This window comes from Schistocerca serialis, chromosome 2 (genome assembly GCF_023864345.2).
Source record: "Schistocerca serialis cubense isolate TAMUIC-IGC-003099 chromosome 2, iqSchSeri2.2, whole genome shotgun sequence".
In the NCBI taxonomy this organism is placed as follows: Eukaryota; Metazoa; Arthropoda; class Insecta; order Orthoptera; family Acrididae; genus Schistocerca; species Schistocerca serialis.
Window position 1 is genome coordinate 585467060 of NC_064639.1, and position 126604 is coordinate 585593663.

Genomic DNA, 126604 nt, shown 5'->3' on the forward strand with positions numbered 1-126604 from the left:
AACCCGTGTTTTTATGTAAGATTCTGATAAGAGTAATAACTTTTAATGCAGACTATCAATAGAGATCACATTGTCAGAGGGCAGAGTTAATTTATAGCATTTGCGTGGCCAGATAGCCAGATGGAAGGGTTATAAGTTATAGCGATTGCTGTCACCATGTGAACTTACAGTCGCCTGTAGTCTTTCAAATCAAACCGCAAGACCAGTACCTCAGCCCCGGAGGACAAATGGGCTTTCACTCCTCCACAGACTTTCAGACATCTCATTGAAAGCCTTCCCAGCAAAATTCAAGCTGTCACAAAGGTAAATACTGAACACACATCACGTTAATGCTTATCAATAGGTGTCCGAATACTTATGATCAGATAGTGTACTTACCATTCCTGATATCTACAGTAAAAACTCGATTAACCGTCACTCTTTAAACCGGCAGTTTCTGTTAACCGTCACTGCTGTAACAGCATAATAATACTGTAATAACAGAATGCTCTAAGGTGCAGTGACGCGTTCGCTTTGTTTATTTACTCTATTTTAGTGGGAAGTGAATGTACCCGCCCGCCGTAGAATGGTACATAAAATATGACCTTCAGTTGACGTGCTAACACATCTCCCCCTTTCTTGTCTTTGTCTCACTTGTGAGTCAACAATCACCAGTGGATCGGTTTCCAGTTGTGTCGCAGTGTATCTAGCGGGCTGTGCCGTGTTACGTGTTTTCCACTTGAATAAGCTTTAATGACTAATATTTTACACTACCGCATTTAGTGCAGGCGTGTGTGATACAGTGACTTGATAAAATGTCTGAAAAACGTAAACGTGTTGTTTTAGGACTTAATCAAAAACTTGAAATTATAAAACGCTTAAGAAAGGGCGAAATTGCGACAAGTGTAGCGCTGATTTATGGTACTGGAAGAACAACAGTTAACGATATAAAACGTGATGCTGATAAAATAGAACAACATGTGTCAACAATGCAGAGCATGGATGGAGATGTGCGAACAAGAAAGACAATGAAACCTGCAAAATACGATTAATTGGACACTGCAATGTACCGATGGTTTATACAAGCAAGAAGTCAGGGGATTCCACTTTCAGGGCCTATGATAATGGCCCAGGCTGTTGAAATGAACAACAAAGTTGATGGTGACTCGTCTTTTAAAGCAAGTATCGGATGGCTCGACAAGTTTAAATTTCGTCATGGCATTCGCCAACTTGATATCACTGCAGAAAAACTCAGCGCGGATAGCTCTGCAATTGCTGAGTTCCTGGAACAATTTAAAGACAAAATGGCTGAATTGAATCTTGTTAGGGAGCAAGTTTACAATTGTGATGAAATTGGGCTTCATTGGAAGGCTTTACCACAAAAGACATCAGCATCACTCTCTGAAAAAGCTGCTCCAGGTTTCAAAGTACAAAAAGATCACATCACTGCTATGATTTGCGCAAATGCGACCGGCAATCATAGGCTACCCCTACTTGTGACTGGGAAATCAAGAAAACCTCGTGCATTCAAGAATTTGAATTTGAATGCTCTCCCTGCACAATACTACGCCCAGAACAGTGCTTGGATGCATCAATCAATTTTTTCTGACTGGTTTCACAAACAATTTGTACCTCAAGTTAGAGCACATTTGGCTGAAAAGAAGTTGCCACAGAAAGCGCCATTGCTATTAGACAATGCCCCAACGCACCCTACTTGTGAAATGAAAAGTGATGACGGCAAAGTAACATGTCTCTTCCTTCCAGCAAACACCACTTCACTTATACAGCCCATGGATCAGGGAATCATCGAAAACATGAAACGTCGTTATAGAAAAATATTTATCGAAAGTTTGCTCTCATCTGGTGAATCAACATCTGTAAAACAGTTTTGGAGGTCTTACAGAATTAAAGATGCCATTTTCAATGTTGCCAGTGCATGGAGTGATTTGTCAGTGTCAAATCTCAAGAACGGCTGGAATAAACTTTGGCCTCAACATAGAGGTGAAGAATCGGAGGAACCTGAGTGTGTGACCGTTGACGAGATGGTCAATTTGTGCAATAATTTACAAATCAGCACAAATTTGACGTCGAAAGAAGTATCAGAGTGGTTAGAGTGTGACAAAGTGGACGGGGGTTTTCAAATTTTGAGTGATGACGAAATTGTTGCCAGCGTAAGTGCCACCAAAGAAGAAGAAGGGGCTGATGAAGACGAGTGTTCAAACCATGAAGAAAAACAAACTATTAGCCATTCAGTGGCCGAAACAATGGTGTCCAAGAGTATAGAATGGTTTGAAAGTCAAGAAGAGGCTAATGCAACGCAGGCACTACTGCTCCGAAAAATACGAAATATTGCCGCGGTGAAAGCTCGAACATCAAAAAGGCAGAAGAAACTGACTATTTCCGAGCTAGATAAACTATTTCACCTGTAAGTTTATAGTACAGTACAGTACTGTACATTACGTATTTTGCAACTTTTGTAGCTACTGTACGGATGTTTTTATCATGTAATAAATAGTTTTATTTGCTATTACAATCGTGTTTAATTTGTTTTCGATCCGAAATATTATTATATTACTGTGAGAGTGATATGTGTCTATACATAAAATAATTGATTGAGGTTATGTTTTGGAGGAATACAGTGTTTCCGTTATCCGTCTGTTCGCTCAGCCGTCACGATCACGGTCCCGAAGATGACGGTTAATCGAGTTTCCACTGTACTTATTTTGCAGCTTTCACACACAGCTTTTGTTGAATTTTTTTTTTTTTTACATCCATAACGACTGCGATTGTGGCAACGTGTGTATTAGCAAAGAACGACTACAAGCAACTGACCCTGTTCCAGGGTGACTGGTTATCAGACGCCCAATGTTGCCCATAGTCGCGTCGAATAGTCCATTGTAACGGACGCTCTTCCGCAATACTGCTAATACTGAGATCGGCCACACAACTACACTAGCAGTGCAGTGGACGACAAGTTTCTGTGTCCTCGTCTGGGGCAGCACTACATTAGGAGCATTTTCTATTTACCAGTGGTACTCCTAGGCGGTGGTCTATAAGGAATACATTCTGCAACGATAGGTACGATCTCTCTGTGACGCTTATGGACAGGGGTTTAATTTGGTGGATCTCCACAGGCTAACATGAAGAGCTCATACCTGCAAAACAAGGAGGTCATGCGCTTAGAATGGCCAGATCTTTCTCTGGTTTTAAGTCCAATTGAAACTATGTAAGATTGAACATAGGAAGAAAGCAATCGTAACATCGCCACTGACCTTTGCTGATTGCTAAGGGCAGCTTTCCATCAATCAGAGACATTACCGCAAATCCTGCTTTGTAGTCTGATCCACAGATTGCATCTTGTATTGCCATGCGAGAGCCTCATACGTGAGGATGACATTCTGTATGGTAGCAGGGAAATTACATCGCAGATGTTAAGTGCCATCCATGCTCCGGTATTAGCTTACATCCATGTAATTACATCAGGTGTCTCAATGTTGACACAGTACCTTACGGTGCACACAAAATCTCCGAGCCTCGTGTTGTTGTTTCGCGGATCTCCCTGAACTTACGGACATGACTCTTCTACAAAACAGTACTACCACTAAAGTTCTGTTTATTTCTGGAATCTAGGTTTCTCTCATAGTTTGAGAAATTGAGAGAATAGTGCGGTCGAGTAGGTGAAACACTATTTATATTGTTATGATCCCCTTTTGTTCCTCTGGAAATGAAAATCATGGGAACTCGAGTCATCACTAAACTATTTACGTAGTTCCATAACGAGAGCATATTAATGAACCTCCTTTAGGCACATCGAAGGAATTTTCCTAAAAGAAGTACAAAGTTTAAGCATCATCGTAATGAAAATACATTAATAAAATATGTTCCTGGAGGAACATTATTTTCTGTGGTTCAAGATTCCAATATTTAATCAGAAAGTTTAGATGTTTGAATGCGCTGTGGGAGTGTGGTGGATGCAAGAGGCACCTGTTGTGGCACTGAGAGCTGTCGGTTTATATGAACCGGACTAGCGGAGACTCTCCCGAACTCTACCCTCCAGTCATCTAACACGGAATATTAAAATGCGTTCTCTCTAATGTTCTTCAGAAAGGAGTAAGCTAAATGATGGTAAATCTAATAACTGTTCGATATGAGCACATAATCTAAAGGCACTCTTCTGATTTATCTGACTTACCATAGCCTGAGGCCCGAGGCCTCGAGCTGAATTACCCGTAAGAGTCGTAGATTACTTCCCTTCACCGTATAGACGAAAGCAGCAATACCTATCACCTTGGAATGTGCGCCTGATGTTATATTCGATGCATTGTAATAGGCTTGCGAGGGCTAGGCATTCTAAGAAAGAACAATATAATTCTTTTTTGTAAAAGTCTTCAGTGCGGAAATATAATTGTGTTAATATCTAGTGCTTATTCGAGTAGATGATGGAAATGTAATTTTGCTATCGAGGGACTGGTTGTTAAAGCCCGCCATATTGAGAAGACTGATCAATTTGTAAACTAAGTCCGTACTATGGACAGATCCTTCATGATTTCCAAGAGCGAAACTGGGGATTTTTGTTCGTATTCAAATGGTTCAAATGGCTCTGAGCGCTACGTGATTTAACAACTGAGGTCATCAGTCCCCTAGAACTTAGAACTACTTAAACCTACCTAACCTAAGGACATCACATACATCCATGCCTGAGGCAGGACTGGAACCTGCGACTGTAGCAGCAGCGCGGTTCTGGACTGAAGCGCGAAGAACTACTCGGCCACAGCGGCCGGCTTCCCTAGTTACATAAACAATTACACTATGTGATAAGAGTATCAGAAAACATATTAGTGAACATTAATACCCAGTGTGTCCACCCTTCGCCTTTACGACGGCGTGAACTCTGTTAAGGACGCTTTCAGTGTGGTGTCTCAATGCCTGTAGAGGAATAACAACCCAATCTTTCTCAAGAGTCGAAACCAGAGAATGTAGTTGGACGTTGAGGTCTGGAGCGTAGTCGACGTCCTAACTAATCTCAAAGGTGTTCCATTGCGTTCATGTTGGGACCCTGGGTAGGTCAGTCTATTTCAGAAAAGTTGTCCACAAACCTGGCCTCACAAATGCATCTTTATAACGGGGTACATTGTCATGCTAATAAAAACAGCCATCGTCTGCGAATTGTTTGTCTATTACAAGCAAAACACATTGCTGCAAAAGTATTCATATCCTTCTACATTTAACGTTTTTTGAAGCGCAATAAGGGGACCACATCCTAATCATGGAAAACGACCCCCATAACGCAACATCACCTCCATCGCACATCACTGTTGGCACCACACATGATGGCCGGTACAATTCTGCAGGCATTTGCCAAACCCAAATCCTTCCATCGGACTGTCAAAGAATACAGCGTGATTTGTTACTCCAACTCACTTGTTTCCAGCCATCCATGTCCAGTGGCGCCGCGCTTTAAACCACTTCAAGCGTTCTTAGCACTGACTACAGAATGTGTGGCCTGTGAGGTACTGCTCGACATTTGGACCTCTTTCTTTTTTACTCCTGACGCACAGTCATTGTACTGCCGGTAACACATTGGAAATAAAAAGCGATTCCTTTCGCTCATTTCATGCGATTTCTCACAGCCACCCTCAACAATGGATAATAGTCTCTGTCAGTCAGTACATGAGGTTTCCTGGTCTTGGTTTAGATGTAGTCGTTCCTTCGCGTTTCCACCAACAGTTGACTTGGACAACGTCATAATGGTTGAAATATTACTACTCAGGTGACATCCAGTGACGTTCGAAGTCCCTGACCTCTGCTGACCGACTGCTTCTCTGCTGACAATCCATACTCTCCGCCCCCTTTTATACAGGCAACTCTGCTTCTCGTGACATCTATTGGTCAATTCTGCATAACACAGAGTGTCTGGACACTTTTGATCAGGTAGTGTATCTTAAAGTCTCTAGACATTGTGCTTCAGATACATTATCTAACTTTTTTGGCATATGAATACTTAGTCTGTCAGAACAAAATTTCCCCGAAAGTTGTTCCATTGGACATTACTTAATGAAAACACGAAAAGAAGCGTCTCAAGTTACACAACGTGAATTCACTGCAGAGCCCTGCCTGGTAAATGATATACAATACAGCAATCCTTTCAAAGCCCCATTTGTGCACTACATACGAAACTGAGGCATCAAAGAAAACGTCAGTGTAGAAGCTGTGAGACATGAACACGGCCAAGTTACCAGCTGTTAATACTACGTGATTCTTTCCTGAAGCCATTTTGGCTGCTGGGTAGGAGGAAGGTGTGTCTCGTCCACTGTTTCAATCACGTTTTAACAATTCATTCCGGAGTAATGTTGATACAGGAACTTATGCTTCTAGATAAGCTCAAGTACTGTGGTATGAATGGGACAGTGCTCAAATGGTTTAAATCATACCTAACTGGAAGAGTGAAGAAAGTTGAAATAAGCAGTTCACATAATATGCAAAAAACTGGTGATTTCTCAAACTGGGGAACAATCAAGATTGGGATGCCGCAAGGTTCGGTCTTGGGTCCTCTGCTGTTCTTAATATATATTAATGACTTGCCATTCTATATTTACGAAGATGCAAAGCTGGTACTTTTTGCCGATGGCACAAGTATAGCAATCACACCCAACAGACAAGAATTAACTGGTGAAATTGTAAACGATGTTTTTCAGAAAATCGTTAAGTGGTTTTCTGCAAATGGGCTCTCATTAAACTTTGGCAAAACACAGTATATACAGTTCCACACAGTGAATGGAATGACACCATTAATAAATATATACTTCGATCAGAAATCGGTAGCTAAGGTAGAATATTCAAAATTTCTAGTTGTATTTATTGATGAGGGGTTGAACTGGAAAAAACATACTGAGGATCTGCGGAAACGTTTGAGTTCAGCTACTTACGCTATTAGGGTCATTGCAAATTTTGGCCATATACATCTCAGTAAATTAGTTTACCACGCCTATTTTCATTCTCTGCTTTCATATGGCATCATATTCTTGGGTAACTCATCATTGAGTAAAAGAGTGTTCATTGCACAAAAGCGTGTAATCAGAATAATTGCTGGAGCTCATCCAAGATCATCCTGCAGACACTTATTTAAAGAGCTAGAGATCTTCACTGTAGCCTCACAATATATATATTCACTTATGAAATTTGTTATTAAAAAACCGAACGAATTCAAAAGTAATAGCAGTGTACATGGTTACAACACTAGGAGAAAGGATGCTCTTCACTATTCAAGGTTAAATCTAAATTTAGCTCAGATGGGGTAAATTATGCTGCCACAAAAGTCTATGGTCACTTACCTAATAGCATCAAAAGTCTGGCAGTTAATACATAGCATTTAAAAGGAAATTAAAAGAATTGCTTAATGGCACTCCTTCTACTCATTAGATGAATTTTTGGATATAGTAAGTGGGTAATTTCCTCAACCCCCACAAAAAAAATTAAAAATATTAAGTGTCATGTAATATTTTGTGTAATGTAATATCTTGTATAGACACCTTTTATTAACCTGACACGTTCCACATCATTACGAAGTGTCGTATTCATGATCTATGGAACAGGTACTAATCTAATCTAATCTACGCAGTTGGCTATAGGACCCAGCTACACGGGGCTGCTTTCCCTAGCCACGATGGTTGTGAGATTCATGTCGTTGCAAGAATTTTCTTAGGCCACATTTTATTGTGGGTGCATAGCATGGAATGCTTCCTATGACAAAAAGGCAATCGTAGAATAACAGACGTCAATATCTGGGCCTTTCGATACATTTTTCTGCTGCGGCTGAGACTGAGACTGGCTTTTGTGGTTGCTTTGTTTCAGTATACTGTCTGTCTTCTTCTTGAATAAACATAAATATAAAATTTTTAACTAATTATTGAATATAATAGTAGGCCTACAAGCCAACGTATTTTGAGACTCGCCGTTTATTTCAGTAAATCTGTTACAAAAACTTGAGCGCGCCTCTCTTTGCGTCCACTAGACTTCACAACTCCAGGAGGAAACCAGTAACATCTGCCTCTCACTCTTTTCCTTTATTTCAAGACTACTCAAATGAGACGACAGAAGATATAAAATTTGCTCAGATGAGCGCTAATACGTAATAAAGGATACTAGACGTGAAAAGTAAAAACGAAAAAGTTATGTCCAGGCGAGATGCGTCACATTACGCAGTGAAAGCAAGGCAACCACGCGTGCTCTTGTGTTGGTGCAGTTGCCTACGCGGCAGGTGCCAAAGAACTACTTGGAGGCCCTAGTCAGTTTGTTCTCGAAGGAAAGTTTGTCAAAATGGTTAAATATGCTTGGTGAGGAAAGTATTGGAAGATGTAATTATTCATACATATGAAACTTTCATTATTAATTAATCAAAAAAACTTGTTTTTCTACCAAATGAATACACAGTATTACATTATACAAGAACTAATGTATGCAGCACGCCCAGCTAGCCGTGCGGTCTAATACGCTGCTTCCCGAGCGGAGCCCTACGGACTAACGTCGAGGTCCAGTATGCCGGCCAGCCTGTGGATGATTTTTAAGGCGGTTTTCCATCTACCTCGGCGAATGCGGACTGGTTCCCCTTATTCCCCCTCAGTTACACTGTGTCGGCGATTGCTGCGGAAACATTGTCTCCAAGTAAGCGTACACAACAATTACTCTACCACACAGACGCATGGGTTTACACTCGTCTTGTCGTCTGGTATGAGACATTCCCGTGGGAAACGGGGTGGGGGGTGGGGGGGGGGGATTAGTAGTATAGTGGGGGCTGTAACACACTTTATACATCAAATGGATAAGCAATTTAATTAAATTGATCAATTAATCCCCCCCACCCCCACCGTCGCCCACACCGCCCCCGCCCCGGGATGTCAAGTGTTTTCCCAGCTGCACATGTGTTCCAGCCCCCTCATACCACCATCATCCCCTCCCCCACCCCCCCACCCGCCAACAACCTACTCTATTGGCGGATTTTTTTAATTTTGGCGGGATTTTCGAATTTTGCCAGTAATTCCTTTGTCCCAGGGCTGTGCTAAAATATCACCCCCACCCCCACACCCACACCTGGGAATTGGCGGGAAAAAGATTCAGCCTGTCCTGGATAAGTTATGCTTGTATGTCTTTATTTAAACAGTCTTTATTTAAACAATTTAGGGCAGTGCCTCCATACGATGTGTTCACCATGGGGTCTGGACTCCAACTTACCTAGTACACAGCACAGCCACCAGAGGGCGCCTTAATCCAAGATGATGGTCTGGAGGGGAAACTGGTGGGAAAAGGACTCAGCCTGTTCTGGGCTGCTGGAGAGAGGAAGGAGTGTACTTTATTTATTTTTGGAACAATTTATTTAAGGATGGGTTTCACATTGTTTATTTATTATTCTGACACAAAATATTCAACCTGACGTGCCTGAGATCGAAGTAAATATTCTACAGACTGCGAACTACTCGTAAATAAAGTAGCACACTGATGTGCAGAAACGCAAACAACACGTAAATTACCAAAATAATGCAGTACTCACCATACAGACGTGCAAACTACTCGTAGATCACCGAAATAACGCATGTGTAACGCTATGCAAACATGTTCACAACACTTAAATACCCAAAATAATGCAGTGCAAAAACACTCAGTGCCCGTAAAAAACACAACGTATCAGCGACTCGAACCCTGATTCTACTAGGCAGAAAGCCCAAGTATACCCACCTAACGCAATTAAATCATCAGAGACACTTGGAATTGACGGGAAATTAAAAATAGCGGTTCCCTTTCCGGGACTCTAAACCTGAGTCTACTGGATGGAAAGCCCAAGTGCACTCCCTAACACATGGAAACAGTCAACTTTATTTATTTTTGTTGGGAAACTGATGCAAATGTCGATCCTAATTACGTAATCAATCACAAAGATCAGTCCTAATTACACAACAATATGCATAGCGCTGCACAAGGACGGCATAATCCTGATGGGAAAAAATTCCGTAATTCCGCTCGAAACTGATGCTAATATCGATCCTAATTACATAATTAACCACAAATATCGGTCGTAATTACACAACTATATGCATAGCGCTACACAAGGATGGCAAAAAAGTGCAATTCGCCGAGAAAACTGACGATACCATACAACTGGTGTTATCCTGCTGGCAAAAAATTTGACAATACCACCCGAAGCTAGCGACAGAAACACTGAAACTCTACCCCACACTTACAAACTGGCGGGAAAAAGGCTGCGGGGGGGGGGGGGGATACGTTCAACTGACTAGATGCTGGTGTTGGACAGAGAGGAGTTTAAAAAGCTTATTACCTGCAAGCATTCAATATCTATCGTTGTTTCACGTCAGAGTTCGCTACACACGCCTATTAAAAATCACCCTACAGCCCAGCTAACCGAAACCAGCTATCACAGCTGATGAAAAAAATGCGTCACAGCTCTAATTACACTTCGAGATTATTATTAAAAAATCAGCACTCGTATTGAATGGATCATAATGCAGCACATGTACTGGGGATAATCGTCATCCTAAAAGACTGCAGAGGAGGCGGTAGTTGAACGTGCATTCTTTTTTTCCATTGAGGCAACATTCTACTGTATGTCTATTGAGATAACAGTGATACACGCGACCTGTATTTGACGCTTTTCAGGAAAACAGAGAACCATCTGCCTCTAAACTTACATGCATCTGTGTTAAAAGATACTAGAGAGTGGACAGGTGATGGATTGCGATGGATCTGTAATGAGGTACGATTTAATGGCAGACTGATGATGCATTCTAGAAAGGGAGGGAGATGTTGGCGCAGGCCATTTGACCATTTTTTCCGCTGTTCTGTCAGGAGGCATCAGTCAGGTGACATAACCTGCATTGGGCTCGTATACAACCACGTGTTCTGTAATTGACTTAGAGCACTGTATACTTGCGATCGTTAACAGCAAACCCCTCCGTCATCAGAGGACTTCTATCTCATGTGTGATGAAACGTGAGCATCCTGTTTCGACACATTCCACGAAACGAACGAAGATTTATGCGATGAACTCTTTCCCTTGTCGTATCTTGGGTACAAAATCGATTCTTCAGTTTCAAAACTAAGATGATCCAGAGTTAATGACAGGTGTTTGTGAGACGCTGCATCCCCATGTATACATCTGCTTGACAGATCTCCTGTTTACAGAGTTAGTGGCGGCATGACTTGTAATTTCACATGTCAGACGCCGGTGCTATGCGTTTATATGTTTCCTTGTAATAGGTATTCTCCGTGACTAACGATCATTTTATATAGGACTGATGCGAGCATAGTATAATTTGTGAACCGTGATTGGATGTGAACAGTGGACGCTATACATCTCTGGAAAGCTACATTGTGCACATATCACACAGAATCGATAATTTAAGGAAGTGGATTTTTTCATTTTACAGTTTCTTACCATAGTTTATCGTAGAGAGACCTGCAGGAAGGATGTATGTCATACGCTGGAAATATATTTCTTACATTGGAATCGGAAATTAAAGCGATCTAACATTGTAGCTTGCTTTAAGTGCGGAACCATGTAGCCTTAGGAGTGCATGTGTTTATGTTCCCTCTTACCAATACCCTCCCTGTACTGATCCCAGAACTATAACAATACTTTCAAATTGATAGCGTAGTTGATTTACGTAAAATGCTTTGAACTCCATTCGTGTGGAGCTCCATCATGCATAAAAAACATCCATTTCTTGTTCTTCTTAACTGTCTGCTATTAAATCACAGCACTTTCAAAACTACTACTATACACCGATAAGGGATGGTAGCCTTCTCAACATGGGCGCATCTGGGGAAATCTTGTGCACTTGGATGGGCGAGGATTCGGCAAGCTCCATTCATTCACGAGAGACGGAATGTAGCGGTCTACTTCTGGTCAGCTGCAGATTAAATCGGTAACGGTTCTGCCAGTTTGCAGGGTAGGTTGATCAAAGAAAGTGCGAGAGGGACTTTCAGTCTCTAATTTTATCCTAAGACTGTGAGATTGCTCTTTGACTCCCATCCGCATAGAGATAGATCGTAAATTAAGCACCATGCTTGAGGTGCCAGAAATATGTCGGGAGCGCTGTCTGCTATAGTTTGATGATGTATATGTTCGAGAATTAATAATGAATGGACGTACTGCACAGTCATCTAACTACATCTGCAAAGATACACGCAAAATAGAGAAGGGATGGTTTAGCGATTATATAGAAATTGGGTGACATGCTGTCCCATCACTGGTCTGTGTTGAAATTACTGTAAAATTGCTAAAATTGTTCACGCTATAACTGGGATTCTTATTATTATTGTACATCGATGGTGTCTTTTCCACCACATCCGTCCACTGGTATGCTGTTGGTTACCACATGATGATTGACATCGCTTGTCTGAGATGGAGAAAGAGTTTTTATGGAGGAGAAACATCTTCTGGGGATGGCAAGCACCGAAACACTGGTCGTGTACATGATTGCAATATGAGGAATTAGTCGAAACGGAATGCAGAGCCATCAGCTATTCTGTCACTGTCACAGATGAGTTTAAATGTGGAGGTCGTCAATCACCTTCTCCTCAACGCCACCAAACCTTTCCAGTTTCGTTATGTTGTAACTGTATTTTATGTAAAATCATCTAGTGTGTGTGTGGTGTGTTATGGTAGCAGCAGCAGCAACATAATTTGTACTGACTGACGTCTAGTTTTCTGCGAGAAGGAATGGACCAGAATGTGTTAATGTCAGTTTAGACCCTGACAAAGACCTCGAACTCATGGCAGATGAAACAAAATGTATGGCAGTGTACAAAGCGTGTTACAGCAGAAAAATGAATGTTTCAAACTACGACACGAGGTCACAGGGAGCGTCTATTGCCACTTATTGTATAGATTGTGGGATACGGTCATCCTCCTACAGTACAGACGATGCAACTTTACACTGGTCTATGCAATGGATCAATACCTGTATATTTAATAGGATCGTTACATGTGCTCGATGCCGGCACACAGATAGTTCCTAATTTCTCTCTGTTGGATGGAACAGAATAACGATGATAGAATGTTAGGGTAATAGACATGAATGGATCTTGGGGGATGCGGATCTACTTCGATGTTGAGTCTTCCTAATTTTCCCAGCAAGAAACACCACCATAACTGTTCATACTGTCGTCCTGTTGCAGGAGCAGGCTTCATTTGACGCTGACCTTACACATCGCACATGGGTGGTCGAGCTATGAGAACATGTTCCCACTTCCACCGAGTGGTCAAAACACGCTCCCATAGCATTAACCCAGCTCACTCTGTTTCTAAACAGGTTGCAGAATGTGGTGGACACTGCTCTCTCCGACTTCTGGGTAAAATTACTAAAACTGATCTCGCTATCAACTACAGTGTGTATTACAGTACATCGCTCCATATCAATGGCGTCTTTCCAATGCCGACGATCCACTGGGTACGTTGTTGATTGCCACATAATGATTGACTGACACCACTCCGTTGAGATGGAGGGAACCATGATGGAACACTGGATATCTGCTGCTTGTCGCTGTGGAACATGGCATTAAATGTAGAGGTCATCACCTTAATACAGTTGTTTGGAAGCGTTCCTCGTTGCTACAGACTCGTACTATTTCCATATGCTGCGATACTCTCCACATGTTATTATTTTTATTTTTATTTTTTTTCACCAATAAGATGACAGTACCTCTTTTTATTTGTGCTACCTCACGCTTGTTGTGAACAGCACCTTCCAGTGATGGTAAAACACAAGAACGGGGCTGGAGTTTCTGTCATATGGGATCCTTAGCAGATAGGTTCGAAAAGGTGACTCATTTCGAGACATGAAAGTGCCACGAATATTATTCACCAGAGGCTGTAATCATTAAAAGATGTCTCTACAGGATCCAACGCAAGTAAGTGGTTGAATGGATAGACTTGATTCAAAATCGCTGACAGCATTTCTACCAGAAAGCGGTACACTATCAGTGGCTCGTGTGTGTACCTGTAGACTCAAGACTGCTTTTTATGCAGGGTAACGGTAACGTGGACGCGAAGTTTGTGTTTATAATAGCATGGTCCTTACGCAGAATGTATGTTGTGGGCTGTAGAATCTCTCTGTAGTCAGCTTCACATGTCATTTCTCAATTGTGTTCCTCGAAAAGAACATTGTGTTCCCTATACAGATTCCCATTTGACCTACCTGATGAGTGTAGTCCGACGACAGAAAAAGAAACCACGATGCAAAGTGACTCTCATGATCAATTTAGTTTCGAAATAACGAGGACATTATGCGTGATCGATAGTTTTCGCATCAGAATAGTCGGATGGGGTTTTTTTTCCTGATTTTACGCAGGGTGGGTTTGTCTCTGCTCATCATTTGTGATCGGTGGCGGTACACTTCGCTGGACGTCACAAAATAATGATGTGTGAGTGCAGTCGAACGTAAGAAATTATACCGATTTTGCTCATAAACTAAATGAAAATGGACTTTGTCTATTTTCATGCAAAGAGGAGATTTATTATCATCGCGAATGTGATTTGTTTGCTATTTTTAATAGTTGCTTTATTATGGGAGTCGAGTTGATGTTACATAGTCCAGCGCAGAACAACAGGTGACTTCCCTACGAGACAGTGGCTCTCCTCCGGTTCCTGCTGGAGCGTCCTCATGACATTAAACAAAAATGTTTTGCATTCCAGAACGAGAGCCCTACTGGAGGCGTTGAGGACCTGTCTAGCCTGTGACAGCTCGTCGCCGCAGGTGCGCCTCCTAACCATTAGGACGGCTGTGTCACTAAACTTTAGACGACCAAGATGCATTCGGGACTGGTGTTCTCTTATCTCCTATTGTTTAATTAACTATACCTGCTTTTGTATTCGTGTAGGACCATCGTCTCGAGGTGGCAGTGGCCAACATATGTTGCGAGGCTGCTGGCGGAGTAACTCCCTCCCTCCGTCCATCCACCCTGTAGGTGGTTGGAGGGAGGGTGGGGAGAGGGCCTCTATTTTAGGCAGCTTGTGATTATACATCAAGGAGAATGCACGTTCAACTACCACCTCCTCTGTAGTCTTTTAGGATGACGATTTTCCCCAGTACATGTGCTGCATTATGATCTGTTCAATACGAGTGCTGGGTTTTTCATGACAATTTCGAAGTGTAATTAGAACTGTGACGCATTGTTTCCATCAGCTGTGATAGCATGTATTGGCTTTGGTTAGCTGGGCTGTAGGTTGATTTTTAATAGGTGTCTGTAGCGAACTCTGACGTCAGACAATGATAGATACTGTATGCTTGCAGGTAATACACTTTTTAAACTCCTCTCTGTCCAACACCAGCATCTCGTCAGTTGAACGTAATTTCCCCCCCCCCCCCCCCCCCCGCAGCCTTTTTCCCGCCAGCTTGTAGGTGTAGGGTAGAGTCTGAGAGTTTCTGTTGCTGATTTCGAGCTGTATTGAATGATATCGTCAGTTTATGCGCGGTATTGCAATTTTATGGCGTCCTTGTGCAGCACTATGCATATAGTTGTGTAATTAGGCCCAATCTTTGTGATTAATTACATAGTTAGGATCGATATGTGTGTCAGTTTTGCCGGCTTGGGTGGCCGAGCGGTTCTAGGCGCTACAGTCTGGAGCTGAGCGACCGCTACGGCCGCAGGTTCGAATCCTGCCTAGGGCATGGATGTGTGTGATGTCCTTAGGTTAGTTAGGTTTAATTAGTTCTAAGTTCTAAGGGACTGATGACCTCAGAAGTTAAGTCCCATAGTGCTCAGAGCCATTTGAACCATTTTTTGCGTCAGTTTCGAGTGGTATTGAGAAACATTGTCCCAGCTGGATAACATCACTTGTATGGTATCGTCAGTCTTTACACTGTATTGCCATTTTATGTCATATTTGTACAGCGCTATGCATATAGTTGTGTAATTAGGACCAATCTTTGTGATTAATTACGAAATTAAGATCGATATTTGCATCAGTTTTCCGACAAAAAAAATAAAGAACTCTAACCTAACTATCCTCTCCCGCATCTGGACAGTTTCCATGTGTTATGGGGTGCACTTGGATTTCCATCCAGAAAAATCAGGGTTCGAGTCCCGGAAAGGGCACCGCCATTTTTTATTTCCCGTCAGTTCCAAGTGCCTCTGGTGATTTGATTGCATTAGGTGGGTACACTTGGGCTTTCCGCCCATTAGAATCAGGCTTCGAGTCGCTGATACGTTGCGTTTTTTACGTGCACTGAGTGTTTGTGCACTCCATTATTTTCGGGTGTTTAAGCGTTGTGAGCGAGTTTGCATAGCGTTACACATGCATTATTTCGTTGATATAAGAGTATTTTGCCCGTCTGTATGGTGAGTACTGCATTATTTCGGTAATTTACGTGTTGTTTGCGTTTCTGCACATCAGTGTACTACTTTATTTACGAGTATTTTGCAGGTCTGTAGACTATTTACTGCGACCTCAAGCACGTCAGGGTGAGTGTTTTGTGTCAGCGTAATAAATAAACTATGTGAAATCCATCCCTAAATAAATTGTTCCAAAAATAAATAAGGTACACTCCTTCCTTTCTCCAGCAGCCCAGAACAGGCTGAGTCCTTTTCCCGCCATTTTCACCTCCAGACCATCATCTTGGATTACGTCACAGGAGGGACGACGGCGCCGTCTGGTGGCTGTGCTGTGTACTAGGTCAGTTGGACTCCAGACCCTACGGTGAACAAACCGTATGGAGGCACTGCCTCAAATTGTTTAAATACAGACTGTTTAAATAAAGACATACATTCATCATATCCAGGACAGGCTGAGACTTTTTCCCGTCAATTCCCAGGCGGGGGTGTGGAGGTGGGTGTGGTGGGATGTCAGCACAGCCCTGGGACAAAGAAATTTCCGCCAAAATTCGCAATTCCCGCCAAAATTCAAAATATCTGCCAATAGGGTAGGTTGTGGGCAGGGAGGCGTGGGTGAGGGAGGGAGGAGGGGGCGGGGCACATGTGCTGCTGGGAAAATACATTACGTCATCTGGTGGCCAGGGGTGGGCTTGGTCGCGGGTGGGGGTGGGGAGTTTAATTGATCAATTTAATTAATTTGCATATTAATTTGATATCAATAATGTGCTACAAACCCCACCTTACTTCTACGGAGGGGAGGGGGGGGGAGGACTTCCGCTGGGGCCAAACTGCACAATAACCCTGGGTTCGGTAAGGGTCGGCGGTGGGGTCTGTGGAGTGCTGTGGCCTGTTGTGGGGTTGTGAACAACCGAGGGCTAAGGCGGGACGAAGCCTCTCTGTCGTTTCTACGTCACTAGTTTAATACACACAATACAAAATACGGAATGTATGTAAGTAGCCTGTATCTTCTGTTACACATTCAGTCCACAGAATATGCTCAGAGTGTGTTTCTCATAGTTCATCTGTTGCGGAAAATGTATGCCATACCTTGCAATTGACTTTCATGCCTTAAATTTAGTCAGGCATTTTTCACTTGATTCTTACGTGTACTGTCGATGGTTTCTTCAACTGAAATATTACAGAATTGTTTTACTGCATAAACAATTTCAGACATTCTGTGTTAATAAGAAGTTTGTTTGAATTTGTACTGCACTTAATATTACGAAATGTGTAGTATGAAGTCGTTGGCACAAGTAATTTGCCAATAAAATACGCCTAGCCATTTTCCTCCTCTTGATCATTTGATGTCACAAGAATAACATAAATGTATAAACTTCTAACGCTACGCCAGGAAAAATCACTTTTATGAGGCAACCGACTGGTATGTCAATACTCTCAAATTTGGGGGTTTTGTTGCGAAAGTTTAATATATTTATTTACTTCTACTGCCGATTCGGAATCTCCTTCTATCACCTTTTCTTAAACGTGGTCATTTCTATTTCTCTTATCGCGCAGATATGGCTCTGTTACAGGTACTCGTCATGCAACTACCCGTTTCCATCTTTCTTTACATGGCAGTGTTCTCAAAGTTGGAAGAGTGTACTGCACGATGTAGTACTTCATAACACTATCCATTTTTATTCTTCTTTTTCTCTTCCTGTTAATGCTTGTTATTGTCCCCACCATTTCCTTAGTCTTCCAACGATTCGTTTCCTTTTTGGTTTTTGTTTCTTTTTTGCCCCTGATCGTAAAGCCTATGGTCTCCAAAATTAGGCACAGAGAAATGTAACGAAAATATTTTATGATACCTTTAGGATACTGATAATCTATCATCTTTTTGATGAATACTGTTAAAGGTCTCCTAAAATAATGATCAACTCATTTTCGTAGACTTATTAAGCGCCAAGATAAATGCATACATTTTATTTATGCTCTATCTCTGATTCCAGAACATAAGTTCTCCATGAAATATGTTTAGTGTTTAAATATTTTATAAGTCTGAGAAGAAATTAAGGCTGTCACAGGACGAAAGATGGAATAAACGTTTGCGGGAGAGCCACCTGTTGTTCCACGTACAGTCTGCATGTACACTATCTGATCAAAATATCTAGACACAAGTATGTAATGTATAATTGACCAACAGATATCACAAGAGACGGAGCAGCCATTATAAAGGGAAGTGGGGAGAACTTTTTCAGTAGAGAAGCAGTAACAACGCAGTAGGAGTGTCAGCAGAGCTCAGTGACCTCAATGGATGTCACTTGAGTAACAAATCTATCAGCGACTGCCCAAGTCGCTGATGTGATTGTGAAGTAGTAACGCGGAGGAACTGCGTGATCATAAGTATCCGGACACCTCCAGAAACATATTAGGTGCATTGTGCTGCCACCTACTGGCACCTACTCCATATCAGCGATCTCAGTAGTCATTAGAGATCGTGAGAGAGCAGAATGGGGCGCTCCGCATAACTCACGGACTTCGAACGTGGTCAGGTGATTGATTGTCACTTGCGTAATTCGTCTGTACACGAGATTTCCACACTCCTCTAAACATCCTTAAGTGCACTGTTTCCGATGTGATAGTGAAGTGGAAACGTGAAGGGACACGTACAGCACAAAAGCGCACAGGCCGACTTCGTCTGTTGACTGACAGAGACCGCCGACAGTTGAAGAGGGTCGTAATGTGTAATAGGCAGACATCTATCCAGACCATCACAAAGGAATTCCAAACTACATCAGGATCCACTGCAAGTGCTATGACAGTAAGGTGAGAGGTGAGAAAACTTGAATTTCATGGTCGAGTGACTGCTCATAAGCCACATGTCACGCCAGTAAATGCCAAACGACGCCTCGCTTGGTGTAAGGAGCATATAACATTGGATGATTGAACAGTGGAAAAACGTCGTTTGGAGTGACGAATCACGGTACACAACGTGGCGATCCGATGACAGGGCGAGGGTATGGCGAATGCCCGGTGATCGTCGTCTGCCAGTGTGTGTAGTGCCAACGGTAAAATTCGGAGGTGGTGGTGTAATGATGTGGTCTTGTTTTTCATGGAGAGGGCTTGCACCTTGTTGTTTTGCGTGGCACTATCACAGCACAGGCTTACATTGATGTTTTAAAAACCTTCTTGCTTCCCACTGTTGAAGAGCAATTCGGGGATAGCGATTGCAGCTTTTAACACGATCGAGAACCAGTTCATAATGCACGGCCTGAGGTAGAGTGGTTACGCGACAATAACATCCCTGTAATGGACTGGTCTGCACAGAGACCTGACCAGAGTCCTATAGAACACCTTTGGGATGCTTCGGAACGCTGACTTCGTGCCAGGCCTCACTGACCGACATCGGTACCTCTCCTCAGTGCAGCACTCCGTGAAGAATGGCTGCCATTCCCCAAGAAACCTTCCAGCGCCTGATTGAACGTATGCCTGCGAGAGCGGAAGGTGTCATCAAGGATAAGGGCAGGCCAACACCCTGTTGAATTCCAGCATTACCGACAGAGGGCGCCACGAACTTTTAAGTCATTTTCAGCCAGGTGTCCGGATACTTTTGATCACATAGTGTTTACCTACACCTGGCAGATTTCATGCACTAACGAACAGGGACCTTAGAGATTTGCGAAGGGTGGTTCTAAAACGTCGCATGAAATCTGCGGATGGAATTACTCGTGACTTCCAAAGTGCTACCGGCAGTCCAGCTACCACAATTACAATGCCTAGAGAGTTGAAAAGAATGGATTCAATTGTCCAGCAGCTCCTCATAAATCAGACATTTCTCTAGTTAATGCTAAGCAATGAGGTTGATTGAGGTTGATTTTGGTGGAAGAGACCAAGCAGCGAGGTCGTCCATCTCATCGGATTCAGGAATAATGTGGAAGGAAGTCGGGCGCGCCCCTTCAAATGAACCATCCTAGAATTTGTCTGAAGCGATTTAGGGAAATCACGGAAAACCTAAATCAGGATGACCGGACACGAGATTGAACCGTCGTCCTCCCGAATGCGAGTCCAGTGTGCTAACCACTGCGCCACCTCGCTCGGTAGTACTTAGCAATGTTTGAGGTGGTATAAAGAGCAACGCCACTGACGATGGCTGGAAACGAGTGATTTGGGGTACTGAATCACGTTATACCCTGTAGAAATACGGTGGAAGGGTTTGGATTTGGCATATGCCTAGACAATGGTACCTTTCATCATGTGTAATATCAACATTGAAGTACGGTGGAGGTGGTTTTCTTTTGCGGTTATAGTGTGATCCAACTATTGGGCTTAAGAAAATGCTAAATTTAAAGGGATATCTACATCTAAGTGATAACTCCGCTATTCACAACAAAGTGCCTGGCAGAGGGTTCAATGAACCACCTTCAAGCTGTCTCTCTACCGTTCCATTCTCGAGCGGCGCGCTGGAAAAACGAGCACTTAAACTTTTCTAAGCGAGCCCAGAATTCTCTTATTTTATCGTGATGATAATTTCTCCGTATGTAGGTGGGTGCCAACAGAATGTTTTCGCAATCGGAGGAGAAAACTGGTGATTGAAATTTCATGCAAGATCCTGTCGCAGCGAAAAACACCATTGTTTTAATGAGTGTCACTGCAATTCACGTATCATGTCTGTGGCACTGTCTCCCCTATTTAGCGATAATACAAAACGAACTGCCCTTCTTTTTACTTTCTCGACGTCAGGTGTCAGTCCCACCTGACGCGGATCCCACATCACACAGTAATACGCCAGAATAGGGCGGACAAACGTGGCGTAAGCAGTCTCTTTAGTAGACCTATTGCACCTTCTAAGTGTTCCTCCAATGAATCGCAGTCTTTGGTTTGCTCTACCCACAACATTATCTATGTGATCGTTCCAGTTTAGTTTATTTGTAATTGTAATCCCTAAGTATTTAGTTGAATTTACAGCCTTCAGATTTGTGTGACTTATCGCATAATCTAAATTTAGCGGATTTCTTTTAGTACTCATATGAATAACTTCACACTTTTCCTCATTGAGGGCCAAGTGCCACTTTTCGCACCATATACACTACTAGCCATTAAAATTGCTACACCACGAAGATGACGTGCTACAGACGCGAAATTTAACCGACAGGAAGAAGATGCAAATTATTAGCTTCTCAGAGCATTCACCCAAGGTTGGCGCCGGTGGCGGCACCTACAACGTGCTGACATGAGCAAAGTTTCCAACCGATTTCTCCTACACAAACCGCAGTTGACCGGCGTTCCCTGGTGAAACGTTGTTGTGATGCCTCGTGTAAGGAGGAGAAATGCGTACCATCACGTTTCCGACTTTGATAAAGTCGGATTGTAGCCTATCGCGATTGCAGTTTATCGTATCGCGTCATTGCTGCTCGCTTTGGTCGAGATCCAATGACTGTTAACAAAATATGGAATCGGTGAGTTCAGGAGGGTAATATGGAATGCCGTGCTGGATCCCAACGGCCTCGTATCGCTAGCAATCGAGATGACAGGCATCTTATCCCAGACAGGAGCACCTGCGATGCTGTACTCAACGACGAACCTGGGTGTACGAATGACAAAACGTAATTTTTTCGGATGAATCCAGGTTCTGTTTACAGCATCATGATGGTCGCATCCGTGTTTGGCGACATCGCGGTGAACGCACATTGGAAGCGTGTGTTCGTCCTCGCCATACTGACGTATCACTCGGCGTGATGGTATGGGGTGCCATTGGTTACACGTCTCGGTCACCTCTTGTTCGCATAACGGCACTTTGAACAGTGGACGCTACATTTCAGATGTGTTACGACCCGTGGCTCTACCCTTCATTCGATCCCTGCGAAACCCTACATTTCAGCAGGATAATGCACGACCGCATGTTGCAGGTCCTGTACGGGTCTTCCTGGATACAGAAAATGTTCGACTGCTGGCCTGGCCAGCACGCTCTCCAGATCTCTCGCCAACTGAAAACATCTGGTCAATGGTGGCCGAGCAACTGGCTCGTCACAATACGCCAGTCACTACTCTTGATGAACTGTGGTATCGTGTTGAATTTGCGTGGGCAGCTGTACCTGTACACGCCATCCAAGCTCTGTCTGACTCAATGCCCAGGCGTATCAAGGCCATTATTACGGCCAGAGGTGGTTATTCTGGGTACTGATTACTCAGGATCTATGCACCCGAATTGAATAAAAATGTTATCACATCAGTTCTAGTATAATATATTTGTCCAATGAATACCCGTTTATTATCTGCATTTCTTCTTGGTGTAGCAATTTTCATAGCCAGTAGTGTAGATACCTTATCTAAATCATTTTGCAAATCGTTTTGGTCATCTGATGACTTTACAAGACGGTAAATGACAGCATCATCTGCAAACAATCTAAGATGACTACTCAGATAGTCTGCTATGTCGTTAATGTAGATCAGGAACAATAGAGGGCGTATAACACTTCCTTGGGGAACGCCGGAAATTACTTCCCAGGGAAGTTTATTAGTTTATATTAGAGTTTAGGCCACCTGGAAAAAACGACTTATGGCTCTGAGCACAGTTTTGTTCTCACTTCACGAGTCAGGGCTCTCTTCAGAGGAACTGTACACTTATCACTGGCGTCTCCATGTGGAGTTTCTGTGCGCTATTGCGAGGCATCTGTTGCCTGCTCACATTACTTCCCTGGACAGAAGGCCAGAAATGGAGCCGACATCAATCACTCTCTTAATCAGTCTAACGCTTTCTCCGTCTTTTTTAAACAAATTTCTTTCTTTCAAAATTTATTTAGTGGGTATGTTATCTCTGGTGCCTGACAAATTTGATTAAGTAATTAATTTTTCGAATTGTTTTAATTATTTAAAATTTCACGTTATCTGAAGTTTTTTAAAGGCAGCCAAATTTTCGTAGGTCTGATGCCCATGTAAAAAATAGCATTTTCCTGCGTGTTTGGTGTCTGACTGAAAATTTTCTATTTTTGTGTTGAATTTTAGGTCTGTTAGATCCTGGGTCGCAGTTGTGCTTCATACTGGAAGTAAGAGCACAACGCCTCAGACTTAGTAGGTGCATCCTCTCTGTACAAGTGGGCTCCTACATAGGCAACTTCATTGTGTCTGCCAATGTTTAGTTTTGCCAAAGATAAGTGACCCCTTGATGGAACAATTTACCCAGTACGGAACGCGGAATTTCCGAATATACAACTTGCTGATCCAGAGTTTTGGCCACCTGGAAAAAACGACTTACTGCTCTGAGCACAGTTTTGTTCTCACTTCACGAGTCAGGATCTGATTACCCTGCGCTACAGGAGACAGCTAGGACGGATTTTATAAGACCAGTATCAGATGGCAGTGGATACCAGTTCGTCATGGTAGCCGGTTGTGTCATGCTTTGTAAAAAGCATGTTCAAACATTTGAAGAAATTCTAGGTGACAGAAGAATTAGAAGAATAGTTACAACGACGAAAGAAGAGGGACAGTATAAAGCACACTTTGTGGTACACACGTCGAAAAATTCCACAGGCAGATTCGTTGTCTGTTTTCCATTTGCGAAGATGTAGATCAATTAGGTGATTCTTTCTGCAATGCAGTAAAATACCTCTCTCAGACCGAACAGAGACAAGCGAGACAACTGAAACTTAAGAAACCTACACTGAGTTCATGACGGAATATGAAAACATTCGTGGGAATTGTGTGACAGAGATACAAGAAATCACAGCAGCCACATTATGAAACTGGGTACCTACAATGGGAAACCTAGCTTACATGGCATCACAAGTAGTGTCTTCTGCAGACCAGCAAAAAAAAAAAAAAAAAAAAAAAAAAAAAAAAAAAAAAAAAAATGATCTGTTGTGGGATGGACCACTGTGGCTTAAGTAGGAATCACTTCAGGGTCGGTATTAGACACCTCTAACGTTTCTACAACTCAGTAGGTGCCAGAAAAAAGAGATACAGTGGTCTGTCATATCAGCGGAACAATTCTAGTTGATGAAGGTGTCGACTGACACTTAGTTCCTTCAGCATCACCACACCTCGGCGGAAGATCGGAAGCAGAAGTGAAGTTCTTCTTCAAGTACCACTTTAGGTGAATGATGTGAACCATATGTCCAACGTTCGAAGAGTTGACAACCCTGACTTGCCAAAATAATGTTCTGTTTTACTCTAGTTCTCACCCCATGTCATTTCCTGATTGGAACCACAATCAGAAATATTCTTCAGTCACACAGAGCTTGCTCAAAAAGTGGGAACTGCTGTAGCAAGGGCTCCAGATATTTTGGTGGCACTGGTCATCTGACTACCAACATCATCTGCAGCACAGGTCAAGAATGGGCACTCTGGTGCACTGGTCATGGTAAGAGAAGACACCTGTCATCCTTAGGCTGGAAGCTGGCAATCATTGAAGGAGTACACTATTTGCACACCACAGTGGATTTTTAAGTAACTAATCTGTAAAACACGTCCATTACTGGGGTTGCTCGTTTTACTCTGGAAACCCCATTTATTTATTTATTTATTTATTGTCAGATACTGTGTCCCTTGTTATTTCGAATTCATCCCATATTTTTCTACCTTCTGTGATGGTAGTTAAAATAATTTATCTCACCTGATATGCCATGGTTTTTCCCTATAATCTCTGGTCCTGTTGTGAACAAGTATACTGGCAACAGCACTTATGCTAGTACTGTGCTCTGCTGGCCAACCCCAAAACAAGAAGAAGGAAGGACGACATTATGCTAAGTTGGAGAAGTGAGCATTTGGTCAAGAATCCCACATTTGAAGACCAGTTACCAATGCTAGGCGTGCCTCTTTGTCTACATTTCGATCTAAAATTTAAGCACTTTCAAGAAATAACTGACTCAGTTCAGTTGGATGTCGTAGATGAAGATTGTTTCTATGAAGAATTTTGTAAGAAAAGGATATATTTAAGTAATGATTATCCATGGAAGGCAATGCAAACAGAAGGTTTGTTGATGTTTTCTGTATACTGAGAGCCAAAAATTTCAGGTTCCCAATTTGTTAAAAGTAGTTGGATATGTTAGACTTCCTGGTTCAATTGCTGAAGCAGAAAGAATTTTTTCTCTACTGAACAGTAAATGGACAGAGGTGTGCAACGAATGTACCACTGATCGCATAAAGGCAGAACTGAAGGTAGCAGTGAATTTCAATTTTAATTGTAAAGAATTCTTTACATTTGAAAAATTGAATGACTCTTTGCAAAAAGAAGTGAAGTATGTAAATAAATACAAGCAATAATATCAAATAAAACATGTATGCATATTTTAAATATATTCCTACTGTTTTTTGTAGAAAACGCATAGTGTTTATTTTGTAGGCTTCCTCCTCTGTCTTTTATTTTCTCTGTAAAAAATTCCGGCAACCCTATTCTTTACTGAGTGGCAAACAGTGTATTCATGTTTTTTTACCTAGAATATTTTCTTTTATTTGTTCTGCTTGTTCCTTGCGTCAGCAGACACAGTATATTTTGTCCTTTTTTTCCAATGCATTTACAGTTTATATGATTGTGATTTTCAGGCACACACTTACAAGCTCTGTTTTTGGATAGAATAGCTGGTTGAAAGATGCAATGACATGAGCATTTTACTTGTGTTGCCTGTTATACTGTATCAGTGCCTTTGTTACTTGAAAAGAATTAATATTTCTTCAGCAGCTAGTATGCTTGGCCACTACATTCAAGCAAGTCATTGGGGAGTGCTGCCCTTTTGGAGTTATTATTTTGTACTTGTGGAACAAAAGACAGCAAGCTGCCCATCAAAGAGTGCCTAATGGCACGCTCATCCCCGAGAGATAACAGCACTTCATAAAGAATTGACGGGTAAGCTTCTGGCACACGAATCTTGTCGCTGAATGGCAAACATGCATATTTTGATTTATAAGTGTCATTCAGTCATTAATAATAAGTGATTCACCAACATCAACACCTGTTGTCATTCATTACATCATTATGATGATATGGTGGTGCGAGCGCTGGACAGCAAGGGCTTTAGTAGGGTCTACCGATGTCAAAATGTTATGAGACATGTCAAAATAATACAATTCACAGAATTTTGTAGCTTCAAGTAAGATTAAAAATAATAATCATTCATTACAGTCCCAAAGGATCTGAAATATTATGCAGTCCTGAATTTCTGGTCCTCCAATGATATGCAGGGCCCAGTCACATTAATGTGACCATCACCTATGTTAAACATCAACTTACAATAACCACTCACAGACAGCACTCACAGGCACTATCAGTGAAGGATGTATAAAACTTGACAGGAGAACACGGAAAAAGTATCCCGATGACACCCTGCTGCTTGTTCTCTACCCTAACACCCAGGAATCCCACCGATCCCTCCAGCTTCATCTCAATCGGTTGCCCTCCTGGTGCAACTTTATTATTATTTATTTACACGTCAATTTACATAGGACCAAACTGAAGAGCAAATCTTTGAGGTCATGGAACGTGTCAGTACATGAAATTACATAATAAAAGTAATAGCAGATAAAAATAAATGTTTATTAAGCTGAAAAAAGTCTCTCCATAAGTTTAAGTAAACGCAATCAACAATACAATAAGAATCAGCTTAATTTTTCAAGGAACTCCTCGACAGAATAGGAGGAGTGACCCATGAGGAAACTCTTCAGTTTCAATTTGAAAGCGCGTGGATTATTGCTAAGATTTTTGACTCCTCAAAATCAACTCTACTAATAATAATGATAGGCTGAACCACCAGCAACTTCCATATGCACGACTTTCACCTTATCATTTACAGCTCTTCTATCCAGTTAACTAACGCACTAAAATACCCCGGACTAAAACCCAATTGCCAACTAACATGGAACCCCATGTACTAACCATTCAACAGAAAGCTCACAATACTCTAAAATTACTAAAACAACTAACTGGCCACTCATGGAGGCTGGATCCTTTCACTGTTCTCCACACTTGATCCAACCCATCCTCTGCTACACAAATATGACATGGACTTCTGCTCCTCCATTCTTCTATCATGCCCTACAGATCCTCAGATGCCATGCACTCTGCCTAGCCTTTTGGATCTGCTCACCATTCCCCAAATGCACCCACTACCAAGTTATAAAATTTCCCTCCCTAATCCTCCATTTTGAACACCTCTGAATATTCTACGTTACGTGAAAATTCAACACTACCCACCTTCTAGTTTCCCCCCTGCTCACTACTGGTACTCTGCTGCAACCATAACACCACATTTCCCCATTGTTACACCTCCACACTGTCCACATCCCCTCCCAGCAAAACTTTAATCACCTTCCCTTACACAACCATGAAATCTACCCTGATATACGGTATACCCATCCTGCCAAATCTGACAGAACCCACACCACCTCCCCCAGCCAGGGCTTCCTTCCTTTCCTCTTCTCTCCACCTACGTCCTAAGGTTTGGCCCAGAACAGCGTCACTCTTCACACTCCCAGATCCCTCCTCCAAACATCTGCCCACTCAAACACTCTCTTACACACTACCCCTCTCCCTGGCAGTCTAGCCCCACTCATCACTTCACTCAGCTATGTCTCTATCTTAATAAGTCAACATACTGGCTTTTTACCTTTTTAACTTATGGAACTGTCCCTCTGTCTTTTACATTTTGTGAAACATTGATTTGCCACACCAAGTGTGTCATTTTAATTAATCAAAAAATCTGCTTTTTATAATTGAAATTACGCAACTGATCACCTGTCTTTTTATTATGCCAAACACTTATTTTGTCAATTGCCGTGTCCAATTTTATAAGATATTTTAAAATTTTTACTCTCACATCGCTGAAGAACGATGACTTGTAACCGCCAACAGCCCGCACCCCGGCCCATGTGAGCCGAGGGGAATAAAATGACAATAAAAGGAAAAAAAAAAGACACAGAGACCAGTGCAGTTGTCGGCATAATGTGATTTATTCGATGTTCAGAGGGGTATGACCATTGGTTTTCAGGCCAAGGGTGGAAGCGTTCCCATGATGCCATGGTTAAAATACGAGGGTGGCTTGTAAAGTTCTCATAACAGAATAGAAAAAAGGTACTTACATCACTGAAACTTTATTTTATTTTTCAATGTAGTCTCCTTGTAGATTAATGCACTTGGTCCAACAATGTTCCAGTGCCTTGATCCCATCCCAAAAATGAGTTTCCTCCAGGCCTGCAAAATAGTTGTCAACTCCGGCTATCAATTCTGCATTTGAAGTGAATCCATCCACCAAAAAAAATTTTCAGTTTTGAGAAGAGATGGAAGTCCGACAGAGACATATCAGGTGAATAAGGAGGGTGTGTCAACAGTTCATACCATAGTTCACGTAATCTTTGCAGATCACTTTGTAAGAACAATAACAGAGCCATGTCACCGCCACAGCTCTCTTCCAAGAGCACTGACGTGACACATGTTTACAGGCAACAGTCCAATGAATACCACATAAACAACTCATTGTGCTAGTGCTGACCTCTCATGGTGCTTCCGAGAACTTTTCAAACCACCCTCGTACACCGTACATGAAAAATGACACTACACAAAACCAGCCCTGAGGCAACTGTGCTGCACCAAAAACAACAGATGACAGGGATAAACGATGGCTGCAGAGATGTTTAAGGGCAAATAGATGTGCACTGCTGAGCAACTGACCACCCACATGAAGCAAGGGCTACCAACAGCATCTCCTCAACGACTATTCAACGAACATTGAAATGCATTTTTTATCAGCTTGTTTGGTAACACTTGTGATTCTGTTTGAATCTCCTCAGTTGTGTGAACTCTTCTGCCTTTTAACTAGGATTTCATTCTAGAGAATAAAGAAAAAGTCACTCAGTGCCAGGTTGCATGATATTGCGATTAAGAACAACTGTCATTTTGTTTTTCACCAGGAACTCCTTGGCAACCAATGCAGTTTGCAACCTCGCACTCTCATGACGGAAGAACCAATTGCTCATGCGCCACTTTTCTCTGACAGAACCCTCCAACACATCCCATAAGACAGCCCACAATACTGCATATGTCCCAGATGGCTTGCCTATGAACTTCCTGCACCGTACCCCCAACAGCAGTGTCATTTTCAGGAGTAATGCCAGTTGGCTGCCTTCCTGAATGGTTATCACCTTCAAACAGTGTTCTGTTACCTTGCAAATGTTTAAAACAACTGTACTTTTGACTGTGATCTAAGGCATCTTCCCCAAATGCCTGCTTCAGTATGACGTGTTTCTGTAATGGTTTTTCAAAGTCTGAAATGGAAGTTTACGCACACACCCGCCATACTCAATTTTGCAAAACATGCAACAGGCAACACTGGGGAAATGCACATAAAAACTAAATGTAAGCACCTAGCACAAAGCTGCTTCAGGCACTACCTCACAAAAAATGTATGAAGTATCACCTGGCAGTGTTTCATCGTACTAACTACATTTCACCAGCTAAACATATATTACGGGAACTTTTGAGTATCATCTCATACCTCACATTTTTACATTATACTCTAACACACATTCAGATAGCTGTAGAATATAATTTTTTTAAACACCAATGTACAGGTTTTCTGTTAAAACCAATGGTGAGAAAGAAAATACTGTGCTGTACAGTGAAAATGTGCAGTTTATTTTCCTTAGCGACAGTCAGTTTGGACAGTGATTATTAGGACATTTAAATGATCAGATAAATTGTATTAATGCAGAGTCTTGCAGCAGTAACATTGAATAAAAATTTCTTGGGTTTCCATCTGTGTCAAGTGACTAAAATTACATGAGCTTTCAGCCAAGCACTCCTTGGTTATTGTCAAGTGGTATGACTGCCACTAGGCTGCTGGTACACCCCTTATATAAACTACCTGCCGGCTATCACATCACTGGTGTCTGCGACATCGCTGCATGTGGGCATATGTTGACTCACCATTTAATGTACACACTTCAACCACGTGACTGCTGGATTTCATACCATGCTGAGTTATTTAGGGTGTTAAACGTGATTCTTACTTCAATGGCTTCTTTAATTACACAATCCGTGAACCACAATGAATATTTTATCCAGTGTCTGTTTTCTAAAGCATGGTCAGCTAAAGCAGATTTATCGGGGTAGTCTAGACCATAAAACCTCGCATGTTCCTTCCTACATTGTTCCACAGTGCGTATTGATTGTCCAACGATGACTGGCTACACTTGCAAGGTATCTTACAGTCCCCAGGTGTTCTGAGACCTGCTGGGTCTTTAACTGGTCTCAGTAATTGACGGATCTTTGTCGGAAGCCTGAAGATTAATTTGATCTTGTGTCATTTCAGCAGGCAGCTTATTTTGCCCAGAACGGGGCCACAGAATAGCAAAAAAGTACTTTTTTATCCCTGCTCCCCATTGGTGATCTTATTGTGAACCTTGCTTGAAATCACTCCCATTTATTTGATTGATGTTATGGCCATTGTTCCTGAAGACATCGCATAGGTGGCTCAGCTCATGGGGCAGATTATAAATGTCTGATATCATTCTTGCACAATGCACCAATGTTTGTAAAATAGTGCCCTTCTGTGCTGGGTGATGATGACTGATGGTGTGCAACGACAGGTCATTGTGGGTGGGTTCTGTATAGAAACTGATGCCAAGTCATCCATTTCATTTGTGGTGGACAAGGACGTCGAGGAAGGGCAATGCATGGTCTTTTTCTACCTCCACTGTAAAATAGATGTTACAGTTAATGCCGCTGAGGTGTTCTTGAAGCCATTAAAATAAAAATCACCGATAACACCCCAAATGGAAACTGTGGCCTGCAGCTCAGCAAGGCATGGGATGCAGCGATTGTACAGTGGAACCAGGAGCATTGAACAATGAGTCAACGTATGCCCATATACTGCGATGCTGCGGGCACCAGTGATGACACAGCCGACAGGTAGTATATACAATCGCACCAAAAAGTATTGGCACACGTGCCTATTTATCGTTGCTGGTTACAAACGCCGCACCTTTCGGTATACCGCACATGTACAGGCTACTCACATACCAGACATTACAATTCTGCCCACAGTGCCTACCATTAACAAAGAAATGCAGTGTTAAGGGCAAACATGTATCTCCTCTGCACACAACAAGTGTTGGCACAGAGTGTGGCTTCTCAGTATATTGATGGGTTTTCAGGTACCGGAACGCCATCTGCTGACGCAATAGACACTGCATGTTGTTGATGGCCTAGTCACTAGTATGTTGCTGTGTTGCGCGTTAGTGGTCAGAATGGGGCTGAAGAAGAAGGAACATTCAGTGGCGTTGCGTGAGAGAGTGGTATTGCTCCATTTACAAGGGAGAAGCTATTGACAAATAGAAGCAGAGGTGTCTGTTAGCTACACCTCGGCACGAGCCATCATTCATAAATATAGAGAGACTGGAACAACAGTGAATAAGTGTCCTCTTGGACGTCCAAAAGTGCTTACAACCCAAGAGCGTCGCCATATCATCGCATTTGCTCGGAAGGAACCTGCTACAAGTGCAGCAACTATTGCTGAGGTTGCTCAGACAATGTTCAACAACACAGTGTTCAAACTATACAAAATGTGTTGAATGAGGCTGACATGCATGGAAGTTCTCCCAGGAAAAAGCCATACATATTGGAAATTAACTGGCAGAAATGCCTGCAGTTTGCCAAGGACTACATCAGCAAGCCGATGGATTTTTGGAACACTGTGATATTTAGCAACGAATCGAAGTTCAATTTGTTTGGATCTGATGCAAGAAATTAAGTTTGGCGCAAACCGAATATGCACCTCAACATCAAACACATGCATCCCACAGTCAAACACAGTGGGGGCGATAGCATGGTCTGGGGCTGTATGGCAGCGTCCGGTGTTGGAAATCTAGCTGTAATCCACAGTACAATGGACCATAAAAGATACATCGATGTGTTGCAAGGTAATTTACATGCTAGTGCACAGACATTGGGTCTTACTGGGGTGTTTCATTTCCAGCTAGACAACGACCCAAAACATACCGCCATGAAAACCCGGGAGTGGTTACTGTACAATGCCCCCAGAAGGGGTCTAACACCACCTCGGAGCCCTGATTTGAACCCCATTGAGAACCTGTGGGCTCATCTTGACATGCAAGTCAGAAAAAGGAGTCCATCCGGTAAAAACAACCTGGAGAAAGTGCTCCTAGAGGAATGGTTGAAAATTACCCCTGATATCACCCGGAATTTAATACAAAGCATTCCTCGGTGTTTACGTACTGTTATAGATGCTAAAGGGATGCACAATAGCTATTAGGAGGTGAACATCAATTAAGAAAATGAACACACTGTTCGATTCATACGCGTGTGCCGAGACTTTTTTGTATGCACAAGAGCGATGTTTATTTTCATAACACTGTATGTTACTTTACGGACAGGTGATTTCGACATATTAGTAACCTATGTAATGTAAGGTGGCACGTGTCTGGGTTCTGTTCTGAAATATATGTTTCGTTTAACCTACAACCACAAAATGTACCTGTGCCAATACGTTTCGGTGCAGTTTATAAGGGGTGTAACCAGTGGCCCACTGGCTGTCATAACACTTGCCAATGGCCAAGGAGTAATCAGAAATGCGATACACAACCATGTTTTGTTTTTTGTTTTCTTCCTTGCAGTTGGTTTTAACACAAAACAGAAAAGCTGTATTGATGGATTATTGGCTTATCATTAGAATACTACTACAGAATCTGAATTGTCCGAAACCTTGTAATACTACTCTTTCACAGATTAAGACAATGTGAAATACCGTCATTGAAGCTACTATCCTCATACATCCAGTAGCTGGAGAAGTGTTTCTTACATCGTCTATACCAGTGATCCCAACCAATTTACTCACTTAAAAAAGTGGACTTCAATTCTCAATCGAGGGTTTGTATGCAATAACAATACAAGAAGCTGGAGATCAGAGAGAGAGGAGGAAGGACAAGATGGGCAGAGAGGCGGAATAGGAGGAGATGGAAAGAAAGAGGGGGAGAAGGAGATTACAATGTACATCCAATTCTAATACGTATTTAGCAATTGCGAAGCAGGGTTGGGTTTGCCAGCATTAAATACAGCTTCCCTTCTCTTTATAATTATAATATAGTATCCTAGCACTCTGAAGAGGACACCTATATTAAGTTAACTCCAACTACAACTATTTCGTTCATTTGTTTATCAAACAAACTGTTAATATAAAAGTCATGTGAACTGCTGTGCAATAGCAACACCTAGCATGCCATACCACAGAGATGTCAGTCATTGCTGCACAGCACTCTGATGTTTTTCTTCATAGTCTATCTTCATGTCTATCACAACTGTGCATATGATACTTAAATTTGACACAGCTTATTTGGCTCATCACTGAGCGAACCAATTTCACATAACCTGACTATAGATTAACAGAAAGTGTACTTGAAAAAATTATTTAATTGGATAGATAAAAAATCTACTGATCAAACGGCAGCAGAACACACACATAAAAGACGGTTGTAATTGCCAAGCTTTCGGAGCCAGTCGCTCCTTCTTCAGGCAGAAGAGGTGAAGGGGAAGGAAGAGGGGTGAAAGAAAAGGACTGGAGAGGTCTAGGAAAAGGGGTAGATTTTGGTAAAGTAACACAGAACTGCGGGTCAGGGGAGACTTACCGTACAGGATGAGAAGGAAAGACTGACTGTTGGGGACCGCATCGGATGAGATTTGAAAACCTGAGAGCTTAAAGGTGGAGGACAGGATTATATGCAGAGAGAGATTACTGCTTAAACACCATGCGTGAGTCAAGAGTGAAAAGCTAAGTGAGGGGGGTGAAAACTGGATCTCAATTCAGCTTTGAGCATACAAGCTGTGACAGGAGATTAGAACGGCAGTTTCCCACAGCAGAGTACGTGGCTGACATTTGCTACGGGGCCATGGCGTGCGGCTAGCGTTTATGTGGCCTTGGAAAAACCTGAGCACATATGGCCGTGTTTTCACGTTTGGAGGAATTTATATTCCATAGAAAAATTGATAAAAATAGAACTAAGAGTGACACGGAGGTGCAAGCTGGCATTCTGGACAGAAAAATATGTAAAACTAAACTGTCTATAAGTACCACAAAAATACATAATAGTTTAAAAGTTATTGTCGTCTTAAAAACTGTAAATTTATGAAAATTCAAAAGATAATATCTCGGCAATGCTTTGGCCGATTAATACGAACAAAGTGTTTACGGATGCAGCTAGTAGAGCTGCATCAAGCAAACATAGAAGATTTAGCTGAATATGTACCATTTTTGAATAAGATGTTGGAATATGGGATTCGACTGAGAGAAACTGTGTTTTTGGTCACAAATAAATTTAGAGAGACGACACTAGCAGAAGCATTCTAAAGTTTAAAGAGGTAGATGAGTAATTAAGTATGTATTTTTATTTGTTTGTTTATGTGACGTATCAAAAATCCGGGAAAAGCAATAGCACGCCACAAGAACATTATTTGTGAAAAAAAGGTGGCAGATACAGAAAACTGGACCTTAAATTGTTATTGCCCGGAAATTTTCCAATGTTTTTTTGTGTTTAGTTTTAGAATATTCGTAGTTCTTTTTGTCGAACATTGTTTTGAGTTAGGCAGTTGTTTCAAGGGTGCATAGCTTGGCCATCTTTAATGACGGGGGAGTTGAGTTTGAGAGAGGCTAAGAGCTGGACGTGCCGCCCGTCTGGTGTAGTATTGAGTTTCGTAGCCACATTCAGGGAGAAGTATGTACGTAGCGATGTTTAAAATCGATCAAGTGGAGCACAATATAGTAGTTTAGGACAGCAGACAAGAGTGTATTTTGTAAACAGACTGTCGAGTGCCGTGATCACAACATCTGAATTTTATAGTGAAGTGTTATAGCATCAGTTATTCTGCATTTTAAGTGTTTAGTGAATATATTGAAGAAAAATAAACTACTTGTACAAATTACAGAGTCACTCAATATTTTAAATTTCACCATGATACCTTCCTGCATTGTTCTGTTATATTTTATTTCAGCTTAAAAACTGAGTTTACAACGTAAGAGTTGGCACCCTATGACGAAAAAAGTAACCAAACATTGAGACCAGCCACATCTCTGGGCCACTCAATTAAGCTGAGTGTAACAAATATAAATATTTTCATGTCATATCACGTGGGGGCTCGAGCCAAACTATTCAATTACAGTAGGTAGTGCCCAGTACCGTCATACAGAACATGATTTTCGAAAGTCGCGGCCCTGTTGAAGTAGCCGATTAACATGTTCCAGACTAAGATAACACCGAGTGACAAGTGGTGTGCCCCAAAGTTGTTTTTTGGAGGAATCAGCAGTACTAGGATTGGATGTGATGGCCCACGAAATCTGCTTTTTTAACTAGGCTGGTGGGGTAATTACATGCATTGAAGGCTGAAGTGAGAATGGTGGCATATTACCATAAAGAGTCTGCATCTGAACAAATACGTCTGCCTCGGATGCCAAGGCTGTATGGGAGGGAATGTTTGACATGGAAAGGATGGCAACAGATAAAATGTAAATACTGTTGTTTGTTGGTAGGTTTAATGTGGGCGGAAGTGTGTAGCTGGCCTTCGGTGAGGATGAGATCAGTATCAAGTGGCATTGGATTCGGAATAGGACCATGTGAAATTTAATTGGGAGAAGGTATTCAGAGATTCCAGGAATTTTACTACATCAGCCTCACCCTGAGCCCATATGGTGAAGATGTCATCAATGTATCTAAACCAAACCCAGAGCTGAAGACTTACGTACCCCAGAAATGCCCCTCCAAGTGACCCATGAAAAGGTTGGCATACCCCTGATCTGTTTGTATGTCTGCCCCTCAAAGGTGAAATAGTTGTTGGTAAGTATAAAGTCGATTAAGGTGAGTAGGAAGGATGCCGTAGGTTTGGAATCAGGTGGGCACTGACTGCGAAAATGTTTAGCAGCAGACAGACCATGTACGTGGGGGATGATGATATAGAGGGAGGTGGTTCAAAATGGCTCTGAGCACTATGGGACTTAACTTCTGAGGTCATCAGTCCCCTAGAACTTAGAACTACTTAAACCTAACTAACTTAAAGACACCACACACATCCATATCCAAGGCAGGATTCGAACCTGCGACCGTAGCAGTTGCACGGTTCCAGACTGTAGCACCTAGAACCACTCGGCCACACCGGTCGGCAGAGGGAGGTGGCATCAATGGTGACAAACAAGGTGTGTGGTGGGAGTGGGACAGGCACAAATTTCAGACGGTCTAGGAAATGGTTGATATCTTTGATGTAGTACCGGAGTCTTCATACTACGGATTGCAGGTGTTGATCAACTAAGGCAGATATACGTTCAGTGGGTGCTTTGAAGCCAGCATCTATAGGATGGCCTGGATGATTGTGTTTGTGGATCTAAGGATCTAAAAAATAAGGTAAAAGGTGGGGGTGCATGGTTTGGGTGGGGTGAGAAGTTCTATGGATTTAGGTGTTAGTCCTTGAGAGGGGCCTGAGGTTTTAAGGAGGGACTGCAGGTCAGTTTGAATCACAGGGATGGGATCTTGATGGCAGATGCTGTAGGTAGAGGTATCAGACAGCTGGCGTAGACTTTCACTATCATACTCCTTTCGGTCAGGTAGTATACTGATAGATCCTTTGTCTGCTGGAAAGATAATGATGGTGTCATCAGCTTTTAAGGATCATAGAGCCTGGAGTTCTGCAGAGGACAGGTTCGGGTCCTGTTGTCGGGACGTGAGGAAGGGTTGTGAAGCAATGCTGGATGTGAGAAATTCTTGGAAGGCTTGAAAGGATGATTCTGAAGTAGTGGTGGTGGATCAAAGTTGGAGTCATGGTCTGAGCTGTTCAAGGCAGGGTTCAATGTCAGGTTTGCTGTTGGACAGGTTTTGGGGATTGGATTGCAAATTGATATTTCCAATGGATATTACATGTGAAGGAAAGTGGGTCCCTCACCAAAGCAGCATGATCAAACACAGGTTTAGGGCTGAAAGTGGGGCCCTTAGACAAAATGGATAATTCAGGAGGGGTGAGTGCCTGAGATGAGAGATTAATGACACTGTACTGTTGTGACTGGTTCTTGCAATTATGGGTTATTCTTGGTCTGGGAGGTAGTGGTTAAGCCTGTGGGATGTTAAGAAGGTTGGCCAAGCTTGATTTGTAGGAGAGGAGTGGTGGTTGATGGTGTGGCTGTTTAGGGAGCTGTAGAGGGACAGGAAGGGAAACACCAGTGTGCACGTAGTTTAGGAGAAGGTGGGATAGCTTTTTGAGGTGAAGTCTGGCATGTTGTTGCAGTTTGAAGTTGGCTTCGTGGATGATATCATTCAAGGACATATGAGGGGCAAACAACTGCAGGATTTTGTATAAGGAGAGAAGTCTTGTAGAGTGGAACTTGGCTGATGGGGCATATAGATCACAGATTAGCGGGGTAAGTGCAAGAGAGTGCTGTATTCGAAACTGTAAAAGAGCCTGATGTACGGTAGGATTCCATCCAGAAACAGGGACTTTCAAATGGGCCTTTTGGAGTAACTCCAAGAGACAAGTAGGTTTCAAGAAACAGAATGTGGGACCTTAGTTTTGATAGTGCAAAAGGCATGTTTTCGAAAAGAATGGATGTAATATGAGATGGGATTCATCATGGCAAGAGAAGACAGTTTGGAGAGTTAGAAATCATGGGAGTGATAGAAAAAAAAATAAATAAATAAATACAGGGCGGAAGAGATAGAAAAATGGAAAAAAAGCAAGGAAAAAACTCAGAAAAATTTGTACAAAAATTGTTAGTAAGAGGTAATGAGTGGGTAATCTTTTTTTATTATTATTATTATTATTTTGAGCTTTTCCTCATTACAGAGTCTTATCTCCAACATAATAATTTACTTGGAAATTACAATACAAACAATAAACATCCTTAAACTATATTTTCAAAATATTCCTCCAGGTGTTTTGATCTTGTGTGTCCTCTTCTTCTGCGCCCATTCTCCTCATTGTGTGGTGTACATTTTGGAGCCAGGTGGTCATAGGTCGTCCTCTTCTACATGATACAAAAAAATGACTGGAAAAGAAAAAAAGGAAAAAATTGATTATGTAAGTCTGGAAAACAGATGAAATTGTATTAACTGGGTAAACAGAGAGCAAAAGTCATAAGAAAAAATGTAAACTACTTAGCTTGGCAATCAAAGTGACGTAAGAGATGGTAATAAAAGGTGTAAAGTGCTGATTAATCTTTGTGATCGAGGTAAATAAACAAATGGATTGCGACATAAGGTAGAAAACAGATGACAGTTTGAACAAGACCGATGACAACACACACTGACAAGAGGGTTACACAACAAGGAATGATGGCCACATGCGCTAATATAACGACGAAAGTAATCAATTATTGACAAAATTATTTAATTGGCTAGACAAAAAAATCTACACACCAAGCGGCGGCAGACTGCACCCATAACTGGCAAGCAAGGTTTTCAAATCTCACCCGATGCAGTCCCCAACAGTCAGTCTTTCCTTCTCATCCTGTACGGTAAGTCTTCCCTGAAACGCAGTTCTGGGTGACTTTCCTGAAATCTACCCCTTTTCCTTCACCCCTCTTCCTTCCCCTTCAACTCTTCTGCCCGAAGGAGGAGCCAATGGCTCCAAAAGCTTGCCAATTACAACCATCTTTTCTGTGTGCGTTCTGCCGCCATCGCTTGGTGAGAAGATTTTTTATCTATCCAATTAAATAAGAATATATCTAGAAACAAAGATGAGGTGACTTACCAAACGAAAGCGCTGGCAGGTTGATAGACACACAAACAAACACAAACATACACACAAAATTCAAGCTTTCGCAACCAACGGTTGCTTCATCAGGAAAGAGGGAAGGAGAGGGAAAGACGAAAGGATGTGGGTTTTAAGGGAGGGGGTAAGGAGTCATTCCAATCCCGGGAGCGGAAAGACTTACCTTAGGGGGAAAAAAGGACAGGTATACACGCGCGCGCGCGTGCGCACACGTATCCATCCGCACATACACAGACACAAGCAGACATTTGTAAAGGCAAAGAGTTTGGGCAGAGATGTCAGTCGATGTGGAAGTACAAAGGCAAAGATGATGTTGAATGACAGGGGAGGAATGAGTGGCGGCAACTTGAAATTAGCGGAGGTTGAGGCCTGGCGGGTAACGAGAAGAGAGGATATACTGAAAGGCAAGTTCCCATCTCCGGAGTTCTGACAGGTTGGTGTTAGTGGGAAGTATCCAGATAACCCGGACGGTGTAACACTGTGCCAAGATGGGCTGGCCGTTCACCAAGGCATGTTTAGCCACAGGGTGATCTTCATTACCAACAAACACTGTCTGCCTGTGTCCATTCATGCGAATGGACAGTTTGTTGCTGGTCATTCCCACATAGAAAGCTTCACAGTGTAGGCAGGTCAGTTGGTAAATCACGTGGGTGCTTTCACATGTGGCTATACTTTCTATGTGGGAATGACCAGCAACAAACTGTCCATTTGCATAAATGGGCACAGGCGGAAAGTGTTTGTTGGTAAATTTATATGTGAAAATATTCATGTAATTAATACACTTTGATATATTAAGTGTTTTAAAATTTGTGGTTTATAAGACTCAAATTAAAGTCCGATTGTAGGTTAAAGCACAGAGTTCCATGCGATTTTAAGACGTTCCTGAAATTCCTGGAGATTTTTCCATGTAAAATGTAACTCCCTGAGAATTCCAGGTATTCTAGAAGAACCACCACCTTGGTAATGTATTAAAGCTTCTGTGAACTGTAACTGAAATAAATATATAAATATCTTTTTGGATCATTCGAAAGAATTGCTGCGACTATGTTGCAATTTGTGGCCACCGAGGTGAGATTTATTTTCAGTGTTTTACAGCAGGCTATCATAATCACGTGGGTGTGCGGGTGTGCATGTGCACACACAAGAGTTCACCAGCGAATTCCTTAAGATACCCATCTTATTCAAGCACTGCCAGTTCCTCACTTAGATTGAAAAAAAATAACTAAATCTCAGTAATGAAAGGACGAACACAATAAAGTGGGACACAGACAAGAGGAAAAATGCTTCTACTGGAGCATAAACAAGACTTAAGACAGATGGCAGCTGCCTCATTCAACTTTTATCAATACTTAAAAATTTTCCCAAGAATTTTTGTCATGTGAACATATTCACATCCTTTTTAACATGCAACTCACATCTCAATCGCCAAGCTGCTACAACTGTAATCCACTAACACACCCACTAATTCCTCACTGCAAGTCTGCTCCAACCCATCCACTCATTCATTCAGCCTCACTCATAGTTATTACCTCTTTGTGCCTCTTAACTGTCACTGTTTCATTACTAACAACCACAGTCTCCATTATGTACTACTACTACTACTACTACTACTACTACTACTACTACTGTCTCTTCTCACTGTCACTATCTCTCTCTTCCTCACTATTGATGTCATAGACTGTCTCTCATTATCACCAGCTCTCACCCATTTTCACTTTCTCCTTCTCTTTATTCCTCTCCCACTGGCACTGTCCCCATTCTTTTCCTAGCACTGTTAAGCCAAAATTTTTGGGAAAAATTTTAAATGTGCTGAGGAAGGTAGACTGGGGCAGCTGATACCAGACTTTTCAGTCAAGAGTCTTTTAAAACAGGAGCATATTAGTCTTTTTTGTGCTCTGATAAGAGCATTTTTCTGCTGGTTCCCTTCTTTTCCTTGCTACAGCAGGGCATGTCGCTCATATGAAACAAACTTTATGGGACAGTAAGATTGACAGTTTTTTTTTACAGAAAGTTGAAATAAAGCAAAACTAATTTTATACCTCTCAACAGATTTTACACATACAAAAATTTTGCTTGTGTTACAGTAATACAACACGGGGGTCTCGGAACCCTTCCAATGATAAGGGAGACACTTTACAGCATATTTCTCCATGCTACGTGACTTATAAACTTCGTTTTCACCTCAGATTGGATATTATGGGTGTCTTATGTGATCAAGTATGGTAACACAACCTCTTTACCTCAGAAATGGATAAAAACAGCTAGAAAATTTTCATAGCTTTTCAAGATCGGGATCTTAGGAACGTACTCTAAAAATTTCAGCCATTTGCTGTGCCTAGCCATCTTGGAATTCGTAGCTCAGTTTTGGTACCTGAAAGCCGTGTATTTCAAGTTTGAACTAAATGGTGCCTCCGTAAGCCCCTTAAGGCATGTCATATACCACATGTAATGCGAAGAAACCAATCGAATTGTACCATTTGCCTAAACAGGAGGAAGTGTGTAATATTCAAACTTTGACCTTGTACTGCATGACAGTTACAATAAAACAATCCCTCTATTGGGTATACAAATGGTCCCCAGCCCACAGGCTACCAAAAACACTTGACTGTCTTTCTATCACCAATAGAACCTGGGGTAAAAGCCCAGAAAAATCCACTTTTTTGGAAAATATTAGGCAGCACACAGTATCACACGCATACAGATGCGGAACAAATATACGGTGCAAATTCTGCCAGAATTGACTTCAATTTCACCTTACATCAGGAATGTTTATCAGCAACACCTTCCTTCTGAACAGCATGTTACAAAAACAGTGGCAACAGGAGCAAGGCTCTTTCACAACCGGACAAGAGGAAAAAATAATTCAGTGTATGAGACTGACATATACCCAATAAGATTTATAATAAAATTGTTTTATTTCAAGTTGCTTCTGTACATGGAATGGAAAGAATTGACCCACAAATGGAAAAGTAGTAACATTTCATGCACAAATGGCTATTTCATATTTTAACACAATAGTCCAGACATCTTAAATGTAGGAAGTATATTTTATTCAATAAATATTCTTTATTCAATACAGTCCTTTGTTTAATAATCACTCACACTAAAACATAGACACATTGTGGACATACAAGGATCCGGCTAAATCCTTTGGTAATGTATTGAAGTTTGTGCACTGGAACATGTACACATTTTGTCACAGATTAATTATTTTATCAGAATTTAATTTCACACTCTCTCTTTTGCTGTTTTATCCACAGCAAAATATTTTGTGCTGAAGTACATCCATATGATTAAAGGAGTGGATTATTGTAATGCCAGTGACTTACAATCACAGAATTCACAATGTGTATGTTTTACTACATAATTCACTTTCAGGAACAGTATCTGCAAACCAAAAGATGCAGAACTTTACTTTCTGACATGGAATTTTCTTATAATTTGTTTAAAAACACAGAAAATCTTGCTTTATGGATTAAATATAATCCAAATTTTTACTATTAATTACACAAATAAGTAGGTACCATACACACAACCTATGCAGTGTGGTACAAAGACAATGAGTAAAAGCAAACTGCTGAAAATTATGTAAGGTCTATTTCGACCACAACGAGAATGTCTTCTGAAGAATGTCTTCTTAGATATTTAGGAGAAAAATTGTGACCTTATTCAAAAGAAACTTAACAGAAAAAAACTGACCATGTGTAATGAATGTATCAAACCAAATTTGCAGCGAAGGGGTGCAGTGTGGTTGTGCATCTGAGGGAAAAAAAGAAAAAGTTGTGACTGCAAGAAATTACAAATGGAGGGTGATGAAAGAAGAAAACAGGGTCTTCATTGATGGCAAATCTACATTAACACCAGTAACACCAAGTGGTATGACAATGCATAGTGCACATGAGGAAAAATTCCATCAAAATAAATTTGCAGCAATTTGGGCTCTCACTGAAGACCATGATTCATTCTATACTTCATGGTACAGAGAATCAAACAGTTTCATGCCACTAAAATTTTTTACATATCCTAATTGGTACACAAAAGAATAATTTTATGTTGTATTTGTAACAATGATAATTGTAACAATGATCCATGATATCTACATACCACCTTCCATGCTAAAATTTGTGTTTACAAACCCTGTACTGTCTCAAAACAACCATAAAAAGTTATGAAAATTATGGCAAACAAATATACAAAGTTCAGACAAATGAAATTCTAGAAGACTATACAATACATATCTAGACACAGATAACGTGGAATTCCAGTCGTCTAAGAGTTTTTAGCAACACAGTGCACAGCTCCAACCCAATTACTTGCTTAAAATTGAGAGCAATGAGTAGCTGCATACTTATCCATGTCTTCTGCCACATAACTTTCATCATCTGTATTATCAGCTGGCCATTATTTTTCTCTTTCTACAGCTCATGTGACACACAACTTGACTCTCACAAGCAACTGTCATTTCTAATTATTATTACAAAGTAAATACAGGTATTGTACAAAATAAGATCACTAAGAGGAGGATTTCAGTATGAACTTTTGTGCATTTTTGTTACTTTACACAGACCACATAATTTTACATTCACATTAACATACACAACAACTTGTTTCACAGCAGAAAATATACATTTATCACATCGCTTCCCTTCTACTCCAACTAAGTTATAATTTCTAACAAATATTTCATTATCATTTATTTAAAATAACATAAATGGCACATAGTCAAAACAGATAAAGGTATACATGAACTTTCCAAGTGGGCAAGAACAATTATTACGAAGAGATGAAAACCAAATAATGCAGGCAAAAAACAAAAAAATGTTGGGTATTAGTTCTGTTTCCCAACAAGAAGTTCAAGCTAATTCCCAGTTTGTGCTATACTTGCATATGATATCACTCCCACTTGGTCCTATGTTTTGTGTACCTATGCAGCCTTCTTACACATATTTCATAAGATAATGTGTATGGTACTTCAAACAATTGCCCAGCTAGTAGAATATTACCTCTGACAAGTGGCACTAAATCTTGACAAAGCAATAATAAAATGAACACTAGTACGATGATGATGATGGGTTGGGAGGGAGGGAGGGGGGGAGGGGGGGAGGGGGGAGGGGAGGGAGGGGGGAGGGAGGGAGGGGCACTAAACTGCACGGTCATCAGCGCCCGAACCAAGTCCCATAAACTGCGCGGTTATCAGCGCCCGTACGAAGTACCAATTTTAACACAGTCCACTTTTTTTACACAATCCAATCGAGCTACTGTCACAAATGATGATGAGGATGAAATAATGATGACAACACAAACACCAAGTGGCCGGGTGGAGAAAATCCTCAACCCAGCTGGGAATCGAACCCAGGACCCCGTGATCCAGAGGCGGCAATGCTAGCCACTAGACCACGATCTGCGGACAACACTAGTAGGAAAAGGATAGATTGCTAATCATCGTAAAGATGACATGTTGAGTTGCAGACAGACATTCCGAAGCTGCTGGAGATAGCAGTTGTGTGTGTGTTGTGTGTTTGCTTGTGTGAATGTGTGCAAGTTTTCATTTCTGAAGAAGGCGTTGGCCAAAAGTTAAATGTGTTACAGTATTTTCATTTTGCATGTCTGCAACTCAATGTCTCTTCTTTACAGTGAGTAGCAATCAATCATTTTTCTAATATTTTTGATATTTCAACCTGGAGTTTCCATTGTTTGATTTTGCTAATAAAATGAGAAATATTTCAGAATTAATGCTCCACTACTGCACCAAGACTATATTTTCAATTAAATACTTCATTTTATATGAAACCTAAGTATGCATCAATGCAAAAGATAATAATGTCACTAAGACTTTCAATAAGCACAACTCCCACTGAAGAGTATCACTTACCATAAAAAGTGAGAAAATGTTGTTCCATAAAAAGCTGGAACGATAAGAAGCGCAGAAAAGGAGTGCGTATGTTGGGGAGGGTCAGTAAGAGAATGATTTAATATTTGGGAAAACTATCCTGCAACTATATCACAGTGACATAAAAATTATTATGAATGATTGATAAATAATGTTGGTGAGAATTCTAACCACTGACCTTCAATTAACATTCTCACTGTCACCACCCTCCCTCTGCTACATTCAGAAGAGAACTTTGCTTCTGAGAATGCAAGAAATACAAAGAATTCCTTCAATTCACTAACTGATACAGTTACTGATGGGAACAGAATTTTTACAAATTCCTTACTGCTTACAATTTTTTTCAGTTTCCTTGTCCTAAGTACCTTCACTTTCAATATTACCTTTATCTGAAAAATATTTCAAAATATGAAATACGAAAAATAATACTGCTCTATGTTGAAATTACAGATCTTCAAAGAAATATTTCCTTTGTCTTAGACAGTACATTTCTAGACAAATAAAATATAAAAAACTAATTAATTTCACTAACTACTTGGTGGTACATTGTTTTCCACTGGGCCATTAAGGACAAGGCTTTCTTCTAATAATATTTCAGTTTCCTCATCTGAAATAAAAGAAAAAGAGAACAACATAAGATGAAACAGCATATGCATTTGAAATTTGGGAAGAGTGGCCATAAAGATAACCATAAAGATAAGTCACACACACACACACACACACACACACACACACACACACACACACACACATCCTACACTAAAAGAATTTGTAGTAGAGGTAGAGCGGGAGGAGGGGGGGGGGGGGGGGGGGGGAGGCAAAGATCATGAAACATTATTGAATAAGACAAAAAAAGGCAGTTTTACATACTGGCAGCCATTCAATCTTTAAACAAATGACCAATATTTGTCAAACATGCTGAAATTCAAAGCATCAGTGCAGTTTTCTTTAGCTGACGTTACACAGTTCCTCACTAGATCTCAACTAGACATCTCGCGGACAAATCGAAAGTCATCCCCCCCCCCCCTACACACACACACACACACACACACACACACACACACACACAGAGGCAAGTGCTTACTAAACTTATGAAATCAGAATTAATTCTAACTATTTGAGAAACCATTTTTTTTAAAGATCCATAAATTCTTCCTCCATTACCATTCTTATTCTCCACCTTCAGACTCTTCACTTTTCAATTTACGAATCGCACCTTCTGAGGGAGGTCTCGCATTGTGCATTTATGTGGACAATATTTATTTATTATTACAGAAATATGTGAGTGAGTGTGGTTTTAATGTCTTCAAGTAAGAATAATTTGAATCAAATAGACAGGGTGTTACAAACAGGTACGGCCAAACTTTCAGGAAACATTCCTCACACACAAAGAACAGATGTTATGTGGACATGTGTCCTGAAACGGTTAATTTCCATGTTAGAGCTCATTTTAGTTTCGTCAGTATGTACTGTACTTCCTCGATTCACCGGCAGTTGGCCCAATTGAAGTAAGGTAATGTTGACTTCGGTGCTTGTGTTGACATGTGACTCGTTGCACTACAGTACTAGCATCAGGCACATCAGTACGTAGCATCAACAGGTTAGTGTTCATCACGAACATGGTTTTGCAGTCAGTCCAATGTTTACAAATGCGGAGTTGGCAGATGCCCATTTGAAGTATGGATTATCACGGGGCAATAGCCGTGGCGTGGTACGTTTGTATCGAGACAAATTTCCAGAACGAAGGTGTCCCGACAGGAAGACGTTCAAAGCAATTGATTGGAGTCTTAGGGAGCACGGAACATTCCAGCCTGTGACTCGCGACTGGGGAAGACCTAGAACGATGAGGACACCGGCAATGGACGAGGCAATTCTTCGTGCAGTTGATGGTAACCCTAATATCAGCATCAGAGAAGTTGCTGCTGTACAAGGTAACATTGACTACGTCACTGTATGGAGAGTGCTACGAGAGAACCAGTTGTTTCCGTACCATGTACAGCGTGTGCAGGCACTAGCAGCAGCTGACTGGCCTCCACGGGTACACTTCTGCGAATGGTTCATCCAACAATGTGTCAATCCTCATTTCAGTGCAAATGTTCTCTTTACGGATGAGGCTTCATTCCAACGTGATCAAATTGTAAATTTTCACAATCAACATGTGTGGGCTGACGAGAATCCGCACGCAATTGTGCAATCACGTCATCAACACAGATTATCTGTGAACGTTTGGGCAGGCATTGTTGGTGATGTCTTGATTGGGCCCCATGTTCTTCCACCTACGCTCAATGGAGCACGTTATCATGATTTCATACGGGATACTCTACCTGTGCTGCTAGAACATGTGCCTTTACAAGTATGACACAACATGGAGTTCATGCACGATGGAGCTCCTGCACATTTCAGTCGAAGTGTTCGTACGCTTCTCACAAACAGATTCGGTGACCGATGGATTGGTAGAGGCGTACCAATTCCATGGCCTCCACGCTCTCCTGACCTCAACCCTCTTGACTTTCATTTATGGGGGCATTTGAAAGCTCTTGTCTACGCAACCCCGGTACCAATTGTAGAGACTCTTCGTGCTCATATTGTGCACGGCTGTGATACAATACGCCATTCTCCAGGGCTGCATCAGCGCATCAGGGATCCCATGCGACGGAAGGTAGATGCATGTATCCTCGCTAACGGAGGAGATTTTGAACATTTCCTGTAACAAAGTGTTTGAAGTCACGCTGGTACGTTCTGTTGCTGTGTGTTTCCATTCCATGATTAATGTGATTTGAAGAGAAGTAATAAAATGAGCTCTAACATGGAAAGCAAGCGTTTCCGGACACATGTCCACATAACACATTTTCTTTCGTTCTGTGTGAGGAATGTTTCCTGAAAGTTTGACCGTACCTTTTTGTAACACCCTGTATAACTTTTAAACAAAACTGTCCAACAGTTGCCTCTGCTGTAAAATGCTGAATATATCAGGACACTGAACTGGGAAAGTTGGCTAGGTACATATTTCTCCACATATGTCCAATAACATGAGTACTTCGCAAAAAAACTCTGGAAAACAGTGTGTATTCTAAATTTAATACTTTTACTGATACTGCTACTTCACTGAGTCTACTTCTTTTCCTGCAGAGTTTAATTTATGTTTTATGATATTATACATGTCTAAACATATAAGATAAGGTTTCAGAAAAAAGTGTAGATAAAGCAAATAGCCTGCCACAAATTACCTGATTCATCAGATAGCTGCTGCGGAGAGAGGCGACACCCACGAGCTAAGTAAGCTTGGAGGCGGCTGACGGATGCCAATATAAGACCAAGGAATGGTGGTGAAGGTGTAAGTGGCCGGGAGATATATTCAGGGTGATATTGTGTTGCAATGTAATATGGGTGCCCTTCCAACTCCAAAACTTCCATTCGAACTTTCTCCTCATCGTGACCTGTCCACAGAAATGAAAATTGCTAATCTGATGTATGCATCTGGTTAAGCATAATAAACAAAAAAGATAATTATCAGTTGTGAGGTGACAAAAATCATCACAAACATCTGTAAAGCATCAGTTCATCATTATAGAACATATGCATGGTTAAACACTGCATTGAACTGTAGTAGACAGACACATATCAATAATTTAACTCACTCGCTATAACGTACCTGTAAAGCCTTTTGCAAGGACATTAAATTTTAGTAGTACTTTCATCGTGACATTAGTTAAAACTGAGGGTTGGTCCCAACTTATATCTGGTTCTATCCTTTCACCAAAGTATGAAATGCACTCATTTAAAATGTAGTGCCTGGTGATTTGTAAGTCACAGGCATCCCGAGACTGGGAGTACCTCACTGGAACATGAAGCCATGAACCACTGGACTGTGACCTACTGGGAGGTGGGAAAGCTTGAAGAGAATGTATGTAAGTACACAACTGGATTGTTGGCTTCATTAACTGCAGCTTATTGTCTCTCACTGACAGCTGCTCTTCCTCCCATAGCTGCATGGTTCTCAGACTCTATGAGATGACAGCCTGAAGGCAAATAGCATACTGTGTCACTGTGTTCCCTGCAGGCCTCCACAGCTGTTTTGTCTTGCTTGCTGATTTCCCCAAACCGCTACATGCCCTAATACCCTGAAGAATCATACATGCTTCCTTGGTTTTGAAGAAGGGACACATTTTCCTGTATTGTATCACTTTCTTTGCTTGGTACATTTTCTATAATGCTTGTAGGGTACACAGGAACTCAGAGCAGATGAGAATGTTTCTGATTTGATGAGATGTCATCTGTCCCAGTGCCTTGAACAATGGTCAAGAAGAGTCAGTTTGTTTACAAACTGCATTTGTATTCAGTATTATTTTGTTGAATGTTTCTGACCAAGATAAGTATTGACAAAAAAGCACACTAGACTCTAGAGTCCAGTTCGTAGAATTACCTTAATAAAAATATGAGACAAAATGATTTAACAGTCCACAAAATAATAAATTTTAAACGTAATAAACTGAAAAGCACATGCAGACTGACATTCTATTTAAGACAAACAGAAATTACAGACATTGGCTGCGAGTGGGTATAGACTGAAATCAATGAGAAAAGTTGAAAATTTGTGCCAAACCAGGATTCGAACCTGGGTCTCTTACTTATTAGGAACAGATTTGACCGCTAAGCCATCCGGACACAGTGGTCATTGCAACTGCACAGACTACCCTAGCACGCCTCCCGTCAGACCCAAATTTCCAACTTATCCACACACTACTAACACAATGCCCCTTGCCCATTATCCTCACTACTCACAGCATTTCACCCATTCCCGTAAGAGTGTGAGCCTGAAGTGCATCTGCATTAAAGGGATCACTGGTCTTCATGCGCATGCACACCCTCGTGCGTACACGCACTTAAGTATCATGGACGTAAAATACGTGACAGTGGCGACACTTTCTTTTTTTTATACTTTTGTGTGTTCAAAATGTCAGGGTTTTAAAAACTTGAGAACAATTCCAAATACCGTATAAGCTAATAAGTGATGTTATTCAATTATATCTTTGTATCTGAAAATACTATTTTGAAACGAGTCATGAGTCAGAAGGAATGTACTAGAACAAGTTAACCTCCTTCAAGTATCCCGTACTTTCAGGAGCAATTACACAAGTATTTTATTTTCACACAAGAAATTAAGAGCTCAAAGGTGGACATGAATCATCAGTTTCCATGTACAAAGAATTATACAATCTATAGAAATTGTATCACATGTAACATTACTGCCCTGCATAATTAGTTTTTCAAGCAGAATACCAAATCTGACAGTGAAGCTTGTTTATAAGAACACAATGTGTGGACACTTAACAGGGTGTATATGCGGACAAGGAAAAATAAATTCCTGGATTTCCCGGTTAAAAATATACTTTATCCCGGGTGAAAACATGCGTTTTCCGTGTTAAGTGACAGTATATTTTCCCTTATCAATCTTTTGAATGGTTATGGTTTTATACATGGGCGTAGAATTTCCCGGCACTTAAGGAAACGAAACACAGGGAAAAAGACACGTTTTGGAAATATCTTTGATGTGCAGCAACATGTACGCTGTGTATTTTCGTATTACGAAAGTATACATTGGAATTCCACCAAACACTGCACGTTACTTTCCGAATCATTGAAATCGAGATTGCGATGAGCGTTTGTAAGCCAGTCGTAGCTCATGTCACGTGATCTCACCAGCCGATGGCAGCGGATATTCAGAGCCTAGGACACATGATGCAGTCAGCCAACAGCAACATCACTGGTAAGTAGCATGAACACACAAACAGGGAAAGTTAATAGTTTAAATTAATATACACAGTGTTGCTACAATAAAAATAAAAGCTTCCGCATATAATATTGGTCTCTAAGGTCAATAAGCTGCAAGAGAAGCTAAGCTTTCGCATATAATGTTGATCATTTTTGCGCGTGTTACACTTAAGATATATCACACAAATGTGCCAGTAAAATTTTTAATAATGATATAAATGTCTGATCTTCAGGGTTCGAAATTCTTCTAAATGACTCTGTCATCGAAGACTTGATTTTTAAATGAGAGTCAAACACTCTGTGATTTAATAAATTCACAGTACATTCTCGCAAATAGTTCAACTTATGTAAAAGGATATTTACTTTGAAATTAACGCTTTTCAAACTACCATTCGCAATATTTTCCTGCAACCTGTTAGAAATAGGTTCGTTTCAGCACTTGTCAGAGTGTGCAGATAACAGGTGACACCGTGCTATCATGACATTAGAGGATACTCCAAGAGCATTGGAATTTTGTTAACCATACTAAAATGTGCATACTTAAAGTGCACATTTGTATGTCCATATTACCAATGAAGTAGACCTTGACCTGATATTAAGCTTTTCAGTGTGTTTTTCGGGATGTAAATTTTCTTGGAGCACCAGTACAGTATTATATCATGTTTGGTTTTTTATTATGGCAAAATGCCATATGTGCTAGAAGATGAAAACGTGCACTTGAAATGCAGCGAACAGTTGAAACTAGCCAGTACTGTGGAATTAAACATTTTGTTTCAAATACACTGACTGCCTCTGTGGAAAAAGTTTATAAAAGTCACATTTCTTTAGCAAACAGCCAAAAATAACTTCAGCCAAAAATAACTTCATTGTTCTGCAAGGCGATTAATGCTTGACTGTCAGAAAAGTGGAAATAAAATAAAATCTGAAACTAATGACAAATTTTAGCCTTGCATAATTATGTGAATGCATTTTAATTCACTTGATAGCTCCCGGCCACAGATACCCATTGTTTTCATTTGACATGAGAGTAAACGAGGGGAAACAGCAAAATCACTAAATGTAAACACGGGTCACGTGGAGACTACCCACAATAACTCATACTGCTCCACACATCAGCCCCAAATCTACGATATTTGCGAACGGAGTCAATACTAAAAAAACGAATTTTCAAAAATATGTTCATCTTGTAGCGCATATCTTTATGAAAAGTCTGAAACATAAAACACATGTGTTCGAGGAAATGTTAAGACTTATTATTTGGTCTGAAGTGTGCCAAAGTGCAGTGCCACACCTCTTCATAAAGCATTCTTCTATCGCACGTCACTGTATTTCGCTCTGTGGAATTGAAACGTGTATATTTTGCAATGGATGCCATCAAACTATATTCACGACAGTGGAAATTGAAATGTCCTGTGATGCCTCCCCTGCTCCCAGTCGGCCGGTTTGACAGCCTGCCCCTCTTTAAAAAAATCTCGCAGTTAATAGCAGATGGGAGTATTTGTAATCGGGAGAACCAGAACTCTTCAGAAAATTTGCACTCTTCATTGCCTATTAGCTAATAACTTGCTGTTTTGTGTGATATAAAATTAAATATAGGATACATAAAACCAATAAAGACAAGAGATAAGCAAAAAGTTACATATTTCTTCAATCCTTAGCCCCCAGCATTTTTTTTTCTCTCTAATCTTGCTACAGCTTTACATGGAGCACTTTCCTTTCTGCGAAAGAATCTATTACCTTATCAAAATTTGTCAAATGTTTTGCTACCAGAAAAATCGAAATGTCGTTATACTGAAAAAACTGTTAACACAAATAATACCCAAGACTGGTGTGGTTTCTCGATCTGATTACATTTATTTTGTTATTGTCTGCTAGATAAAACAAAATAGGCCTTTCTAATGTTGCAGCAGTTTTGTAACACACACCAAATAAACGAGACTGTTTTGGCACAAATGGCCATTTTTATAACAAGACAGAATATAATTCATGAAGTACCAATATCAAATGCCTATTAGGCCTACAACAAGCAAAAAGCTTTACGTTGGGAAATAGTTTCACATTTCATTCATACACATCAGTTTCTCAAGCATGAGATTGAAAAGAAGTACTACGAAATTTTTATATAAATTTGGAATTGTCTTATTCTTTCACAATTTGTGTGATGCCCCTTTTCTTCTCCTTCCTCATTCTAACAAACAATCTTGTCATCAACAATTCTGTAGCTATTCCTGCCATTGTCAAAAATTGTTCGCCGATTAACTTCACTGACCCTGCCAGAATCACCTGTTTAGTTATCCTGCGATTATATTCCAGTTAGGCGCTATTACGTGTTCATACAACACGTTTTCTGCATTACTTCCAAAATAGAACTTAAGCGGCTTACTAGTATAGCGATCTGGCCATAAGTTTTCTGTCAAAATTTCATTTCCTTGGGTACACCAAGAAGATAATACGTAATTTTTCTCACCTGTTATTCCTGTCAGTGGTTTATTTCCATTCTGATAGTCGGAATCTATAGATTTCGCTAGTAATTATAACAAAGCTCATCATTCGCAAACCCAATCAACACATAATCAGATAGCGATTGGCATTCATCTTTTTGGCTTTACTCCGCTCAGCTCGTATAGCCCCATCCCCTTTTGTCTGCGGAAAGTTTATTTCTAAATGTGACGAGTATTCTCCTGACAGACGTCACGCATTCAAAATTCAACTTATGATTCATTCAGAAATCAACTTAAAATATGTTCAAAAATGTTCAAAAACCAACTGGGAAGCGTTTCAAAATCATATGAATAATCGATAGACAAACGTGCGCTGGATGCTTGGCGCTCTGTGAAACAAGTTCTTTACCTGAAGAATATGAATTTGGCGCCCCCTTTCCCCGGTAGCATCTAGCTGCTTGCTGCGACTGCTTGCACAGCCAACAGCCACATTCCTGTAGCCAGAAGCGGGAAAATCTACAACTCAAACTTGACTCAACTGCTACTATATGTGATTCGAACAGGGGAGAGAGACACTATATGTTAGTACCACAAGTGTCCTTTGCCCCACACCATCAGATTGCCTGTGGGGTACAGTGGGACTGTCGATGTTTCTCTGTGATACATTTCCAGTTCCATAACTTCCTCTTTTGCATATTCATAATGCAACAAGAATCACTTCATTTCAATGATACAAACTAGCAGCAAAAGCCACACAGTCCAAAGCATGCCACCCCAAAAATGTTCAAAAACCAACTGGGAAGCGTTTCAAAATCATATGAATAATCGATAGACAAACGTGCGCTGGATGCTAGGCGCTCTGTGAAACAAGTTCTTTACCTGAAGAATATGAATTTGGCGCCCCCTTTCCCCGGTAGCATCTAGCTGCTTGCTGCGACTGCTTGCACAGCCAACAGCCACATTCCTGTAGCCAGAAGCGGGAAAATCTACAACTCAAACTCGACTCAACTGCTACTATATGTGATTCGAACAGGGGAGAGAGACACTATATGTTAGTACCACAAGTGTCCTTTGCCCCACACCATCAGATTGCCTGTGGGGTACAGTGGGACTGTCGATGTTTCTCTGTGATACATTTCCAGTTCCATAACTTCCTCTTTTGCATATTCATAATGCAACAAGAATCACTTCATTTCAATGATACAAACTAGCAGCAAAAGCCACACAGTCCAAAGCATGCAACCCCAAAGCCCCAACCTAAGTGCAGAGCACACAAGCACTGGATAATGAAATCAACAATGTTTCTATAACCACAGTGAAGTTATCCTACTGCAGTAATGCCAAGACTGCAAACAGCAACATCTAATGCAAGTGGTCTCTCAATGGTGCTCTTGAGATACACTGAGCACCTGACACTTGGGCAATTATTAGTGCTGCACACACGTGTCATCTTCCTATTTGATCATTTCTAAACAACAAATTGCTTAATACTACGTTCACTCGGTAAAATAATGACAGTATCAGACCGACAACCTGAGATTCACTTGATATGTCCCTAAGAAGAACTTTAATCTGTTATTGTTTCACAATATGAGAGTATTTGAGAAATCATCAAAAACAACGTGAAATATTTTACTGACTCACCCACAAACTTCATTCCAGCAGACTCTAAGTCAGCAACATACTTAGGGTTTACTTCATATCGATGCCTGTGCCTTTCTTGAATGTGATCTTTCTTGCCATACAGTTGCCCTGCAATAACATTTGAAGTAAAAATTAAGTCTCATTTCTTTGAAATGCACAAAGTCAATTAATTCCATCTTGCAACTACTGCCTGATGAATACTGAAACTGTCACAAAAAGAACGAGTTTAAGGAAAAAGGTAAAGTACATAAGGAATTAAGTCAAACATCACAAAGGCTCTTCAACACCTCTGAATGTGCTAGTATGTTGTCATGTACATGTAATCACAATTCATTTCACATATTGAAATGTCACATTCAACTACCATGCAGCATATATCAAACTCTGGAATCTGAAGAAATGAATCACTTCAAGAAACAATAAGTAGTAGTTCACTGTTCATTTGCAGACCCATAGACTTGTTTCCTGCTTAAAATGTGTGAGACAAAATGGGTTAGTGAAGAACTTCACTAAAAAACCTACTTACTCCTTTCTTTACACAATTGTTCTTGATGAGACTACATATATTGTATATGTTCTCTCTCTCTCTCTCTCTCTCTCTCTCTCTCTCTCTCTCTCTCTCTCTCTCTCTCTTCCCCCCCCCCCCCCCCTCTCTCTCTCTCTCTCTCTCTCTCTCTCTCTCTTTGCTGTTTATTTTAATAAATTTGATTTTCAAATACCACTTTAATATGATTTGCCAATAAACACACCCCATAACTTCATAACACTAATTTTGCTAAGTTCTCAATAAAGCTGCTACACACAAAAAAAGAAACAGTTAAACAGCAAACAAAGTTTGCATTATTATGTTTCAATGACTTTTATGCAAATGCATTACATAGACCTATTCTAAAAATAAAGATTTACAAGTACCAATATTTACGTATCTCAGTTATCTGTATTACTATGTAGCTATCCCAGAAGAGGTTGCAAGTTGCCTGTATAACCGCTTCTGTGAGCTACAAAAATTTGGTTCTCAACATTTCACATAAGTACTGCCCAAATTTAAAAAAAATATAATGCTGTCATAATCTACTAGTGAAGAGTATTACAATTAGAAATTGTGTGTACCTTGAGACAATATAAGTGAGTGAACATAAATACCCTGACCTTATTCAGCCAGTATTTGAGAATGAGAGCACTCGGAGACTCCAAACAAACTTTGAACACGATTTCAAACCTTTTCTAAACTCTCACATGCTTAATGCCAAATATTTAACATAGTAGCTCATTTGTAAAGTAATCACATGGTGATTGGAAGCAATACAAAATGTGAAATTTTTCAACTTTTAGTACAGCTGTCTCATTGTAAGACAAAATAAAGGGGCAGGCAAAATTTAAAATAATAGTTATCTTCATGACTAGAATACAAAAAGCACTGTGTTAAAAATATGGTATAGCGACTTGTGCACTACACTCACTAGAAATGTGGCAGTTGTGTTGCGAGAGCAACAAACCACAAGTAAGTAAATAATGACCTGCGTGTAAATGGGTCAGGATGACACTATCCTGTTACAAGGGCAGGAGGAGGTAAGTCAGTGGCAATTTGTGTAATCAACTAGATCTTATTTCCAGCACTTCCAACCACTACTGCTCCCCCCCAATGAAGTACAGATACTACTTAAGAAAGTAAAAAGACAACCTGCTCTCAAATGGCATTGTATCAAGCTGTGTTCCTTGGAGGCTTCTTTGTCTGCTATATTCCTATTTATGAAGATTAGCATACAATCGCCAGAGAGTATAAATTTTGCTTCTTGTAAAACAGACAAAGGTGCCCGATGATCCTCAATAAGCATCCTGAACAGACTTACAGTCAACAAGAAAGCAAAAAGCCAATTAACTACTCTTTTCCTTCTGTTTTTCCCTGGACCCCAAGTCCACAGCCACGATAAATGATTAAACAGTGGTCATTGCTGCTTATGCGTCTACCTTCATTAAAATATATTGAAATATATTTTGATTACAGTGCAGCAAAACCAATAGAGGACTTTGTTTAGTATTAAGGTGTACATATGATATACACAATTTCCTCTAGGAACAAGATAAGACCTATATGGGACACTGAAAAACATGAGACAGGGGAATGGGATATTTCTTAGTAAGTACATAATGAACTGACAAAATATCAAAACTTTAAGCTCTTAACTACTTTCTTCTGTCATAAGGACTTCATTTTATTTAACATTGCCATAACAGATAATTTCTAAGAAAACCATTCCAAAAAAGTTATCACTGTTATCAACTCTTTTAAAAATAAATGTTCAATTGGTTACAATGCAAATAATCAAATGACATTCAGCTAAACTTTGATACAATATTCACACATAGAGCTTTGTTTTTACATCCTGGCTTAATGTGTTTGAAATTCTGACTTCAAACTCTTGAAGGACTAGGAACGCAGGACTGTACTTTTAGAGCAGATACTGTCTAAACTTATACATTCAGGAAGTGATACACTGAAAACAGACAATGCTGCCATCTGCTGTAATTTACCATTAACATTTTCCCCCTGATGACTCATTTAACAAGCACACCATCAGCCACCCCATTCTCCTTTCACACGGTAGTATCTATATTCATTACTTATTTTCATGTCTCATGCACTTTTGTGTAGCTCTGTCACATTTGGTAACTCATCCAGGAGCTTGGCATTCTGAATCAGGGTAGTGTTGACGAAACAGTCTAAATTAGCACTGTCCAACTGCTGAGTCATCTCACCCACTCAAGAGTTTCTTCAGTTCCATACTACACGTTTTGGAGATACAGAGATCAAGTCTTTTACTCAGCATCACCATCTCTCTTTACAAAAAGAGAGACTTTCGTGTGAGTGATCCATGCTCTGTCGTTACTTGTCTTATTTGAGCAAGTGAGTGTTCAGTAGTAGTGGACCTTATCTTCTTTGGTGAACTTTAGAACTACTTAAAGCAGGCTGTTCCAACCGAGCTCCAGGGAGCCGGAGCGCTCACTGCGGCAGCTCAGAGCCCGCGTGAAGAGGGAAAGCGAACTCACTACCCCCTGGCCGCATACAGCCGCAACTGACGCAATGATCCTTGTTCAATGACAGCTATGACTAGCCGCGGGAGCCCTGTACCTCTGTTGGAGGATACCTTTCTATTCATTGAGAGGGATGGTCGTCCGCAATGTCTTGTATGTCATAAAGTATTCAATTCTGCGAAGAGGTACAATATACAACGACATTATACATGTCTTCACGCTGCGCACTACGATCAGGTAGAAGGCGTTGCACGCAGAGAACTGGTAGCCAGGCTTAAGAATGACATAGCAGGAGACGTAAGTTCAAAAACAGTTTCGTAATACGGAGGGTATCAAAACATGCAACATAGTTCGTGTTCTGTAATGCGTTTATAATTTTCAGGTGAATGAGAGCAGAGAAAACACTAATGAATCTGCACTTCGAGCAATCTACAGGGTCGCTCACATCATTGCGACAAGTGGCAAGCCATTTTCGGTGGGACCACTCGTAAAATCGTGCATGGTAGCTGTTGCAGAATGTTTGTTTCCACTGGAGGTGCAGGCAATTGAAGGGGTTTGCCTGTCGAAGCAAACTGTGTCTCGTCGAATCCTGGACATGGCAGCGGATTTAGAGACACAGCTCAGGAAAAAGGCGGAGAGCTTTGTTGCATTTTCGCTAGCGCTTGACGAAAGCACCGACATATCGGACTGTGCTCAACTTGCAGTCTTTGTGCGTGGTGTCGACATGGACCTGCAAGTAACTGAAGAACTCTTGGATGTGGTACCACTCGATTACACCACAACAGGACATGACATTTTTGAAGCTGTTTGTGAATCAGTGGACAATATGAATTTGCCGTGGGATAAGCTCCATTCTGTAGCGACAGACGGTGCACCACAAATGATCGGGCGTCACCAAGGTTTTGCTTCTCGTTTGAAAAATAAACTCAGTGAAGAATTCAGGAAAGACATTTGTTTTATTCACCAAGAGGCACTGTGTGCTGAAACAGTAGAGCTAGGTGGCGTAATGAAAGATGTCGTTAAGTGTGTGAATTTTGTGCGGCGTCACGGTATGAATCATCGCCAATTCAAAGGATTCCTGAAAGATATCGAAGCGGAGTATGGGGATATACCTTACCACAGTACAGTTCGTTGGCTGAGTCGGGGAAAAGTTCTTGATGTTTTCTTTGCCATTCGTGATGAAATATCCCTTTTTCTCTTTTCTCGAAATGAAAGGGGAAGAAATGTGTTGTCTGAAAGATATAAAATGGATATCAGACCTGGCGTTCCTAGCTGATATAACTATGCATCTGAATAATTTAAATGTCTCTGCAGGGCAAAGGGCAGCTAATCGTTGACATGCACGACCAGATAAAAGCGTTCATGGAAAAGTTACGTTTATTTGAGAGGATGAGTAATGGACATTTAACATTCTTCAGTCGTCTTGCTTCTTTAGAAATACCTGAAGGTACTACTTTCGGCGATTACCAAGCAAAGTTAAAGCAGCTCATCGCGTCGTTTGAAACACGATTCCGAGACCTCACTAGTTTGGAAATGGAACTTAAGGTGTTCAGCACTCCTTTTTTAGTTTCCCCCGATGACTTGTCACCGTCACTTCAATTGGAGATAATTGATTTGCAAAATTCAACTTTGTTGAAAGAGAGGTACTACAACACATTGGATTTGTCACGATGGTATCATTCATTACAGCAAAAAACATTTCCCAAGCTTCACAACAATGCCGCTCAGATCATGTGCATGTTTGGATCTACGTATTGTTGTGAGCAGCTTTTCTCAGTAATGAAAAGAGTAAAAAGTAAGGAAGGATCGTTTCTTCAGGATGCAACAATGAAGGCCATCCTCCGCATTAACTCTGCGAACACTTTGACGCCTGATATTTCCGATCTTGTAATGAAAAGAAAATGTCAAGCTACAGAGACCCAATAAAGTTAGTATGTAATTTCTTGTAAAACAGTTGTTTCATATTTATTTCCTGAACATCGTATTTCCTGATGTAGCATGTCACCACATCTCAGCAGCTAAGAGTATGGGGTTGTCGATCTTGTAAGACGCAGCTGGCACATAAAAACGCTTGCCTTGCCGCCTGCCTCAGCCAGCCGTGCCACGTGCCGGCGTGCCGGCCCACTTGACTGGTTACAGCGAGCGACACGGCTCCCTGGAGCAGGGAGCGCTCCGCAGCTCACAACGGAGCCGACGAGCTGGAACAGCCTGACAAAGGCTTCAGCACAAATTAGATGAACTCAAAACATTCCCAAAACAATGCGGAAAAGCATTTAACTCAAGTCAGATCCACGCTTCTTTGAGGAATCTCTGTGCAACTGGGGTGAGGTGTACGTCCCAGAGGTTGCCCACCAATTATTCTTTCCACCTCTTAACAATATCTCATTACTGACTTGATAGTCTGAGTGACTTTTCAGATAAGGTGTACGATTTTCAAATTTTCACAGGTTTTTTTATGTAATAATCCTATTCATTATGAAAATTGTCCCTTGCAAGTCCTCGTTCTATGTTAAAATTACTTTCTCCCCTCCTTTTCCTTTTGAATGCACTTGGTGACTTTTGACCCAACTTTTCTCTATTGACCTTTCATACAGATTTATTAACTTTCTTATAATTTGTGAATTTTTTGTCTACAAAATGGGGCATGCCAAATACGTTGTTGCTTTTTCACCTTTCTTCGCGCATTTGCAAGCAATGGAATACAACGTAACATATGATGCATCATATGTATTCCCGACCTTTTCTTTTTTTCCATAAACTTTTTCATATTATTAAAGTCTGGGCGTATGACATTTAATTAAGATGTGTAGATTCTTCGATACATATAACTAATAATTTGAAGATGTAACTACTATATTTGTATGTAGAACTCAACATAAAATAATAATTAACTACTCGTTCAGAGTAAAATTTGGAAACGATAGCTCTGTAGGAGTTCCTGTCACTTAAATTTAGAAACTGCACATGTTGCTTCCAAAAATTTTCATCAAGCAGAGAAAAGTAAGAACAGTAATGAAACCTCAGGAACTGGAAGGTAGTTTGCCTTGCATTAAGCCAGGGAAAATAGCTGCGAAAATCTTATACTCACTGATAACTGAATTGGTTTGTGCAAGGACAGTAATACGTTTCCCAAGCCTCATTGTTCCTCCCATTTGTCCAGTATTGTGTTCTGGCATATCAATCACAACAGGATGTGGAGTCTCTGGATCGATTTCGGTGGAATTAGCTTCCTGAAGTTGGAGATTGTGCCTAAGAGATGGTGAACAAATGTACATATCTTTTAGTATTATAACCATATGAGAGATGAATCTGCAGTTACACGAATTAATCAGGACATCCAGCACAGATGAGTTATTCGTCAGTGACAAGAACTGTATTCTGATAACCATTTAGGCATAAAGAAGTAAAATACAATTTTACAAATGATTCATTTAATATTTCACAAGAATAGGCTGGTTATGATTCTAAAATAATCACTGCAATTTTGCTAAATCTAAACTTAGGAAGATAATAGTAATATGTAAGTGAAGCTGGAATTTGAATATTATGGAACAACAACTGGCCAATTTAAAATACATTTTAATAAAGAATATGGATAAAGGTAGCAGAATCTCACAATTTGCACACACTATTTTCTAAATTTCATTTTTGCTCTGTTTAACTTAAAATTTATAAAGCAAGTAATAATGATGATGACGAAATAATAATAATAATAATAATCACGTAACCACTTAAAAATTTCTACATAAGCTGTTCTACACGCAATGTGGAGTAGCATTTAGAGTGGCTGGCCAGCTACCAGTCACCATTTAAAACCCCATAACCAAATATATTTATCATTTAATATTTATCATTTGTAGAAGGTTCTTGAAACTTGTTATTTTTGTAATGACTGCATATTCTGGAATGTTTTGTGTTTGTATAAGGATGATCAAAAAGGTTCCGTCTGAAGGCCAAACAGTCTAGAATCAGTACGCCAATCAGGCAAAATTGCCAGAAGCATTGATGCAATCAACCCACCGACGTACCAAGTTGAAGATAACATCTGGTAAAACAATTGTGTCCTGCTGCATGAAGAAATCCAAAACTGCCTGTTGCATATCTTCATCCAACAGGAACTGACGACACTTCAGGCCTTTTTTAATAAACCGAAGGTACGATAACTGCGTAGGGCTGGGGTTCAAATGCTTCCAACTTGATTTGGTGTAACTTCTGTATTACGACATTTGCAGCATGGGAACATCTCTTATCACAAAGCAGCAGCATCCCTTGTCACACCATTCCACAATGATGGTTTCCGACAAACAAGCTGCCCCATAGACATTCTTTATTATCTGATGGATAAAAAAGATGTCTATCCTTTGCCACACATTGGTGACATCCTTGACTGCTTGAAAGGCGCAAGATTTTTCTCTGCTATGGACATGCAGACAAGCTAGCAAATCAAGGGTGACAAGACTAACGGTAGAAAAGATTGCCTTCGTAGCACCTGATGACCTGTTAAGAGTTCAAAGTCAAGCCATTTGGACTATGAAATGTCCCAATCACATTCAATTGTATGAAGAGGTCAGGGCTGTCAAAATTTATTAATGTAAGAACTATCTTGATTGTCAAACTCTAATGTAAGGAGATGCACAACACGTGTGGCATACAATTGGTGGAAAGTAGAGCAAACGAAACTGTCAACAAACAGAGATGAAACTGGTGCATCTTAGCCATGGTCACAGCCAGGCTGATAACATATCTGTATGCAATTCCAGTAAATGCAGCCACATGGTGGAAAAGGTTGCAAGGCTGCCATGTTTGAGAATCATTTTCAGTGGACATTTCCAGAAATTACAAAGACCTTTGGTAGCATTAGGAGAAAATAACACTGCTAGAGAAACTCATTCAGAAGCCTCTGAAAAATCAGTGTATAGGCAATTAGTGCAATGGACCAAGTTACTCGCACTTGGAGTCCGTACCATGAAGCAATGATTACCAGGAAGCAACTAGTACAAAATGTAAGTCTTTGCAACTAATTACTATAGAGTGACATTTCAATGCTGATGCAGTAAGAACTATGAGAACTCTGTACATAGCTGAGGGAGAACAATTGTTTCCAATAGGCACCTAGCCAGTTATCTCGACTTTTCTGCCTGTTGAAGAACAAGCTCCACAGTGTGCGTCTAGTAGCAGCAATGAGTAATAGTTGATATTCTTGTGTGTCAAAATATTGGAAGGCACAAAGACTGACTCACACTTGTCACCTATCGTGTACAATTGTGTGTGTCGCAACAACTAATAGCATTTTCTGTATTTCAGAACACACAGAGGAACAAGTGCCTGCACTTATCTCCTAGTGTAAATAGTAAATCTAACTGTGTGAGTTGCAACAACAGATAATTATTCTTTTCTGTGTATCGGAATAAAGACAGAAACAAGCACTATCTTACACTTGCCTCCTACTGTAGTTAGAGTATCTGATAGTGTATTGTCAGAAAAAGTTGCAAGCAGAGCACTTATCTGTTATATCCTAGCCAGTAATGCCACCCGAGCCCGCTGCCAAAAGGTTGGCAGCATCAAAGTCCGGACGCCGTCCGCATAAGCAGCGCCAGCGAGACAGGAAATCGCCGCAAGTCTGCACGCGCCACCGCTGGCTTCTGGGTTCTTAAGCGCTGGAGTCGCGAGCGCTAGGACAGTTCTGTATTCGCCGCTCAGTTGTATACTCGCCACCGAATTGTGTACTTGCTAGTCAGTTGTGTGTTCATCGCAGCAGAGTTGTTGTTTGTCGTCAGCCGACGCTGACCTAGCCGCTCCGACTCGAACTAGACAGATTTCTGTAGACACCGAGTTCACTACTGTTTCTGTATCTTCGTTAATAAAGATAAGTACCGACTTTTATTAATCAGAGTGTTTGGGTTTTTCATCTTTCTGTTCACTGTTCCAGCGGACCGGTCGGCCCGCTATTAAAAGTGTGGCGGTGACTTCGTAAGCCGTTTCTACAGCGAATAGTTTGTCGCTACGAACACCGCCACAAAACTGGCGACGAGGACTTCCGAATTCGTGTGCAGGGCTGGTTCAACTTGTTTCTGGTTATACTAATTATAGCGATAAAATTTTGGGGGCTGGTTTCATTTGTGTTCACTATGTCTGCCGACTTACAACAGTTGATCTTGTTACAGAGTCAGCAAATACAAAGTCTGGTGGAAGCAATCGCCAAACAAGCGGCTAATCCTCCAACACAAAAGGAACAAGCACAGGCAGCACCACCTTTCCGTGCTTTTGATGCATCACGAGAAGAATGGCGAGAATATTTCGCGCAGTTGCAGGCGCACATGACGGTCTACAAAATCACAGGTACTGAGCGGCAGCTTTATTTAATTTCCACTGCAGGCGTGGAAGTCTATCGACTACTTTGTAAGTTGTTCCCGGAATCCCAGCCAGAAGCTTTAGACTATGACGTTGTTGTTAACAAGCTTGCTGAGTATTTCGAGTCGCGAGTTCATGTGGCAGCAGCCAGATTCAAGTTCTTCAGATTGAAGAAACTGCCACATCAATCTAATAAACAGTGGTTAGCAGATTTACGGGGCCTCACCCGTCAGTGCCGATTTAATTGTGTGTGTGGAGCTTCCTACAGTGATGTCATGTTACGAGACGCTATTACTCAAAACATTGCAGATTCTCGTATTCGTGCTGCTATCTTAAAGTTGCCTGACCCATCATTAGAGACTGTGATGAACATCATTGAAGCCCAAGATACTTTTGACTATGCTGAGTGTGAGTTAGATCAGCCATGTATTTCTCAAATTGCCTGTGCTAAGCAAGTTATGTCACGCCCGCGGCCCCACCGGCAGAGTCAGACTGTAAACACTAGCCGGCCGCGTCATGTTAAACACATTCGTCAGCCGCGTGTGCAAAATGATAAGAGTTAAGTCTTGCCCTAAGTGTGTTCTTGCTTATCCTCGTGAACGTTGCCCGTTGAGAAACGCGGTTTGTCACTTTTGTCACAGGAAAGGACACATCCAGACTGTTTGTTTGCGTAAACGCAAGAACAATTCTAGTGCTGCCCAGCCCATGGATATTCATGTTCTTCAAAGCCAGCCCGCCCAGAAGGTCGCGTTTAAAGACTCTTCCACGGTTCGTGTGGGTAATAAACTTGTTCGCAGTAAGCCACCCACCCAGCCCTCTGCTATGCGACCCAAGCGTAATTCAAACGCTGTAAAAAGTAATGTACAGACTGCAAGTGAAGCGGGAGTTGTTGTTCCACCCGCCCAACCCACGAGTTGTCGTAAGCAGCGAACACGCGCTAAACGCGCTGATTTTGTGTCTTCCGCCTCCACTGCACCGATCCAGAGACGGTGTAATAAACTATTTGTGAAGCTACGCATCCAGGATAAGACCTTCAATTTTCAATTAGACACTGGTGCGTCTGTGACTCTCATAAATAGTGCTACGTATGCGGCTATCGGCCGCCCTAAACTTTCAGCGGCAAAACATTCTTTGGCTACTTATAGTGGAGAACAAATTCCTGTGTTAGGTGCATGTAGCGTGCCAGCCACATTCCGTGGCAATACAAAAACAGTTTCATTCACAGTGCTCCGCGCTACAGACAGTGTAAACATTTTCGGATTAGACTGTTTTGACTTGTTTGGCCTGTCTATAAAAGACAATGTGTTGCAAATTAATTCTGTTGTTGTTCCTCAAGACAGCATAACTGATTTGTGTAAACGATACAGTGACATATTTAAAGACGAACTAGGTTGTGCTGCAAACTTTGCCGCTCATATTACGTTAAAAGATAATGCTCAGCCTCGATTTTGTCGTGCTCGTCCAGTGCCTCACGCCCTCCGGGCACCTGTAGAAGATGAACTTCGTCGTTGGCAAAACAACGGTGTTATTCAACCCGTTTCAGCGAGCCAGTGGGGTTCTCTCTTAGTTATTATCAAGAAACCGTCTGGCAAGTTACGTTTGTGTGCTGATTTTAAGTCGACAGTTAATCCTCAGACTGTCATTGATTCTTTTCCTTTGCCTAGACCGGACGAGCTGATGGATAAGTTAGGGGAAGCTCGTTTCTTTTCCAAAATTGATCTCCGTGAAGCATATTTGCAATTGCCCCTCGACGAGCAATCACAACAGTATTTTGTCATAAACACGTCGTTGGGGTTGTTCCGTTTTCTGCGTTTGCCTTTTGGTTGTGCGTCAGCTCCAGCTGTTTTTCAGCGTTTTTTGTCACAACTTCTGGCTAATGTGCCATCGTGTTGCAACTATTTAGACGATATTGTTGTGTCCGGTCGGACGCCTGCTGAACATTTCCGTAATTTGGAGTGTTTGTTTAAAGTGTTGTCTCAGGCAGGCCTACGTTGCAACATCGATAAATGTTCATTTTTCCTTACGGAGATGGAGTATCTGGGACATGTTATTAATGCTCAAGGCATTCATCCCTCCCAGTCACATTTAGCAGCTATTCGTGATTTGCCCGCCCCTCGCAATCTGCATGAATTGCAAGCAGTTCTTGGCAAATTGACATATTATATTAGGTTTATACCTAATGCATCACAGATTGCTGCACCGTTGCATCGTCTCCGCCGTAAGAATGTTCCGTTTGTGTGGTCAGCTGATTGCCAATCAGCCTTTCAGCAGCTTAAAGAGGCTTTATTGAATGATCGTTGTCTGGTCCATTACGACCCTAACAAGCCTCTGGTGTTAGCTTGTGATGCCTCTTCTTTCAGCCTCGGTGCTGTGTTGTCTCACCGAGTCGGTAACACCGAACGTCCTATTGCGTTCGGATCTAAATTGCTAAACAAAGCTCAGTGTAATTATAGCCAATTGGACAAGGAAGCGTTGGCTATTGTGTTCGGTGTCACAAAATTCCATCACTACCTCTATGGTAGACCATTCTATTTAGTAACAGATCACAAGCCCCTGACGTCACTGTTTCATCCGTCTATACCAGTTCCTCAGCGGACAGCTCAGAGACTACAACGTTGGGCTCTTTTGTTATCACAATACCAGTATGAGATACTGTATCGCCCTACAGCTCAGCATGCAAACGCTGACGCGCTTTCTAGATTGCCGATTGCTGCGGATGATGTCTTCGATTCCTATGACAACTCTTGCCATCAGATTGACGCCGATGAGCATCAATCCCTCCGGGATTTTCCGATTGATTATCGTCAGGTGGCACATGAGACAGCTACGGATCCTCATCTGAGTTTACTATTACGTTTTGTTCAACGTGGTTGGCCGTCCAAGGCAAAGGACATATCGGATCCTGTGGTTCGTCGCTATTATCCGCAACGTCATCTGTTGTCTGTTTCGCACGGAGTTTTGCTGTTACGCACCGAGAATGACCAGCTTCGTGTAGTGGTTCCCCAAGTGCTCCAATCCAAGGTCCTCGACTTGTTGCATCAAGGTCATTGGGGAGTGGTCCGCACCAAGCAGCTTGCCCGCCGTCATTGTACATGGATCGGCATTGATAAGCAGATTACGCAGATGTCTACAGATTGTTCAACGTGTGCCGAACACCAAGCTGCTCCGCCTCAACGCTCTTTTGAGTGGGCACGCCCTGCCGGTCCCTGGCAGCAAGTACATATTGATTTCGCTGGTCCATACTGGAATTCTCGTTGGCTCATCGTGATAGATGCATTTAGTAATTTTCCGTTTGTTGTGCCCATGCAGTCTACAACGTCTGCACAAACTATACAGGCGTTGACTTCAATTTTTTGTATTGAGGGTCTTCCAGAAGTTTTAGTGTCTGACAATGGTCCACAATTTACCTCTGCTGAATTTGAAAGTTTTTGTTCTGCCAATGGCATTCGCCATGTTCTTACTCCACCGTTCCACCCTCAATCGAATGGTGCAGCGGAACGTTTTGTACGCACATTCAAGGATCATATGGACCGCCTTCGTGCTACGCACTCTCGTCAGCAGGCCCTCATCACGTTCCTGTCGTCGTACCGGACCACGCCACGCGACGGCCCTTCGCCTGCGGAGCTTCTCCACGGCCGTCGTCATCGCACCCTACTACGGTTGTTGCACCCCCCGGATCGACCCGCCGCTTCTGAGCATCGCACGCGTTTTCAGCGCAATGACGCCGTTTTTTTCAGAGTTTATCAAGGTCGCCGTCGTTGGGAACGTGGTACCGTATATAAGTGTCCAGGGTCGCGGTTTTTATGCTGTTCAAGGTGCTACTGGGGTGCACAGGAGGCATCAGAACCAGCTGCGCCGCGCTGGCCGCCCGGATTCTGCCGCTCGTTCTTTGTCCACAGATTTGGTCCGCGGCGGGTTCCAGCCGCGCCTTCCGACTTCGCTGGCGCCCCCAGGGCAGCAGCAGCAGCCGTCACCGCTACCACGCCGACAGCCGTCCCGTTGATGCCTCCCGCGCAGCTTCATCCGGGAGCGCCCCAGGTGGTCGCTCCGGCGCCTGCGGTCCCTCTTCAGTCGCCACCGCCTTCGGAGCTGATGGACGTCGACCCCTCAGCCGGGCCGCCTTCCCAAGCGGTGGCTGTGCAGCCTGTCCTGCAGCCGCTTTCCTTGGGCACTCCCAAGGAGTCTGACACCGCAGCGCCTTGTCCGGCGCCCACTCAGCAGACGTCGACGCAGCGTCAGGAGACGCTGCCTCTCTTTGTGGGTCCCGACGCCCCATCGCGTCCAGTACCAGAAGCTGCGCCCGTAGTCACAGGCGTGCACCCTGACCTCGGTTTTCAGTCGGTGTTTCCCGAGGCCCCGCGCAGCCAATGCTGGGGTGCGGACCGGGGACTGCCACCGACAACAGTCTCCGCCCCGGTCTCTTCTGCTACGCCTGCGGCCAGACCCCTCCCCTGCCGTCGACGCTCGCCACGTCATTATTCAACGACGGTGCGGCGATTTGGGGGGGAGGAGTGTTATATCCTAGCCAGTAATGCCACCCGAGCCCGCTGCCAAAAGGTTGGCAGCATCAAAGTCCGGACACCGTCCGCATAAGCAGCGCCAGCGAGACAGGAAATCGCCGCAAGTCTGCGCGCGCCACCACTGGCTTCTGGGTTCTTAAGCGCTGGAGTCGCGAGCGCTAGGACAGTTCTGTATTCGCCGCTCAGTTGTATACTCGCCACCGAATTGTGTACTTGCTAGTCAGTTGTGTGTTCATCGCAGCAGAGTAGTTGTTTGTCGTCAGCCGACGCTGACCTAGCCGCTCCGACTCGAACTAGACAGATTTCTGTAGACACCGAGTTCACTACTGTTTCTGTATCTTCGTTAATAAAGATAAGTACCGACTTTTATTAATCAGAGTGTTTGGGTTTTTCATCTTTCTGTTCACTGTTCCAGCGGACCGGTCGGCCCGCTATTAAAAGTGTGGCGGTGACTTCGTAAGCCGTTTCTACAGCGAATAGTTTGTCGCTACGAACACCGCCACAAAATTATCTACGATAGCAAAACGTAGAATTCAGGAGCCGGCAGTTGCTGGAAAGAACTAACATATAGTGTTACAGTGTAATTGTTGATGCGGAAAAATTCACATCCACTGTAAGACACACCTCGAAATTGGAAAACAGACTGTTGTTACGCTGAATCTTTCAATTGTTTACACCTTTATTCACTTCCGACAAAGCCAACAGTTTCTCCTCTCCGTTCCTAAATCACCTGTGCTAAGACTTCAGCCTGCATTGTTGCCAATGTTCTGATTGTGCCATGCAGGCCACACCTTCACCCAAAGCTGGTGATAGAATCTGAGCTGGGATGTGACACTGATTCAACACCTTAAATGATAGAAGCATCTTTGCAGACATTTGAAGAACATTTAAGTTGCCTGACAACCTTGTTTAAGTGTGTTCAAAGTGCAGGCTTCTGCCTCAATCCAAAAAATGCCTCTTTGTCAACCAAGAAATAAAAACCTTTGGGCACCTAGTTAATGGTGATGGAATACACCCTGATAAAAAGAAAATAAGGGCATCACACACACACACTGACTCCTCAGCATATCTGTGATATGAGAAGTCTTCTCAGAGTGTACTTGTACCACTGGCTATTCATAAAGGACTTCTATATCACGGCATGTCCCTTCCAATAACTACTGCAGGGATTCATTCGAGGAAGATCTTTCCTTGCCTTTAAAGAGGTGTATCACCACCTTCAGCCACGCTGTATGACAAGAATGATGAAAAAGAACTTCACATGAAGGCTAGCAGTTATGGGATATGCACTATTGTAGTGCAGATTCAGGATGGTCCCAGAAAGGTGACAGCTTCTGCCTCCAGAATACTCTCCAACGCCAAGATGAACTGTTCTACAATTGAGAAAGAGTGCCTTGCAGTTGTCCAAGGCCACCAACAAGTCTTGGCTGTATTCATTTGGCATACAGTTCATCATTATGATGGATTACAATTCTCTAGTATCAAGGATCAGTCAGATCAACTTGGAAGAAGGGCACTGAGACTTAAGGAATACAAAATCGCGATAGTATACAAAAGCGCATGTCACTGCAAGAAGCCAACTGCCTTTCGAGGAATGCTTTGTTGGAACACAGCAGCACGGATGAAATCTCATCGCTGCATTTAATGACACTGCTGCTTAACAGAGGGAAGATCGAGCACTGCTGCAAAACCATAGAAGCCTTGAAGAAGGGAGGAAGAAAGAAGCAAAGGAGAAACAGAACACAGAACATGAGAAATTATGATTCAGAGGGGCAGAAATGGTTGCTCACCATCCTAGCTCATCTATGGCCAGCTATCCTGAAATATATCCATGGTGCTCTCACATCTGATCACTTGGGATTGGTGAAGGCTCTAGAAAGAATCAGAAGCAAGTATCACTGGCCACGTGAGCCACTGTAAGGAATGCCAGTGACAAAAGTGCCACGATTGCCTCCAGTACATTTGATACCAATTTCACCTGAAGCAATGCCATTCCAGCAGACTGGAACTGACTGCTTGGAAAAGTTTCCAAAATTGGCAAATCAGAATCTAGGACAATAATCTGTGCTGACTACTCCTGCTACACTGTCACCAAATCTGTGTAAACTGCTTAAGCTATGGAAATGGCAAGGTTTCATTGTCATTTCGAAGCAAGGAGCACCTTGTGTGATGATCTAATTGTAAAAAAGTTTTCCAGTTGACATTAGCATCAGCAGTAATCTTTGTGACATCTCACAGGATGTTAACTGCTTACCACCCACATCTGAATGGACTTTCACAAAGTCCCTGGATGCCCAGGAGAAAAACAGAGTGCTATAATGCCGAGCGGCAAGTGAAATACAGACAGACTTGATATGGATTTTTACACCCGTGCAAAAATTAGAAGTATCATGAAAGTTACTGAAACAACTACAGCAAGCCGTATTGTATCCTTGCTGTTCATGTCAGTTGCAGACGACCCACAGTGCCCAAGACGCTGACCTTGTGTATTTGAATTGTGCGCGTGTGCATGTTCGTGTTTGTTTTTGGTTTTCCTATTTTGTCCGAAAGCTTATACAAATTAGTATTCTTTTTCATTGTGCCTGTCACTGACTCAACGTCTTCTCTACAAGGTGAGTAGGATGCTATGCTTTCTGTATTGTTCTTAAATTCATCCTCGTGTACTATTTCTTGAAAATTTTGGAGAAATCATCATCATAAAAAAGAAAAAATACAACACATTTTTTGTAGCAGCTCTTCTGAAGTAGAAACGAATGAAACCTTCCACTAAAATAAATAAATAAATAAATAAATAAATGAAAGCATATGATCCAGTACAGACTCTCCTCATTCTGGTTGGAACTGAGTGAAGCACTGCTTTAGAAACTGTAAAAAGACTTCTCTGATGACAATCCAAGAGTACAAACCTCCATTCCACAACAGTGCAGAGCTGTAAAAAAAGGTAAAGCTGTCGTCAAACAGAAGACTGGTTTGAACACTACAGTGCTTTAATGGGCAAGGTCCTCTCGGAGGTGGTACACCACTGCCTTACTCTTGACGTTTCATCTTACTTACACAGTCAGTCACTTGTGGAGCTACAGTTTAATGTGGACGCCGATGATGATTCTTGGTATTATTCACTTTGACGAATATCGTCAGAAGAGAAAGAAGTGATCAATGACAGATTAAAATTCAAGGAATGACTGAATATTGAACATATGAGCTTTGGATTTGTAGCCTGGCAACGGCATGAGCCAATGAAATGGTGTAAAAGAGTCTAGAGTGATGGAGCCTGTTTGTCAAGTTACTTCCATACTTTTCTATGAATTCATAGGTGCAAATATGTTTAAACTATCTCAAATTTGTTACTCTCACATAAAGCTACCCACCATAAAATTCTTTATTTCTATTCTGTGAATCATGAAAATTAAGCAACACATTTATCTTTCCATGAAGGGATTTACATACAGTCCTTAGCAGCACATCTACATTGTGCCTTTTCTACTGGATTTCATTGTTTGAGTTTGCTGCTGGGTAAAGGAGTGTTCATGAAGCAAACGTGTCTATAACTTCAAAAATAAATTTGTATTATTGGTTTTGCTGAGCTAAACACAGCATATCAAATGCATAAAACAATCCAACAGTCTGTACCTCTGATTCTAAAGAAATATTTGCAGTTAAAACAGTGATCTCAGTGGAGAAATTAATTTTAGTTATATGAGCTACACACCAATTTATCTTTCCATTACATTTTCTAAAACGAAAATGGTGATTTCATCAATACTCTAAAAAGTAACTTTATTACTGTTCGTACCCAAAAGGTACAGGGTGTCCATAATTAGAGGTCCAGTTTCAGAACACTGTAGAAAGAGAACCACAGCTCAGAACGACATCAAATATGAACATATTATTGACAGAGGGGGAAATGTCATGTAACAAAACAAATTTAATGAAAATTTGACCAACAGATGATGCCTCAAAATATGCTCACCAACAGATGCCCAGTGCATGAGTGTTCCTCAGTTAGCATCCGAGGTGCCCAATGTGACTGTCTCCATGAAGGATCACATGAAGTTGATAGAATCCGTGCAGGATACAGTGGCCGATGCACTGTAAACAATTTTCATCCAAAGCACTTTGAGAGTTAATTCTTTTGCTCAGAAGGGGAGGCTGATATAGTTTGCAGACTTTTGGCCAGTCTGAGACAACAGAATCGAGGTGCTCGCGCTGTAATATTTCTCAAATGATTTAGCAGAAACTATATGCATTACTTGCACCTTTATATGTCCGCTTCTTAATGATGTGCCCACCACTTCGGTCATAGTCATTATGATTTTGTATTTGGTGCATATTACAAAATATGTTGCTGTGTCTGAAATTTAGCTAACATACTGAATTTTTCTTTAGATTTAGGTGGAGGTCTCTATCCCAAATCTCGAGAAAATTGGTTTTGTGTAGCACACTCATTTGCAATCATGTGCAACAGCAATAAAGCCAGAATGAAATATCCATAACATTCCTCATATTTCATGAATGAAATGAGATACTGAAACACGATTTTGGCAAATGATAGCAAGCAAAGAGAAGAGTATTTCATCATATGGTTATTATGCGGAGCGTCATTATCTACTCTGTTATTCCACCAACTACAAACTTTTTTGATGAAAGAATGTAGTTTTAAGAGCCATCAATAGCTTGGGAAATGAGAAATGCTGTGAGTTTTGAAACGTGGAGGAATTACACATTTATTTTTGTACCGAGGATGCACTTTTTCATCGGCTGTTGACTTTACTTGACCTCAGGTCCTCACTTAATAAGCTTAATACATCACTGTTTCAGAATTCTCTTGCAATTGTGTTCTGATCAACAAATTAGTGAAGTGACACTGTGTAAACTCCACTGTGTTTTGGTGGAAGTAGCAAATTCTAACATGCCAACAAGAGAAATCTAGGTTTTACTCAAAATTCATGACTCACGACACTTCTCTGAAAGTTATAAATGGTTATCAAGGCATGCGAAAATAAATAGCTACTGTTGTTATATTTTCAGCGGAACTCATTTTAGATACGAGCCAAAGCAGAGGTGACTGTGGATCCGTTTGAATGGTCATCAAGCAAATATAGGTGTATACGGGCTCCACTTAATATTTACAAAAAATGTGAATGTAGGCTTCAGTTTAAAATGGTACTTTCCCTCCAGTGTTCAGCATTTCCCGTAAACCACCTGCCTGCCATCTCACTGTTACCACCCTCTGCACACATGCCCTGCCGATTTTGCATCTGCCGAGCACATTATTCAACACACACTCTAAAGCTATTTAAGAAGAGAAGTGACTGTGCACTAGTGGCCCAGTAGAAGTTCCAGGCATCAAGTCTATGAAAAAAGGCATTCGTCTGATGTGTTATAGTCTGTAGAAAATAACAAAATTTGTAAAGACAGCTTCTTTTGAAGTGCAATGTGGCAGAGGGACTAAAGCAGTTGATCTGACGTCTGTGGAAGATGTGGCCACAGCATTGCAAGCGGGCTTGAGTGGCAGTTTGGAAACATGTAGTGCATGCGGAATTGCCTGAACATAGGACATGCCGGTGAGCACTGTGCATGGAATGTCCTGCATTGCTATCCACACAAAATTAGCCATGTTCAGACATTGCTTTCTGTTGACCGGGCAGCAAGAAAAACATTCACTTTGGAATTTCTTGCTCACTTGGAAATGGACAATGACTGGCCATGGAATATTCTGTGGACAAACAAAGTCCATTTCCATCTCCAACAACATGTCAACATGCAGAATTGTAGAACATGGGCAATGGAAAATCCACATGCTTATCAACCGGTACCACTTCTTCTGCGAAGGTGACTGTGTGGTGCAAGTTGACGGCATTGATTTTCATAGGGATGTACTGTTTCGAATAGATCAGTTCTACGGGTCCTGTTACTTGTACCACAACCAGTTAACACTATGAGAGTCTTATGCACACCAACATCATTCCTACTCTTCAACAGTGCCAATGTCTGGGTAGGATCATTTATATGCAATGGCACTACTCCACACATTGCACAGCCAGTGAAGTGGCATTTCAAAAATGTTAGAATATCAGCCATCATTTCTCTACAGCCTAGTCATCCAGTTAACCTGATCTTAATCTGCGTGGCTTCTGGCTATGGGGCTGTCTGAAATGTGTGTTCATGCCACCACTTACGAACATAGCTGAACTGAAGATGCGCTCTGTGCAATGCATTCTGAATGTGATCCCCGAGACCCTCCGATCTGTTGTAGAACATGTTGTTTCTCGATTTCAACTTCTGGCAGAAAACGGTGCACAGCATGTTGAGAATGTCTTGCATCCGTCTCACAACAATCAGAAAGCTATGTCATTTTGCTTTTATGCAGTTTTTGCTAGCAGGACAATTAAAGACCTATGTCACTTTACTTTTTAGGCAGTTTTTGGCCTCAGGACAATTAAAAACCAATTTTTCCCAACCGACGTGGTACAACCACATGGGATGGGCTTACCAAACCAACAGTGCCACAGCTGCCGACTGCAGAAATTGTAATATCAGGCGCACTGAAAAATACACACTAGCAACGTCATCTACTAGTAAATTTTTTATTTAGTTTTTTTTGTTTCACCACATTTCCACCTACATCAATAACATGCTAGTAATTAAAATTTGACCTCATTGCGAGGATTGATTCTCTGTCTACGGTGTTTTGAAACTGGAACTTTAATTACAGTCACCCTGTACTTTGAATATTGGTAGGATACCAACCTAAACAGTAGACAAAAAGAAAAAGATACTAAATGTATACTAAAGGTCTTGGGTACTTCTCCACGAAATTGGAAGAAGTATATGTTCCATAACACAAAGAGAATACTTAAAAAGAGAATGCTAAACAGATAAATAAAGACTACAACAAAGAAAAAAAAACATGGTACCTTGCAAATTCAATGACTGCTGCCTGCAGGCCCAAGCAGATGCCAAGGAAAGGTTTTGCACTTTCACGACACCATTTGCACGCTGCAATCTTGCCTTCCATTCCACGTTTGCCAAAACCTCCAGGCACTATCACACCACTGAAAATGATGCACAGATAGTTTTCAAACTTATAATTTTAACATCATTACTGTAAATTGGAAGATACATGTCAGAAACAAAATGCACTGAGTTTACGTACCTGTCAATATGAGAGTGAACAGTTTTTTAATTCCAAAGATTGTAATGGCAAGTCCTTATATTTATATATGGAATGGAAGAAGCTAAGGTAAAACCTCACTCTATAACTGAGATGTGGAGTGACTGTCAGGCATATAAACAAGACTGAAAATGATGAGAGGTGGTTTCATGTGGAGTGGGCAACGAGGGGAAGGAGACAGGAACGAGGGGAAGGAGACAGGAAGGACAGGGGGAAGGTTGAAGTTAGGGATGGCTGACAGTGGAGAGTGAGGCAGCTCATGCACAGGAAAGGAATGCAGCCCCAGTAAACTCCCTGTGACACAGGGGCAGAGGGGGGGGGGGGGGGGAGGAGATTGCACACCACACACAATGATGAAGAGAGTGCTGAGGTAGAGGATGAGGGATACTGTCGGAAGGATGATTTAAGTGTAGAATGAATCAAGCAAGAACCTTGGCAACATGGACGGAGCTAGCTTAAGGCCAAGAGGTTTGGAGGGCCAAAGGATGTGTTGTACAAGGCTGTAATCAGAGTGGGAAAGAGTGAATATCAGATAAGCACAAAGACAAACAGACAGATCTTCAGGAGGAATTAAACAATTCTTCACACACAGAAACTGTATCAAAACACTATTTATTACACTGTACCTTGTCCTTTTTTTACAACATAAATACAAATCCTTTAGCACTCTGGCTGTCTGTGTACTTGCAAATTATTCCATTATATGTTTGCTGTCCAATCACAATAATCATTCAACAAGCTAGCCACTACTCGACTACCACTCCAAGATTACAACAAAGCAAAGATAATACACCATAATGCAAGGTTACCTCCTGCAGATAAAATTAGAATCAGAAACAAGTATTATAAATTAACTTATTTCACAAGCACTTTACACTAGCATGGTCACAGACAGCTCTAATTGCATAGTACTAACACGACCCTGTTTAGGGTTTACGATTTTGCTAATACTCTCTCATTTCCTTAGTTGTTTGATTTTGGTTCTTCTTATTTTATGTTTTTATAATTTTGGCTTTTTCAGTTAAGATACCAATATGGGCAGGTCACAGGACTCTCATGAGGTAGCCCATGTAGTCTTGACAAATAGCAGCTGTTGGCATGACACGAGTGTTGGAGGTTGCCGTTACCTCTCGTTGTGCTTGACCTGAGAGCTGTTGGTAGCGGCATTCCCCACATGTGCAGAGACTTGCCCAGCTGACCCCACCTGTGGCTTCTGCAGTCAGTCAGGAGACCTGGCCCTTCACCTACACAGTGTTGCCTTGTGGACTTGGCTGAGCTCGCTGCTGAGTGGAAGGGAGTGCCTCTGCAGTGCCCTCTGGATCTTCTGTTGGTTTTGATGTGTTGTCAACTTGAAGTGAAACAAACTGGGCCTAAGTGACCTCTCGTAACACAGTCATGCACACTTTTAAAGTCTTTATTAACACATCTGTATTCAGTATTCTAGCTGTTGCTACAACATAATGAGGCTCGCAGTCTGTCCTTTCTGCCAATCCATTAATCTCTGTAAAATATGTTCCTCTCTTTTTTCAAGGCATACATGTTTTAAAAACAGTTTTGAGTCCTCTGTCTCATTTGGTTTTCCTGTCTCATCCATGATTTCTCCTCCATTCTTCGCTGTACCCTTTCTCTGTGCACTTTCCTTTAATGGTATTTTGGTCAGTTTGCTTCAGTTTTGGTAACTTTCCTGTGATATTCTGGGCAGTTTCCTCTTCTTTAATAAGGTTATCTTCCTCTTGAAGATGCTGTATCAAACTGCAGTATGTTGCATAATCTATTTGTGCCTGCTCCCCACAGTCTTCTTCTACCATACAGAAGTACATCTATTTCAAGCCACCGTATGGTGCTTGGTAGAGGGTACCTTGCACTACTATTAGCATTTACTTTCTTATTCCATGTGGAACTGGAGCAAGGAAAAAATTACTCTATATGCCTCCACAGAAGCCCCAATTTCTCTTATGTTCATGGTCCTTACGCAAAATGTACACTAGCTGCAGTAGAAACATTCTGCACTCAGCTTCAAATGCTGGTTCTTTAAATTTTCTTGATGCTGTATTCCGAAACGAAGGTTGGTTTTCTCTCCATGGATTTCAATTTGAGTTCGTGAAGCATCTTCATAACAGTTGCATTATGAGCAAACCTACTGGTAACAAATCTAGCAGCCCGCCAGTGAAATGCTTTGATGTCTTCGTGTAATCTGACCTAGTGGGTGTCCTAAACACTTGAGCAATACTCAAGAATGGGTTGCACTAGTGTTCTACACTCAGTCTCCTTTACATAAGAAACATTCTTGAGTACTGTTCAAGTGTTTAAGACCTCCACTACGTCAGGCTATAGGAAGATGTCAAAGCGGTTCACTGCTGGATTTGTTACTGGTACGTTTGCCCATCATTTCTCCCAACCAAAGTTGACGATCTTCCCTACTACTGCCTTACCTGCTCTTTCCACTTCATATAGTTTTGTAACATTACACTACACACTTCACTGATGTGACAATATTAAGCAGCACACTACCAATGTTGCAACTGAACATCATACATATAAGAATGTTTTTCTTACTCATCTGCACAAACTTACATTTTTCTACACTTAAAGAAAGTTGCCATTCTTCACAACAATTAGAAATAATGGCAGTTATCTAGAATCTTCCTACAGTCACTCAATTCCCACACACAACAGCACCGTCAGCCAAGAGTGGCAGATTGCTGCTCAACCTATCTGTCAGCTCATTTATGTATATAGAGAACAAGATCAGTCCTTATGTGCATAAAGAATAAGTGGTCTTATCATATTTCCTTGGAGCACTCCAGACAATCTCATCTGATGAACACTCGCCGCCGAGAACAGAACACTCACCGCCGAGAACAACATACTAGGTTCTATTAAGAAATTTTCGAGCCATTCACATATCTGGGAACCTATTCCACATGCTTGTACCTTCATTAACAGTCTGCAGTGGAGCACCATGTCAAACGCTTTCTAGATATCTAAAAACATGGAATCTGCCTGCTGCCCTTCATATAAATGCTTCCGTATTCTCTATCATTTTCTTTTTAGATGTAATCATCTGCTCCCTTTCACCCTTCCACGTCTTCATGGCATCTTCCCTATAGTTAACCTCCACTTGGTGTTCAGTCATTCCATCTGCTTCTAATATGCAATACATACAAACATGGTGCTACTAAACTCTCCATAATATACCTTTATCCTTGTATTTTAGCTACACTTTTATCCACTGGCTGTACATTGCTCTTTTCTTTTGGCCCTTTACTTTGCCTAGGTCGGTATTCACTCCGATTTTTTCACTCGTACCTGTAGTTGCTTCAGTTTAGTCTTTTTTTCATAAGCCTGGGTCCATTTTCGGAGTTCCTACTTAATCATCAGCTTCTAAATCCTCTTGTCTGACTGTCTTTTCCCAATTCGTGAGATGATGGCCATAAAAAATGATCAACACACTTCTTTAAATTTTCTCCATTGTTCTTCTATAGTTTCTTCCTCTTTTCTTACCTATGATCCTTTTCATTTTATAAATCTTTTCTTATCCATTGCCTTTCCTTCTCTTTCTTCACTTTGTATTCCCATTCTTGCCAAAATTTATGCCACCATTCTTCAAAACTGAGTTCACTGCACTTCTTGCTTGTTTCAGCCGCAATGGGTAGTTTCATAATAGTTCACCCTCAACAATTTGAATAAACACCTAAAGTGCAGTTCCAATAGAGCTGCACAAAGTTCACTTTGGATCGTCACCTGTATTTCACAATCCAAAAATAATACAGTTTCAATCAAACGTTTTATTCCAATACTTCTAAGCAAAACTGCAATTTTGTTTCCTATGAATTTACTTCTTGTAGTCTTTAACTGCTGCTGCTGCTGTTGTTGTTTCCTCCTCTTTGATGCTGAAGGCTGCTCAATCACAATCTCATGTTTCTTCCATCATTTAAATCATGTGAAAACAATTCATTTATTCAGTTCACCATTTGTTAAACACCGCCCCATTCCAGCTGTGTGGCCTGCAACACCTTCCCCTCCACATGATAATGGGGATCAGCTCGCCTGTTGTAGGCACACCCAGCTTTGTTCCTCACCGAGACTTGCCCGGTCATGGCAAGCACTTTTAAGGCTCTAATTGTTGAGGGAACAATAAACACCAGTATAATAAACACAAAGTCAGAAAAAATACCAATCATTAGAAGGAATTAAATAATTCTTCACGTGCAGCACTTGCAACAAACCACTATTTATAATAATATAACTTGCTCTTTATCACAATATAAATACAAACACTTCAACATTCTGACTATTCGTATACTTCCAGACCGTTTTATTGTATCTGGCACTCCAGCTGCAACAATCATTCGGCGTGCTAGCCACTATTTGACGCTGCTACTCAAAGATTGCACGAGGGAAAATATGTCACCATAAGGCAACAATACCTTTTGGTTGCAAGTATATTTCCCATCTCTGTAATTCAGAACAGCTAATGTTTGTGGCAAGGATGCAAATGATATGAGTTGTGAAGCAGCCACTCAAGTGAAATATGTTGTGTTCACCGTGTGTTCAAACTGTGCTGAAGAGCATGATGCTTGCCCATCTAGTGATGGAGTTGGCCGTTCACTGAGATGCTATAGTTCGGTAGTTAAGCCCACTCTCTTATTCCACACGTTTTCTGTCTCTCCCTCCCATCTTATTGTTGTGTGGGTTGTGTGGGGAGAGGGGGGCAGAAAGGAAGTATCTGGAAGCTTAGACACAGTTTTGGTCTTGTTTATGTACCAATCAATCACTCAAACCCTCAGCATTACAGTGAGTTCGTACCTTAGCTCCTTCCATTATTAATTTCCAACACTGGACTGAAAAAAATTTTTTTCAGAGTTGGTTCTTTCAGAAACCTTATTACGAAATTATGGATGGTTTAGTCTTCAATACTGTTTTTCATCATTATGAAATGTCTGCCTTTTTAAGCTATATGAAATTCTAAATTTACCACTTTTTGACAGTAATACTGATGTATATTTGAATTTAATTAAAAATCTGTGCCAACCCAGCTCAGCAAAAATGGCATAGCACTTAAATTATTTTACTGACATGAAATATCAAATAAATTAAGCAGTCTTTTATGTAGTTTTTATAGTAGTTGGCATCTCCAAATACTTTCACAAACAGATAGATTATTTTTGTAAAGCTTCTTGGATACACTTCCAATCAGGCAACTGCAATAAATTCTGTTCTGTGGAAATATATGAAATAATTCAACTTTTAATGTATGTGCACTGAAAACATAGGTGGGCAAGCACACAGCCTACTTCCTACCATTCACATTTGGCAGCACTTCCTCTTGCCTTAGAGAAATCAGCGATAGAATTATTGGTAACAACAATGGGAACAATCAATATAAGACCCATTCATTAACACAGTTACTGTAATCTGATTAACATTACTTGGTAGTTGACATCTGTCACTTGCCGCTACAATGTTGCCACATCAGCTGCTGCCTGGTTAAAGGTGATATTCAAACACAGCGGGGTCAGTGCTGAAGTGCCGTTACATACAATATGGAATAATGTTTGAAGCCACTGTGATCAGCTATGAGGGTAAAGCTAGGTGCTCTGTTCACAGCTGATTTTTAGTGACACATGAGGGAATTGAGGCAGGCGTATCTTGTAGCCCTGAATTTACACTTGTGTCCTAGCCTAACCACAACCTCCTGATGTGCAGTGCATCCAGGAATTGACAGTCAACAAGCTGTTGCAGAACCATTATTCACACTAATTTCATTCACAGTGATTAAAGATGTTCTCTACCAGCAAACTCGAGCCACAAAAATGTCAGTTTCAGCACTAAGAGGGAACTGTAGTTTCTAGCTTTCATTAGTTATCCTCCATGCGCTACCAACTGCTAAGCACCCTGATTGGCCTTTGTTACAAGTTACAGGCGACAAACATATTCCAAATGAAAAAAAGAATGATAGGAAGAAAAACCAGTTGCAATGACAATTAGGTACCTTCAAAATATTTGGCCACATACAATGGTGTGTGGAGCCGATCTACTGTAGGCCGATCTCTGTAATGATGATAATTGAATATATGAACACCAAATCACATACTGTGCGGAAGGATCCAGCAGTTTGGCTAGGCTGTGTATGAAATGGTATAGCCATTGTACCTACGTTGTTTCTGGCGTGGTTACCATGTCTGATGAAATAGGCCACCTGAAAGTGAACTGACAATTTGTTGTCACAGTCTGGCTATGTTGAACAGTTCGAGTATGACGATGAGCACTCTGATTGGAGTAAACCAGCTTCAATGTGTGAAGTGTCAACTAACAAGTAATTTTAATCAGACTATAGTTGCCTCACTATTTTTATGCATATGTATGTACTTTTTACAGAATAAACATAAAAACTGAAAAATAAAATCAGACCTTTTTCTGGCCAACTAGCAACGATCCATACAAACATTAAATAACAAGATATGCTAAACTTATACTCCAACAGTCCAGTTACATTAATGAAACCATCACCTATGTTGGACGTAAACATTCAACAACTACTCGCGGATGGTAGGTGGCAGCAGCAGCAGCAGCAGCAGCATTGGAGAGTATATAAAGTGTGTCTGGGATGAGGTAGGAGGGAGGTGGGGGTGGGGTGAACACTGCAGTCATTGTCACAATGCAGAACTGGAGCAATTTATCTGATGTCCAGAAGGGCATGACCACTGGTTTTCAGGCCACAGTTGGAAATATTTCTGAAACAGCCAAGTTTGTAATCTGTTTGCATGCCGCTGTCATTAAAGTATACCGTGCATGGCAAAATGGCACTGCCAAAAACTGTTACCATGGCAACTATTGTGCATCACAGGCAATAGATGACGGGTGAACAATAGATGCGAAAATGTGTATGGACAAATAGACGTGCACCAGTTGAGCAACTGACCACCCATATTAACCAAGAGGCCACCAACAATGTCTTTTCAACAAACATCCAGCAACAGTTGCTGCATATTGGCCTCTGCAGCAGGCACCTGGTTCACGCACCCTAGCTGACTGCTGTTCATCAGCAAAAAGCCTAGAATTTGCATGTCAAAGCCGTAAATTGACATCCACTGATGGTTGGTAGGTGGCCTTTTCAGATTGATCACATTTTATGCCCCATCAGAGAGATGGCAGTTGGCATGTAACATCTGGAAGCAAACACTCTGCAACAATTGTCAGAAGGGTCCAGGTCAGAGGAGAGAGTGTTATGATCTGGGAAATGTTTTCGTGGCATTATATGAGTGATCTCATCATTCTCGAAGGCACAATGGATCAACACACGAATGAACCTATCTTTGGGAATCATGTCCACCTCCACATGCAGTTTGTGCTTCCTCAACACAATGGCATCTACCAGCAGGACAATGCAAAATGTCACATATCTCACGGCGTATGCACGTGGTTTGAAGAGTACCAGCATGAGTTTACCATACTCCCCACATTTAAACCCAATTGGAAATCTGTGGGACCACCTCGAAAATGCCATTACGCCATCCTATGCTGAAAATTAAAGTGCACTTTTCCTTATGCCTGGGTGGTTACAAGGAAACACTTAACATGCTCCTGATAAAGGTAATCTGAGGTAAGTACGAAGTTCAGTATCCCCTGCCCCATCCTCCCAAATATTGTTTGCAATAATATATACTCTGTTTATTAGAACAATTATTCAATGTAAAACAATCTTTTAAAATTAAATAATACTGTTTCAATTAACAGACCACAAAAGGACCAATAAACGGCACATTCCAGTAATTTTACTATATACTTAATGCTGTTCCGTACTGTTCTTTAAGGCAAGGACTTACTCGCTCTCACACAATTGGTGCCAAGATTCATGATACTTCGCTGGCTCACTGGCTTTAGTAGCTTCTTCTAAATTTGCTGCTTCAATGTACTGAAAAAGAAGTTGCAAAAATATGATTCTCATGCTTTAAAGAGAAATTAATGCAATTACAATTTTCTAATATTTTTATATTGTCATGTTTGATGCCAATAACTGATGATGATATGATGATGATGATGATTACAATGATGACAAATTTACGAAAGCACAGGTACAAGCATTCAACTTCATTTTCATTCATTTCCTTCCTTCAGTAGTTCATTAAAATGCATGAATGGTAAATGAAGGGTAATATTTATTTACAATGTTAATTAAGTCCAAAATTAACCAAAACACCACTTACAAAACTGGATTATGTTACACGCAAATAAGCTCTTGGCCATTATGAACAATATATGTATTGAGTCACATTTTCAAAAGTTTAATACGGCTTACAGCCAACAAAATCTTAGTGATATGATCCTCTATTGTACTCTTCTTTTTATCCACCGTTTCAGTAAAGCTCAGGTAGATGATAGTAAATTCTGACGTCATGTGACACAAACTCTTATGGGGCGGAGAAGTTTAATATTGTTTTTGAAAAATCATTATTTGGCATTATGGCACATCACCAAAAATACCATTTTTAGTCAAACGACAGACCATCCTCTGGCATCTGCAAGCCACAAAAAGACCATAATTATGCACAATGATCACAAACCTAAAACTATAATCATTACCCACAAAACATTTGTCACATGCATCCACTTATGACCGTTTGCATCTTCCTCAATGTTAATAAGAATATTATCCATATCAAAATTGTGCACAGCAGTAAAGTACTCTGTATCATGCAAATTGTTAACAGGATGTAGCATAAAGATGAGTCTCTTGTATCACAAAAAGTGTCAAGCCTATTCTGTAAGTACAGGTTATGCTATTGATGTTATACATGCTCACTGTGCCGAATTACAGTCTTTTTCATAGCATACAGATACCTGACAATGGGGTGCTGTTTGAATGAAATTTGTAGTTTCAAGAAAGTGACATGTACAGATATATAGTCAAATTGTGATTATTCAAACACATGTAAAAGATGTACATCACCATCTCCTTAAAATAACAATGTTTGCCAGGAATTTGATGAAGCTTAGAAACTATTACACAAGAGTAACAACAGAATAACTATTGTGAAACTATATCCTCAATTAAATGCATTATGTAATGGAACTAAACTGTGTGTTTACTTTTTAACAGTACATAAATAGTATCAGAGAATTTTTTTTTTTTTCTCCTTAGATATAGGCAATGTACTCGGCAATGATTCTCTGTCCTCAGGTCATTCTCTTTCCACAGCGGTTCATTTATTTCCTATGCTAATTACTGATCGTTCTTAGTTAATTCTATGCTTTCTGCCAATTTTCTTGCTGCCACTGTCTTGTTCTAACTGGTTTCTTCAAACTCATCTATTACTAGCACATACATTTCATTTATCTTCTTGTTACACCACCCTTTTTTTTTAAGCCCAGCCTCAAAAATATTTTTGACCCCTCACTTCAGGATATTACAAAATAACAAGTCACCACTCTCCCGTAAGTGTTTAAATAACATCTCTGTAATTCGACTTTTTACTGTAACTACATATTACATATTCTATACATGACTAAGCATTTAGCGTTTGACTCCATAAATTTTCTAACAAGTTTCTTTGTTTCCCCAGTAAATTTAGCTTCCAAAGCGCAAAATCTTCAAGATAAATACGGTTTTAACTCATTCCTTTCTCAGCAGATTCATTTGCCCTTACAGACTAACTTCACTCAGGCAACTGTGGAATTTTAATTTTTCTCCCATCGAATTCAAAATTTTAATGTTGCTTTCTCACATCAGTCTTACATACAAATTTCATTTTCAAAAATTTACTTACTTTCACTCTGAGATGATATCCAGCACAAACAGCTGCATGCTGTAGGGCCTTAGTTACTGATGCATAAGAGTCCTCCAACTTCGTGTATTTGCCAACAAGAGCAATAGTTACATCTTTACGGAGTGTGTCTACCCTGTAAGTTAATAAGATTTATTGTCTGATTATAAGTCTTTAAGAAGATTCTGTATGATCCTGGGATAAGATACCTATCAAAAGCTAAAGATTTTATACACGAAATTTTCTGCCCACAAAATGTATTATTTTTTGTATATATCCTGATAAGGCTACCAACAGCTTTGATCTTTCAAGGTGTACTTTATCATTCTAGTATTGATCACCTCCCTTGCAACTTAAATTAGTTGCCATGAACCGAAAGGCTGTGTTAAGAAGTATCAGTGTGGCTATTCAAACCAGAAAAAAAAAAAAAGAAAAATCCCTAAGAATTCCAGGTGTGGGTGAGGAAGATGGTGTCAGAAGATACTGACAAATTAATGGTGAGCAGGCGTGGGCGGTATACAGCAATATTGACTTTTCTTTCCTCTCAGTTGACTCATACTAGCCACAAGCAGTAGTTTAAACATTTAATATAATACCCTGTGTTATCTTGTTTTTATTATTTTGACTCAAGTTTAAAATCGTTAGTATACTCGGGAAATTTAAAAAACAGTATCCCACTTATATCCATTTCATCACTGATAGTTACCTGTTCAACCACTAGATAATATCTGGTACGAGATTTGTGGTTTGGCTGTCATGTTTTGGTTGAGGTGGTTCCCAACAGATATCATATTTACTGTGTGCAGCTTTGTAACTAAACAAAAAACACACACTTTCTGACTCTCTCCTGTATTGCTGTTTAGGCAGTGCTTTGTAAAGAGGATTATTATAATGATCCTGAGTTTGACACTGAAATTAGCAGCTCAGAAAATGAAGAAGAGTGTGATGTTACTTCATTAGAGAGAAAGTAATGACTGACTGTCAGATGAGTGACAAGTTATCACCAATGGCATGAGATAAATACATCCATTGTGCTTCAGCCAGCTCCTTCAAGATTTATGTTCACAGGAAACTTGTGAAATGGATTGTTAGACTTCACAGCTACACACAAACTAAAAAATGACTTCAAGTTTCACGATATTTTAGTCAAGTACACTCGGGATTTTATTATTAGTGATTTTCAGAATTGTTGTAGCTCATTATTTTGAGCTTTAAAAGCAGTTTTATATGTTTATATGTTATGTTGTCGTTCATTATAGGATTTTCGAATAATAAAAAAGTATTATTTTTTTATTTTTGGAACACAATTTGAAGAGAGAGAGAGAGAGAGAGAGAGAGAGAGAGAGATATGGTAATTAAGGGATTAACCAATTTATTTCAACCAATAACTTACACTGCAAATTATTCATATAATTAATACACTTTAAAATATTAAGTATTTTAAAGTTTGATTTATAAAACTCAACATAAAATTAAATATCAATACTACGTTAAAAATGCGCAATTCCCTGAGATTTTTTGAAATTCCTTAAGTTCCTTGTGATTTCCCTGATTTTTCCAGGTAAAACTTAATTTCCAAGAATTCCACATTTTCCAGAAGAATTGAGACCCTGAGTATTCTCTTTTGGGAGACTAAGCAGACATGGCTCTGTGCTGTATCCAGAAGTGCTTTAATAGTTTTATTTCTCCTCTTCTGTTAGTCAATACCTGGCACAAATTAAAGCAGACATAAGAGTATGCAACAGGATGCTACAGATTTAATGCGATTTAGGCCTCTGGACACCCTGTAAGCCTCAATGAAAATGTCATGTGTCCAAAAACATAAAGGCTGTACCGTAAATCATGGTAACACTGCTTTGTAGGTGACATGATACAGGTGAATATGAGACAAAGTGAAGCACTTATCAAGCAACTGAGGAGGTCAAAAACCTATAACTTTCTTAAACATGAATCAGTTGATATTTTGAAAGCACAATAACTGACAGCAGACACATGTAGTGTCAATAAGATAAACTGTTTCGGAAGAAGGCCTTTTTTTTATCTGATAGCTTCAAAGTTTAGCCTATCTGCGTCTCAACGATTTCTCTGCGTGCTGAGTTGTAATCTGTACTTCACTTTCATTTTGCATGAGTAGCTCGAATCACAAGAAAAACTTTAACACTACTGGATGATTGAAAGCAAAGAGGGTTTAAGGAAGGCTGTTTCAACACCGATGCATAGGCCTGGGCACTGCGGGGCACCCATCAACTCACACGAAGGCAGTTGCAGGCTGGGTAGGCTAATCACCATGCAGCTCTAATGCATGTATTCTGTGTATATGCTAGCCACCTGGCTACCCCAGCTCACAACTTCCAGAGCAGACCAGTAACATCACGTGCACTGCAGCCCAGCCGCCTGACAGCCCACAGTCAGCTGTTTGCACACCTGTGCCTGGGAGCACCTGACTGAACACGTGTGCGCACACGAGCTGGAACAACCTACTTTTAATGCATATCCTATTTGAAATGTATACAAATGATGAGTATCCGACATCATGTAATCATGAGAAAATTGGCATCAAAGAAAGTGCTTTACCAATGCAAAGAATTTTAAAAGACACTGATCGTAAATACTTTAAAAGTAATGATGGAAGAAAATCTGTAATGGAACAAAGAGATAGATATAGCTGTAGCAAGATCCAGATTCCAGAGGAAGATTCACAAATTACACACAAAGGCACTTCAACAATTTATTACCTCGATGTAACTTTGGTCAACCAGAACAAAACTGATTGAATTAATTATATATATAATCACACAAAATGAAGAGAACAGATACCCCTTCAGTGCGGGCAGAGTGTGTAGCACACGGAAAAGCTTCATGTACAAAACCTAGAGGGAACTGAAGTTGAATACAAGCCTTTATCACTTGGGGTTTGACACCTGTAATTATACAGGTGCAGTGGGCCTGCCTGAAAGTGTGCCACACACAGTTTGGAAGGCACATTTCCTCAATGTTATCTTTCAGTCCTGTGCACATCATTATGCTTTCCAAGCAACCGGGAACCTCAATAGAAACCTTAACTAGATTATTGTTCTTTAGATGGTGTGGGGTCATTCTGAAGAAGTGTCTTTCTTATGGCCAGTGCACACTTTTACTTGTGCCAAAATGACAAGGCGCAGTTTTATCAGTGATGGAAATGCCAAATGTTATACCCCCCTTTTTTTCTACAATACATTTCAGAGAGTTCAGGTAGAGAATATTCGAAACAAAATACTCTGAATTTTCTTCCACTCATTAATCCAACATGGTTTTATTTTCAAATAACTTTCTGCAGTGAATTAGAAGTGTATGGCTGATTAAGTTACCCAAAGGTAAGTACTGGCATTATTCCCCTGCCTAAAACTCTTTAAGAGCCTGTAAAACCAAGGGTGAGGGCTTATTATGACCAAAATTGGTATTTTACACAATGCTGTATTTTCAGGACAATCTTAACAGCGCAATACACGTTTAGATGAGAGCAGCACATCTGCGGAGGCTTCTTTCTTCCTAAAAAAATTTATTATTAAACTAATGTGTAACCCCAACAGTGTGAGGAAGTTACAGAGCACAAATTCTCATCTTTCGCCTGCACACTATCAAAATGGAAGATAGTTTTGTTCACAGAAATGAGTACTATGCTCTCAGAGAGGTAAGAAACAGATGGAAAAAGTGTGATGCTAAGATACATGCTAACAGTATAATGACTGCAGAGTCATGCTTTATAAATTACTGTACTTCAAATTTTGTCATAAAAGGAAGAGTATTGTTTAATGAAAGGTTCTCAATTGTATTTACTGTGCATAAAAATGCTTTATGCTTTATTGCTAAACACTACTTTGAAAAATTCTTTGCATGTGTACTTGCTCAAGTTTTCCTCTTTTCAAAACAATGTTATAAACATTGCTTTATGGAAATACATGTTAATGTGAGAAAAAGGTATTATGCACCACTTAAAATGAAAATTTATAAATTTTTCATTCACGCTAATGTTTTTTGTTGTTATACTAACTTTCTGATAATTACTATAGCTGTAAATAGGGGTAAAACAGTCTTTTTACTTAGCTTATGCTTAAGCATTACAGCTCAGAACACAAAGTGTTAACAAAAAAAAATCAAATTTGTAGGCACGTGGTTGAGACAGACTCAAATATCATGATGGAATTATGATATAAACTGAAGTACAAACTAAGATGATAGTAGTTCATGGTTCTTAAAATTTCTTAAATCAAACATTTTATGTTGCAGTTTGTCAAAACATGATCTGCATAAATGGTACATGAAAACTTGTTAGCCTTTATAGAAGAAATCTGTACCCTAAGAAGTTCGTAAAAATATACTTATTACGAGTGACATTTCAGTAATTTTGGGCACATTGTTCAAGAAGGAACAGCACTTGCGTATTACTATTTTACTTACAATACAATCTGAATCGCTAAAGTGACAAATTTTGTATCCTTTTTCAACAACCAAATCATCAGGCAACCATCTAAGAAAGAAAGACCATATTTCATAGCTTCACGACATTGCACCAAGTGTGCTGCATTTATTGTCAGTCGCAGTCTGTCTCTATAGCCAAGAAGCAACTGACAAAGCATTGTGAAGATGTTAAATGTGATTTTTCTTAAGCAGATGATTGATGATAAACTGATGAAAACCAGGGACTGATTCCTGGCTGAAAATGGAGGGAAAAAAGTACCATGAACATCTGTCCCGAAATATATCTTTGCTATGGTTGATGGCACTGACAAATGAAAGTTCCTCTGACCATGTGCCACGTGTACCTTTTGTGTTACAGGCTGTGTGGTTGATGCACTGTACTGCAAGTAGAAGAATTGTCCGGTATTCACGTCAGGAACAAGACGTGATGATGATTGTGTACAGCCAAGCAGATGGAAATGGTTGAGAGGCAGCACGGCTATACCAAAACAAGTATCCTCACAGACACCAACCACAACACACAACATTTCAAGCCCTTTTTGGGTGTGGACATGGAGGTGGCGGACTGTGTGTACACCACATTTGGAAAACCAGATTTTACAGGATATTGATACAAATCCTAAAGCAAGCTCCAGGCAAGTGACCTGCCATCATTGTGAAAGCCAAAGTACAATTACATGTACTTTGTGCGCACTGCATCCCGTGGAGGCCACTTTGAACATCTGTTGTGACATGGATGTGATGCAGCTCTGTACTGTGCTCTGGGGTGATTTGTTGTCATTTAACATACACTGTCAATTTCTGACATATGATCACAAGAGCTTTTTTCCTCCATTTCCAGTCAAGAATCTGGCCCCACAATTTGTCTGTTTTATTAATGTTCACCCTGTACATATAGCTATTCTGTGGTGCTTGCTTTTGTAGCACCAATCATTGGGGTGAAGTGATATAACATGCGGGCGATTCAATTTGCATGTGATTTGATACCAACCAACAGTGCAAGCATTCCATACAACTCAGTTCAGCAACAGCAGTTAATAGGGAAGGATGGCATATCGCTAGGTCAAGAGGAAACTTTTCATTAAAAGACAGCTGGCAGAAAGGGTTGGGAGGCCTCAAACCCTGCAGTGTGGCACTTCAGTAGCTGAGTGACTGTACACATGCTCAGTAAGCAGATGTCTCATAGCAGTGTACAGGGCCATCAGTTAGCAGGACAGTAGCATAGGTTGGGCAAGATCTAATTGAAGCCAATAAATTTCATTTGTTGCCACAGAAATTTGAAGTGTGGTGTTTGTGAGAGTTGTTTTCCCTTTTTGACTTTTAAATGTTATGTTGTTTTGTTTTGAAGGAGATTATCAGCAAGAGTTACTAGAAACTGGCTAGAAGTGGAATAGAGACTGTTTGTGATGTATATTTACAACCTAGGGGACTGATCTGGGAGTCTTTCTGAAAGCAGTTATATTTCTTAGTGGTATCTAAGAAGTTACAATTTTTAACTTGTGTCCCTATGCGTAAGTGAGCCTGGTAAATCTTTCTTAGATTGATTTAGTAGTTTAACAGTGCAGGTGATTAACTCTGGTCCACCAACAAGAGTAATCTGCCAAGCAATATGACGCACAATTTTTATTGTGCACTACATATCGCTAAGAGTGCACAGGTCACGAATGGGACTTTGTGAGAGACCACAGATGCTCCAAAGATGAGACAAAATGAAATTTATGTTTCACACAACTCTACACACTCTTTCAGGTGTTTATTCACGTTGTTGCGTGTTTTAATTGGCTTTAAGTAACCAGACTGGCATGCAGCTCAATGAATTAACTGAACCCATAAGCGTAACTAACTGCTACACAAATTAACTGTTCCAAAAACTGAAATCCCAATGCACATTCTATTAAACCAAAATTGAAGCAGTTACATTTTGGCACCTTGCATGAAACTGACACTGCATACCTGAACAGATACGCCTGTTGTATGCAGCAGGCTCTAGGCTTGGCAACATGGAAGTGGTCTCCATCTCCCCTCCCCCTCATGATGCTCAACAAAGAGCGCAAAGTGTGTAAACAAAGTAACAGCTTTCAACCAATTTTCACTCTTGTTTTCGAAGGAAAGACAGTTAATCTAGCCTGCGTCACGTAGTGGCATACGTGCACGCGCACTTGCAGTTCATTCAAGGACAGCTTCGAAAGATAGTACATTTCTTTCATTTGTTTGTGTTTATCGACAATTCAATGCTTCTGCTTTTCGGTGAGTGGTCTTCTTTAATCCTACATTATTTACATGTTGTATTTATAAATGTATGGCACAATACCTTTCGGCAAGATTCTTCCACTTCTGCATAAAGCGTCGGGGCCTTGGTACTGGTATATTCAACTGAAGCCTGTCGCTGAAGAATTCTACAATGCCCTGTGATTCCATTAACAACGGTACACGATAGATGGAACTCAAATCATGGATGCATATAACCTAAAAGAAACAAGGAATAAAAATCAGTTTGATAGCAAATGGAAGTGTACTCACATTGACTTATGATGAATTTAACAATTTAAATGCATAGTTATAGCAGAATGTTGCCTGCCTGAGGCACCCTATGTGCAACTGCAGAGTATTCCACTGGCCCCATTGTTTTATGCAGTCATCCATTTCCACAGCACAATTGTTTTGCAAGTGTACTCTGGATGCAAGAGTTTATTACCCAGTCACTTTAGCAATTTGGAAATTTTGGCTGAGCAGTTCGCCAAATTGATCTAACATCATAGCCATTGACACAGTTAAAAGGGTTTAAGGAAACTTAATGGTCAAGATATGGCACAGAATATTTACTGCACATGTTCACAGAACGGGATCGGGAAAGAGTAGCAGAATGCATCCCATATTTTCATGGAAGACTACTGTTTTGTAATAATTCTTGGGTAAAGCCAATGTTACATATCCTACTTTCCACAATTTTTAATTAATTTTACAGCATATTTTGTTTATTTTTCATTCTTCTGTCTGTAAAGAGATAGTTCACAGAAAATTTAATAAATAAATAAATAAACTAATAAAAATGAAGAGAAATATATCACAAGCAGCACTGTCAGAAAGTGAACCTCTTCCAACAAGGTCTTCGTTGAACACACACACACACACACACACACACACACACACACACACACACAAAACAAACAAAAACTAACTAACTAACTCTGACACATGATCACAGTCTCTGGCTGCTGAGGCCCAACCCAGGCCACAGCAGCCAGAGACTGCGGTCATTGTGTGTGTGTGTGTGTGTGTGTGTGTGTGTGTGTGTGTGTGGGGGGGGGGGGGGGGGGGGGGGATTTTCGATGAAGGTCTTGATGGAAGAAAGCTCACTTTCTGACAGTCTTTTTGTTGTGCCTAACTGCGACTCAGCATCTTTGCTATAAGGTGAGTAGCAACTATCCTTTTCATAATACTGTTAAATTCCTTCCTGGATTTTCCATTGTTGGATTCTGTTACAATACTTAAACTTTAAGTAAAAAAAAAGCTACAGATACGATCAACCTGAAGGGTTGGTTTGATCATCATAGTAACGTTGGTATGCCCTTACCTTACGCCCACCTTTAAAGTTAACATACCCAGAGAGTTGCATAAAAACCACAGTTTAAAATGGACTTCAAATTGTGGTACAAATTGTCATTTTTCACAACAACAAACATTGCCAGAGGTGAAAGTAGCGTGAAGTGACAGAAAAACTTCTTCAATCAACAAGGATCTAATACTGGTCCTTTGAATATTTTACCTGGCTCTTAAGAATTGGGCTGACCACAAACATTCAGTATGGAGAGTAATTTGGGGAACAATTACATACTGTCTAGGTCAAGAACGGAAACAGAGGAACAAGAAGACAAAAACTGATATGCCAGTAAAAACAACCTACTAATGTTTCAGTAGAAGCAATATGATCTTCAATGCTCATATAAGTAATGGTAACATGAAGTAACTTGCCTAAATAAAAAACACCCGAAAAGGAAATGCAAAAGACAAGAGCTTCAAACAAATGAAGTGTGAGTCTTTACCATATCTTAAACTCCATTTATCTACAGTACACTACAAGAACAGTCACTTAACTCTGAACCACAATCTCCCACTTTCAGGACTTCCAGCTGCTGAAGAATCACCTTTAATTTTACACTTTCAGAATTTCATCTCCACTTTTGTGTATTACTTTAATTCGAACTACAGGCAAAGTCTTTATAAATTGAATACTGAGAATATTTAACTCAATGTTTCTATCATAAATGAAAGATCAATTGGCTCTTGGTGAGTAAAAAATTCCCAGATGTGGTTGCGTGGCTTGACTTCACTTTGAAGCCATGATGGGCATCCAAAGCAAGTAACTTACTGTGTGTCAATCATGAATAAAGTCACTATAATGACACTGTGGTACAATTCACTGGCCGGCCAGTGTGCCGCGCAGTTCTAGGCGCTACAGTCTGGAACCGCGCGACCGGTACGGTCGCAGGTTCGAATGCTGCCTCAGGCATGGATGGGTGTGATATCCTTAGGTTAGTTAGGTTTAAGTAGTTCAAAATTCTAGGGGACTGATGACCTTAGAAGTTGAGTCCCATAGTGCTCAGAGCCATTTGAACCATTTTTTTTTCTTTACAATTCATTAATATTGCTCAAAAAACCACAAACATTAGTTGTTATGGTTTTCCAAAAGACTAGCACTTGCAATGTGAATGGATAGTTCAATACAAATGTACAGACAAAGTGAATATGAAAACTGCATGTGTGTTCAACTGATTTTCGGTCGAAAGAGTTTCAATGAGATTTGAGAAGCAAACTTTAGTGTTACCTTCAATAAAGAAACTACTACCCACAGTAATACCCAGCGTAAACATTCCAAACTGGAATGGGAAATAAATTACAGAATTCAAGTATGTGAGTGGAAAGATAAGAAGTCAGTACATAAATAGCACTGAAAATAGTTCTAACTAGAAAATTGCCTTAAAATAAATTAATTCACATAAATTTAATGCTTTTTCATGTGGTACTGGCCTACTCTATGACAGTGAACGATTCAGTATATTGTGTAGGAAATAAATAAGTTGTATTGCTCAGATTTATTAGTTTTGCTCGTGGATACTAAAGTTTTATTTCTTATGAAAATAGTCTTTTTTGTACAAGATTTGTTAACTAATTCTATGTAAGAATACAGTACAACTTGCGACTGAACTCGCATACTTGCTTTTTGCATGCTGATCTAAGGACTTAATAGCAACAATATAAGTTGCAATGTCTGCATAACTAAACTGATAAGGTCTCCGACAGGTTGAAGGTTGTGAGTTAGTGAATTTTTATCTTCAAATTTTGCTGAAGTATGCTATTGTGGCACCAATGTCAATGATAAAATATCACTTCTACCTACCATTTAATTGATTAATAATGAGAAATTAGTGTAGTTGTATAGTAGTAAGTAAATAATTCCAAGAATAATAAAAGTTAACTCGTTTCTCAGAGATCTGGAAGTCACGCAGAATGCTGTGAAGCAAGAAGTTTGCAAAAACGAGCTTTGGTGACTTTAAAAACTATGTCACCGAAAAGAAAGTAAGTCAACCAGACCACAGCTAATGATTCTGTTTATGAACTCAGTGCAGTGTAAGGATTTAGAAATTAAGGAACTGAGGGACAAGACTGAACTTTTAAGAAAACTAAATGCACAGAAAGAGACAGCAGTAAAGAGATGTGATGGGAACGAAGTTTTCGCGACGGCACTTATATGTAAAACATTCTAGGTATTCTTGCCGCATCAGTTCTGGATAAAATCTCGAGCTTTCAACGATTACCTCTATCATCATAGTCAGGAGCTGACTGTCTTCACTGCTGCTGTGGTAGCCTTATTTACAGCCCATGGAAGGCTTCTGATTGGTCGGCGATTACGTACTGCGGTCGCAGACAATGTCACTGTGGGCGCCGGTGGCGCAATCGCTTCTGTTGGAACGTAAACCTTGGAAGGGACATCTCTGCTGCTTCTCTGCATCGAGCGATTGTTTCCATGCACAGCTCAGATGGTATCCGCTATCGCGGTTAAAGTTGTTTTGACTCATTCTTATTTCAACAGCCTCCTTAATAACCTAATCCCAGTACATGGAGGCATGAGACAAAATTTTTGTTTCATCGAACAAAATTTTATGTTTGTTCGTGAGGCTGTGCTCCGCAATTGCCGATTTCTCCAGTTCTCTATTTTTAATATGGCGTTGGTGCTCTGCGCAGCGGTCGGAAATGGTACGAATCGTCTGACCTATATAATTACTTCCACACTCACAGGGTATATTATATGTACTCCAGGGATCCTGAGGCCGAGATTGTCCTTAACAGGCCACATAATCTCCTTAATTTTCTTAGGAGGACGAAAAATCGGTCTTATACCTTGTCTACGCAGGACTCTTCCTATTTGCTGAAAATCATGCCACAAAAAGCAAGAACCGCAATCGGTGTTTCAACCTGTGAGTGTGCAGCATTTTTACATTTCCTTTTTTTTTTGATAAGGCTGCCTTTATATCGTGTGCACCATAGCCGTTCTCTCGGAACACGTACTTCAGATGGTTAATCTCGGACCTTAAGTGGTCCTTGTCAGAAACAGTTTTTGCTCTATATACCAATGTGTTCAAAACCAGCAACAAACTGTCCATTCGCATGAATGGACACAGGCAGACAGTTTTTGTTGGTAATGAGGGTCACCCTGTGGCTAAACATGCCTTGGTGCACGGCCAGCAGATCTTGGCACAGTGTTACACCGTCCAGGTTATCTGGATACTTCCCACTAACACCAACCTGTCAGAACTCCGGAGATGGGAACTTGCCTTTCAGTATATCCTATCTTCTCGTTACCCGCCAGGCCTCAACCTCCGCTAATTTCAATTTGCCGCCGCTCATACCTCACCTGGCTTTCAACAACATCTTTGCCTCTGTACTTCCGCCTCGACTGACATCTCTACCCAAACTCTTTGCCTTTACAAATGTCTGCTTGTGTCTGTGTATATGCGGATGGATATCCGTGTGTGTGCGAGCGAGTGTATACCTGTCCTTTTTTCCCCCTAAGGTAAGTCTTTCCGCTCCCGGGATTGGAATGACTCCTTACCCTCTCCCTTAAAACCCACATCCTTTCGTCTTTCCCTCTCCTTCCCTCTTTCCTGATGAGGCAACAGTTTGTTGCGAAAGCTTGAATTTCGTGTGTATGTTTGTGTGTCTATCGACCTGCCAGCACTTTCGTTCGGTAAGTCACATCATCTGTGTTTTTAGATATATTTTTCCCACGTGGAATGTTTCCCTCTATTATATTCATAAGACCTAAACAACATTTTTATTAATCCTATAGCACACCTGACATGACATTTAAATTGTAAAATTTACATGAAACAGTCCATCTGCTTTCTTTATGTTAGAAGAGTTCTCAACTTCTTTTTTGGCACAAAGGATAATAGTGAAAAAGCTGGCCAAACAATGCATTATTTACTTACATAATACCTATCAGAATAATTAAAAAAATAAAGCAACAAGCCCCTTGAATTCCATCCAAGCACAAAACCCAATAACTTCAAACTTATTAGACTAATGGCCAATTTCACCCACTTTGAGCACTGGTAATACTGGTTGAGGCAATTTTAAGTAGCAGAATTTCAATGCATGCACATCTTATGAATGTGTACGATTGATTTACTATTCAAGTAGTATGACTTAATTGCAACCTGATATTCAGGCACTCTGAATAAGAGAATGTAGTGTACAAGTTCCTTTGACTATTTCTGACTTGCTTGATCAGGACGACAACTTTATTTCATTCTGCTAGTATTCCTCTGTTGTACATAATTCAAAACCTGTGCCAGGAATGGTTTCTTGAGTAAAACTTCTATAGATAAAAAGTTTGATGGTTTTTTTAACTACAGTCATCCAATACTGTTTAAAACAGTAAACTGCCATTTCACTGTGTATTATTACATTTATATTCTGTATTATCTAGATTTCAGCTTTTATGTTATTATCAAGTACAATGCTAAAAGTTGTTAGACAATTATAACGTCTTATCTGTTATGGCTTTTATACTTCTACAGTTGCTCAAGTGTCATGGCTTTATTTTCAAATGCCTTTTGCAAATTTGTTTCAGGAGCAATTCTTTTGAGACTGTTCATAAGCCCTTCTTTACTATGTGCTGTGGTAAAAACAGTCCAGTTTTTATCAATATTGTTATGCCTTGCGAAGACGTGTTGAGAATGTTTTTACATTATGCAGCACTGCCACCGGAAAAATAAAATATTTTTCTAATATTAGGCAATTTTTTTCCTTTGTTACTAGCAAGGAAACTGTGTGAACTGGCCCTCTTTGATTTTCTTCATACTTATAGAATTAGAATGCCTGTGCCTGCACATAAAGAAATGTGAAAATACATCATTAAACTATAAAATTTTATCACACTCTCAATTTCTAGAAACAAAAAACATTTTATTTTCTATTTGGTGTTTCTCATTTTAGTGCCAAATTTTAATTAATCATACATACCTGCATTTTCATGCAATTAGTAATTTAAAATAATGAACTTTTTTATTCAGTGTGGTGTACCGCTTTAGGAAGTTTATGTCCCCTCGCAGACCAAATACTAAAAGCATGAAGAAAAAGGGCAGCCCATAGGGCATCCTTTTTTCATTAGCTTTGATAGAAAACACTGAATGCCACTGCATCATGCAGTAAGCAGTCACAAATGAAGATCTAAATCAGATGTTTGAGAGATCAGTACTATCCTCTTGATAGTAAACAACAAAAGATGCAGTGTGGGTTATGGTCCAGCATTAGGAATGAACTTCATCTTGAGGCATTAATATGTTATTTTCCGAAAAATCATAGGTTATGAGAATTGTTTTGTTTAGCTGGAAGACTGGGTTGCATCACTATACCAAATATGAACTAACAACAGAAACGAGTGTAATTATCTTCAAAATCAGCTTCAGTGATGTTAATATCACCCAGTACCAAAACCAACACACACTTAAGAGGTTAACAGTCTTTTTCAAACTTGGCATATGCACTATTCTCTGTAAACACTACACTGTAAAAACTGTCATCCAAGAGTAAATTTAAAGCCACCATTCTTTGTGATATGAAGTGCTAAGAAAAGTCAGTGAATTGCAGTACTGTATTTTAAAATAAATTTCCCCTCCATCTCACCCTTTTCCCACCTTAAAATTATATAAAATGCAAACAGAAATTTGAAAGAAATACATTTTATGATAATAAATAGAAGGGGGTTTGAGATTTTGGAAAACCAAAATTTGTAGAATTTTACAAGATTAAAGTATTTTTGCAATAACACTGTATTGCATACCACATTAACGCAAATGTGAAGTTCTATAAAATGACTATAGAGCCAACTCTATGGCTTCAATAATTTTGGAATTATACTCAAATTCATTCCTCAAAAGGTTTGGAAAATCTGAAGCTCTTATATTTTAAAGTCCATAAACAAAAAATACAGTCTAAAACTGTTACAAATTGCAGTGTTTATAAACAGCATGGTAATAGGTATCCAGAAAAATCAAGATCCAGAATTTGACTAAAATAAGGTTGATTAAATAAAGAATGACCCTGCGGCAGAAAAACCTCTCACATTTTAATGACTGATAAATTTTTTTATCAATCAATATTCAACTGATAGTAAATTTACTCACAGGTTCACTTGATATTTGGAGGAAATAAAGACTTTTTATGGGAGATTATGTAGTGGATGAATGTGGGGATGACATACATTAAGTTCAAGAAGAAATTTTGGAATTATAATGAAGAACATTTGAAATAAATAGTCTCAAATTTTATTCAGTTTCCAATTTAAAATCCTGTGAGTAGAAAATCCTTAAATGATTTAAACTGAATCTACAACCTTTGGTGCTTGAAGCAGACAGTGGGAGTAGGCATCCAGCCACTTCACTTCATTCACTTCACTTCAGAGGCTAACAGTATTGTTATTCCTTCAGAAATTATGCACAAAGAGTGCAGAAGTTTGAGGCTAAGGGCAAGATCTTCACACAGAGTGAAGTTTGATCACATGCCAGAAACTGATGTACTTTCTGGGAAATATGCTCTGTTTAGATGAGAACCGTACATCTCTAGACCCCCTTCTCCCTCTCTTCCACACGGCCACACGCCGCCCCCCCCCCCCCCCACACACACACACAAAATTATTTTATTACAGATTCTATGATGAAAGAGGGGACAGAAAACTGATTTGCATGACCTTTTGGTGCCAGAATCCTGTTGTACAATGCAATTTCCGTTCAAATGTTGTGAGGTTTGACAGACTTCAGTCCCTTCTAATAAGTGTTCAAGTAAATGACATTTCACTAATCAAGAACAAATGTGAAACTGATCATGACCAACTGCAGAAGGTAAGAATATTCTTTGTAATGGTGTACGCGTATTTCAAGTGTGAATATACATTATTTCATGAATTAAAGGCATGCGTAAATTTCGTGGTTGTTTGCCATAAAAGACAAATAAGTATGGCATAAAACTGTTTCGTCAGAGTCAAAGGTCATGTATGGAATTTCACTTCTTACACAGGTGAGAGGAATGGCACAGTGACTGCTCAGAGATCTATCTATAAAGGGTTACACTGTTTCACAGATAGATTTTACGTGATTCTGACTCCGGCTACAGACTATAAAGCAGCAAAAACTGCTATTGCGAACACTGTAGGCAAATCTTAACTGGGATTACCTTATGCAATAAAAGATACCGAACTTCAATAGAGTGTACTTTTGCTGTGCATAGATAATGTCTTACCACTGTTTGAAGAACAAGTGAACATACATATGACAGGCGCACAGCACGATAATGAGATGGTCACCTTTACTTGCAGGAGAAACAGTGAAATAAAGACCAGCCTGTTTGTGGTGAAATAAAAGCCTGCCTGTTTGTGGATCACAACAATATGATCAATAGTTGTCTCATGCAGTGCTGCAGTATCCAACCATGAAATGATGGAGGAAGTTTGCTCTTCATATAATGATAACAGTTTTGGCAAACTTTGTCATACTACATTGTAGTTAGTTAATTTTTTTTCATGTTTCTGCTTGGGAATAAAGCACTATCTTTGCTTTTTACTAAAGATCTCTACTTCTTTTTGTTCCTGTAAAAGTTACATTCACCATCAGATACAGCTAAGGACTGGGACCATTGCAGGATCATGAAGGAGGAATTGGTTGCTGTTCATAAACAGATGGAAGCTGCACTGGCAGCTGTCAACTGAGTTTGTAGGGTCACTGTGAATTGTGCCTGTTGTGGAATGTCCTTTTTGTAAATGCTACTCCTGTTGCCAACATGGTTCACTAATATCACATTAGCACCTGAAGGTGGCTGATGAGACTTGCCCACATACGGAGCTGTTTCACAAGGAAGGTTTTATGAGACAAATTGACAAAAACTTGGCCCATACTTCCAGCAAAATTGATTTAGACATTGTCTTGCACCAATAATGAGACAGGGCTAACAGGTTTTGCTTCCGTCAATGTCTGGGCAGCCACACAGGAGAAAGAATAGTCTGTTAGGTTTAAGCACTTGAGTGTTAGGAAATGGTGGAGAACGAAAATCTTGAAATATTAACTGTGAACTTGCCCCACAATTCATGTGACTCTCATAATCAAATTAGACATGAAGAGTTGGTTTTGTGAGGCTACAGAAATTCTGCAAAATTAAATTGGAGACTATTCCTATAAGCATTAGAAGTGCGAAGGTTCCTGTGTCCTTGACATCACATAGATAATGAACTGGAGCATCAATTTAATATACAGGATATTCCGTATTAGTGCAAATACTTGTTTTGTATTGGGTCGTTTGAAGTACTCCTTGTGCCTTGTACAGTGGTTGGACTTTGCCAGCAGATACCTTTCATCATAGCAAGTGTGCTATGGAGCTCCCAATACCACACAGACTGCTTAATGGGTGCCTCCGAGTAGATATTAACAGTTGCCAATGAATAAGTTATACAATAATGGACATGTAAACAATTTTGTAATGAATCCGCAGATCAATTCAGTGTGAGTGATATCTCAACTCATAAAGCATATCTGTACACGGTTATTCAATAAATGTTCATGGTTATAAGAACCATTTCGAAAGTTATTTCAAGAGTATTAATTGAAGAACAATCATTAAATATTGCATCAATATTTAAATCTATATCAACATTTTCAGCTTTTTGCCAACCAGAACATTCTCATTTTAAGCCTACACATGAAGGTAGGGAAACTTTTTGGCAACATGTAGAATACATATAAATTAGATTTATCAGGTGTGCTTAAAGCAACATGCAGAAGAACCGTTTAGTCTATCAAGGTCAAAAATATATCTGACTGTAAATTAATATGGGCAAGAGTAAATGGACTTTGTGGACCTACATTAATAATTAGATGTTTCTAATTGCCACCAAGTTCACAGTGGTTATACAGTCATTTAAAGACTGTCAAACTCAAGAGCACAGAAATACCCCAAAAAATCTGTGGGGTGCAACGATCAATATTCATTGCTCCTATGTGCATGTCATTACATGGTGAGTACACAGCAGCCACAATTTCAAAAACAAATTATGTAACAGTCATCAAAATGTTGTTTACAAAACTTAAATATGAACACTATTGTTTTCAAACCAGCTACAGAATGGCTTAGTAAAACATGACAATAGTAGTTCACAGCACTGAAGTGAATGCTATGTAACATGGCTCAATCTCTTTGATCATAAAGGATATTTTTCTGTTCCTTATGTCCAGCTAAGATATGAGTGATAACTTTTGTGGACAGGTCAATGTCAACGTCAGGCGGCTTGTGGAGTATGGATGTAGATGTAGAAATGTGCCTGAATTACTATATTGTGAAGAAAACAGTCTTACGTAAAGACACCTGTCAGGTGAGATATACATGGAGGGGAAGTCGTTAAGTTCATGAACAGGCAACTTAGACCAAAGCAAAACTTACCTATCCTATTGGTACAGTAATTTGCAAATATCCTAGTAATTTGAAGTGACAAATTTTGAACAGAATTTCAAAGAAATGAGACACACTAATTGGATTCTCACAGGTTTGTTACCAACACATCACCAGATGTGTTGAAGTAAACTGAGCAGAAGACACCTGAAATCAAACATCTGCACCAGTACTTCTGTTTTGTTACAGCGAGGCATACTTTCATTAGATAGGAGGTGACCAACAATATCACTTTTGGCATATGAAATATGGTATTTAATACTGACTCCCAGTTGTTCTTAGGCTAGATTTATGAATGGAGTAAAGAAAGTCTCGTTAAAAGATAAGCAATCTGTGTACATAAGCCTCCACAAAGGTCACAAATAGCAGGCATTGCTTCACCTGAAGAAGATAAGTTGGCAAATATCACTGCATAGAATATCTAAATATATTGTTTGCCGACACCATGAAAGTAGTGGTGCCAGCAATAAGACAAACCCTCAAGTTACTTATGCCACAAATTTCCACACAATAATTCAAAATAAGGATCTTTAACAACCATGTTTTCATTTACTAAGCTTCATCAATGTTTATGAAACTCAGTTAAGTACTGTCATGAAAGTCATTCTCACGACTCATATAATGTGCAAAAATTCTTGACATCTTCTGTTAATGTTCCGATTCTGCATCACTAGTATCGATATAAACTCTCTCGTTCTTTCTCTTTCCTCCAGAGAGGGAGCAGCACATGTTAGAATATCAATGTAATGGCTAGTTAGGCTGCTAAAAGAAAGTCCCTGACACTTCACGCTTGTGGACCACATCGTATGGAGGAGATAATCTAGTGCCAATCCGAGTTTTGGAATCCGCAGATGTTGCCACGGTGATGGTGCTGGGTTGCGCCCCTACCACTCACCACCCCACGTCACATGTGGTGCCATGCTTTCTTAGTGGCTGCAAAGCATCAGTTGTGTGTTCATTGTTTGTCACAGATTGTGAGTGACCAAGTCCATTCATGTTAACAGTGCGGTGCAAAGTGACAATTTCAAATGTACACGATATGACCTTTTCCTCTACTCACAGAAAAGTAGGCAGGGGCATTACCTTAATGAGTCAATCTCATGAGCTTGTATATAATGTATGACACTATTTTGAGGAACAAAGGGATAGCAGGTGGCGTCTTATACCATTTTCAAAAGTCGTTTAACAAGTAACTGCTGTTCTGAAAATTCTAACAACTGCTACAAAACAGGGAGAAATGTGCTGAAGACTCACAAGAGTCAACTGCTGCTCTTCCAACTCCAGGGAATATCAGATAGTGTTGTGCTAAAATGACAGAACTGGATAATTTTCAAGAGGACGCAATTCAGCGGCATATACATGACTTAACGGATGGAACGAATATCCAACCCAGAAGAAGGTGCTTCTCTCACTGCAAGTTATTTTCCAGTGAAAACCAGTCTTTCCATTATTCTGTTGCATGTTGGAACAATCTGTATGGTTGTACCAAAAGCTCTGTTGCTGTTTACATCAAATAATTCTGGTGACTATCACAAGGAAGTGATAGCATTGAAATTTAAATTATTGTTTGTACCCTCTTTGCGTCCAAAGAGAGAAAAGAACTCCATTATAACATTGGATAATGCAACATGTTACTCTGTTCACTTGAAGAAAATCCCTACAAGCAGCAGCAGGAAGACTGGCATAGTGAACTGGCTAGAAAAGAACAGCATAGATACATTTGATAGGGAAATAAAAAAGGTAGAACTGCTGGATATCACAAAAGAGCACAAATAACATAAGATCATTTACGACACTGATAAAATTTATAAGGGAAATGGTCATATAGTGTTGTGCCTTCCACCATATTATTGCCATTTTAATGCAATGAAGCTTGTGTGGGCTCAAACAGAAATAAAAGTTTTAAATTAAAAGATGTTGAATTATGAGTGCAGGATGCACTGAGCAGTATTACTCCCACAAAGCAGAAAAATACTGACAAATACACATGGCACACCTTGGAAGAGGCGTGGAAGCGAGAAGGTGAACTGGACGAGAGGGTGGAAGAGTTAATAATAAGATCAGGGGATGACAGCTGTGAAGCCTACCTCTTCCTTAAAATGCAGGTAAGAAATGCTTGTATCCAATAAAATACTGAAACATCATAATCTTTATATTATTTTGACTTTTATTTCCAAACATTTTATCTTTAATTATGAAGAGAGTGTTTTCAATCCCCCAGCATTATCAGTGTTTTCTAACACTTCAGTAGTACAGCATTGCAGCAGCCACAAAATTTTCAATTGTGACATTTGCAGATGGGTGACACAGCATAACAACGAATGTTGCAGTAGCATTGGCAAGGTAGCCACCAGCTGTCACAGACCACCTTTCAGCGGCTTGACTGTAGCAGGTAATTCAAAGAATTTTATTTTTCTAAGTTTGCTGAAAGGCACTTCACACACCTCTTCCCCCAAAAATGTGAGTTTGATTAGCAACGGTCTGGAATGTGGAATGGTTATCAAGATGAGAGCAAGAATACTAAAGGTGGTCACTGAGGCGAGTAGGCTGCGATGAAGGTAGGTCAAGCATTAAAGGTAACCTTATCTTCCAACAACTGCTACTCGGTACTGGCTACCTCTTCATGATAGCAGACTTTTAAGAAGAATTCTAATGATGAGAAAGAGACTTTTTCTACATATAACAGTACACACCACACAAAATACATGACAACTTTCAAAACAAAAAATGAAACGAAGAATACCTGTTCAGGTGCCACATGGCAGAAGTTTGATATCTTCTCTTTGACAGCCTGCCCTATGGGATTCTCACTGCGGCAGACAATCAGGTCAGGCGACAACCCAAGTCCTCTAAGTTCTCTGACACTTGACTGTGTTGGCTTTGTCTTCGGTTCTCCAGTTGAGCGGGGCTGATAGATTCATGACACATTTTAGTTATCTGAAGATATCTCTCATTGAACTCTTACAATATTTTATGACATGATGAAAAAAAAATCTGTCTAAATCATGCCATTTCACAAAGTGGGAATGCTATACTTACTTGAGGCACCAGGGACACGTGTGCACAGCAGAAGTTCTCTTTTTTGACTCTGAATTGGAACTGGCGGAAAGCTTCAACAAACGGCATACCCTCAATATCACCAATTGTGCCACCAAGCTCAACAATACACACCTATAACATTACAAGAGGTGTGTCACACATACATCACAGTAACTGATATGGATATACCCACACAAAAAATAGAAGTAATGTATGTATTGGAAGGTGACAAGGGTTTATACCATACCCAAATCAAAACAGGACTTGTAGACACTGGCACTCTAAACAAACAAACAGTACTCTCAGAGAAGGTGGAAGACACGTGGATAAACATGTACTCAACACTCCACCCGGACATATTAAATATTTTGTAGGTGTTATTGCCAAATTGTAACCACATCTAAGTCTACATCCGAAAGCACAGTCTTAAAAAAATACAACACTTAGCACTGAAAGTACATTTGTTACTAACACCAGTATACAGATAGAACAGAACTGAATTCCTGGACAGAGAGTGCTGCCATTTATACAAACATCGAAGATACCTACATACAAATATTACAAACACAAGAAATTTCAAGAACCTTCCAAGAATGATTGATAGCAAATACCAATAATGGCTGGTGGTGAGATTTGAACTGGTGATCCATAGCATGCTAACCACTAAACCACACTGCGTGCACCACAGCTCACTGCATTGCCCCCTATCCAAGACAGCAACCAGATGATTTGGAAGTTCCACTGGAGCCTACTACAGTACCTGGGCCCTGACCTTATCAAACATCCTCTGCATGGCTGCACTTGCAGGTTCTCTCATTCTGATCAAGTTGTTACTTCCTTTTCACCATGATACAGATTGGAGGTGACATCTCCCGCTGAAGTTCTGTGATTGTCAAGCAGGTCTTCAGTTTCCTTGAATGGAAAGTCCCGACATTGATTTGTGCCTCTGACTGTAGTAAAGCTTCAGATGGAGGACATGGACATTGCCTCTGCACTTTTCTCTTCTTGATGAAAAGTAGAGGAGGACAGCTAAGTACGTGTTCAGTGAATCCACACTGGAAACACACCAGTGTGTTGCCCTCTGTTCTTCAAATGTCTGTTGTTCTGTGGTGCATTACACATGGTAGAGGAGTTGGTTGTATCCACGTTGATCAGGTGCTGGGTTGTCATTTGACAACTGTAGTTTAACTCTAAGTTGGTCAAATCCATTCTTCATGGCATGTTTGGTGTGGCAGATTGGTGCTAAATATCGATACCCCTCTCCTTCAACATTCCCTATTAAGTCCTGATGTATGGAATCAACATCTGTGGATGCCATTTCTTGCTTACTTTGACAGTTCCTTTCACTATCTGGCGTATCACAGGGGCAAGGTAATGGTGGTCTTCGACAAGTGCCATAGGGACCACATTCTGGAATTGATCATACTAATTTCGTCCAATCCTTTTCTGCCACATTCTGCAACATCTTTCATCATGTAAGATGATTTCGTCGGCTTCTGTCATATTTGGATTCACAATGTTACATACAACCAAAACATTCTGAATGTTGGACAGTGCTGTTTTCCCATTGTTCTCAGAATGATTTGGAGGTTGCAGATGAGCAACGCATGTCTTTCATCAAGTCCTCTTCTACTGAACAAAGACCAGTAAACTGAAATATTCCCTGCACAGAAACTCTCACATGGTTATTGTCTCGGCACCATGCACCCAGCAGAAACCAACAACACAAAATTTTAGAAATTTTATGTCAATCCCAACCATGGAAACAAAAATCAGCAGAGAAAATACAAACTGATATAAGCAAACAGTGCACTCCAAACTATTATTTGTACACTTAAATTTACAATTTCTAAGCCCAAAGGGACTGTTTCAAGTTCGCATCAATTCTAAACAAAGGATGCTGCAGAAAAGTGTACCTGCTGTTCATAGCATTCAATGAGAGAGCGGGCTTCAATACAATGGGTGAACAACAGGGAGTCTTATCTTCTGTACAAGGACAAACCACTTAAACTGAAACTTCCTGACAGACAGGGACTCGAATCGGACTCACCACTGAGCTGCCCAAACACAACTCAGTCTGTCGTCACTGCTTTCTCTCTGCCAGTACCTCATCTCCTGCCTTGCAGACTTCACATAGATCTCTTGCATAACTTGCAGGACCAACACTCCTGTAAAAAAGGATGTTGCGGAGACATAGCTTGCTCGTGCAAATGTTCAAATCCCGGCCTGGCAGAGTTTTAATCTGCCAGGAAGTTTCTCATCAGCACATACTCCATTCCAGAGTCAAAAATTCACTCTGGAAATTATTTATTGCATAATACAACTGAAGGGTATTTGCTCACTTGTAAGATGACAAGCATACTGCACTCAGAAGTTTCCAGAGTAGTGTGATAGATACAGCATCAGAATCAAAATTATTGGCAGCCATGATACTAGAGTTCTGCATGAAATCTCATACTCGCTACAAAATGTCCTGAGTGCACCTAACTCTCTCTCTCTCTCTCTCTCTCTCTCTCTCTCTCTCTCTCTCTCTCTCTCTCTCTCACACACACACACACACACACACAGTGTTATACCCTAGCCAGTAATGCCACCCGAGCCCGCTGCCAAAAGGTTGGCAGCATCAAAGTCCGGACGCCGTCCGCATAAGCAGCGCCATCGATACAGGAAATCGCCGCAAGTCTGCGCGCGCCACCGCTGGCTTCTGTTCTGGCTTCTTAAGCGCTGGAGTCGCGAGCGCTAGGACAGTTCTGTATTCGCCGCTCAGTTGTATACTCGCCATCGAATTGTGTACTTGCTAGTCAGTTGTGTGTTCATCGCAGCAGAGTTGTTGTTTGTCGTCAGCCGACGCTGACCTAGCCGCTCCGACTCGAACTAGACAGATTTCTGTAGACACGGAGTTCGCATCTCCGGAGTTCTGACAGGTTGGTGGATGGGAACTTGCCCTTCAGTATATCCTCTCTTCTCATTACCCACCAGGCCTCAACCTCCGCTAATTTCTAATTTCAAGTTGCCACCGCTCATACCTCACCTGTCATTCAACATCATCATTGCCTCTGTACTTCCGCCTCGACTGACATCTCTGCCCAAACTCTTTGCCTTTACAAATGTCTGCTTGTGTCTGTGTATGTGCGGATGGATACGTGTGTGCGCGCGCGCGCGTGTATACCTGTCCTTTTTTCCCCCTAAGGTAAGTCTTTCCGCTCCCGGGATTGGAATGACTCCTTACCCTCTCCCTTAAAACCCACATCCTTTCGTCTTTCCCTCTCCTTCCCTCTTTCCTGACGAAGCAACCGTTGGTTGTGAAAGCTTGAATTTTGTGTGTATGTTTGTGTGTCTATCGACCTGCCAGCACTTTCGTTTGGTAAGTCACATCATCTTTGTTTTTAGAAACACTTAAATGGTTAGAGATACTGTTGCCCGAGTCCAAAAAGATGTTGACAAAAGGCAGTAAACAGTGGAAAAACTTCAAGTATCTCAGTTGCAGGAACTGCTTCACGAAGGACACACAATCACTCAAGAAAACCCCTATGGGAAATGTGACTCCAACATTGAAAATAAGTGCATTCATCAAACAATCAAGCTGACATAATGGGAAATGACATTGCACTGCAAGTGAGTATCACACACAACTAAACACAACATTCTGCATGTTGCTACGACATTACTGAATTTGTTTACACTTTGAGATGAAAATATTTACTTCAAAGTAGAACACGGTGATTTCAATGACAAGAAATCTCACTGCATTGGGAGATAACTTTCTGGAAACCACTGTGACTTTGAATGAAAATGCCCCTACAGAACACTTATAAAAATAAAAAGCATGGCAGGAACATATTAAATATTTTTAAAAATTAAAATTTATAATCAACACGGACAAAAATGAAAGAGGTAAGTAATAATGGTGGTTTTTTGTCCTGACAACACATCTCCCTTAACACCAATTCATCGCAAAAGAACAGACTATGACCAAGATGATTTACGTGGTTATCCAGAACTATGAAAAAGATATGTAAAGTGTATGTTTGCACAACAACAGATGGTAAGTTATGATGAGTTCATTTACATTGGAACATTTATTATGTAGGCTTTTAAGTATCTGAGTACATCTGATGTATCTGCGACACTTAGAAACAACAGTAAACTGCTTAAATTTTGAACAAGTCCATATGTGATCTAGCATTATAGGCTATAAATATTATATTATTTCTGGCATTTCCATGGATGTAAATTTCCATTTTCTAGTCTCTAAAGAGTTTCACTTGCCTGTGGTACAGTTCCATCATCACTGACTGACTGGTGTGCAACTCTTTCAACCCATTCTTGAATTGCATCTGTGATGTGTGGCACAACTAGAAGAAAGGACATTAGTATTCAAACAGAGTTGCAAATGTAAATACACACTCCTCAGTTCATTAGCAGTTGATATGCAACACCTAGACTCACAAAACGAGGGAAACAATTAATTGTACACATGCACCATAAAGATTAAGTTTCAGTTTCAACAAGGCAACATAACACAATGTTCATTGTCCTGTAATTTACTGTCACTGCCACACGGAAAGCTTCAAAATTTTTATCAAACGCAGTGTCACAAGGTAAAAACTATTTCTGAACTGCAAGAGAGTGCACCGTCACAGTAACTACATCTTGTCCCAACAGTAGTTGGTACACCTGACATAAATTATAGACATTTCTCAATTACCACCAGCAGATGCCTGATGTCACATATCTACTGTCCCCAGGAAATTACCATCAGCTGCTAGTTTATGAGATGTTCTATTTAATCAATTACTCTTAAAAGTCAGAACATAACACTAAGACGTCTCAGTGAGTCTACTGAGGAAACTTAATTTGTCTCTGCACACAGCAAAATTCTGCAGAGAATCTCGCTTCTTTCATCATCAGTCCTCATAATTCTCAACAGCCTTCTACAGCACACCATCTCAAATGCTCTGGTTTCCTTCTATATGAATTTTTAAAGACAGTAACAGAAGTGCAAACTGTGTTGAGACTTAGATCATGCTTCAACATTGCCCATTGCCACAAGAGGGCAGCTGAGTCATGGGTGGCTAAGAAAGCAAGAGAAAAAGCTGCTAAACTTTGCTATGGGCTATCCACATTCTGGTTTTTTTCACAGTACAGCACAAATGTTGGCAACGCTTGCACTTGTATGGCTGGTGGCAACCAATTGGTGGTGCATTCGTAGATAAAATGACAAGCTGTTAGCTGGGAAATGAGAAAATACGAATTACTCACATTATTTCTGCAAATATATTTTTGGTCAGATATTGACATTTACAATGTAAATAAAGATCAAAATACATGATTTTACTTGCAGTGATGGGCTCACACAAATTACTCATGTTGGGTAGATGGCCCTTCCTTCAGATTTTACTATTGCAGTACATTCCCGTTGCTATTGTTGATATCTCTGGCAATTTGTATGGTGAAATATTATTATTATTATTATTATTATTATTATTAGTCGTAAAGCTCCCAACATGGAAGACGCTAAGTAAAGATGGTTCACTTCTGGGGCTTCTTATTCTTCTTGTTTGCCCACCAGGTCTTCATTCTTTGCGAGAATTCCGCTTTTCTTTCTTCGCTCCATTTTGTTCCAGTTCTCGGCGCTTTTATCTCTGGTTTGACCTCCCATTTGTCAACTTTAAGTTTGAAATTGTTTCTTTTGTTCATGTCTTCAGTAGTAATGTTGGCTAATTCCAGATCTTTCTTTACATTTTTGATCCATTCTCCTCCATTAACAAGGGATGCTATGTATCTTACTATTTTTTTTTGTAAGTCTGTGATCGGGAAGTCTCATTATGTGGCCATAGAATTTTAGATGCCTCTTCCTCATGTCTATCTCTATGTTAGAATATTCTTCAATTTTAGAATTTTTCTGTAATCTATACCCCTCTTTGGTCCATCTTGGTCCCAGAATTTTCCTAATGATTTTCCTTTCCTCTTTCTTCAGGTTTTCCATATCTGTTTTCCTTTTAAGTGTCAAGGTTTCGCTGGCATATAGCATTATTGGTTTAATTACCGACTTATAATGTTTAATTTTTGTATTTATAGATAGACATTTTTTATTGTAAATGTTTTGGACCAGCTCTAGACCCCTACGAGCTTTTAATATTCTTTCTTGTTGTGAGTATTTTTCAGAAATTATCTCTCCTAAATATTTAAAGTATGGTACCCTCTTAATTTCTCCATATTTGGTTTGTAACTTAGAAATTTCTAGATTTGTTGTTGTAAACACCGTTTTCTCAAAAGATATTTGTAGGCCAACTTTTCCTGCACACTCTTTTAAGGTTTCTATCTGTTTGACTGCCATTTCACTAGAATCTGCCATTATTGCAAGATCGTCTGCGTAGGCTAAGTAGGGGATTTGTAGGTCATCTTTTTTGGTTCCCAGCGATATTGGTTTCCAGTACTTTTCTTTTTTGAGTTCTTTTTCCCATTCTGCCATGACTCTATCCAGAACTAAGTTAAATAACAGAGGTGATAATCCATCACCTTGTCTAACCCCAGTTTTTATCTCAAATGATTTTGAAAGTTTTCCCATGAATTTCACTTTGCATTTTGTATTTGTTAATGTCTGCTCTATGATGGTGAAATATTATTAACAATTTATTCTGAAATTTGGAATGTTGTGTTGGCAACAGACAGCTATGAATTATTCTTGTTTTAAGGACGGCCCTTTATTAATTTTCTACTTTTGCTGCAACTCAGTATTTCTGTTATCAATTGCTATAGGCAATTTGGCATTTTTTAAATATTGGAACAATTATTATGGGATCTGTATAATTATGGAAACTTTTGTTTTGTGATAGTCTGATCAGAAGTAACTTGTAAACAATGGTGATTTTTTGTCCCAATAAGAGAGAAATTACACGCATTGTGTAGGCAGCGTTATCTTTACTTTCTGCTGTTACCACATCCTATTATTTCTATTATGGATGTGGCTTAGTAATGTCTAGATTAAGGGGAAAGGCGACACTTGAGTTGCAAGAAGGCCAAGGTAATGAATGTGAAAGCAAAGAACCCAGTTGCGAAGACACCCTGATCTCTAGGGTAGCTCAAAGCCTTGGTTAGTTCAGAAGGCAACAGTTTGGTTGATAGTTTGGGTAGCCAATGAATATGAAAGCGAAAAAGTTTGTGGTGACAAAACTGACTGGGAGCATAGCCCGAGGTCTATGAAAGAGATATTGGCAGTGATAAATAGGTTGTAACACAAGTTTTAGTAACATCCTTCTTATATGCTGCACAGATTTTCCTGATTAGGCCATATCAAAAAGGAGTGGGGCTGTGTAATGGGTGTTACATCACCCCAAGCCAAACAAAAATTTTACTGAAAATAAAATGTAATTGGTTAGATAAAAAAAATCTACTCAAGTGGCACCAGGAGAGCACACACATAAAGGTATGGTATTTCAATGCTACAGGGACCTTGTCTTTATGGAACACAAAGGCAATGTAGTTAACTGATGTGTGTCACACAGTTTCATAGCCAGTTGCAGAAAGTGTCCTAAGTGTGGTGGAGATATGGGCCTTATTTCTTGTTCAAAAGGTACAGATGGGGTGCAGTGGAGCAGCAAAAAGAGCAATCACTGAGTTAGTTGCAGCATTCAAAATAATCTTGATTTGAGGGAAGCAAGTTAAGTACTGCAAAAATTCTACATCTAACTTGTCTCTGGGTGGGAAAGTGAAAAAATTTTTTCATTACCAACAAACTGCAGTCACCCGAGAAGTAGCAGATTGGAAAAGTTCCTACAGAAAAGTGTGTACTGAAATGCATTACAAAGAATGTGAGAAACTTGGTTGCGATGGAGTCACTGGAAATCAATATGGCTATGTTCAGAAGAAGAAAATTTGGCAGTGGGAACAAAACAACAAGAATGTTGGTTTTTGGAGGAATCCAAAAAGAGCCAAAAACTGCTTTTTTTTTTCAAAGTTGTTATATAAAGAAGGTGCTGCACAGTATCATCAAACAGTACACTTTTTCAAGAACAACCATAATTTCTGACTGCTTTAGGCCATACAAATGTTTGAATGATGAAAGGTTCAAGTACTTTACAGTTAAGGGGGTAGGACATCAAACGTGCCAACTTGGCACAGTAGAGGCACCATAGGACATTTTAATTTCCACTGTCTATACTTTTACTAATAAATTCATAAAACTGTCAGCATGACCAGGAAGGATTCAGGATTTACACTGATAGCAGTAGAAGTTCAAAAATATAACAAAATAATTTTTTTTTAAATGTGAAATTTCATCATTTCTTCACTTACTATTGGCTGCATTAGTTTCTTTACGTACACTTTTCTTCATAAGTAAAAGAGATTCTTTGATGAATTTTGTACAGCATAAAAAACATACTTACAGGTACATGAAACTTTAGAATTTTCCAAATCTATTAAAAACTGTGGTAAAAATTGAGATAACTAACTATAAAATTTAAGTTTTTCCTAAACGTGAATTTTAAAATGTAACAGCTCGTTCGTTTTTTATAAATTAAATAAATCTAGATTTGTAAAAGTACAGACAGTGGAAATTAAAATGTTCTGTAGTGCCTCTCCTGCTCGAAGTCTGCCCGTTTGATGTCCTACCCCTCCTTAACCGTAAAGTGACATTTAGGGAACCTGAAACAGATGGACACAAATAGAACTGAACGCACCTGATCAGCCATAATGAGATCTCTTAATATGACAATACAGTCCAAAAAACTACTTGATAGTTATCTGTTTGAATATGTGTGGTGCACATTGTGAAAAGGAGGATTTAAAGCACTTCATAATCACCACAGCAACAGCGTAAAGCCATAGTGTGATTTTCATTCCAATAAAATCCTGGTGTCATTTTTATGTCTTCCGGAATTTATTAACTATTTCTACATCATTATTTTCTTGAAGGTAGTCTCCTATGAAAATAAATAAAAGGGCATTTCTTTTTATGTCACCCATGTTTTGCTTCCATTTATTTACAAAGCATCATTAGTGTCTTGTAATCCATAGTATCCCATAAATACAAAGAACCACAACCTGTGTACCACAAAAATAAAGTCTTATTTTGTTGCATAAACAGACCACATCTGCAAGAATATACTGATGCTAACATTTGCGTTAAAATGTTTATTAGGTGTTCCTGTATGTCCATGTTTTTCTGATACATTTTTGTTCCATCATACCAAGATATATTTTACACCGAAGGATACTATGTTAAAATGCAATATTTGTTTCGTCCAAGAATGAAACCAAAACCTCGTTCTTATTGGCTATACAAATCAGCTTTCCCGCCATTTTAAGGTGTATCACCAGTCGCAGCAGCCATTACCACCATACACTTCTAGGTAAGAGCACCGACAGCCCTTTGTAAAGTTTTACCAGAAATGCTTATGAAGCTGAAATATAGATGTGCTTTAATGTACATGAACTTGTTTAGAATCACCTGCAAGATATACTTTGTGATCCTGCAGCACTTACACCACAAGATGAAACAGAGGCGCATCTGATGGGACCCCATCACAGATCCATCTTATATGAGCAGTGACAATCCACAACATTCCTGACTCAAACTGAAAGCTGTCTTGGAGCACAACTGTTCCCATGGCTACCCTAGCACCAGATCCACCACCTCCACCCAAATCTGCTTGACTAACTACATTCTCATCCATTTTAATGCAAAATCTACAGCAAATTCGTGAAACTTCCACAAGTAGATGCACAGCACCTTTCTACCACAATCTGGCTCAGTGACACAGAAATCAAGTGTTCTCTCCTGGAATCTCGTGCACTGGATTCCAACTGGAATCACAACTGTAGTGGTGATGAGTATGGAGCTGCTGTGGATGCATGGCAACATGATCCCATGAAGTTGCGAGATCTTGCGCAGTCTAAAGAGCAGGTCCAGTGGTGAGGGGCCTTCCAGACCAGCTGTTGGGAGTACAGTGTCTGCACTCCAGGTGAAGGAAAGGTGGGGCCTACCGGAGCAACTGACGTGTTCAGTGGATGTCATCCTGGCAAAGGCCTGAGATGGCACTGTATGATGAGTAGCGGTAGCGGCAGTGGCAGAAGTTGTAGTCCTAAACTTAGATCTGAGGCAGCTGGTAGGCCATTAGGCTTGGGAGCAGCTGGTAGACTGTTGGGCTCGAGGGCAGCTGGTAGGCTGAATTTTTCATCAAGTGGCAGAGCAACGACGTAAGTACCCATCAACGGAGGTATACAGGCACAATATCACATGGACATGCAACCTCACAGATGTGAATAAGTGGCTGCAACTGCAGCACTGTTTACAGCAATCTGCACACCATTTACTGGCATGGCTTGCACCTCCAACGTGCTGTGGTGGTTGCAGGACACTTAGCAGTAAACAGCTCAGAGACTCTTCCGCTGATAAACGATCTCCTGAGGTACAGTGAGGTCATACCTGGTCCACGAATCATTGCCACGAGTGTGGTGGCCAAATATGCAGGAGCCCAGTGCTGCATATACTATCATCTCCATTTTTACAATAGCTCTCCATCCAATATCAAAAAATTTCATACCCTATATAGGCTTGCAACACATGGACGAAGAATCTGTTGTGGGAAGCATGGTTATCCAAATATGCGAGTAGTGCCACTAGAACTTTCTATCTAAATTATCTTAGATAGATGGGACTGCAAGAGCAAAAGCTGTTAAGACGTGTTTAAAAACTAACTGAGCAATAAGGAAAAATCACAAAAAAATCCCAGACTTACACGTGGAAGTTTTCTTCATTACAAATTCCTGCTAAATCACACTTACAACTTGTTTGATGTTGCTTATGTAACAAGTTTCAGCATACCACCACCGCCGTGTCGCGACCACATGAACCAAGCATCTACAACCCAGACAGTTATCAGCTTATCTTAGAATATGCTGAAGAAGTGTAGGAAAAGAGGTATATTTCGAAAAAGTCGCCTGGAACAATAAGTCAGGGAGGCTTACCAGACAGTGTGAAATGGAATGACTGACTGTTGGGGACTCCATTGGACCTGATTTGAAAATCTGAGAGCTTAAAAGTGGAAGACAGGGTAATGTGCAAAACAGATATTACTGCAAACACATCATGCACGATAGACAGGTAATGAAAGATGTAGGAAACTAAAACCGAGTGAAGAAAGGAGTAGTTACTGCGAAGAAATGCTGAGACAGAAGAAATTAACATACATTAAGGTCAGGTGGCTGGAGAGAACCAATGACATGTTGTAGCGCTAGTTCCCACCTGTAGGGTTCAGAGAAACTATTATCTGGGGGAGAATCTAGATGGCGCATATGGTAAAACAGGCACCGAGGTCATTACTGTCATGTTGCAGAGCAAGTTCTGCAACAGAATTGTGCGTGTTGCTAGTATACACCCTCTGCCTATGCCCATTCACCCTAAATGATAACTTGTCGGTAGTCATGCCAATGTAAAAGGCCAAACAGTGTTTGCATAACAGTTGGTATATGATGTGAAATTTCAAACGTGGCTTTCCCTTTGATAGTTATGTTTTGCCAGTTACAGGGCTGGTATAGGTGGTGGTAGGACAACGTGTAGGGCAAGTCCTGCAGTGGGAACACTCACACTGATGACATCTTTGCCAAATGGACTAATGGTGATGCTGGTCTGTTAAATTCCTAGAATCTTTAAATACCTTCTCCCAATTAAATTTCACATGGTCCTATTATGAGTCCCATGTCATTTTCCTTGATACTGACCTCGTCCTCACCTAAGGCCAGCTATACAATTCTGTCCACATTAAACCTACTAACACCAGTACTTACATTTTGACAGTTTCCATCCTTTCTATGCAAGATATTCCCTCCCATACAACCTTGGCATTCAAGGCAAACACATTTAGTCAGATACAGACTCCTTATAGCAATACACCCGCATTCTCACCTCAGCCTTCTCTGGACTTAATTACCCCACCAGCCTCTTTCAAACACAGGTTTCCCAGGCTATCACATCCAATCCTGGTACTGCTGATCCCTCCAAAAAACAAATTTGGAGTACATCACTTGTCAGTTTGTATTATCCTGGTTTTAAATGTATTAATCAGCTACTTTGACGAGACCATGATTTCCTAAAATCATGCCCTGAAATGAGATCCATTCTGTCTGAGATTTTGCCCACCACACCTAGAATAGCTCTGTCACCCTCCCAATCTCCACAAAATCTTTGTCAGATCCTATGCTCCTTCTGCACCATCTCCCTACCCTATGGGTCCTACCCCTATGACCATCGTCACTTCAAGACCTCCCCCATGCATCCCCCAACCACCACCTATGCCAGCCCCGTAACTGTTGCAGAGCATGCTCTACAACATGACAGTTGTGACCGCAGAGCCTGTTTCACTAGAAGCACCGTCTGGATTCTTCCTCCAGACACCAGTTTCTCTGAACTCCACAGGTGGGCACCACTTCTTCACACGTACTACTCCTTTCTTCCCTGTGTTTTAGTTTTATACATCTTTCCTTTTCTGATCTGTCTATTTTTCACTGTCTCCTACCGCCTCTGTTACATACAACACACTTAGCTTTTTCACTCTTATTAACTTGCACACAATGTTTTTGCAGTAATATCTGTTGTGCATATTACCGTGTCTTCCACCTTTAAGGCCTCAGGTTTCCAATCTCAATCAGTGCAATCCCCAACAATCAGTCTTTCCTTCTCATCCCACCCAGGAAGTCTCCCCTGACCTGCAATTCTGGGCAACTTTCCTAAAACCTACCCCTTCCCCTAAACCTCTCCAGTCCCTTCCCTTTAGCCCTCTTCCTTCCACTTCAGTCTTTCTCATAGAAGAAAGAGCCACTGACTCCGGGGGCTTACCTAAGTACTTTCTTTTATAAAAATACACCAAACAGACAGACAAATGGTAAAAAGTTGGAAGGACCAGAAGAATGGCTATAATAAAATTGAGATCCTATGAAAGTTAGCTGTGGCTCATCAAGTGATTCTTATCAACTAGGCCTACTCAAGGATTCACAACTACTGAAGCACCAAGACAAAACAAACCTAATAACTATGTATGATATACTTTTCACACTTTTTCAAAATTCCTTCATCACAATAAATATGAGCCAGTAAGTAAACAGAATGCAGCTGTGACAGATGTAGATGGGCCAGGCTCTAACTTCCCCTCTTCATCGTACTGTTCATTGTTTTTTTGACTTCTACAGATGTAGAAGTAGGCCTAAACACATTTTTAAGGTTTCAAAATTTTCAAATTTAAAGTACTTGACTAACTTGTCTAACAACAATATTTACTGTATGAATTCAGCTCTCAATAACATAAATTAAAAAGAGATACTTGTAAAAATGAATGGACAGTTTGGTAACTAAAGTTGGAAAAAACTAGTGGCTTACAATGTTTCCAAAACAATTCAGACTCAGGGAGTTCAAGGCTCGAGGAAAAGTTTACGAACAGTATGTGTGATGAAGGGAAGAAAATAATTACACAAAGCCCTGGAGCAATACAGACAGGTAGGTACGGGATATGATTTAGAAGTACCAATAGACTAGATGTGTCAAAATCAGTACCTGTATTTAATTTTCTGATATATGACTAAGAATAAATTTTTCAGATTAGTAGAAGCATTCGATATCACATCATCATCTCCCAACCAAACTGTCACCTTTCCACCTACTAAGACATCTGGCTATGCTATAGGTAAGTACATCACTGCACCTAAAATATTGTATTCACATTTGTTGGCTTCACTAACAACCAAACTGTCACCTTCCTGTCTTACTAAGAAACCAGGCTACACTACAGATCAGTCTGCCACGAAAACCTACATTCCAAAAACCTAAACAGATGCAAAAGAAATATTTCCAGTGTCCTATTCTTCCGCTTGCACATATATGACAGCACACATTGCATTATAATTACATTTCGTGTTCAAAGTCAGCATCTAGTACAGGGAACTTCACTTGACCCAGTTATCCTTCCCTTTACTATCTCTTCACATACGCTTTCAATTTTCTGTTCTGTCATAATCAAAATGGAATACTTAACAATTGAAAATTTTTAATTTGTTTATTCAATCATGAAGTTTTACTTGTGAAATTTCCATGTGCTAGTGAGAAATATATGAAAACAAATCAGAATATAAAAATACCCACATATCCAAGAACAAAAAGATTACATTACAGAACAAGATAAAGTACTAAATGTCATCTGTAGTTTCACTATTTTAAATACCTTGTACAGTTTTCCCTAGATAATCTCCCCGCCGCTCCTTGTTAATCACATGCTGATATATTTTTCCTGTGGTAATGTTATTGTCTCTGTGAAGTGTAACATCCAGAAACCTCTCGTAGTTTCCCAAGTCTAGGTCAACTTCTCCACCGTCGTCCAAAACATAAACTTCACCTGAAGAGAAGAGAATCACAGTGTTGCAAAGCTGAAGCATTTCTAGCATACTAACCATATCTTTCTTGGTTTAGTAACAAATACTTAACATCTATTCCAAATTTATGATCTCACTGAATCACTCTGATAAACAGAATCATGGAACTAAATTTTACACCTGCACTTCATATGGAAGCCTGACTAAGAAAAAGACACAATTTTAGGCAACAAACGCCAGTATCACAGTTGGATATTATCATATAAAGTATCTACCTTGACATCTACTTCAAATACAGGCAATTCCTAGTGATAAAATAAATATCCACTACAGACAACGCTTAACTAGAATCCCTCCCAATTAAAATTTTATATTCCAACTGAGGATTCTTCTTATAAGAAAAATGGACCTATATAACAAGTATGATAGTTACAATCTATGAGGCTCGATTGGTAAGTCATTGTGAAAACTGGATATTAATCCGGGGGGAAAGACTGTCAAGGACATCATGTAAGACTGCGAAAATGCAACACGAAATTTTATTTCACACGATTTCCTCCGCGATTTTCGCATACAAATTAGTCCTCCTTCCGGCGTTTGAAGGATGTGAACTTTCAATGATGAAATAAAATTTTGGCGGAAAGAAATTCTGCGGATGGCGTCGCTCAAGTTATATCACGAATCAGCTGCATTTGTGTAACGCAAATGTACTTAATCATAGTCATCACAAACTATATTCCCATCGTCGTTAAAAAAACCACGTGGATTATGGCGCTTTGTCAATTTACTGTACGAGTAGCTTCCAAATATGATTTACTGATAACATATAACTAAAAATTCTGTTTTGCTGTTCAGGCTTTGTGCATGTTTCAATCGTTATTTTACGGAAAAGAAATACTACGTAAATTATTTCTTACCGTGTTCGTATGGAGAAAATGTACCCGCATCGATATTAATATATGGATCAATTTTAATCGAAGTAACTGGAATGTTGCAACATTTCAGAATTGTACCAAATGAACTAGCTATTACACCTTTGCCAACACCGCTAATTACACCACCAGTGACCAGAATGTACTTCATTTTTAATTAAAAAATTCTACGACTTGTCCCTCCCGCCTCTACTGTCCCTGGACCTGCGACAACCCGCACTAACACAACACAACTTTGCCACTGGCGAAGAGCGCGCCACGATGTTTGACGTTGATGTTACTTATGAGTGTCATTTGGCTGGACAAGGCTTGCAATCTAGAGAGGAATAAAAGTAAATTATCTCAGAACAGAAAGAACTATGAAAAAAATTAAAAACGAATAATGATTCCCACATGAGAGAAAAATTTAGTATTCTATATAAATAAATGTGTGGCGAAATCATTGCTGGGTTGAAGTGAGCTCCTTAAATGTAAACATCAGCCCAAAATAGTGATATATACGTCATTTGTAACCCAAAGATCACGTATCTCAAAAGAAAATTTCCTATTTTCATTAACAGTCAATAATGAATTACGATGACTACGACAGTAGGGCTCTCTTGCATTTGGGAGGAGCAGGGTTCAAAATCCTCAACGTCCAGCCATCCAGATTTACAATTCCATTTTCCATGGGGCCCGGCAAATGGTCCCTTCCAAATCGCCACGGCTCATTTTTTGCTCCATACTTGCCCAAAACAAGCTTGCGTTCTGTCCTTAATGACATCGTTGGCAAGAAGTAATGTTTCGTCGTTGCAATGGATATGATTCACTGTGCATGTGTGAACCATTTGCATTTAATATTTACATTTTCGGGAACTTTAGTACCATTGTAAAAATGATCTTATACATAAACTGAAGTGATAGGTTTCAATTATATAGGGTCTTCACAAATGATTCATTGCGTTTTGAATACAAGTGTTTCACAAAGTATTAAATTCAAAATAGTAAATGACTCAGTGTATTAAAAAGTACACTTTCGAGTTCCTTACACATCGTTTCAAATGTTCATTGTGTTCTCGTGTTACACAGCAAATATGTATGGTGTAGTCAATTTCGGTCCATGTCACTGTCAGTGTTGGCCAGCACAGTCGCGATGCGGTCCTGAAGTTCAGTCGGTATTGTCTGCCAAGATCGTACACAAACACTGTCTTTCACGTACCCCCAAAGAAAAAACTCACAAACCGTAATTTCAGGATAACTCAAGAGCCTAAAGAGTGACAAATCACCCCAAGTGCAACACCCAGTCCATCAGCTGGGAAATTCCACGTTCAAATAGCAGTACACTACTCTACACCAATGAAGCGCAGCTCTTATTGGAATATGAAGTTTTGGATATCAGCTATCAGTTTAGCAAACAACCAGTCTTGCAGCATGTGTAGGTACAGTGTACTTATCACAGTTTTTCCAGGAAAAAAGTAGTGACCATACATTTTGCTACGTGAAACAGCACAGAAGATATCCCACCTCTGGAGGACCTCTTTCAAAATGGTTCAAATGGCTCTGAGCACTATGGGACTCAACTGCTGAGGTCATTAGTCCCCTAGAACTTAGAACTAGTTAAACCTAACTAACCTAAGGACATCACAAACAGCCATGCCCGAGGCAGGATTCGAACCTGCGACCGTAGTGGGCTTACGGTTCCAGACTGCAGCGCCTTTAACCGCACGGCCACTTCGGCCGGCGGACCTCTTTCAATCTCCACTGCAAAATTGGGATTTGTTGTGCAGCATACGCAAACATTGTGACGCTATATTCTGTACTGTCTTCAGAATGTGTGCTTCACAGTAATGATGGATTCAGTCTTCTCATATTGTAGCACACAAAATGCTTTCTGTTGATTAGTTGTTAGGTTGCAAACTGCTAATACCATGCCACCTGGCGAATCACAGTGAAATCTGCAGTGACATGAACAAAAGGAACTTTAAAATATGCTCTCTTCGTTGGATATTAGTACATATGGGTGAGCATTATGGATCTGAAGCAATTAGGCGTCAAAACTCGAAAAATCGTTTGTAAACACCTCATATAACTTCAGTTCATTTCAGAATTACAGACCACTGAAAATGACAACGAGCCTTCTCGTACATTATGTTCTGTAGAGTATTCACAAATAATTGCAAGTTGGTTTAGAGTGCAAATGAAATGTTCAAGAACACTCAGAAAACTCTACAGTGATGTGCAAACGAAGACCATCATCAGAGTCTACAAAAGACAAAGTCGTCTTGCTGCAGCCTCTCGTCTATATCTTCATTTCTTGATAATTTTGATACTTCTTAACACAATTAGATCTGCTGCTGTTTTCTTTGTTGGTTTCCCCTTGGTTTTCTTTCCAAAAACTTTCCCTCAAAATATTTATTACAAATTTATTGTATCCAAATAAATGTCCAAAACCCTATGTTTCTGTTCTTTGCAAAGTTGCTGTGAGGTTTCTGTGTTCATCGATCTCTTTCCAAACATCTTCACTGAATTTTTATTTCTGTCAGTTGCCCATCGCTAAGACAAAAAACAAAGGTGGGGAACCTTTCATTTTTTGTCTTCCAGATACCTTATCACTAGCAATATGAAGAAGGAAACCAAACAGCTCACATTACCAAAGTCACAATTCACCAAGTTCTACTTTCGTCAGTCACAAAATAGATAATTAAATGGGAAGTTCTGGTACACAAGATAGAAACCAAACATCATCGTCAAAGTTCTGTTGCCAGAACGGTAGTGTGTGCATTGACTAGTGGTGAGAAATGAAGTTTATGGCCCTATCACTTTACATTTTGAAGTATTTTATTTGCAAGAACGTACAAACAAAACATTGTTGTACACTTGGGATAAATCAAACATGGTTGCACTGATTTCCCCATGTACCCATCATGAGTTGGGTTTTCCTTTGTTTCACTATGTTACTGTGGACAAATGTTGGAATAGTTCTGACTAACACTGCTTATAAGAATTATGTTTCTTTTTGTCATTAAACTATAATACCATAATGTGCCCAGTCTCCTCATCAAAGTAATCAATTGATAAATAAATCAACTACTGTTAATCATCATGGACCATTGTACAATCCCTATTTCTGTGTGAAATCTATCATTCATTATATAATACAGATATATGCTGCTATTTACAATTGTTAAACAAAATGACAAGATTGAATAGTCTACACACCTGCACATTTTATCTCTTGGAGACCCCCCCCCCCCCCCAGAATAAGTATAAAACATTGATTTCATTTCAATCCTTGCCAACTGAACATCAACTTCGTTCCAAGTGTTGCCTCTAGCGTTGTTAGATGCTCCCTCTACCTCTTCTTCCACACATCACTTTCAGACCAGCAAAGAAACATTTGTTTAGACAGCATGTGCGTATGTGACAGCAATGTCCACATATAATGACTGCAAAAATTATCACTTGTCCTCAGTAAGAGGGAAATACTGCTACATGTGCAGCTTGCAATGTCGGCATATTTCTGATGACATTATGCAGTGTTGCAAATTACGTCCCCACTTCCTTCCACCCCACACCCCTCTGACATCATAATCCAAGAAGGCAGAACTTGGCCACCTGTCCTGTTTAAAATGCTGAGAAATTCAAAAAATTGCAAAAAATTCAAACAATTTCATTTTAAAAAGATGGGATTGTCAAAAATCCAAGATAGTGGACCTAGGCCACTTGCGCCAAATATAAAATGATAATATACTAAAAAATTCTACGTTTTCCCCCATCTCTCAGATGAAATAGTCCAAGATGCCCAATTGTGCTATATATAAAATCCACTGTGTGCTCGCCTGAGATTCACTTCCAAAATTTTCGAGCTCAATTCATTCATTTGCTGTACTGTATCACACCCCCTGAACTCGTACATCGTTCAAGGTACTAAGTATGAAAGGGTGGAACAGCAACTGGGCCCATAAGAGCGTGTCTCCCCAGCAGCGTCATTTATACACAAACAAGTAGGAACTTATACATTCGAATCGCAACAGTCCCCTGCTGCCATGTTTACACACATATGCATAGAGGTTCTGCATGTATATTACCAATCACGAAGTCACGATTTCAACCACTTGTATGTTATTTTCGACAGTGCTAGAGTCCTGCAAAGAGGAAATATCTTCGCAAAACGGTTCTGTAGGGGGTGTAAGCACATTTAAATACCTCCTGTTAAAGAGCATAACATCTTCGATACAAGTTATATGACCTATATTCGTAACAAGATTGTCTACATTCTTCAGTGACAACAACAAATCGAGGTGTCCTGCTGCACCTATCACACATACTTTTACACTCTTACAGATCCACAATGACGGCACATGATCATCCCAATTCCGCTATTTTGTGTCCTAGATTTCTGTTGGATGGAGAGAGAAAGTCCTTTGCGAGTACTGTACCTATGTACAAGGTAGAACAGCACATTAGTTGGACAGCATAATGTAGCACTTTACTCAAATGCAGCCAGTCATTTCCAAACACATATTCTACAAATCCAGTGCATTTGCTCTATTTTCTGTACATCTGTGTCTATGTGTGTGTCGCAAATGTCTCCCATGACCTACAGTAAGCCGGAGTTAGTGTTCAAATGTGGATCTGCCACGGATTATATCCAGAGCAATGTTGAACATCAACTTCTGTGATGACCAATTTGCTTACAAAATTACCAAGCAAGAATCTGCTGCTCTTGCAAATGATAGTCTGCTGGGTACAGCCTTCTTCTTCACGTACAGTGTCAAAAACTTTACACACAGGTCAGTAGAGGCGAGTTAAGGGGAAAATATGTCCAGTGTCAGCACGCAAACGGTAAAATCTTCTAGGGTTCTTTAACAGGTGACGTTAGAAGGTTCTATTACAAGGCATACTCTGATGTTTTTTGCGTTCATAAACGCCAGCGCTATGTCCCATTGTACTGGTAAAATGGGACAGCCATTGTGTACAAACGATATCCTCTTGAATTATAGCTTGTTGTTGCCGATGTGTTTTTTCCGACATGCGAGCAGATAACGTGAAAGGGTGTATTATTAACGTTATTTCAAGTATCTGAAATGTTTGTAATACCCGCGTGCATGACAGTTTATTTACATACAACGATTTGAACGCCAGGGACGTTCTCAAACTATGTAATTTTGTCCATCAATCTGAAAGAAATCGGTTATATA

General features: G+C 40.3%; 1 protein-coding gene across 1 annotated transcript; it reads right to left on the bottom strand.

Moving 5' to 3' along the window:
• Positions 1 to 38181: 38181 nt before the first annotated feature.
• Positions 38182 to 121665, bottom strand: LOC126457601 (CTP synthase). Its single transcript, XM_050094048.1, has 14 exons — positions 121410 to 121665; positions 120345 to 120515; positions 110398 to 110483; positions 106129 to 106260; positions 105833 to 105997; positions 92405 to 92559; positions 85639 to 85771; positions 83698 to 83786; positions 75612 to 75749; positions 60912 to 61072; positions 54791 to 54898; positions 48161 to 48370; positions 45466 to 45540; positions 38182 to 38318 (listed from the first exon to the last, which is right to left on the bottom strand). Exons 1-14 carry the CDS (start codon positions 121573 to 121575, stop codon positions 38281 to 38283), a joined length of 1827 nt encoding a protein of 608 aa, XP_049950005.1. The 5' UTR covers positions 121576 to 121665; the 3' UTR covers positions 38182 to 38280.
• Positions 121666 to 126604: the final 4939 nt, after the last annotated feature.

Coding starts and splice junctions, on each gene's coding strand:
- LOC126457601 (XM_050094048.1), bottom strand. CDS start 121,575: ATGAAGTACATTCTGGTCACTGGTGGTGTAATTAGCGGTGTTGGCAAA. Junction 48,371..54,790: donor TGCTGGAATGAAGTTTGTGG/GTGAGTCAGTAA, acceptor TTCTGTGGACAG/GTCACGATGAGGAGAAAGTT. Junction 45,541..48,160: donor GCAGCTATCTGATGAATCAG/GTAATTTGTGGC, acceptor CTTTTATTTCAG/ATGAGGAAACTGAAATATTA.